Raw genomic sequence first — 144,179 nt, 5'->3', positions numbered from 1 at the left:
TGCAGACTCCATCTGGTCCTGTATTTGGCTCCATCCATCTTCCCATCAATTTTAACCATCTTCCCTGTCCCTGCTGAAGAAAAGCAGGCCCAAACGATGATGCTGCCACCACCATGTTTAACAGTGGGGATGGTGTAATCAGGGTGATGAGCTGTATTGCTTTTATGCCAAACATAACGTTTTGCATTGTTGCCAAAAAGTTTGATTTTGGTTTCATCTGACCAGAGCACCTTCTTCCTCATGTTTGGTGTGTCTCCCAGGTGGCTTGTGGCAAACTTTAAATGACACTTTTTATGGATATCTTTAAGAAATGGCTTTCTTCTTGCCACTCTTCCATAAAGGCCAGATTTGTGCAGTATACGACTGATTGTTGTCCTATGGACAGAGTCTCCCACCTCAGCTGTAGATCTCTGCAGTTCATCCAGAGTGATGATGGGCCTCTTGGCTGCATCTCTGATCAGTCTTCTCCTTGTATGAGCTGAAAGTTTAGAGGGACGACCAGGTCTTCGTAGATTTGCAGTGGCCTGATACCCCTTCCATTTCAATATTATCACTTGCACAGTGCTCCTTGGGATGTTTAAAGCTTGGGAAATCTTTTTGTATCCAAATCCAACTTTAAACTTCTCCACAACAGTATCTCGGACCTGCCTGGTATGTTCTTTGTTCTTCATGATGCTCTCTGCGCTTTAAACGGACCTCTGAGACTATCACAGTGCAGGTGCATTTATACGGAGACTTGATTACACACAGGTGGATTCTATTTATCATCATTAGTCATTTAGGTCAACATTGGATCATTCAGAGATCCTCACTGAACTTCTGGAGAGAGTTTGCTGCACTGAAAGTAAAGGGGCTGAATAATTTTGAACGCCAAATTTTTCAGATTTTTATTTGTTAACAAAGTTTGAAATATCCAATAAATTTCGTTCCGCTTCATGATTGTGTCCCACTTGTTGTTGATTCTTCACAAAAAATTACAGTTTTATATCTTTATGTTTGAAGCCTGAAATGTGGCAAAAGGTCGCAAAGGTCAAGGGGGCCGAATACTTTCGCAAGGCACTATATATATATATATATATATATATATATATATATATATATATATACGCATATTGGTTTCATCTATGTGAGTAGTATTCATACTTTGAAGGGCAATAAAAAATTTTAGTCTATTTTACACTATGTGGATTCTTCCATTTTCATTTATTATGATTTTTATTGAAGTTTTGCATAAATAATAACACAAATCTTTCACATACTCTTCAGTTACATGTCTCCCTAGTCCTAAATAAATCTACCACATTTTACATTATCATAAAGTATCCTGCATATACATTTATAGTCACCTATAAGGGGAAAAAATCCTAAAACATCTCCTACTCCATAAACCCAACCTCCAGCCACTCAGGGAATAAAAAAAATAAAAAAAAGAGAAAGGAAAAAAATTCTCTCTCCTCTCTCTCCCATCATCTCCCCAGTGCCTCCCCACCTCAATGAATTATTTTACTATGTAACCCACTTACAACAACTCCCTCATCTTCAAGGATGCGCAGAAAGATTTCCATGGGGACCAGATTGCGAGAAATTTCTTGCTGTTGTCATTTATCATTGCAGTCATCTCTTCCATTTTCCATTAATATTGCATTTCCTCTACCCACTCTACTATTCCAGGGGTGTCAGGGGATCTCCAAAATCTTGGTATTACAGCCCTTGCGGCCAACAAACAAAAGCGTAGGAGTCCCTCCTTGATTTCCCTAGCAGAGCTTGGAAGGACCGACAGCAATGCAATCTATGGATTCTTCCATTTTGATTTTATGTGGAATTTTGTGCACTATATGGTTGCCATTAAAATTACCATTGATTGGAAAAATTAGATAAGTTGTTGAACTCCAGCCAAACAATATGAGACTCTGCTTGATGGGATTGTCATGTACAGGCTGATTTGACTCTGTAGTGGAGTCCTTATGTTCTGGTAAGCGTTCATGTCTTATAGTTGGTGATGGTTCACGCAGTGAATCCCAAAGTGGATTGAACACTCCCTTCTTGCAAAGTGTCACTGTGGTCCTTTGAAGACTTAATTTGGACTTTCTTATGATATTATGTTTCACATATGCTGATGTTTTATTTTCATATTTTATCTGCTAGGTTTCATTTTGAGTCACATTTGTTTATTATCCCATTTTAGCACAGCAATATTCACAATGAACATTCAAATACTCACATATGCTTAACAATAAAGTAAGCCACCACTGACCTCTGTAACTTCATACAATATGGAGCAATTCATTATCACAATTCACAGCAGAAACAGTAAAGGTGTTTAAGTCTGTTTTAGCACTTTGCATTCTCACTTCCTGTGCTCCTGCTCAGTGTTTATATTAGAGAATAAAGTAATTCTAAAGTCAAAATGTTTTTCCTACCTTGGTGAATTTTATGTATTAAGGTAAAAAAAACTCCCCACTACTTGTTTCCCTCACCATCCCTAAACACTACTCCGATCATCGATCAAGGCCTTTCCCAGGTGCAGCAATGCTCTCCTCTCTTCTTGGTCTCACAGGGGACACTGAGAGCAGAATCTATAGAGGATTATATCTATATAGATATACAGTGGGGTTTGAAAGTTTGGGCACCCCATGTAAAAATTTGTATTAATGTGCATAAAGAAGCCAAGGAAAGATGGAAAAATCTCCAAAAGGCATCAAATTACAGATTAGACATTCTTACAATATGTCAACAAAAGTTAGATTTTATTTCCATCATTTACACTTTCAAAAGAACAAAAAAATGGTGTCTGCAAAAGTTTGGGCACCTTGCAGAGTTAATATCTTGTACTGCCCCCTTTGGTAAGTATCACAGCTTGTAAGCGCTTTTTGTAGCCAGCCAAGAGTCTTTCAATTCTTGTTTGAGGTATTTTTGCCCATTATTCCTTACAAAAGTCTTCCAGTTCTTTGAGATTTCTGGGCTGTCTGTCACGCACTGCTCTTTTAAGGTCTATCCATAGATTTTCAATTATGTTGAGGTCAGGAGATGGTGAAGGCCATGGCAAAACCTTCAGTTTACTCCTCTTGATGTAATCCCCTGTGGATTTTGAGGTGTGTTTAGGATCATTATCCATTTGTAGAAGCCATCCTCTCTTTAACTTCAGCTTTTTCAGGCTCGGTTCACATATATGCGATGCGGGAAGGCTGAGAATTCGCAGCCTGTTCCCGCATCGCACACGCACCCCCGGCAGTTTACACTGCCATATGCGATACGCTGGGGGTGTCAATGTAATCTTAACGACACCCCCAGTTTGATCGCATATCGCAGTGAGATCGTGCAGCTCGCACAGGATCGGATCGCACAAGTGTGAACCGCTGTGCGATCCGATCCTGATGCGGCTAGAAAAAAGGGTCCTGTGCGTGTTTGGTGCGGCTGCGGTGCGAATTTAGCCATACAAACTGTATGGCTAAACTCGCACCGCACAGCCGATCGCATGTAATGTCGGAGCAGTGCGCTCCGATGTTACATGCGAACCCCGCACACGCACAAGTGTGAACCGGGGCTCACAGATGGCATCAAGTTACCATCCAAAATTTGCTGAAATTTTATTGAATTCATTTTTCCTTCTACTCGTGAGATGTTCCCTGTGTCACTGGCTGCAATACAACCCCAAAGCATGATTGATCCACCCCCATGCTTAACAGTTGGACAGAGGTTGTTTTCGTTAAATTCTGTGCCCCTTCTTCTCCAAACGTACATTTGCTCATTCCGGCCAAAAAGTTCAATTTTAACCACTTGCCGACCGCCGCACGACTATCTACGTCGGCGGTCAGCCCCTCACAGGCAAACTAACGTAGGGCTATGTTGCTTGCTTGTGAGGGTCTAGGGAGCGAGCGCGCGCCCCCCGGGGCGCGCTCCCGCTCCCGCGTGGTCACGGACCCCCCCGCGCGTGTGACCAGCGGACCCGATGTCCGCCGGTCACTCGGCGATCGGCGGGGGAGAGGGAGAATGTCAGGCAGCTTGTGTAAACAAACTGCCTGTCATTCTCCTCGCTGCAAAGACACTGATAAAACGGATCTGGTATGTAGATCCGTTGATCAGTGTCCTTACAGCTAGAGCCACAGCCAATCACAGTAGAAACCACGCCCCTAGGGACACACACAGCCCCTCCCTTCCAAATAAAGTTAACCCCTTCACTACCAGTGTATTTTTACAGTAACAGTGCATATGTATAGCACTGATTACTGTAGAAATGTCACTGGTAACCCCAAAAGTGTCAAAAATGTCAGTCAAGGGTCCGATCTGTCCGCCGCAATGTCGCAGTACCGCAAAAAAAATCGCAGATCGCCGCCATTACGCGTTAAAAAAAAAAACAACAAAAATGACAAAAATCTTTCCCTTTGTTAGTAAACGCGATAACTTTTGCGCAAACCAATCAAAATACGCTTTTTGCGATTTTTTTTACCAAACATAGGTAGCATAAAATAAATTGGCCGAAAATTTTTAAAAATTTTGATTTTTACATTTTTTTTGGGGGGAATTTCATATAAAAAAATGTGAAAAATATTGCTATTTTTGCAAAATTGACCCTCTTTTTTTGTTTATAGCGCGTGATCAAAAAATCGCACAGGTGATCAAATACCACCAAAAGAAAGCTCTGTTTGTGGGAAAAAAAGGACGTCAAATTCGTTTAGGTACAGCGTCGCACGACCGCGCAATTGTGCGTTAAATTCACGCAGTGCCGAATCGCAAAATACCCCCTGGTCGGAATGGGGGTAAAATCTTCCGGGGCTTAAGTGGTTAACCTCATCGGTCCACAGAACTTGTTTCCAAAATGCATCAGGCTTGTCTATATGTTCATTTGCAAAGTTTTTTTTTTGTGATTTTTGTGCTGAGGACATAGAAGAGGTTTTCTTCTGATGACTCTTCCATGAAGACCATATTTGTACAAGTATCTCTTTATAGTGGAATAGTGTACCACAACTCCAGTGTCTGCCAGATCTTTCTAGAGGGATCGTGCAGTCAAACGTGGGCTCTGAATTGTTTTTCTCACAATCCTGCGAGCTGTTCTGTCTGATATTTTTCTTGGTCATCCAGATCTTAGAGGTCTTACAGAGGATATTGACATCTGAAAACGCTTTGCTATCTTCTTATAGCCTTCTCCAGCTTTGTGAGCATCAACTATTTTCAGTTTCAGTTTTCTAGACAACTGCTTAGAAGATCCCATGGTGCTGATTGTCAGATGAGTCTGGGCATTGAGATTGACATCACCTGGTCTTCCCAGACGATGATTGAGAACAATCCATGACACTGGCAGGTCTCAGCCTTGCAAAGGGGGCAGTGCATGCTATAAATTCTGCAGGGTGCCCAAACTTTTGCAGACGCCATTTTTTAGTTTTCTGTAATTTTGAAAGTGTCAATGATGGAAATAAAATCTAACTTTTGTTGACATATTATAAGAATGTCTAATCTGTAATTTGATGCCTTTTGGAGATTTTTCCATCTTTCCTTGGCTTCATTATGCACATTAATACAAATTTTTACCTGGGGTGCCCCACTGTATAGGAAGAAGGAGCAGACAGCACGGGGGACTCTAGAAGAGAAGATAAGAGACCACATGATATTGCATTGAGAAGGTAAGTATAACCTCTTATTTTAAACACAAAAAAAGTTACCTTTACAAATACTTTAAGGCTCAGTTTCCACTGTTGCGACTTGCTGTGCGACTTGACACATGTCAAGTCGCACAGCAAGTCAAAAGTCATTCATTTCCATTTGACCCGTTCTAACTGCCGCGACTTGAGTTGCGGCGACTTGAAAAGTAGTTCGTGCGCTACTTTTGGGCCGACTTCAGTGCAACTTCCTTCTATAATGAGGGACAAGTCGCACTGAAAGCCGCGAACAAGTAACACTACAGAGTCACGCTAGAAGTAGCACGACTCTGTAGCCGCAGCAGTGGAAACGAAGCCTAAATGGCCGGCAGGCCAACTCACTCTTGCCAGGGGGAGTTGGGGCAACCTAGTCAAAGTGAAAAGGATTCTGCTGTAAATTATGAAAAAAAATGACTCTACATTAGCTACAGAGGTCAGCGAGGGCTTGTTTTGAAGTTGATTTAGTGTTCATGAAGAATATGTAAATATTTTTAAGCCTAAAACCTGATCACAATTCTGCATAACTGGGTTGTATTTTAAAGTGTTACTAAACCCACAACAGTAAAATCAGTCTGTATATGCAGTAAAGCATGCTTGTTATACTCACTGTGGAACTAAAGGGGTTAATCCTCTGCATTGTGTAAAAAGGCTGTTTGAAACTGTCTTCTCTGATCCTCCCCTTCATCCATGGTCCCCAATCTATCTCCTGATAAGACAGAGCCTTTGGAGTCATTTTGCACATGCACAGTTTGGTGTGTATTGCTAGAGAGTTTTTTGTTTCTCAGGAGGGTTCATGTGATCAGCACAGGGCCAATCAGCACTGTCTAGATAGAGGCCCAGGGGTTCTGCAGCCTCATAGTACCATAGTCAGGGTATAATTAAAACTCCTACAAGCTTTAACCTCTGTGGTTTTCTCCCCTTATTCCATCTAGGTGATGGTGGCACTGCATGATAGGGATCCTTTCCTAATTGTTTTCTTCTTTATACACGGAGCAACAATGTTGATGTACATTATAATGATGCTTACAATGTATTTTTCTATTCACTATTGTTAAACTATAGTTTCTATCCACTTTATAGTTAAACTGCTAGAACTTTTGAAGAAGCGGATTATGTCCATGAAATATGTTAAGTATGGATGGGCATGGACTTGGCGAATACAGCTACACTATGTCCAGGATTGGATAACCCGACTATTATGTTTGGCCAGTCTTTGGCCAATTCGGCATGCTTTGACTGTAACTAGGTGGATAGCAAGTCTTTTCTATGTAATACTATTGTTTTGATGAACTGTGATGTATGGACACTTTCTTTTAAAATATCATTTTGTATAATACATTTGATTTTACAGTGGTGATCGAAAGTTTAGGCACTCCAGCTAAAAATTTGTATTAATGTGCATAAAGAAGCCAAGGAAAGATGGAAAAATCTCCAAAAGGCATCAAATTACAGATTAGACATTCTTATAATATGTCAACAAAAGTTAGATTTTATTTCCATCATTGACACTTTCAAAATTACAGAAAACAAAACAAATGGTGTCTGCAAAAGTTTGGGCACCCTGCAGAATTTATAGCATGCACTGCCCCCTTTGCAAGGCTGAGACCTGCCAGTGTCATGGATTGTTCTCAATCATCGTCTGGGAAGACCAGGTGATGTCAATCTCAAAGGTTTTAAATGCCCAGACTCATCTGACCTTGCCCCAACAATCAGCACCATGGGATCTTCTAAGCAGTTGTCTAGAAAACTGAAACTGAAAATAGTTAACGCTCACAAAGCTGGAGAAGGCTATAAGAAGATAGCAAAGCGTTTTCAGATGTCAATATCCTCTGTTCGGAATGTAATTAAGAAATGGCAGTCATCAGGAACAGTGGAAGTTAAAGCAAGATCTGGAAGACCAAGAAAAATATCAGACAGAACAGCTCGCAGGATTGTGAGAAAAACCATTCAAAACCCACGTTTGGCTGCACGATCCCTCTAGAAAGATCTGGCAGACACTGGAGTTGTGGTACACTATTCCACTATAAAGAGATACTTGTACAAATATGGTCTTCATGGAAGAGTCATCAGAAGAAAACCTCTTCTACGTCCTCACCACAAAAATCAGCATTAGTTCCCCCCCCTCCCCTTTTTTTTTTTTTTTTGCTCCTTTCTGTTTCTTACATTCTTTGTCTTCCCTTGAATTTCAGCTATGCGCTCTGCACTCCTTTCTCTTGTGTCCTTGACACCCTAAAAAGGTTGGGTAGTGACAGTTTGGAAAAGTTTCTGTTACCCTGCCGATATCTTTTATACCATTTCCGGAACTTTACGCTACTGTGGTTCAGACACGATCTGTGGGGACCAATTTTTGTTTTCTTTACTTGCACCTATTTGGATACCCTTTTGACTGTTTATTTTATATGGAAGGTGCTTACACTTTGTGATTGGGGTATCTTTCTGTCAAAGTTGTACTTATGTTTTATTTTTCCACTGTTCTGCCTTTCTCAAAAAATAAAATATTTGGAGAAAAAAAATCAGCATTTGAACTTTGCAAATGAACATATAGACAGGCCTGATGCATTTTGGAAACAAGTTCTGTGGACCGATGAGGTTAAAATTGAACTTTTTGGCCGAAATGAGCAAAGGTACGTTTGGAGAAGAAGGGGCACAGAATTTAATGAAAAGAACCTCTGTCCAACTGTTAAGCATGGGGGTGGATCAATCATGCTTTGGGGTTGTATTGCAGCCAGTGGCACAGGGAACATCTCATGAGTAGAAGGAAAAATGGATTCAATAAAATTTCAGCAAATTTTGGATGGTAACTTGATGCCATCTGTGAAAAAGCTGAAGTTAAAGAGAGGATGGCTTCTACAAATGGATAAGGATCCTAAACACACCTCGAAATCCACGGGGGATTACATCAAGAGGCATAAACTGAAGGTTTTGCCATGGCCTTCACAATCTCCTGACCTCAACATAATTGAAAATCTATGGCTAGACCCTAAAAGAGCAGTGCGTGACAGACAGCCCAGAAATCTCAAAGAACTGGAAGACTTTTGTAAGGATGAATGGGCAAAGATACCTCAAACAAGAATTGAAAGACTCTTGGCTGGCTACAAAAAGCGTTTACAAGCTATGATACTTGCCAAAGGGGGCAGTACAAGATATTAACTCTGCAGGGTGCCCAAACTTTTGCAGACACCATTTTTTTTTCTGTTATTTTGAAAGTGTAAATGATGGAAATAAAATCTAACTTTTGTTGACATATTATAAGAATGTCTAATCTGTAATTTGATGCCTTTTGGAGATTTTTCCATCTTTCCTTGGCTTCTTTATGCACATTAATACAAATTTTTACCTGGGGTGCCCAAACTTTCGATCACCACTGTATCTTATCATGTGTGTCTACATATTTGTTAGTTAACTCATTTTTTGCTGCACCACCAAAGTCCTATTCAGTCCCTTGTTTTTCTCCATGGTGTGCTTCCAGGGTTCACCTCGACCTGGTCCTCTATCATTTGTTGGACCTAGAGGGGCTGAGGTTTCCTAGGAAGAGACACTGTGGGCTTATCTTTTTGTGCATGCAACTTGGATGTAGGTGCCTGTTAAAATCATTTATGATTACAGCCATATACATAATTTAACCAAGCACTGATAGAAGTCACAAAACTGCTATAACTGCTGATGAGAGAAGGTATTTAGCAGTTAATATTTTCTAAAACGATTGCATGTCCATGTTCTGTGTACTGTGGGAGACCAGATATAGTGAATGCAGGACCTGGGTTTAGTAACACTTTAAATTATTGTATGGTTCTGAATAGCATAGTATACTCTACTTTGTCAGCCAACATTCTCTTTCTCTAGGGATTATCAAATAAATATGAATTTTGCAACAAATGCATAGGAGTTCAGTCGGAATCAGGAGATTTTTATTCATGCAGCGAATAATGCATTTGCACCTCTCTCCAAGATGCACCTTAGTAACCGGACAATGGATAGTATACTATAAGTTATTGGTTTAGGGCAGCCTCTCAATCTTTTTACTGTGGAAGAACCTCCAAACTAATTTACAGGTTTCAGGGAACTCCTGCCAAAAGTTACATGTCTACATGTCAAGGTCGATACCAACATGGTGTTGTCATACACTGTATAATAAAGGAGGAACAAAAAACGCGACGCCCAAATTGGATCTTTTTTAACACCACCTCCTCTATGCGATATTACTTTCAACAATAATCGTGAAATGCAACATAAAATAACAGCTAAAAACATACAGTATAAATTTGCAGTGTCTCTTTATATTAATGTTCAGTGGAGAAATGTCTTTTTTCACTGGTGGTCACCAGTAAAAAACTGTTTCTCTTATACTGGGGATCAGTGGAAATGTGCTCCTCTACAATGGTGGCCAGTATAATAGAGTCCCCCACATTGGAATTCAAAGGAAAAGTTTCCATTTACAATGGTGGCAAAAAGGAGAGAGAGGACTCCTTTGTGGTCAGAGAAAGAATGCCATGTTACATTGGTGGTCAGTGTAGTGCCTCTTCCTGTGTGTGACCAGTACCCAAACTATGCCGACACCATCAGGTGGAAAGCCATTCCACCACTGCTTACTTTTTAGCTTTTAAAGAACCTTAGAATTTTAGCTTTTAAAGAACCTTAGCAATATTTGAATAAACCCTGGTTGGGAAAGGCTGGGTTTGTGTAAAAAAAAAAAAAAAGAAAATGTTTGAATTTTCATGACAAAGGGCTGCAGCAGCCAAAATAAATGCAGGGATGTTCACACCTTTACTAAATTTTCTGCTCCCAAGTACAGTATATAGCTATATTATTATAAAACTTAGCTACTTTCAATGCTACGTCTATGGACCCCATAAGTTGGACAAACCTTACTATTGAACTGCATATATTGTGATATTCCCACATGTACTCACATTTGGTGCAACTATCTTGGATGAAAATATAGAGATGTGTCATGTTTTCAGTAAAAAGAAATAGTAAAACAAAACATCATCAGTACCAGTAACAGGACAGTGCTGACTGCACTAAAGAGAATATCAGCATCCCCATAGACTTTCCAATGTGACACATGAATAATTATATGTAACCTAGCTGTCCCAGTGTAATGCTGGAAGATTGGTGAAAGCAGTGGAAACTGCAGTTCATTGTTTCTAAATGTAAACTAAAGCACCTAGGGGAAAAAATCATTTGATAGAGTACAATATTGGGGGCACAGTGTTGGCCAGCATTACAGAGGAAATAGATTTGGGGGTACTTATTTTGGATGACTGCAAAATGCGCAAACAGTGTGGCCAAGCAGTGGAAAGAGCAACTAGAATTATAGGTTGCATCACTAGAGGGGTCACCAGCAGGAGGTCCCAATTCCCCTATTTAAATCTCTAGTTAGACCTCATTTAGAACACAGAGGGGGTAGATTTACTAAAACTGGTGCTGCTTGGTTTATAGTCACACACACAGGTACACCAGTTTTAGTAAATCAACCCCATTGTCCAGTCCTGAAGACCTCACTTACAAAAATATACTGGTAAGATAGAATGTGTCCAGAGATGGGCAACATAAGTGGTGAAAGGTCTGGGAGATAAAACATACACTATTGTCAAAAGTATCGGGACACCTGGCTTTACACGCAGATGAACTTTAATGGCATCCCAGTCTTAGTCCATAGGGTTCAATATGGAGATGATTCTTCTGGGAAGGCTGTCCACAAGGATTAGGAGTGTGTCTAAGGGAATGTTTGACCATTCTTTCAGAAGTGCATTTGTGAGGTCTCCACTCTAATTCATACCAAAGGTGTTCTATCAGATTGAGGTCGGGACTCTGTACAGGCCAGTCAAGTTCTTCCACCCCAAACTCACTCATCTATGTCTTTATATACCTTGCTTTGTGCACTGTTGCGTAGTCATCCCTAAACTGACACCCTAAGATTTCCTTTCAATGGAACTAAGGGGCTAAGCCCACCCCTTGAAAAACAACCTCATGCCATAACCCCCCCCCCCCCCCTCCACCAAATGATCTGTACCAATTCACAAACCAAGGTCCAAAAATACATGGATGAGTGAGTTTGGGGTGGAGGAACTTAACTGGCCTGCATAGAGTGCTGACTTCAACCCAATAGAACACCTTTGGAATGAATTTGTGATGTGAAGGGGTTGTGATGTGAAGGGGGGCTGAGAACAGACTCCATGAATATCCCATATCTAGACCTGTCCACCAACCCCCCAGCCCGGTCCTTGGGAAAAATTGACTGCCATGAAACCGGACCCTGGTTTCAAAAGGATTGGGGACCGCTGTTGTAGATGTATTGATGCAATGATTGATGGACAGATTCTAGAATCTAGGTGTCATGTGTGGCTTTTATCCTCCTCTGATGTGCACCCAACAGCTTCTCAGCTAGTGTTCAGGACTTTATCCATAGAGGTAGTGGGAATGAAGTATGATGCTGCTTACATTAGCAATGAATGAAGGAATACCCAGAGAGAGTTCCTGCACAGTGAGACTAATAGAAAGTCGTTAACGTTGATCATTTTTAACAATAGGCAACATAATTGAGACATGAAAAGGGATAAACATAGATTTTTGTTATAGGTAAAAAGCACAGATATTAGGTGGGAGAAGTGTTCCCCAAAACAATAAGATCGATACAATTCGTGAAGAGATTTTTACACTAAAGATATCTCCCTCACCTTACACACCTTGTCCTCCTGCACAATCAATACTTCCCTTGTCCTCCTGCACAATCAATACTTCCCTTGTTTAACCCAACTACTGTAGAGGAAGTTACTAAAATGTTTTCTAATGCCCACCTAACTTCCTGCCCCCTGGACCCTGTTCCTTCTCCAATACTACGGTCACCCTCTGACTCTATCCTACACTCTTTAACTCATATCTTCAACCTCTCCCTCTCCACTGGCATCTTCCCTAGCTCTCTAAAACATGTGCTAGTAACTCCCATACCAAAGAAAGCCTCATTAGACCCCTTCAATCTTAATAACTTAAGACCCATCTCCTTACTCCCTTTTGCTTCCGAGCTCCTTGAACGTTTAGTCTACAACCGCCTGAGCAAGCACCTCATTGAGAATAACCTCCTTGATCCCCTTCAGTCTGGATTTTGCCGGCAACACTCCACAGAAACTTCTCTCCTAAAACTTACAAATGACTTACTAACAGCAAAAACCAATGGTCACTACTCGATACTCTTACTCTTGGACCTCTCGGCTGCCTTTGATACTGTTGACCACCCCCTCCTTCTCAAAAAACTCAGTTTGCTCGGTCTCCGTGACTGTGCTCTCCACTGGTTCGAATCTTACCTATCTCACCGCACCTTCTGTGTCACTTACAATTCCACTTACTCCTCTGCAACTCCTCTTACTGTTGGGGTCCCCCAAGGTTCTGTCCTTGGACCGCTACTATTCTCAATCTATACCTCCTCCCTGGGTCAGCTAATAGCCTCCCATGGCTTCCACTACCATTTCTATGCTGATGACACCCAAATCTACCTCTCTACCCCTCAGCTCACCCCATCAGTCTCCTCCCGCATCACTGATCTACTAACAGACATATCAGCCTGAATGTCTCACCACTTCCTCAAACTGAATCTATCTAAAACCGAGCTCATAATATTTCCTCCTCTACGTGCCCCTTCCCTGGAATTCTCTGTCAAGATCAATGAAATAACTATTAGTCCCTCCACACATGCCAGGGTGCTAGGGGAAAACCCTGGACTCTGCACTGTCCTTTCAGGCTCACATCTAATCCCTGTCCAAATCATGCCGCCTTAACCTCCGCAACATCGCTAGAATACGGCCCTTTTTAACCAATGACGCCACAAAGCTTTTAATTCACGCCCTGGTTATCTCTCGCCTCGACTATTGCAATTCCCTCCTCATTGGATTACCCTTACATAGATTATCCCCCCTTCAATCCATAATGAATGCAGCTGCAAGACTTATCCACCTTACCAACCGTTCAGTGTCCTCCAACCCTCTCTGCCAATCCCTTCATTGGCTTCCACTCACCCAACAAATAAAATTCAAAGTGCTAACAATAGTTTACAAAGCCATCCACAACTCTGCCCCCAGCTACATCACTAACCTGATCTCAAAATATCAACCTAGCCGCTCTCTTCGGTCCTCCCAAGACCTCCTGCTCTCTAGCTCCCTTGTCACCTCTTCCCATGCTCGCCTCCAGGATTTCTCCAGAGCTTCTCCCATTCTTTGAAACTCTCTACCCCAATCTGTCCGACTGTCCCCTAATCTATCCATCTTTAGACGATCCCTGAAAACCCTTCTCTTTAAAGAAGCCTACCCGGCTACTAACTAATAACGCTGTTTCACTTGCACCATCAGCTCATCCCCCACAGCTATTGCCTTTTGTATCAATTGACCCTCCCTTTTAGATTGTAAGCTCTAACGAGCAGGGCCCTCTGATTCCTTTTGTTCCAAATTGTAGTGTAACTGTAATGTCTGCCCTCATTTTGTTAAGCGCTGCGCAAACTGTTGGCGCTATATAAATCCTGTATAATAATAATAATAATTTGGCAGAAGAAAGTAGACATTGCAGAATGCAACTATAAAACTCAAAACATTATTCATTTGGGTTCCTAAGTTTTTACTCACAGACCTTTTTGTTTCTATACCGCTATCAAACCTTATACAAAACCAGTGCTACTTCCACCAAAGGTTTCTGCAACTAGTGTTTGCAAAAGGTAGCCAACATGTAAAATCTAAGAACCAAGGATCCAGTTATTAAAAAGAAAATAATAATAAAAACACGATCTGGAAGGTGGATTTTTTTTCCCCCGCAGTAACCATTCGGGTATTAACTACTATTCCCTGGGAAAATAAGTCAAATAATCTGCTTAGGCACATGAAAACTATCTGCTTAGCATGACAGTCAGGCATTTAGAGAAGGGGAAGTCAACGACCATAACTGTAGCTCAGTTTTCAGCAGAGTTGCCAACCCATGTTTATATTGATAGGCAAGACTACAGCCTCCCTACGTTTGCATTCCTAATCTAAGTAAATATCTGCCCATCGCAAAGTTTGGTCCGTTATATGCTGAGGTCCTAGTTAATTTGATTTGGTATTTGATAATTCATTACTATGGTATTTTGGGTAGCCCCACGAGTTTTCAAATGGCAGTTATTTAAAAACACAGATCTAAATCCTTACAAACCTCTTTTTCACTGCACCTTCCCAGTGTTCACATCACTGGAAAATATTCCAGTCATTCTAGCAGTGCAGCGTTTTGGGAGAAGCACTCAGGTAACAGGGTTGCAGACTTGAATGTTCTGACCCAAGCTTCAGGTTGATGATACACAGCCCAGTAAGTAGGCAATACAATGAATTCAAGCATCACTTACAGAAATCATGCCGCAAAAAATCTCACACAAAAACTATAATGTATGAACGTAATGCGTACGGGGGAGAATCCTGCACACGCTGTAGCACCCATATCGCTGTCCATGCCCACACTGGCTGAGTGCCAGTTCATGTGAGTGGTTTTCTGTTTTATTTTACCCTAATAAAGTATACGTTACAGAGAGCACTAGATCGCTGTATTTATTTCACACATGTATCGTACTATGACTGTGGAGAGAGGAGTGTGAGGAAGCGACCACCCTATCCCCTTCAGTGTGTCAGCGACACTGCGGATTTGGCCATTTTTTTTACCTGAAGCACCTTTATACAGAGGGAGGACAGGAGGAAGTGACAATAGTCATTTATTATAACCATTGTTTTGTTCACTGATATAGTTTTTATCACCTGGAATATATTTTTTATCACATTAATTAGGAGCACTTGCACTTTGATTGTGATACATTTTTATAGGTATTTATTCATTCACAGACATATATATTTTTGTTAATTGACACATTCTGTGTTTATTGAATGTATTTATCCTTTGGCGCTTTATATTTTATATACATATATTTTTGGATCGTTTCTGGTGTTAGGTGAATGCACTTTTGTTGGCAGCCATTGGTACCCTTATCTGGCTATTTAGTAGGGATGCACCGAATATTCGGCGGCCGAACATTATTCGGCCGAAAATAGAAAAAATAGCACTTTCGGTGTTCGGCCGAATAAGTCAAAAGGCCGAATAATTTTGTGCCGAACAATAGGGCTGAACGATAGTCGATATGATCTGTTATATCTGTGATACGTTCTGTGGCCGTAGGCGATATTCATATCGCCGAGGTCACGATATTTACATAGGCAGGGGGAAGGGACTCGGAGGAGGACAGGAGGACTCACAGACTTCCGTGAAGCCGGGACAGTTCAGCGGTGAGCATACATACATTACTCACTCGTGCACTGCAGCCCGCCCCACACATTCAGTGAGTCTTACTCTTCTACCTAGTTTTTTCAATGGCACATTCAGGGAGCCAATCACGCCGTGATTAGCTGCACAGCGAACCAATCACGCGTGCCTGCACACCTGATTGGTTCCGCTGTGCCGCTACTAACGGCGTGATTGGCTTCCTGAATGTGCCATTGAAAAAACTAGGGAGGAGAGTAAGACTCACTGAATGTGTGGGGCGGGCTGCAGTGCACGAGTGAGTAATGTATGTATGCGGCTGTGCTCCTTTCCAGGCTCCTACTAGTCCACCTCCAGCCTCCTACTACCACCACTATGAGAGACTGTCACTGTATAATCTGATCGCGTCCACACTGACACTGACTGACTGTCACTGAGTAATTGATGTTACATATTAACCCTGACCTGCCCAGTGCCCTGTATCTGCAATTAAAATTTACAAGGCTGCCTGCATGCTTCCTGATTTCCATTCCCAGCATCCTTCCCAATCCCTACAGTGTCACTAACATTAACCCTATGGTACAAGGCTGCAGTGTGCACTGAATCCCATTCCCTACAGTAACATTTAGGGAGAGAGAGAGACATGAGAGGACAAGAGAGAGAGAGAGACATGAGAGGACAAGAGAGAGAGAGAGAGAGAGAGAGAGAGACACGAGAGGACAAGAGAGAGGACAAAAAATTGGCAAAATAAATGGGAAAAATGTGAAACACAGCGTTCGGTATTCGGCCTTCGGCCAAGCATTTCATTATTATTCGGCTTCGGCTTCGGCCAAGAATTTCATTTCGGTGCATCCCTACTATTTAGCTATTAATTGGGGTACTAGTCTTTTTCGTTGGTTAGCGCTGATTAATCACCTTTTGTCAATGTATGGATGGACTATAAAAGGTACTGGATGGACAATGTCTTTATTAAACCCTACCAACTATGTATGCTTATGAGATTTAGAAGAACTTATCACATGCAGAAAATTATTTTCAACAAAAGAAGAGAAACTTTTCACCACCTGTTTGATGCGCTGTATGAGCAGCTAAGTTGAAAAGAGCTTTGAATAGGGGTCCAGGCAGTCCAGCAACACAAAACAATAGATTTTGTTTCAATTCTGTCCTTCTATGGCCCACTATCTTAATTCAGTCTCTCTGCTGAAGTAACCAAAGGCCGCACTCAGGCGAATTTATTCTGCATTAAAATGGTTATGCCTTTCTCATCCATTTCAGTTTTCATTTTTTGCTTTCCACGTTTCTATTTTTATTCAATTTCCAGATAAATATTAAGTGCCAATGAAATATGTACCTTGGATTATAGTTCTGCACAATCCCAACACAAGGATACATCAGCAGGAAAGCTTTGCTATGTGGCTGGAAGACAGATTGCAGCGACGTGCTCTTCTCACATTAAATACGAAGCTAGCCTTCCTTGGCAAATGGACACCATACTTACAGGAATTCATGTCAAAGTCTTTTAATGTGAGATCACAAAGTGATAATCTGCTACGGATTGTGGTGAAAACTGGTGACTGCACCAATGCCTGAGGGGCCAATAATTCTATAAAGGCCAGAAAACCAGAACTTTCATAACAATATTGTTAAATACCTTATATTTGTTACACTCCTATTAGGATGAAAGAGAAATTCAGCATACCGGGGAAAAAAAGAAAGACTTCACTGTTTTCTATTTTTATTGGTTTATGAAGTGATAGCAAGTATATCAGCAACAACAAAACTTAAATTCTTCATCGTTCTCTAAGACTGCCAGAGATCTGATAGATTTATGTACTATAGCTGGATACATTTTAAGTAAAGTTTTTGAGGAAAAGTTAAAACCACTGTGGGATAATTTTTGCTGTCTGTGTCTTGTTGGAAAGATTTTATTTGACGTCTTGGCCCGAGGATACAACAAAATTGAGAGAAAAGCTCCCCAAAGTGAAGGTCGCATCCCAATTTAGACAGATATCATCTAAACATTTGTCACCATTGGAAGATTTACATTGTAGAATGTAATCTATACATTATAGAATAGATTTAGTCATTCATTTAATATGTGCTCTCATGACGATTCAAACTTTAGTTTTTCTCTTACATTCTCAGTGATGGTGACCAAGACAAAGAGAGGTAGCGCAGACAGCAATATAAATGAGATGTTTCTTAAAACATGAAATAAATAACATCCCTATAAAGAAAATCCTAAAGCAATAAAAGAGTTCAACTTTTCCCACTCTCCAAATTAAAAAAAATGGATTTTTGTAAAATCTTACCGTAAAATCCTTTTCTCTTAAGCTCATTGACAGACGTAGTCCTCGTTGATTAATAACAACTCGGGTTATACTGCCCTCTACAGGAGTAGGACTAGACAGGAAAGAAAACGTTCTGGCCACACCCTAGGGGCAGTCCCAGAGGGTATATCCTCTCACTTCCTGCTACAGCAAATCAGTTATGTCACAGTGTTTAGAGAATTTAACCCAACCCAACTCAAAAACAGAGGGGCGGGTACTACGTCTGTCAATGAGCTTAAGAGAAAAGGATTTTACGGTAAGATTTTACAAAAATCCATTTTTCTCTGTCGCTCATTGACAGACGTAGTCCTCGTTGATTAATAACAACTCGGGACGTCCCAAAGCAGTACCACAAATGAGGGGTGGGATAACAGAAATCAAAATCCAGAAGGCCCAACCGGAGCCAACCAGAAGCATCAAGGACTCATCGAGCAAAAAGATGAGACCTAAGTGAAAAACCCAACAAACCCTTGAGGTAGACCAACAGTCTCCTCAGATTGCGGCCTGCAGAACCTTGCGGCCAAAAGAGGCATCTGACAATGCCATCACATCAACTTTATAAAATGATGTAAAGGTATGAACCGACGATCAAGTCATCGCCTTGAAAACCTGGATCGCTGACGCCTGATGGCGGAAGACCCAGGAAACACTAGGCGCCCGAGTAGAGTGCGCCTTAACAGGGAACGGAGGATTCCAACCCTTAATAGAATAAGCCTGTACCACCGTCTGACTGGTCCATCTAGATATGGTCGCGGCAGACACAGGCAACCCCCTTCTAGGGCTATCCGTGATAACAAAAAGTGAGTCCGTCTTACGAAACAAGTTCGTAGTAGTCAAGTGTACCCTGATTGTCTGAACCCCATCCAAGGAGTGTAATGCAAACTCCCAAGGATGGCTAGTCTTAGGACACGGGGAAGGTAACACAATATTTTTATTCAGATGAAAACTCTGAAAACCACTTTAGGAAGGATGGATTTGGAAGAAGAACCACCTTATCCCTATGAACCACCAGATATGGGGAACGACAAGATAATGCGGCCAGTTCTGACACCCTGCGTGCAGAAGTAATGGCCACCAAGAAGGCCACCTTCTGGGATAATGTAAGCAAGGGAATCTCCCTAATATCTTCAAAGAGAAGTTTCTGAAGAACCGACCACACTAAATTAAGATCCCAGGCGGTAAGGGTGCACGCACTGGCGGAGCCAGATGTCGCACCCCCTGGATGAAATTCCGCACCAAGGAATGATTAGCCAAAGGTTTCTGAAAGAAGATTGCTAACGCTGAAACCTGACCCTTGATAGTGCTCAAGGACAGTTTCTGCTCAACCCCTTGTTGCAGACAGACCAAGATTCGGGTCACCGAATAGGTATGTGGGGGAAATCCAAGAGATTCACACCACGCAATATAAGACTTCCATGTGCTGGAAGTCGCTTTCCTAACTTTAACTAGAGGTAGGAATAACTGAAGCTGACACTCCCTTGTCCTTCAGTACCTGGGTCTCAATGGCCAGGCCATTAAGCCAGCGATTGTAAAGCAAGATGGAAGATCGGTCCCTGAGACCGCAAATCCTCCCTGAGAGAAGTCTCCAAGGAGCGTCCGCAACTAGCCTCACCAAGTCGGCGTACCAGGCTCGACGAGGTCATTCCGGAATTTCCAGAATAACTGGAATTCCCTCCATCTCTATCCTGCGAAGAAGTTCCCGCAGTAACTTGAGAGGATGGAGGGCATGCCGTAGCTGATACTGCCCCCACGGGGCGATCAGCGTTTCTGCTGCGTCCGCTAGAGGATCGCGGGTGCGAGCTACAACCCTCCGCACCTTCCTGTTGAGCCAAGGTGCCAACAGATCCACATCCGGGGTGCCCCAATGACGGGACAGTTAGTGAAAAACCTCTGGATGAAGAGGCCATACCCCTTGATCCAGAATCTGACGGCTGAAATAATCTGCCTGCCGATTTCCCACCCCCGGAGTGAACACTGCGGGGAGATCCGGAACAAACCGTTCCGTCCAACGAAAGATGCTAGTCGTTTCGATGGCCACCAGGACACTCTAAGTGCCCCTTTCTTGACATAAGTCACGACCGTGGCATTGTGCGATTGGATCCGAATCGGGCTGCTCTAGAGCTGCTCGGTCCAGTAAATCAGACAAAATCTGATCGCTCTCAGTTCCGATACCCTTATTGGTAACCTGGATACTATCGGAAGGAATGACTTCCCCTGGTTGAGCATCGGAGACTCCCTGGTCCGCTCGCTCAACTGGATCCGATTGTCCAGGGAATCGGAATTCTGATTCCATTAGAAAAGAATCTCCTTCAGGAGAATTCAGGTATGAGACTGGGTATACGGTACTGCCTCTAAGAAGGCCACCATCAGTCCCAGCCAATTGACGGACAGCAACATCCGAATCGTTGACTGAACCTTCTGGTGTTTCTCCGCAAGGAGAAACTCTCTTGCCCAGGATGTATCAAACATTAAAAATACAAAGCAAAGAAAAGGGCGCACCAGCCTAGCGCATTATCCTCAGCGAGTTTATTTTAGATAAAAATTAAAATCAGCTACTCACAAACAATCGTGAAATTCAGGCACATCAATTCCATAAATCTGCCTCCTGCCAGAGGATCAACGTCTTTACTGGAAGCAGAGGGCTGACGCGTTTTCGAGGCCGTGCCTCTTCCTCAGAGCCTGCAGAGTAGCTGATTTTAACTTTTATCTAAAATAAACTCGCTGAGGATAATGCGCTAGGCTGGTGCGCCCTTTTCTTTGCTTTGTATTTTCAGTGTTTGGTCGACCGCCCTGGTCGTAAGGGGCAGCAAAGCCTAGCCATCATGGATGCATAATATCAGCACGAGTTCCGGGATTGAGGACCAGGTTCCGAGCGCAGGAAAAAAGGGGGTGCTGTATAGCACTTATCTTTTTTTGGAATGTATCCAACATTAGGCCCAGATAGTTCAGTCTCCTGGTGAGAACCAGGGATGATCTTTGGGAAAGCGAAGAAAACGCTGATGTCCTGCGATGATGGGGATATAAAGATAGGCATCCTAAATGTCTATGGACGCCAGGAAATCCCCCTGATGCAGGGAGGCCACCACTGTTCGGATGGACTCCATCTTTCCCCAAGTCCAGAAATTGGACGCACCTTGCCCTCTTTCCTGGGCATAGTGAACATGTTCAAATAGAACCCCCTGAAACCGTTCAATGTTAGAAGGGAAGAATCTCACCGGTGGAAGTGATCGAAAACTCGATCCTGTATCCTGACCGTATGACCTCACGAACCCCTTAGTCCGGGGTTCTGGCAAGCCATGGATCCAGAAACCGGTGAAGCCATCCCCCCACCCCAGAGATGGGTAGGGGCGCATCAGGCTGTATTCTTCAGGCTTGGCTGAGCCGGACTTTTTGTTTAGCCGACCAGCACCCTTTGAAAACCCTCTGAAGGGGGTTTGGAGGGTTTCGCCTTATCGCCCGCCCTCGCGGAACGAACAAACTCTTTATGAGTAGAAAAGGAAGGTCCTCGTTAGTTACGAGGTCCTTTTATCCTAACAGTCTGTGGCAAGACCGTGCTCTTGCCCCTAGTGAGATCCTTTATAATCTCAACCAAACTAAATGGCAACCACTGGCCTAAGGGTTGAACCTATCAGGGAAAAAATGATGCGGGATTCCGCTTCCACTTTTTCGATCCACCGGATCCCTAAAGGGCGCAGCGTCCTCCAACGGGATAACGGTGGCTTTATTTGGAAATTGGTGAGTCCACTACAGGTGGTACCGTCTATCCTTTTAAAGAGGGATTCCTCAAACGGATAGCGCCTAGCCATGCGTTTGGAAATAGCAGGGGTTCGTTTCAAAACTACCCCATTTGGGTAAAGGAAAATCCTTCGCCCTTTTTGGTAGGCTAACAAGTACCAAAAAGGAATCTCAGTCTCAGCTACCTCTGCCGGTGTAACCTCAAGACTAAAGGTTTCCCGGACGGACACAACTAGTGCATCCACCACTCTTGTGCTATGGCGGAGGCAGAAACGTTCTCCTCACTGCTGAGGAGACATTACCTGAGACAACAGCCCCATAAGAGGGACCTGCAGCTGCATTGACCAGCTCCGAATCCGTATCTGAAGTATCAGATAAAGAATAGGGGTAGGCGGGGGTCGCTTCTTGACCCCCGTCCCTGACAGGCCACCTCCACCCGGGATACCAAAGACTCCAAAACTGCCGAAAATGCATTAAAACAAGTGGGGTACTGGAGGGTCCTGCGGCCACCTTGAGGGGATCAGGTGGGGATACATATGCGGCAGGGTCAATGATTATACAAGACATTTGCCAGCGACAAAAAAAAAAAATGACAAAGTAAAAAACTTTTTTTTTTTGTAATCCCCCAGCGCAACAGCGCCCCTCAGTGTTACCTGCCTTTTTGGACCCCACAGAGAGAGAGAGACCCCAAGGCTCATCCCTGATGCACAGAAGTTTTCTATCAGCCTGCTCAGTGCTTTCCTGTTACAGACAGGAAGTCTTTGGCCCTTTTTCCTGGGTAAAGGAGGCGGCTCCGCCCCTTAACATGCCTTCCGGCGCCTCCCACTGGCTCCACGAGGTGTTTGGTCACCTCAAACATGGCCGCCCCCATGCTGGAGACACGAGGCTACGCCAATATGGCGGCCTCGTGTGATCTGCAAGACAATGGCGGCGGCCTGTTAGGATAGCGGCGGCTAGCAGCGGCCTGCGGGATGCTGTATTCGGCCTAGCGGCCTGCGGGAGTGCATCGGCCCCACAAACTTCACCCTGGATGGTGATAAGCCTGGCCGACGGTACAGGACCTTGGCGGGCCGCATGCGGTCCGTGGGTCGTCGGGAGATGCCACAAAACAGTGCTGTGCAGCCCGTGGAAGCTGGAGGAATGGCGATCTGGACTGCAGTACTCAGGCATAGGCATCAGCCTGTGTATCTCTGACAGGTAGGATACCTCTTACTTCAATAGTAACGCCCCTTTTAGTGCTGCCACTGACTTCAGTCATCCTTACAGACTTACAATGACTTTAGATCGTCAGCTCCCAAACCAAGCCTCCTGGTTATTTTTCACAAAAATCACACTCAAATTGGGGGATCTGTGACTTATTATAGGATAGAGGGGAGATCCATCCTACCATCCCAGAGAGGGGCCCGCGTCCACCACAAACCCGACAGGGGGAGAGGGGGAACATACTACTCACCATACCGGAACCAGGCGGGCCCCAACTCCTGACAGAACCCCTCTCCACCGGGGTGGGGGGGCTGTCGACCAATATGGATGCCGTGACTCTGTTGGTCATTGGCGTCCAGGCGAGACGTTTAACTCGCAGGGTCAGTCCCTGTCCAGTGGGACTATGTCGCGGCCGACCCAGCGCGGAGCTATGGCCTGCACGCGCTCGTAGGCTGAACTGGGGTGACCACTGGATCTCAACATCCAGCCCGTCGCCCAGTTCCAGCTTACTTGCTTGAAGATCTCACAGGAAACTGGAGAAAAGAGCTGTCTAAAAAATCTTTCTAAGAAAAAAATCCTGCCAGGACCGAAGATCCTAGCAAGGAATCTAGGTCCTTACTCCTAACTAGACAGAAAACAACTGATTTGCTGTAGCAGGAAGTGAGAGGATATACCCTCTGGGACTGCCCCTAGGGTGTGGCCAGAATGTTTTCTTTCCTGTCTAGTCCTACTCCTGTAGAGGGCAGTATAACCCGAGTTGTTAGTAATCAACGAGGACTACGTCTGTCAATGAGCGACAGAGAAAGTAATTTACCTACACATTCGGAACAAAAAGTCATAGGCCTTTAAAGTTAATATATTATCTTTAAAAGCAACCCATAAAGTCTCTTGTTCTTCCAAATATTACTAATATTATAGGAAGGATCAAAAAGGAAACTTTATTGATATTTTAAAGAACTAGGCAGTTCACAATGAGCATATGATGAAACAATGCGTAAGCAGAAGTTACTCTCAAAGTTATTTTGGAATGTGTTGGGGGGGATAGAACATATTTCAGGTTTAGCGTGGTCTATAACCCTGACAAAGTGGCATATAGTGAAAGCTGTAGTAGTTCCAGTAGTAACCTATGGCTGTGAAAGTTGGACCATAAGGAAGGCTGAACGCTGAAGAATTGATGCTTTTGAACTACAGTGCTGGAGAAGACTCTTGAAAGTCCCTTGGACGGCCTGAAGGTCAAACCAGTCAATCCTGAAGAAATCAACCCTGAATATTCACTTGGAGGACAGATCCTAAAGCTGAAACTTAAATATTTTGGCCACCTAATGCGACGAGATGACTCATTGGAAAAGACCCTAATGCTGGGAAACATGGAAAGAAAAGGGAGAAGAGGATGACAGAAAACAAGATGGATAGATAGCATAATCAAAACAATGAACATGAAGTTAAGCAAGCTCTGGCCGGCAGTGGAGAACAGAAAAACCTGGCGCGCTATGGTCCATGAGATCACAAAGAGTCGGACACAACTAAATCCTCAACAACATAACCCGTTCACCATCTCTGTTCTTGTAATCATTTTCAGCAGGGCTGAAAGGGAGGATGAATCTAAAATTTTAAGATGGCTTTCTCCTCAATTACTCACTTCATTTAAAATATTACTTCATTTCCTGTAGTGTCTACAGGACAAGAAAAAAGAAAGGTCCTCAACGAGTTACAATTTGTATATAATTAAAAAAAAAAAATGAAAAAAGCTGACATGCTTTTTGCCAATTTCCTAGTCTGTCCTGAACAGAATGTTTAAAAAGGGTCTTTTTAAGTGAACATAGTCTGTAAAAATAGCCAGACTGTAAACAGGGGTTAGCACCCTTTTTAGGGTAAACCCTCCCCTAGGTGGATGGGAGTAGCTTTGCCCCTTATAATCTAGAGCCGGAAAATTCTGAAGCAGAAGGTGAAGGGAAGAGGCTATCCCTAGTATACAGTCATGTAATCTTGTAGCCTTAGAAAGAATCCTTTGGGGTAGGCCCTGTACATGCGCCTTTGCAGAACCCACCTATGGGAACCTACTGTGAGAAAACAGGAAGTGCTGTTCACTCTTCATCCTTCAAACATGGGGAATATAGGTATTACCAAACCTTGGCACCCCAGATGTTTTGGAACTACATTTCCCATGATGCTCATGCACTCTGCAGTGTAGTCGAGCATCATGGGGAATGTAGTTCCAAAACATCAGGGGTGCCAAGGTTCGCCATCACTGCTCTAGATGGTTTCAGTACAGTTAAAGACCCAGTTCAAGCATGCAAACCAGGATTTCTAACTTAATTAGCTTCGTGCTGGTTCTGAGTTGGAACTAGGGATTTCTTTTTTTTTTTCCTTTTTGGTAAGATGTAAACTATGGCAATCAAAGCTGTTGTTTTCAGTACAAGTTCCCTCTAAAGCCAAGTGTACATAGACATTAGATGCCAATATGTATCCTGGGTCCAAACACAACAATGACCTTCTTCAAAGCAGGTAGGTCCCATCTGTGTTCTATTTAGTGTGATGCCAAGTGCTTGTTTCAAGTGAGGAATTCAACTAACTGCAGTATTCATGCATCAAGTAATATGGAATATAAACATGCCTTCTGGCACTTCCGTACCTTGACTTCGGAAGCTACTCTATGTTTGTAAATATCAGACTGCCTCCAGATCTTTATTTCCCATGGCAACCGCATACAAAAAAGTGCATACATACAATAAGTGGATCACAACGAGAGGAAAACAAACAAAAAAACCTAAAGAAGTAGCTTAGATTTCCTTCTGCAAAACAAACATCCAAAATAGGCTTTCTGCCTGTGAGTTATGGGGGTTTTTTTTAATGTAGGAAGTGAATTATGCGAATTCCAGTATTTCAAAGATGTGACCTTCCCATATTGGTGCTGCAGATCCCAGAGCTACTACAGTGGGTTTTGAAAAGAATCACTCTCCCCTTTAAAAATAATCACAATGGGAAAAAAGGTTTACCTTCCAACATGACAGTGACCCAAAGCACACAGCAAAAAATGACCACACAGTGGTTGAAGGAGAAAAAGGTGAAAGTCTTGACTTGAAGACCTCAGTCCACAAACGGTCACCATCAAACCTAACCAGTTCTGCAAAGAAAAGTGGGCACATATTGCAAAGTATAGATATTGCAATGTTAGTAGAAATATATCCCAACAGACTAAAGGCTGTAATTAAAGCAAAAGGTGGTTCAACAAAACACTGATATAAGGGGGTTGGATCCTTTTTTTAACTCCATGATTCGGTTTTTGAATTTATTTTTTATTATTTTCTGACAGGTCCGTGTTCTATTTTTCACTTGGGATTGTAAAAATTGCCCTGTAAATACAGCTGGATTAAAACAATTCAGACTGCAAAGCAACAACATGTGATTTTAAAAAGGGGGGGGGGGGGTGATTCTTTTCTTTTTTTCATTCTTTTTATTATTTTCAAAGATAGAAATACAAAGTTATACAAACATTACACAGTAGATACATCTTGTGTAAAGAAAAAAATAAAAAAATAAATAAAAGAAAGTACAAAAACAAGGTAAGGTCCCAATTATAGTGCTGTTATCTGGAAAACTTACAGCGAACTATATAGATGTAATAACATTGCACATTTCATATTTGCTGGGAATCGATCAGTCCAAAATTTCCATTGTAGGTCGAAACTTTTCCTGGTACCATGTTTAGTAGCTAGCATTATTTCATATTTGAAATGCAAGTGGACAATCTCAACAGCCTCTGTAAGGTTTGGGGCGTTATTTGATTTCCACCCTCTTGCTATAAGTAAGGTAGCCGCTAAAAGGATGTGGGTAGCTATTGAACGACAAGAGGGGGGAAAACTGTTGATACCTAGGTTTAGTATCGCAAGCCCAGGATCTGGAGGAGTAGGGATGCCTGTGAGATCAGATTTGAAACAAAAACTATTCCTTCAGAAACCAGTAAGATTTTTGCAGGTCCAAAATATGTGTAGGAGGTGTCCAGTATCTCCACATCCCCTCCAGTGAGAATGGGAGAAATTTGGAAATATGCAAGGAGTGAGATACCATCTCAATGCAATTTGTTGGACAGCTTCCAATGGTTTACACATTGTGAGGCCTCATAAATGGATTTTAGTGCAGCTTGCTATTGTGTGGGAAGTATATGATGTACCTAAATCTGCTTCCCACTTTAAATATGGTGCAGATTTAGCATAAGTGAGTTTGTCCTGAAGTAAATTATAGAAGATGGAGATGCCCTTCGAGAGTGGTGGGAGGGCACTGAGGAACCTCCAGGCCACAGTAGGGAGGGAGATTTCATGTGAAGGTGGAGTTTTTGAAGGTCTACATGGTGTTCTTGGGGAGAAGGGGGTCAAACTCTGTAGAGAGTTTCTCAAATGCTTATCAGCAAAGAGGTCTGTGATTAAGTGGATACCTTTCCGCTGCCAGTGAGCGATGGATATGTTTGGGATGAGATCTTCTAAGATTGCAATAGGTTAGGAAATAGTGGTTTAAGTGGTTGGAGAAGGATGGATGTTCCCCAGCACCCTCCAGGCCAACAAAGATGCTTGGAACGTGGGTAGAAGCGGTTGCAGATGATAGGGTTTCCATGAATCTGATATTCAAACGAAGTTCCACACTCGGGCTGGAGAAGGAAGTTGAAGCACTGGGTGAGCCTGATACTGAGCTCAGGTTCTGGGACAGCTGTGGTGCGCTGCAGGGTGCAGCCGGCAAGCGGCCACGGGTGGCATCTTGGGCCTTCTCCAGCTCCACCAGCGGGAAGAAATGCGGGAGTTTTTTTTAGGATGGTGGGACTCTTTTCTGGGGCATGACTGGAGGGTATAGGGGACACTGGGAGAAGCTTTGGTGGGTGATTAAATTATGAGGCTCACCTCCGTTGAGTATTTCCCTCAGTGCTAAAGCAGAGCTCCTACACTTAGCAGCCATCCTGTTGGACGGTAGCCAACAGTACTGCTTATTAGCCAAAAGCAAGTTGCATATGTAGGAAAATAAGGTGAAAATATAATAAAATGTGTTAAACTATCACGACCAAAGCGGTGAGTATATATTTAGGGTTGTTGCTAACACTGGATTGCTTATCCTGAGCAAAGAGTGGTATAAAGATAGGTAGGGTAGTGTAGCACTATCCCACAAAAGGTAGTTTATAAATATTTTCAAAAATCTATGTGAAAAACAAAAAAGTTCAAATTGCAATATTATAAAAAGATGATGATCAAAAACGAATACAGTGAATAAAGTGCAACACAAATATATAAAGTGATCAATATGCTTGAAAACAGATGTGCAAAATCAATCCAAGTGCAAAATCAATCCAAGTATATTGAATATACAAACAGCAGTGGTATGCAATATATGCAAAACAACTGAGGAAAGGAAAAAATATTTCTATACACAATGAATATATGAAGTCCATGTATCCAATATCATTAAACATGTATTGTGAATAAATCCCTTCACCAAAAATGGTAGGTGGTATGTGGTGGTCTTCTTCCTTTAAATATCACCAAAGTGCTCCCGAGTCTCTTACCTCAATTCTTACTTGTAATCAGCCTTTGTGGTTAAATCGCTCTTTAGAAGATCATGGAAACTGCTAGCCACCAGCTGTCTTCTTTACTTTATTTCCAACTGTCTGTGATCCCTGCAGCTGCAAAGGAAGACCCCTAAGGATACCTTTGCAGCGACATGGATAAAGCATCATTGGAAATAAAGTAAAGAAGACAGCTGGTGGCAAGCAGTATCCATGATCTTGTAAAGAGCCATTTAACCACAAATGCTGATTACAAGTAAGAATTGAGGTAAGAGACTCGGGAGCACTTTGGTGATATTTAAAGGAAGAAGACCACCACATGCCACCTACCATTTTTGGTGAAGGGATATATTCACAATACATTTTTAAGGATATTTGGATACGTGGACTTCATATATTCATTGTGTATAGAAATCATTTTTTATTTTCCTCAGTGGTTTTGCATATATTGCATACCACTGCTGTTTGTGTATATTCAATATATTTGTATTGATTTTGCACATCTGTTTTTTTTTAAGCACATTGATCACTTTATATATCCGTGTTGCACTTCATTCACTGTATTAGTTTTTGATGATCATCTTTTTATGTATTATATATTGCAATTTGCACTTTGTTTTTCACATAGCTTTTTGTAAATATTTATGCACTAACTTTTGTGAGGCAGCGCTACACTACCATACCCATCTTTAAAGGTATCTATACTGTAAATAAACCCTTCTTTTTAGGTAATGTTTAAAAAGCACATCATATGATGCACCAATTATATAAGGCAAGTTAGGGTCAGCTCACCAACGGTATGAGTTATTTAAAACAAATAGTGTTCTAAATTTTAGGTTAGAAAAATATGCTTTTCAAAATATTTTGTTTACATGCAAATATCATATAGATGTGTAAATGAAATTTTCTAGCAAAAAAAAGTTAAAATAATATTGCAAGTGTACTTTTAATGAATTGGTATTTTTTCCTGAGTAACCTGTGCTTATAAGGATGCCATTATGTGCCCTACTTATTTGACACCTCAAAGAATCTCACAATGAATGCCAACCAGAAGCTAGCAATATCTTAAAAGGTGCACAATAATTTCTGTAAATAAACTTGTACATGTATATCATTCAGCAACGAATAAATAAGATAATTCAGCCGTTTCCTATATTAAAAGCTTTTGTGAATCAAAATGTCATTTTTCAGATCTAAAAATGACCAAATAATGAACAGCAATGGAAATGCCACATGCTATATTTTCAAACTTAAAGTGGTTGTTACCCTATAAGAAAAAAAAAAAATGCTCCTGTTCCTTTAAAGCATGATCAGTAGCATAGTGTTGTTGCATTGTCATTAGTCCCTTTATTTTATCTAAAATACATGGTAGATCAGTTCCTGTGTCCCCCTCTGTGTGCTGACCACGGAAATCATGGCTGCTGAGCCCTGACCACCATGGTCAGCCTGCATGCCTCCATCATCCACAGGGTTCTGAGTGTCTCTTCTTCTCCCCCTCCCTCCTTGCCTGTCAGCTCCAGTATGTGTTCCCCTCCGAGCCCCTTCCCTCTCCTCCTCCATCTATTGCAGTGTATTACATAACACCATGCCTTGTATCTTCTCTGTTTTAGCAAGATATTCACTGCAGTATGTACATTTTTTTTAATTATAATCCTAAATACCTTTTTTGTGTGGTCACATGCTTTGCCTCTGTTTGCTTGCATCACTGGGGAATCTCAGCCCCTCCTACTGCTGTTCTTGGATCGAGGAAGCGGAGCAGAGGGAGATCATGTGACTGCACAAAGAAGCTGTGAAAAAAGGTTTAGGATTATAATTTAAAAGAAACACACTGCACTTTATATCTTGCAAAAACAGAGATGATACAAGTAAATTGTGTTATGTGACTTTACAACCTTTTTAACACAATAGTCTGATCATTTGTAAGATATAAAATTGCATTGTGTACAGGATATTGACTGCATTTATTACTTCTGGTGACAGAATTAAGGTACTTGATCATAAAGGTACTTGATCATATGTTCCCTAAACCTAGCATTACCATTTTTTTTTTTTTTTTTTTTTTTTTTATTTTGGAAGGTAAAAAACGAAGATTGCATAATGCGTTTACAGTTGTTGAAGCATATGTACCTTTTTCGAATTAAAAAATCATACAAATTAAAATGGTTCTGCTTTCTGCAGAATAAAAATATAGATTTACATTTGAACTATAAATATATATTACAAACCATTTCAAAATAGTTGCAATTGTATCCAACATGTGAATATAAAATGTATATATTTTTGCACTTTTTAAAATGATCTAAAGTTAATGTTACTAAAATTAGTTTTTACATACACTTATTTCTTTATAATGTTTTAGCCCCTGAAGCAAACAATACACGCACATGCGCGCGCACGCACACACACATACGTACATACACACACACACACACACTCAGTATTCACTTTATCATGCGCTAGATTTTAGTGTGTTTCTTCCCTTTTATCATCAAAATGAGGAGTTGGTTGTGCTATTGACCACAAATTTGTACCTCTGTTTTGCAGGAAAAAAAAAACGAAAATATAGCTTTGTGCCCAACTACACATTCCAGAACAATTTTAAATAAATATTTATTTCTATGCTTATTGCTTAAAAAATATTACAATATTTTTTATTCCTTTTCAAAAATGTACCACACATTTCAAACTTGCCTCACAAGGGTCCAGGATTTGTGATGTGCAGACAATTTAAACACAAACAAAAAAAAAAAAGGAGAGAAGAAAAAAAAAAGATAAATAAGTATAATACTTTTCCCCTTGTCGTTATTCGTAAAGATTTATTAGGTTCATTTTGCAAGTTATTTGAAAAAAAATTAGGGTGCTAGTGTAGTATGACAGTTTACGCTGAAAGCATTTTCCATAAACAGATGTTACATTGACCCCTAAGAAGGCTGAATTTTCTGGAAGATAAAAGGAACATATTTACGTACAAGAGTTATCCTGTGAACCTGTTTTTTCACCTTTAAGTTCTCACCATAAAAAAAAAAAATGTAATCTTAAACCAGAATATGGGACTATCTGCAGCTGCTCTATGACACCCATTAGTCCTCATATCCCTCTTATACAGCTGTGAAAAAGGCACCTACATTTTTATGTTAACCACACAGAGCATTTAGCTACGACAAGAACGTGTTTATATCGTGCTCTTTTGAAAATTTCTTAACAAAAAACACTATTTCATTTTACGGAACAGATTGTAAATTAAACAGTTAGATTATATATGCATATATTAAACCTTAGGTGCCTTTCAACAGGGAAAATCTGACCATGGTGGAGCAATATAAGCTACTACACAGTGTTTGATTTTTGCAGCGTAAAAATCGGAAGCCTGGGTTTGTCAAAATTGGTTGATAAAGGATAGGAGTTGGTTTGTGAAAATGAATGATTAACAATATTTTTTTCAGGATGAGGTAGGTCTGCAAAGTAATACAAGCCACCTCATGCTGGAAAAAAAAAAATTCCAGTCTTACAGGTGAGTTCCCATACAGAAAACAAAAAAAAGCAAAATGTGGTTTTGCACTGTTCTAGCAGAAGTCATTACTGTTTTGTTTAGGGGCTTAAACCACAAAGTAACAGCAAGACTCCTAAGAGCTTATTGCGCAGCTCCAAAGCAGTGGATCGGACCCATCGCAGCGCCTCATATTTTTGTATGGTTTACCTTGATATCCCACTGATTTAGAGCTGGATGTGGTTTAGACTTTATGAAGTCCTAAAAAAATTATCATCTTTACTGTATTTGAAAAAGTAATGGGCACAGAATAGATTGTCACCTTGGGGGCCGTACTTTTTTCTAATTTTTTTTCATACTTAGAATCCATGCACCTTAATAATAAACTTGCATGAATTTACCACAGGTTCATAATGGCCTTTAACAGGTAATGCATACAGAGCCTAAAGCTTCGAAAATGCCTATGTGGCCTGTACATATTTCATTAAAAATAAACTCTATATAATAAATAAATATATAAAATAAATATAATGTTGCCTTTGGAATTTCTATAAATAAATTTAAGTTTTTTGTAATGTATTTTTTCAACCTTTTGTTTCTTTTTTTTTTCTTCCTTTTTTCTTTACGGAGAGGTCTTTGATTTATGCTCAGTGAGATGGCGCACCAATGAGCAATTAACTGAAAGTCATTTTTAAGTAAGACTGCACCCATCCATGCCTTAATAAATGAAGAGTACAACTTGAGCAGGCCTTCAGCCAAAAATCCTGATGAACCGAAGTATGGCAGCTACGCTGATATATGATGAATTAAAGGGTTATCAAAAATTTAAAAGCATGTCTATTTCCCAGCATGCATCAGGCCTCATTCCTCTTTGCCTTTGCTTCTATATATATATATATAATAATATTTTGCTCTTTGCCTTGTAATAAATCAAGCACGAGTGGGCACAGCCTTTCCTCCAGGAGGACAATCCGTTAAGTGCAGAACAGAATCAGCATGTTCCATCCAAGCCTCCATCATACATAATGCATGCGACAAAGTTTGGCAACAGTGCAGCTGATGTGATGACCCAGCTAACCAATAGGAACCCACCAGAGAAACCATTTGATTTAATATAGTGGTTACTTTGTTTTTTTTTTGTTTTTTTTTTTCTTTTTAAGGGCTCGAGTGAAAGAACTGTCTTTGTCAACTTTGGCTTAAAATATCTTTATAAAGTTCAGGTACTTTTTCTGGGTCCACTGGTCTAGGTAAAAAATGTGTAAATTTCTGGTGCCGTTTAGTCCTAGTGCCTTCTCTTGGAGTCCCATCTTTATTCAATGCTACATAGTATCGTCGTCCAGTGTCTGCATGTTTATAGAGGTTCGATGAATACGTGTTGTACCAGTTTTCTTCAAATTGTTCTCGAAACACACACTCCTGAGTCAGTTTCTCCTGCAAAAGATACAGAAAATTATTTTTGAATACTGAAATTTGTGTTTAAAATCATAGCAACATATATACGAACATTGGTGACACAAAGTGGACAGACTGCAGACCTCTAAGGCAACACTACCAGCATAAATACAAGACCAACATAGCCATGTGTAAATAGGATATGCCTAAAATTTTCATGTACATTTGTCTAGTCAGCAAACAATCACACAGTTAAAAATTAAGTCAAAATTGATTCAAAGATGAGATAAATGTGCTAGATTCCTGATGTAAACAATCACTCAGTTTGACAAAAAAAAAAAGAAGGACTAGGAGCCTCAATTATCTATGTAGTATCAATTTTTTTTTACCTGCTTTCGCCTAAAGAGGAGCTCCAGACACCCCCCCCCCCCCCACCAAAAAAATAAACAAACAGCAGCTAAAAATACTGCAGCGGCTGACTTTTATTATTAGGACACTTACCTGTCCAGGGATCCCGCGATGTCGACACCCCAGCTGATTTTTCAAATCGACTCTTGGCTGCTGCCGCCACCGCCATTCCATGTGAGGGACATCTCACAGCCGGTTCCCAACTGGGCATGCGCTGCGCTTTGTGAATGGCCCGGCAGCGGGGGATCGAAGGGAGTTCCGGGGGACCTCACCGCAGCGAGGTCATCCGGGAAGTGTGGACAGGTAAATGTGGGAGTTGGAGGGGGAGAAGGAAGCAAACATGCAAAGCTTCCCCTTTTGGGTGGAGCGCCATATTAAGTTTCAATTAGTAGAGATGGAATTTTTTATTCAACTACAGAAAAGTTTAGCTAGATCACTAAATAAAGATTCATAATTTGGGAGTTTGCTACTTCACTGATCTGTGGCATAACCCCAGGTGCAGATCCTGGTGCAATATTTATTGGCTCTTTCACATGAAGGCCTTTAGTATGTACTGTATGTATAGTCAAAAATGTTTTTCACAAAAAGCAGGGAATGGATAAAAAGACCCCTATAAAATATTTTGCTCTGTGTCTGAGGAGTTTTACCTGTACTTCCTGTTCCAAAGACACAACAGGAGATCCCACCAAAGAAAGGGGTTAGTTCCTCTTGGAAAGTTGTCAGCAGAAGAAGTGTTCGCAATAAAAAATAAAACGATTTTCCCTCACCTCCTTCTGACAATTCAAAAAGTTTAAAATGTTCCCTTCACCTTCAATACAGGAGACGATGGTCACCAGTACCCATGGTGTGGGTGAATACCGCAATAAAAACCATTCAACATTCTATCAAAAATGAAAGCGCATAGCAGTCTGTCAGTTGCAAAACCAGTTGTACCCTTCTTGTTCCATGAAGTTACTACGCAGGTTCAGAGCAATTAGGAAAAAAAAAAAAAAAAAAAAAAAAAAAAAAAAAGGAAGCGGAACACATTATCAGATTTGGAAAAAAAAAAAAAAAACCCGCACACCACACCTCTTACCACACTACAAGGAAATTAAAATCAAATACAAGATGCTATCCTTAGAGAATCATTTCACCTCTAAGCAACTTGTATGTTTGTATTGAGGTTTCTCATTCTGGCAAATTGTTTCAACTGTTCCAGTTTTGCATGTGTGTGCAGATATTTTATTTATGTATGAAGAAAACATCTTGTAACATTCTATTTCTGTACCTCTCAAAGGCATGAGAACTACACATTCTCACTGTAGTCCAAAATCAGACTTTTACATTTTCATTGCAGCTTTTTAATACCTTGTTAGCACATTGTAAAATAAATGCACATAAATAACAGTCAAGGCTTAAGATCGCACCTTCTAAAAAAAAATAGTGATATTTTGCATCTGATCTTTATCTGTCGTTGATAAAACTGCACTTCTGTTGAATAACGCTTTTTTGATTTTACTCCTTGTTAAAATGGACCTGACTTCAGAAAAATCTTGTCATGCAAGTGGATTGTAAAGTTTTTTCTCTATTAAAATAACAAACATATTATACTTGCCAGTGGTTTTGCATAGGGAAGCCCATATCTCTTCTTGGGTCCCTGGCTGGAGCTGCTGACCCCTCCCTCCTGTTGAGTGCCCCCACAGCAAGCAGTTTGCTAAGGGGGGCACCCCCGAGCCGAGCTACAGCTCTGTGTATCCATTCAGACACTGTGCTGCCGTTTGGTCTCATGATTAGCTGGGTTTGACTGACAGCAGCAGGAGGAGCCAATGGCGCTGCTTCTGTGTCTCAGCCAATCAGGAGCAGGCAAGTATTGGGGGAAACTGCTGCACACAGAAGAAGGCTTTTTATCCTAATGCATAGAGTGCACCAAAATAAAAAACTTCTGACTTTACAACCACTTTAATTGCTAGCTACTTTTGGTGCGGTCTAGCAGGATTTTGTCAATTCAAAACGAATGTGCTCAAAATCACACTGCGCATACCTGTGCGATTCACATGTGGTGCAAAGTTATTCCTGGTGTGAACAGGCCCTAACACATACTTCCTGGACAAAGATGTTGCTGTCTGCCCCCCTTCCACCAAAGATGACACAAGCATATATTAATGCTCTTATGTTTTTTTTTTTTAATTGGGTTATGTATATACTGTCTAGTTTTCCAAAAGATCCTTTTTAGGTTTTATTTTTTTCCACAATATTAGCATATACTACTCTGTAAAAGTGCAATAAACACTGAACCAGGCGCACACACACTATACAAAAAATACACACGCATACACGCATTAAAGTGTCCCCAATGTCTGAAGGTTTTTTACTTTTATGCATTCTATGTATGAAGGTAAAAAACCTGTGTGTAGCAGCCCCCCCCCCCCCAAATACTTACCTTACCTCCCTCTTGATCCTGTGATATGCACAGAAGCATCAGCTCTCTGGGGACTCTCCCTCCTCATTGGCTGAGACAGCAGGAGTCATTGGCTCCCACTGCTTTCAATCACAGCCAATGAGGAGAGAGAAGGGGCAGGGCCAAGCTGCAGCTTTGTGGCTGAATGGACAGACACACAGCAGTGGCTCAGGAGAATGCCTGCTTGGGTGTCCCATTGCAAGCTGCTTGCTATGGGGGGCACTCGACACGAGGGAGGACCTAGGCGTGCCAGCGAGGGACTCAAGAAGAGGAGGATCGGGGCTGCTCTGTGCAAAACCATTGCACAGAGCAGGTAAGGCTAACATGTATGTTATTTATTTTTATTTTTTTTAAAAACGTTTTTGCCTTTTCATTTTTATCCTGCAGAGGCTGGTGAGTTCAAGTAGATATCCAGCCGTTGCCTATACCCAAAAGAGTTAGACCACTAGGTTAGACCAAGGATTTGCAGTCTTGCAACAGTACAATTACCATCTATAGTTGCCATGTCAGATTCACCCTGCTAAGCAAGTTAAACCGCAATTGGGTTACCCCCTACTCACTGTTCGTGGCTGCCCAATACTGTTCACGTGCCAGAAAAGTCTAGTTGTGCTTACAGTGATTAAGATTAAACTATGTAGTCTAAATGCAAAGTGCATTTAAACCCCCCAAAAAAAAAAAATTGCAGTTTTGATGTGGCATGCATGTATGTATTTCAGGAATTTATATAGCACTGACAATTTACACTGCGCTTTACATACATATTGTACACTCCTATTAGCTCCTACCCTCAGAGCTTACAATCTAAGGTCCGTAAATCACATTAATTTATACACACACACTAGGGCCAATTTAGACCGGAGGCAATCAACCTACCAGCATGTCTTTGGAGTGTGAGAAAACTGGAGTATCCGGAGGAAACCCACACAAGCACAGGGAGAACATACAAATGCAGGTAGTGCCATGGTTGGGATTTGAACAGACGACTCTAGAGCTGCTAGGCAGAAGTTCTAACCACTTAGCCACTGTGCTGCATTATTCTGCCAGAAACACTTCCTGTTCTGGGGTGCCAGCATTCTATGGACTCTATGGAGAAGCAGCATTGTCACCCAAAGACAGAAATATAGGAGGAGAGGTTCTGCAGTTCTATCACACATCCTGATAATATTGCACGAGTGAAGACTGCAGACAACATAGGGCAACACTGATTTTCTGGCAGGATCAACAATTTTTAACTTACTGAACAGAAACAACAATATGCAATGGTATATTTTTATCTATTATTTGGGTTTATATATATTTTAGGTGTTTACTATCTACAAAAAAAAATATAAAAGATCAAAATAGACGAGAGGTAACGAATCTGGGATATAATGAAGCCACCTAAAACAAACAATATCCCAGTTCAGAAGCTGCACATGGTGTACAATGATCAGTGCTCATACAGCTGTTATAAAACATACTGATCAGTAGGCTATTTGAGACCTTTAATTATTTATCTGCTTGGATGGAAAAATGCATTATTTAATATCACCAGAAAAATCTCTTAACTGGGAGTGACATGTACGGACATGTGCAGTGCAAACAAAGCATTGTCGGTCCTCCAAAGTCCTTTTTACAAGCCACAACAAAAAAAAAGAAGCAGAAAACAAAACAATGTTTTGTAAGACTTAAACATTATAAGACACAATTCACAAAAAGGAAAAAGGACCCTTCGAAACCATCCAGTTACTCCGCTTGTCCTACAGGAGGATTCTCTTTGACCATGAAGGGTTCACACAATAATATGCCACAAAGACTCGATTGGATAATCCAGAATTACATTCCGCAATAGTAACAAGGCTTAAAATCACTTTGATATTGTCCAATGAAGTTGGGCTACTGCTGATAAACAACTATTTTTCCCATCTGAACTGGCAGAATTTAACAATGCTCACAATCTTTACTTGAGCTAGAGTGCCCACTCATGGCACAGTGCCTCCACACAATGCAAGTCAAGCATGGTCATGTGGCAACCTGGTATCTATTGGACCATGTTGGAGTTCTCATAAAAACTAACAAATTTAAAGCAACAACAACAAGATGCAAATCCAGATGTGCTCCGGTTACTGCATACATACATTTTATAGCATAATGGAAATGTAAATTTTTCCCTTTTCTATAGAGAAGGGGTGAAAAAAAAATGACCACATCTATGCATCAGTTAAACTGGGAAGGTGGCTTTGGTAGATTCAAGTGTTACCATATATACTCGAGCATAAGCCAACTTTTTCAGTACGTTTTTTTATGCTGAAAAAGTCCCCCTCGGCTTATACTCGAGTGAGAGTCCCACTTACCTGTTCTCCGGTGAAGTGCGCATGTGCCGCCGCCGCTCGGGAAAGCCTGTAAACGTTCGGCTATTTCCAGGCAGACAGCGCATGCCGAGTGACGTGCCGGGTGGCGCCATTTTTAAATGGAAGGCGCCTCACCAAAAGGTAAGTGAGACTCCTCCGCAGCCCCAGCATCTCCTCAGGAGATGCAGTGCTGCGGGCATGGTCCAGGAGATTCTCCTGGACCATGCCCACAGCACTGCATCTCCTGTACTATGCCTACAGCCCTGCATCTCCTATACCATGCCCATGGCCCTGTATCTCCTTTACCATGTCTACAGCCCCTGAACCATGCCCGCAGCCCCTGTTGGTGGTCCAGCTGGGTCCAGTAGCAGCTGCATTTCCCACCCTAGGCTTATACTCGAGTCAATACGTTTTCCCTGTTTTTTTGTGGTAAAATTCAGTGCCTCTGCTTATTCGGGTCGGCTTATACTCAAGTATATACAGTATGTATAAATGGGATGAGCAGATGTCTCCCAGCCTGTTCCCAATGAGATTGATGCACATCTATGAAAGATAGGCCATAGTGGTGACAAGTCAGCTAAAAGAAAGGGCTTTTTTTTTTTTTTTTTTTTTTTTTTTAGGTTTTTTTGTTTTATTTAGGAGGAAAAAAAAGTGTTGAGGTTTTTTTCTCCAATATTCGTCAACTAAAAAGACGCTTTACTCTAAACAAAAGGTAGAGTGCCAAGGAAAAATGGCTGATTGTATGTTGCCATTTTTCACTTCATCTAGTCCAAGCGAATATATGTGCCACCACGTTTCCGGAGTCCATTCCACCATCATCAGTGCTGAGTGATGTAATTGTTATAATCACTGGACATTAGAGATATATAGGTTGATATACTGAAAGCAAAAAGCCTGTTCACTTCCCTTTAGCTTAATGAATGTGGTGAATATGCACTTTGCAAACAATACTCAAAAGAAAAAAAAAAAAAAAAAGTAATTACTTGCACATGATTGGATGATGCAAGTCAGCAAAGCTTCCCCTTATTCATCAAGCTTAGGAAAAATTCCCTTGCAAAGTAAAAATTGCCCTGCAAAGTGAACATCCCATTTGTTTTTAGTAAATCAAGCCCAGTGTTTTTACAGCTACATATTTGACACTGCAGCTGCTGGATTTGTATCAAACCATCCATGGCCAACCTGCAGACAAAGCAATAAAAATAAATAATCTATATGTATCTATATAGTGGCATCCAGTGCTGTATCTTGGCCTAGGCCAACAAGGCCCAGGCCTAGGGCAGCACTTTGCAGAGGGGCAGCAAAAAAAGTGGGCACTGATAAGCTTCACTGATGGGGCTGCATTGATATTCTGCACTAATGGGCACTAATGGGCTGCACTGATGGCCACTGATGAGGCTGCAATGACTGCCACTGATGAGGCTGCGCTGATGGCCACTGATGAGGCAGCACTGATGGGCACTGATATGATGCACTTATGGCCACTGACGGGGCTGTACTGATGGCCACTGATGAGGCCGCACTGATATGCTGCACTGATAGCCAGTAATGAGGCTGCACTGATGAGGCTGAACTTATGGAAACTGATGGGGCTGCTCTGATGGGCACTGAAAAACTGGTTGTAGTCTGTGGTTTACAGATAACAGGGCGGGTCAAACATGAAGGGGTGTGGTCTTTACAGGAAGGGGTGGGTCATATTTAAATTAGGGGGTGCCCAAGTTTAGTCAGGCCTAGGGCAGCACAAAACCTAAATACACCACTGGTGGCATCACTGAAAGGAATCTTATAGCATGCAAAAAAAAATAACCTGAAAGGGGGTTGAACTGCCCCCCCACCGGGAAAAAAAAAAATTAAACAAAAATGCTAATTTTATACACAGCCCTAAGCACTTTAATGCTTCCTTTAGCTACCACAGATGTAAATTTACCCCCAGTGTAAAAAAAATAAAAAATAAAACCAGTGTATGGGTTTTACTGCATGTCATACATTACATTGAGCTTTCTAAAATGCAGAAAGAAAAAAAAAAAAAAGAAAAATGGCTTTGTAACTTGTGTTGCAGTATGGCTTTCTGAACAGCTTACACTGCCATAAATTACATTTTTCCCTCCCTGCATTCACCTGCAGTAAAACATTATGCTGCAAGCAGATGCAGGGATATGAACAAGACATAATACCTGAAACTCTGATACAGTATGTCATCATTTTTAGTTCACCTCACCTCTAATACAGGGGTCAAGCAATTTTAATATTGCAATAAATCAGCTGTTGATTAGTATAATTAGTCTTATTAGGATGGACATCCTTATTGAATTGTGTTTTTACTGTATTAAGTGTATATATACGCCTTTTTTATTTGTGGATAGAGTAGGAAAATACTAAAAGCAGAACTAAAAGTGATAAAACAGACCATGTTTAATTGCCATTATCCCTTCTATTTATGTATGAAGATCATGCCATTGTACTAAATTCAATATTAGAAAAAAAAAAAAATAAATAATAGAGTACCTTAATTATTTCTGTACACAGAGGTCACGTGACATCCCCAAGGGAAAGTTCTGAGGGAGGAGTTTCTAGTACTATGCTGATGTATAAAGTGTTTTAAAGCTTCATTCAAAATCTATATATTTCAAAGCAATTTTGATTGACAATAGCTTTCACTTTGTTCACACCGTAAAGATATCTAGAGGATGTACTGCCAAGTATAGGCTGTGTGACGCCCATCCAGCCTGCGTTTATGGTTTGCATTTGCTGGGACTAAAAGGGAGGCGAAGCCTACATCAATCACCATCTGAAACTGGGGCATGCTCTGTAGATTTCAACAGCTGGTCTATACAATCTCAGGCTGCAGTGGGGACACAGACTAGAGGACTGCTGGATCAACCAGGATTTATTCAGCCTACAGAAAAATTCTCTAGTAGTGCATGAGTTTAAACACAATGTAATATAGCATGTATTGAAAGTTTGATGATCTGGGGTTTAATGACAGTTTGGGGTTGATTTACTAAAGCTGAAGAATGCTAAATCTGGTGCAGCTGTGCATGGTAGCCAAACAGCTTCCAAGTTTTTTTTTTGTCAAAAGCCTAAGGCCCCTTTCACACATACAGTCCGTTCAGTTCATCAGTTCAGTCATGTCAAATGTATCAGTTTTTCATCCGTTTTTCATCCGTTTTTCGTCAGTTGTCATCCGTTTTTCGTCAGTTGTTATCCGTTTTTCATCCGTTGTCATCAGTTTTTCATCCGTTGTCATCAGTTTTTCATCCGTTGTCATCAGTTGACATCAGTTTTTCATCCGTTGTCATCAGTTGACATCAGTTTTTCATCCGTTGTCATCCGTTTTTCGTCCGATCCGTTTTTTTGACGGATGAAAAATAGGGCATTCATCCGTTCAAAAAAACGGACATTGACGGAAGTGGATGAAAACGGATGTTAACTGATGATCATCAGTTGTCATCCGTTTTTACATAGAGATGCATTGATGTCCGTTTTTCATCCGTCAACGGATGGATGAAAAACGGACAAACGGACAGCATGTGTGAAAGGGGCCTAACTGAATAAGCTGAAGTTAGAAGCTGATTGGTTACCATGCACAGCTGAACCCGATTTTGCACTTTCCAGTTTTAGCACATCAACTTCTGCAAGTCTGCAAATACTAGCTCCACTTCAACAATGCAACGTCCATGAGATGCATCTACTGCGGACATCTCACTAGCAGCTTCTGAGGTGTAGGGTCTTTGGCCATCTTGATTGTCTGGCATGGGTTGATGCAACTCCCACACATACGCACAGGAGTTTACTCCTCCAGGCAGATGTAAGATTTGTACATCGAGTTGTGCATACGCAAGGAGTAAGATGGCAAAAAGCCTTTAGTGCAGAAGAGAAATAGTATGTGTCTTCTTTAATAAAAAAAAAAAAAAAATGTGAGCAGCAAGGCATTTTATTATATAGATTATATTTTTTTTCAGGTTTTTTTTTTTTTTTTTTTTTGCTGTCCAAAGTTGGGATCTATCCCCTCTTAGACAGTTGTCACCAAGGTTACGTGAGGCAGAAGCACTCAATGTAACATTTGCTTGAAAAAAAAATCAAAAAAATCTACTTAACATGTTTTGGGTTATTTGGGGATAATGTAGCCAGTTTAGTCTTCATGTAGTGAAATTTTCCCCTTTTTATCATTATTGATGTATTGTCACTTTATTTCCTTTACTTAATTTGTTGCATTTTTTTTTCTGTGAATGAGACTAATTAGGAGCCATTTTGGTACAACAGGTTAAATGAAATTAGCTTTCGTAACCCTCAGAAAACACCAAACATTTGCAATGTATTTAACTTTTCCATTGACACCAAAACCTCTTTTCACTAAGATTTTGGGAAACAAGTTTTGATTTTGCTAACAACTGCCTGTTCTCAACTAGTCCTCTATGTATTGTTGAGGACCAAACTTTAGGATTGTATAAAAAGTTACTTATTTTAGTGCTCTACTTATCACTTTAAACAAGGACTTGCCACAATGAGGTCATGCATCATCCCTTTCATCTGATATGTACCCCTTGCAAGCCTCTAAACCACGAAAATAAAAAAAAACTACCATGTAGGCAGTCTTTGGAGTTTGGGGGTAGTTAACCACTTCAGCTCCGGAAGGTTTTACCCCCTTTATGACCAGGCCATTTTTTGCAATATGACACTGCGTTGCTTTAACTGACAATTGCACTGTCGTGTGATGCTGTACCCAGATAAAAAACTTGATGTCCTTTTTTCATAAATAGAGCTTTCTTCTGGTGGTATTTGATCACCTCTGCTGTTTTTATTTTTTGTGCTATAAACAAAAAAGAACCACAATTTAAAAAAAATTATATATTTTTTTTTTACCCTCTGCTATAAAACATACCCAATAAAATTTTTGGTAAAAAAAATCCTAAGTATAGTATATTGATTGGTTTTGCGCAAAAGTTATAGCGTCTACAAACCATGGTACAGATTTTTAAACTTTTTATTTTTTTTTAATGTTTTTACTAGGAATGGTGGAGATCAGCGATTTTTAGCGGGACTGCGACATTGCAGCAGACAAATCTGATACTAAGTGACACTTTGAGGACCAGTGACACCAATACAGTGATCAGTGCTTAAAAAAAAATGCAATGTTATGTATAAATGACACTGGCAGGGAAGGAGTTAACACCAGGGGTGATCAAGTGGGTTAAGTGTGCTCCTAGGGAGTGCGTTCTAACTGTAGGAGTGGATGCACTAGAGGGAAAAAAAAAAAAAAAAAAAAAAAATCTGTGTTTCAGCTTAGCAGAAACACAAAATCTCTCTTCCTCTGTGACTGAATGGCGGTCTCCCTTGTTTACATTAGGCAGACCGCCGTTCTGTCATTCCACTGAACGATCGGCAGGTCCCGGCGGCCACCTGATTGTCTCCCGCTGTGTCCAATCACAGCAGGAACGGCGCTCCTGCGGCGCATGTGCACCCCCAACATCTCCTGCACAAAATCATGTGCCGGGCCGCCATGCAGTAGTATACATGTGGCCGACTGTCCGGAAGTGGTTAAAAACCAGCGACGATCAAGTTCTACAAAAACATAACAGAACTTTAAAGAAACGAACTAAAGCCTTATAGTGAAATTATGTACAACCTTTACTTAATATTGCCACTAAGCATTCTGAAAGGAAAGATTAAAAAAAAAAAAAAACAACAACGAACAAGGGTTAATGTCTATTTGAAGATTCTGGTGCATGCAAGGGTGGGAAAAGAAAAATGTATTTATATTTTATTGATATTGTGACAAATAGCACTTTGCTGGCCAACACAATGGAACATTTAATTTAATGTCCTAGGGCACAATATGGCTATTGTCTGATTTTGGAACAGTGAAGACATGCTTGAAATTTCTAGGCTCTTTACAAGACTAGAAATATTGACAATTCCCTAATGTCAAATGATTTACCAGCATAGCGCTCTTTCTGTTGCTTTTGTTTGTCACCCTCTGTTTACATATTTTTATGTGGCTTCTGGTTTTACAGTCCCTAGATTCTGGTTTTTAGGTTTAGATAATAAGCTAGTTTGGTACGCAGGATAGAGTACGGCACATCATTGAACTCCTAGCTGCATGCATACCTACGGATGTTTATGAGAGTTTGACCTTAAATATACAGTGTTAGGACCACACAAAGCTTGTATTTTCTGCCAAGATCCTTCCCCTTCACCACCTCTCACAAGTGCCCCTACTTTAGCCTTAGTGGGGTAGTTGGCAGAATTGTGTGCAGAGGCTAAATAGTTGTTAAACTGGCCATATCCTGTATAATTTCTCTCAACTCCCCTACTAACACTAAAACTCTGTGCATGGAAAAATCTCCAATGTTGGCTATTGTATCCTGGTAGCTGTCAGAATGCCTGAACCGTGGATGTAGCCACTGTTCAGCCAACAACTTTCCAATTGAAGGATGTCGAGTGAGAAGGCTGGCTCCATGTATGGCCAGGTTAAGGCTTAGCCTTTGTAGATTCTCTCTCCCCCCCCCCCAACATGAAAAAAAAAAGAAAACTGCTTCATTTTAAGATTTAAAGCATGGGGAAACAATCCTTTAATGCCCCCTCTTCAGGAGCTCATACATTAGTTCCCCCACCACTCTGCTCAACTTCAAAACTCACCCCGTTTTTTGATATAGAGGAGCATGTAACGCCCTTCCCTTCATCACAGCACTGATGCTTGGCCCAGGGTTGTCACTTGGTTTACTACAGTGACTTGGAGTTACAAGAGAGAGGAACAAAAAAAAAATAAATAATGAGGTAGCTACTTGTATGACTGCTGCACTGCGGAACACCTCAGGGCCTACAACTTAGTTACAACTTAGTTATTTGAGTTTTGAGACAACAGACCAGTCATGGATGGGGGTGGGATGGGGGAGGTTTGGTCTGTCTCCCTCCCACCTGTTCCCCCCATCCATCCATTAGCAGCCATGTGCTCCCAGTGTGGAGACACTAAATTAGGAAGTGTTAGGACTGCAGATAATACAGGGTGCCGTGTAGTGGCTTTGCAGCTTACACATGCGTTTGCAAATGTGTGTCAACTAAACCCCTGTTCTTTGTATCGTGAGACAGGTCTACTTGGTTGGTGACAGACTGGAGGGTGAGTACATCAGACTGGGGGCCGGCTGACTTCCATGCACCTCTTATAATCCTTCAACCTCATTTTTTTCTTGATACAGGGATGGAGACGCCAGGCACTACCTGTTGGGGTCTCACTTAAAGTCCCACCTAGCCTATTGTGTTTAAATAGTTAAACATTAAACCCCATTTGTAGTTCTAGAGAACAGATCCACTTTTCATTGATGCATGGATGCTTAATGGCAAAATTACAAATAATTTTTTGGGTACACTTGGTTCAGTTGAGACCTTAGTCTGTCCCATGTACTGCAGGACACAGTACTGTGATTAAAGAGAATCTAATGTGCAAAATGCACCTTATAGCTAGATACATAAAAATAGCAGCATGATAAAGTTTAGAGCTGTGTCTACTTAAATCAAAAAAGTCAATATTCTTTAAATTCAAAAATATGTTACTTGGTAAAGGGCAGAGTATCGGTTCCTGTGAACAATTTTTTTTTCCCCAATGATAGGTCCTTTTTATATATAGTACTAACTACACTTAAATGCAATGCAACGTATTAGTCCACCTTAGGGTCAGAAGGATGTACCATTGTATTTGTATTCATCTTAGATATAAATTATCAAGGTGACACTTAGCAGGGCTATGCAAGCAAAGTAAACTGAGCCCAACTGGCAGTGTGTACCTTAGGTTTCACAAGTCATTTTTAATGGATTTTACCTCGTACATATAATGTGGCCAGTCCTATTTGTGTGCACACAGAAGAAGAAAGAAAAAAGGAGAAGGTATCAGTTGGAGGAAATTGTCCCATTCATGCCATCATTTCCTCATGATTACTTTCTACACACATGTGTCAAGTGCTCTTTGTGGCAGGTAACACCTAAGTATTGTTCATTATAACATTAAAGAGTTTTTTTACTGCAGTTCTATTCAACCAATATATAAAGGCAAATTTGCCAAGCGAATAAGATGTGTGAACAATCACTGATCACTGTTCTTGGTTTACATGTCCATAGCTTAGGATATGCCAGTTTTCTGACAAAGCCTTAGATGGGTGTGAAGAAGTCAAGCAGGATAGGAGGCCGACAGTTCGAATTATGGTGAGAAGCTTGTTCACACTTTACATTAAACATGGCTTGCAAGGATAGCGTAAAGCTTACCAGAGATCTTCGAGAATGGGTGGCCATGTATTCATGATCATCCATGTCTGTTGCACCAGTTTCTCCCCTTAATAGTATCCCAGTGAAATTAACAGCAATCAAAAAAAGGTTTTTGAAGCTTTCTAGTTGCTTTGTTTCCCAAAAACACTTACTCATTCTGAACGGTCTCATTTTGCCCCAGATTATAAAAATTCACCCGATTCATCCAAAAAAGTTAAAGCCTAAACAAGGTAGCTACAGACATAAGTCCCCATTCACTTCTGTGTGATTTAGCATGTGTTTTTGGCCCCATAGACTTCAATGGCAGTACGTGAAAAACACACAAAAATGCATTGAAAATGCGCATTGAGAATGCACAAAGATGCAAACGCAAAAGGTGTGAACCTGGCCTCAGAGGATGTTTGCACAATCTGAATATTTGTGTTTCAGGTGAAACTGGTTATCCATGGGTCTATTTCAAGGTTCCCACCCTGAGCCTTCTCAGGATGAGATGTGATAGGTCATGAAGAACTTTCTAAGATGGTTGCTTTGTGCCACTTCACATGGCAAGCTAGCACCTAAGTGATTCCCCCTGTCTGCTCCATAACCTGCAAGTCTGCCCAATGCAAACATAAATGCTTATACAATGATCATTCAAGAACAACTTACAGCAACCAGCTATTATCTGTGGGCACTTAAACGCCATAACAATCCATTCTTATAGTAGGTTTTGGTGGGATCAATAAATCAATAACGTGAAGGCACCAGCTTGTATATCCTGTCCTGGAAATACTTAATCTCAGGGTTTTAGATAATAGTCTGTCCTAGGGTTTCACAATAGTCAGACTAAGGAATTATGATTCACCCTTTTCTACTCCACCAATACTTTCTTGGTAAAGTAAAGGAAAATCAATTTGCCCTATAATTTTAGGAAACATGTATACATACCAAAATGATCAGAACAAATGTACGGGTTTTCTGAGGGTGAATGAAGCCTCAAATTAACATCACTATTAACCTTATACAAATTCCATGTCTTATGGACTTCTACAGACCATTTCAGACATTTCTTTCAAAAGGAAGATGTTGATTTTGAGAATTAAAAAAGTAACATTGCCAAAGCATCCAATCAAAATAGACAAAGTTGGGAGTATCTATCCATTGGCAAGATGATCCAAGCAGATGCACTGTCCTTAGAATATTGGATTGAAAGCAATTCATCAGAGGGCACAGCATAGAGTGCTATGTTTGCAAATCTCTTTCTGCAATGCTGTGTGATCTCTCACTGTGTCCTCTGACAGATAGCTTCTGTCTGATGTGGATTGCTTAAAAGCTATGTGTTGTCCTGTATGGAGCTGTCCATACTCACTTTGTTTTCAAAGCCCTTAGGTTACTTTATTATGCAATTTCTGCTTCCCCTTCTGACAAGGCCTTAAGCAGTCTCACCCTTAGGACATCTCCAAACACATGAATGAATATCAGTGTGAAAGGGTGGGGGGACACCAGCAGGGGGCTGACAGCTTTGATTTATGGTGGTCTCCATACAATACTGTGTATTCGTGTGTGTTTCAATCCGTTCCAAGCACACATATGACTTTTGTACATCTATCACACATTAACTTAGCCAGCCACGCTAGCCTCACCGACTACCCCCTCTGACTTACCCATCATTATTTTCTTTTCAATCTGTCCCACATTTCCACAGTCTGTCCAGTTTAACTTATTTTGAGGGAAAGTTTCAGGCTTGGGAACACAGAATTAAAAAGAACCTTTTCTTATCCGAGTAAATAGAGCAACTCAAACCTTCAGCCATGGCATACTCCACCACCCTGCACGGTGTTATGTAGAATATTGCTAAAAAGTCATATATTACATATGTAGAAATCACAACCAAGCAACCAGTCTGTCCATATAAACCTCTGTGAACCATTATATATTGCAGTCATCTTCAAACTACGGCCCTCCAGCTGTTGTGGAACTACACATCCCATGAAGGCATTGTAAAACTCTGACATTCACAGGCAAGACTGGGCATGATGGGAATTGTAGTTCCTAAACAGCTGGAGGGCCATAGTTTGAAGACCCCCGATATATTGTTTCATCTTCTAACAATCACACATAAAACCGAATCAACAAGCACACTACATAATAAACCAAATATCCTCCCTTTAGTCTCAAATGCTGAATTCTTCGAAATGAAATGTGTTCTTTCAACCTAAGTAAAAGAGAAAAACAAAAACCTCCCACTGAACAAGCAGTGATTCAGTGGTTTCAGGTACAAAAATTTGATCAACTGACTATTCTGAGCCCATTACAATGTCAATTTTGTACTGGGACCCATAATTTATACACTAGTGTACAAGCATTTTATAACTGAATGCAAAGTAACAAAAGCTTTTCAAGCTTATTTCAGTAAAACCATAAAAGTGACAATGTATGATAACTCATAGCAACCAACGGGATCTGTTTACTGTAGACAGATCAGATTGGCTGTTGAAGGATGAAAAGTATCAGCATGTCCATGCTGAAAATTGAACAGTACTAGTTAGACAAAATGGTGAAAATTTAAGAACTTACCGACCCATACAGTTCCCCTTTCTCGTTCATCCCTAGGTAGAGTCCACTGTCGACACCTCGAATGCTGACCAGGCCCACTGCTATACTAATAAATTCCAGAATTCCTACAAGCATAAAAATAAAAAAAGTTAGACAATTCACTGACATTATCTAGCCACTAAAGAATTTGATTGCAAGCCTTTTTCCCAGTTCTACCTTATTAAAGTGAAACTTTACTCTGCCAATCAACATGGATTATTTTTAATCCTCATGCTGCCAGCATTAGTAAATAGATAGGAAAGTATATCATAACTACTTGTTTTAATCTTTTAAATGATGTCATACATCCCAGGAGTCTTCAGAAGGAGAGGAGAGGAGGAAGGGGTTTCTCAGCTAAAGCTCACATTCCTGCATGCATCGAGTTAAGAGCAGGAAGTAAAATGCTACAAGAATCATTTGCCATTACACAAGATGGCCACAGGCAGAAATGCTAGGGGGTGTTTTTCAAAGAGATTTGTCACCAATATAAAGCAAGGAGACATGGATGGATGGGGAAGTGTGCTTTGAATATTACAAATAAAAATTAAAAAATAGTGTTTTTGGCTTGTGTTGCTCTGATGCAGTGAAGATCCACTTTAACCTATATTTTTACCAGCTGCGGAGAAACTACAAGTTCCAGCTGGAAAGGTTCCCTAGTTAACACATTGGGGCCACACACATAAAAAAGTGGATTAAAGCAGACCTCCCAACAAACCCAAACATTTCTGGAAAAGAGCAAGATCTAGCAAAATTGTGTTTTTCAAGAGTTTTATAGCTTATGATAGGATAATCTACCCAGGTTCGATTTGCCATTGGTAATTTTTAGGGTCAAGAGGCAAAATACAGTAGAAACAAAAAAAAAAAAAAAAAAAGGAGTAAGAGGAAGGAGGGGGGCCGGATAAGATGGGCACTGCCATGGGAATGTGCAAAAAAAAAAAAAAAAAAAAAAGAAAAGAAGAGGAGGGAGGAGGGAGGGGGAGGAGGAGGAGGGCAGGGGAAGATGGGCACTGCCATGGGAATGTGCAACCAAAAGAAAAATAAAAGGAAAAAAGGAATAAAAACACACACAAAACACCACACACATGTACTGTAGCTGCTGACCTTTAATATTAGGACACTTACCTGTCCAGGAATCCCATGATGTCGGCACCCCAGCTGATTTTTGGGCTCTCGCTTCTGCCGCCACCATTCCTCGTAAGGGAAACCGGCAGTGAAGCCTTGCAGCTTCACAGCTGGTTCCCTACTGCACTTTCTGAATGGCCTGGTAGCGGTGGATGGAGGAGGGGGGCCAAACTTCTGGGAGACCTTGCTGTGGTCAAAAACAGGTACCCGCTCCCCCTTTGAAAAAGGGCTTATGTCAGGTTCAGCAGTGACACAGTTTTTTATCAAACAGTAAATGGGCCAACTTTGACTGGCAGATAGAAATTAACCAGTCATTTGCTGTGGCTGTCATTGTTTAATGGAAAAAACTGTCCTGCCACTGACCAATGTATCAAGCTCATCAAAAGGATACAGCAGTTTAAAAAATTGTCCAGCAGCAGAGGACATTTTAAAGGGTAACCCTACCCTAACCGCTACCCTTTTAAAATCCGCAGCATTGTCATTTCCAGTAAAATGCAATGCAATATGGCAAGTTGGAGTTTGCACTAAGATACAAGTCAGATTTTGGGACTCCCATGCAACAAAAAAAAAAAAAAAAGTGTAATTTTTGGTGAGATGCCCCAAATTGAAATCATGTCTGAAAGGACGCAGACCCTGCAGTTTTTCTAACTAGAACCCTGCAAGTGCAACAGCTAACCGACAATTATAAAATCACTCCCATTTACATTCATTTATACATGGACACAGACAGCTATTTTTTCAGATTAATAAGTGGGATTCTGAAAAAAGGTTTGTAAAAATGCTTGCAATATATATTGATACCACAGGGGAATGTTTCTCACCAAAAGTGGAATTACTCTTTAAATCCGGGATAACCTGCCAAAATGTACTAGAAGCAAAGTGGGGGCAGGTGTTTTACTATAGGAAATCTATATCAATATCAAAATAAATATCGCCCCATGAAAACAAAAAAAAAAAAAATCCTTAAAAAGGAAGTCTTGCAAAAAAAAAAAAAAAAAAAAAAAAGTACCACTTTAGGCCGCGTTCACATATGTGCGGCTGCGGTTTCCAGTACGTTTCGATTCACCAGTTCAGGTGCAACATTTGTGACTGAATTCACAACCTGAACCGGACCCAAAAACGCACAGGACCATTTCTAACGCCGCACCACGGCCGCCCCAGGCATGTGTGAACCGGTCACATTCACATGCGATACAAAAACGTATACCAATTTGCATATATGTGAACCCAGCCTAAAGGAATTCTCACTTTCCAATATACCAATTATTTAGAATACATTTATCTTTGAATGTTACAAAGAATATTGATTTGGTAATAGAAATTTTTAATGAATGTCTAGTGGTCCACAAAGACTTGTCTGCCTGGCCACTTCCCTCATCATTCATTGTTACCCTCTGCCTAAGGCCCTAAGCCTCTCCCTCCCTTATTCTCAGCTCCATCATTGTTGTCATAAAACTGTTTCCTCAAACCACTCAAGCATGTCAGGCATTTTTGTAAAGGTTCTACCCAATTTCTTTCAAATACCAGGATGAAGACTCCACACACCATAGTGTTGGTTAAACTTTATCCCAACCTTTGCCTTCATTTTTAGGAGAAAAAGTGAAGCCACGTGTAGGGTTAGAACAAGTATGAAAAACCTGACGATTTTCAGCTGTTGCAGAGATGCAGCATTCTTTACTAGACTTCAGTAGACCTAGCATTCAAGAAACTTAAGGCAACTTAAGACTGACCGCAACCAAATGTGCATGGCTGGTTCCAAACTGAAGTGTGGTGAAAATGAGCGGTTTGGGAGATCACAGAGGGCATTGCAAAGTGGCAGAAAAACACAGTAAGAAGCAGTTTCGTGAAAAACATTACAGGGCCATTAAGCGGTGGATGTGCATTGGGTTTTTTTTAAGAATAAGGATATTGTCTAGAGTCACTTTAGGGCTGACTTAACTTTTATGCACTGCACATGGCACAATACAAAGCTCCACGACTTTACTTTGACCCCAACACACCTCAATGCAGAAGTGTAAACGAACTGAGCATTGTAGTGCAGTGTGTTGCAAAAAATGATGCGAGCTATGATCCCCATTTAAGCACAACCAATAATTGCCAGTGTATTAGAAGCCATCTGTCTGCGTGGGTGCAGACAAATACTCTTTGTGACTCCTTTGACCCCCTCCTTTTATAAAAAGGCAATGGTGCTCAACCATATGCACAAAAATTATGTAGAACAAAAGTAATGCAGATGAGTTTGTGTCCTGGGAAGAGATTTGGAATATTTTTTAGTAATATTTCAAATCGCCAAGCAACACTCAGTTATCAATTTCAACATATCATTTGCCTTGTGAAAATGTATCCAGACTTTGTGTGCTCCAAGTTTCTGAGCTTTGCATTCAGATGCACGGAGGAGTTAATCTTCCCCCAAGAGTCGATCAGAATGATGCATTGCAGATAGCAGGAGAGTGTCACAGCAATAAAACCAATGGCACACTGCACCCATCCCAGAAATCCCTCCTTACATCATGTTGTGACTGTGCAGTAAAAAGGCTTCTATTTTTAATCCCTGGGAATTAGCACATAATGCATTAATACGGCTGAGTGGTTTTCATGTCTAGAAACACAGCTTCCTGCAGATCCGAGGCAGGCAATCTGTGTCTAAAGGCAGTGGTACTACAAGTTACAGTGCAACCTGCAAGCAATTTTTTTTTTTTTTTTTTAATTGTCTTTATTTTAAACCACCAGCAGTTAGGTGGTGTAGAATAAATCCCAGTGTGCCTTTCAATTGCAATGAAACCACAGGTGAATCAATGCCATTTCAGCTAGCCTGAAAGCCAAGCGTGTTTTTGTCTGGAAGAGAAGACTGACAAAATTGGTTTATAACTAATGACTAAGGCCCCTTTCACACATACAGTCCGTTCAGTTCATCAGTTCAGTCACGTCAAATGTATCAGTTTTTCATCCGTTTTTTCTTCCGTTTTTCGTCAGTTGTCATCCGTTTTTCGTCAGTTGTTATCCGTTTTTCATCCGTTTTTCATCCGTTGTCATCAGTTGACATCAGTTTTTCATCCGTTGACATCAGTTTTTCATCCGTTGTCATCAGTTGACATCAGTTTTTCATCCGTTGTCATCAGTTGACATCAGTTTTTCATCCGTTGTCATCAGTTGACATCAGTTTTTCATCCGTTGTCATCAGTTGACATCAGTTTTTCATCCGTTGTCATCAGTTGACATCAGTTTTTCGTCCGATCAGTTTTTTTGACGGATGAAAAATAGGGCATTCATCCGTTCAAAAAAACGGACATTGACAGAAGCGGATGAAAACAGATGTTAACTGATGATCATCAGTTGTCATCCGTTTTTACATAGAGATGCATTGATGTCCGTTTTTCATCCGTCAACGGATGGATGAAAAACGGACAAACGGACAGCATGTGTGAAAGGGGCCTCAAGGTTTATAACTAATGATTTTCACCTGTTTGGGTGTCTCTGAATTAAAAGCCCTACAACCCCATATCCAGTTTCAAGTCATGAGATTTGTTCCAAATATAACCAAAACAGAACTCCATCAAGCATTATCTGCATCCAAACTGGCCACGCAATATAGCCTAAAAGTTGAACTGGATGTAACACAGGATTATTTTCCACTTAGCAGTTAACCACTCCGTGCACAGAACACCTGACCTTCAGGACACAGTCAGAGATTTGCCACATAAATACAGGGTTTGCCAATTCTCACAGGTTGAGCTCTGACCCAAAGACCTTATAGCGACCTAGCAATAATCTTGTTTGGGCTCCCAAGTTACCAAAAAAAAAAAAAAAAAAAAAAAAGGTACCTAAAGTCCCAAATCCCATAAAATAGAACCAGCGAGATTAAAATGTAAGTAACCACACCACTGCTCCTTCCAGAACACAGGGTAGCAACCAGCCTGGCAGAACCAGATAAACTAGCACTTCTAATGGAGTCTGAAACTCACGGGTGTCTCTCTTTAGGATGCACAGATTCTACCATCAAGAGAACTCCCCAAACAAATAAAACGTCCTGATGGGATGGTCACACCTTTTATATTAAAAAAAAAAATAAAAACTAAAATTGCAAGAAAGAAAAAATTGCAAAGCAGGAAAATGAAGCCATTTCCTCAGACATTCACTACTGATTTCTCCCCCCTAAAGAAACTCCATAAAAAAGGAGAATCTCAATGGTCACATAGTTCTCTTAAGGCATATCAGTTTTCTTCACCCAAAGAAGGGACTCTATATGGAACCCATAGGGAACGCTGTCCTGAAACCGCATGGGCGGAACCCCCGTTAAAATGGCCCTATACGAATAATATAAAGCCAGCCGTAGACCAGCCGAGATTTGAACCATGTATGGGCAGGCTGAAAGTACCAAAAATGTTGATTTAATTAACTTGGGTACAACCAGCCTGTAGGACTTTACGTATGTTTTTTGCTAGCGGCTTTTACTGTGTTCAGGGATTGTGTTCTCCGCCTGGACAACACAATAGCTCTGTGGGAGGGATTCCCCCATCAGCACTGTCTGTGTTGATGTGGGAACTGAGTGATTTTTTTCCTGCAACCCGTGGTTGCAGGAAAGAAAATCAGAGGGCTCCATCTATGGTCGGCTGAAGTAAGGTTTTTTTTTTTTTTTTTTTTTTTTAGTCAATTAGATAAGGATTAATGAAGATAAAACAATTTATCATACACACACCTATTACACAAAAGTTTCAGGACTTGAATAAGTTAGAGTAGGGATCATGTCTGGTTCCATTTTATACTATCTAAATCTCACAAAACAAAATCTCAAAACAAGATGCTAAGACAGGTTTACAAGCAATTTGAAAACTATTGGACATGTTTATAACGTGGCAAAATGACTGATCCACTTCTCCACAGCCAAATGCATACAAGATGTTGCTACATTAATAAAAACACATCCGCCATCCACATTTGTTCACAAATTTGCTTAAAAGGCTAGCACCATTTTCTTGGGAAAAATAGAATTGTAATAAAAAATAAAAAAAATTATTATGATTATATATATATATATATATATATATATATATATATATATATATATATATATATATATATATATATATATATATATATATATATATATATATATATATATATATATATATATATACATACACATATACATATACATACATACACACACACACACACACACACACACACATATATATATACATACACATACACACACACACATATACACACACTTGAGACCAGCCATATTGTAATACAACATTATTAAACTTTATCTGTCCTTTTCAACCTGTAGTACTGCAAGTTTATGTAAAATTCAATACAATATGACAACCTGAAGGAATTCTGCATACAGTTGGTGTAAAGAACATCCCCAGGAATTTAACTTCCTGCTTTGCGACTGGTTCAACGATTTTCGCAGAAGTCTGCACAAATTTCAGTTTTGGTGAGACACAAAGGATCAATCATGTCTGAAGGGATTCAGACCTTGATACTTTCTTCATTAAAGCCAACAGCTCATCACCAATGGGAAAAACAAAAAAAAAAAAAACTCCCATTCACAGTCATTTTGCACATGGGCACAGAGAGACACAGACAGAATCTGCAACAAAGTTTGTTAAAATCCTTGAATGTACATAGATCACCCAGAGGTGAATGGTGTTTTCCTCAACAAAAAAGTGGAGTAAAGCCCCGTACACACGTACAGATTGTCGGCCGAAAATGTTCGGCCGATTGTCGGCTTGTTAGTATGATGCTTCCGACAGCGCACTTTCGGCCGAAAAGAATCTGTCGTGCAAGCATTAAAATTTTTGTTGGCCAACACCAGAACGGCCGATTGTTCGCCAGTCAGTACAGAATTCGGCCGACAGACAGTAGATCTGCAAGACTGGGCATGCTCAGAGAAGAAAAAACACACGGAAAGTTAACCATCACATGACATCACTTCTGCAGTCGGCTGTTGTTGGCCGACAAAATTCGTGTGCAGTCTTTTGCAGTTTTCAACAGACACGACAGCCCTGGACAAAAGACGGCCGATTGGTCAGCCAACGATCGGTACGTGTGTACGGGGCTTTACTCTTTAAATTTAGTCCCATTCACTTTTGTTCACAAAATATATGGATATTGCATTCTATATAGGAAATCCAGTTCTCATTAACATTTCACTCTATTTATATTACTGCCAAAGTTACAATTACTTCCACAAATGCACATTTTTCAACCAGTAAATCATTGACATTATCAATACTACTATATGAAGTAATACAGATCGTATGGGCTTTTGGCAGAGAAAATAATTAAAATTATATAGGTTTCATTTACACAAGAGGATGCTTAAGTTGCTGCATTGTGCTTTCTTTGGCCATGTGAATTTCACTTCTCCAAGCCGGTCAGGGTATGTAGGTGTAGAGACATTGCGGTTGATTTACTAAAGGCAAATAGTCTTTGCACTACAAGTGCAGTTGCTCTAGATCCGAGGGGAACATGCAAGGTAAATAAAAAAAAAAAAAAAGTGATAATTTTTTGCGTGCACAGGATTAGATGATCGAAATCAGCAGAGCTTCCCCTCAGATCTGGAGCAACTGCATTTGCGATGCACAATATATATATGCTTTTAGTAAATCAACCTCAAAGTGCTACATTTTACAGACTCCAGAAACAAACATTCCTCTTCTACCCAATAGAATAGCCTGCAGCTAGCATTAATCTAATATTATTCTACAATGGCCGACACACGTACAAGCAAAATGCACAATTGGCCCACAATAGGTATGTGTACAAAGGAGACGTGTGGCTATCACACTGGCACAACTTGACCCTATTTGCCAAAAGCAATTTTCAGTTTTCAACCAGACTACGAAACACTTCAGAATCCTTTGTTGTCAACACTTCACCTTTCGTTCCTGTTGTCTCATAAATGATTCATGTGCTTTGCACATTTTATCTAAGCGCTGAAGACACATCTGAAGGGCTTACTCTGATTCCGGCTCCTTGCACACAGGCTTCATATTCATCTCATCAGCAATGCCTGGATCTTGTGTCAAGGCTTTCCGGTACTGCAAGGGTCTAGCACCTCAACGTCACCACGTGGCAAAATATTGATACACATTCACTTGCAGACTTCACATTTAAAAAGGAATAGCCTAAATCTTAAGATATGGCTTAATGAAGCAGACCCTTCAGTTCAGCCATTCACCAGTTCCTTTTTTAGTATGTATTTATATATATATATATATATATATATATATATATATATATATATATATATATATATATATATATATATATATAACAACCACATTATAATGTATATATTTTTAGTAAACAGCACAGTGGTTCAAAATGCTTGTCAGGACATTTGCATGTTCTCCATGTGCTTGCCTGCTTTTCCTCCCACCCTGATGCTGATAGGATAACTGGTGTGCATGCTTGTGTGTGCGCACGCAAAATGTGGCCCTTCAATTGTAAGCTTCTTGAGAGCAGGGATTCATGTGAATGTACAGTGCCCAATGTGCTGCATACATTTTGGCACTATATAAATACCTGTAATAAAAAATAATAAGTAAACCTACTTGCATCATTAGGGGACTGAGAAGACTGTAGCAGTAGAATGCAGCCCCCTTCAATGCCAGGGGCCCCTAAATCCTAGGTCAATGTGTAGAGCAAAATTTCACTGATAGGTGGGGAATTTACTAAAACTGGAGAACGCCGAATCTGGTGCAGCTGTGCATGATAGCCAATCACTTCTAACTTCAGCTTGTTCAATTAAACTTTGACAAAACAACCTGGAAGTTGATTGGTTTCAGTGCAAAACCGCACCAGAATTTACCCACTCCACCATTAGTAACCCTCCCGCATAGCGTCATGAGCTTGCCCACCTCACTATCAACACTCTTGCAGTTTGTACTGGCCCTTGGCTATGGTTGGAGCACCTACTGGCCAAAACAGATATATGGCAGGAAAAAAAAAAAAAGTATAACTCTTGACATTAGTAGAGTGTCACAACTGCCATGTTACAGGCATGGCCCACAAAACTGGCCTCTGGGGTTGGGGGGGGGAGAGGGGGTTAGATCACCCAAAATCAATTTGCAAATAGTGAAAATTACCAAGAGGAAACTGGATAAGTGACAAGAACCACTGATAACATCTGAAACCCCTATTCAGTGAATATATATATATATATATATATATATATATATATATATATATATATATATATATATATATATATATAAAAAATTTATATTATTTTTTTTTTCCCTCACTGAAAATGTTATTTTTATCACCTGCAATCCTTCTGTCAAATAAGGAGTCTGCTGATCATCGGTATACGCTCCAATATTTTCACAACAAGCTCACAATGGGAGCATTTTCATTGTCTGCTGGGATAGGAGAGGAGGTGGAGAACAGTAATGACGGTTTCAAATGTTTCAAGCACTGGGGCAGAGTTTCTTTCAATACCAAAACTTTTGATATTCGGCATCTCTCAAATTTTAATCAGGCTCTTTATAGGCATTACAACCCACAGCATCCAATCAGCTTTTATCTTAACTTAGTCAAAATGTTGTGGGGGGGGGGGGGGGCAACATTTTGAGCCTTTATCAAGGTCTACTCCCTGATTTAAGAACCAGCCAGTTTGTGCAGCAATAGCTGCAGCTCACATTCATGTATTACAAGAAAAACCCTCACTCCAATATTACAGGGTCCGCCGTCTCCCGAGCCTCATAAAAAAGCACTTACATGGATTTTTACACAATTAATTTTGAATCTCTTACAAAATAGACTATGCACTAATCAATACCAGCCATGTGCCGTGTAAATCTAATAAAGCATGGGTAAAAATCCCCCGAGAACAACACGTGCCGCTCAGAAAAATGCACATATGAAACGAAGGGATGCATTCCTGAAACTGGTGCATGCATTATTCAGGGTGTACGCTGCACTTGTTTACCACAGCATGGCTAAAAAGCACAAAAAAGGAGGGGTTTTTTTTTTCTTCTTATAAATTAAAAACAAACAACAAAATCTCATTCACTTATTTTATCACTTTAGAAAAATGGATTCCATTCATCTTTTAAGTAATAACATTATCTGGGATATATATTGTATAATGTAATGTCTTAGTGCTTAGATGTGGTGGCTTCATTGGGTCTCTTTTTTCTAGGCTTTTTGTCCTTTATTTTCACTTGGCCACATACACAGTTTTGTGGTAAGGTGACAACACTCACTAACACTACTATATCTATGGAGGAACAGCGTGGTCACCCTTAGATAGGACAAAACAACACATCCCCCTCTTCACCTCTATACCTACATAACAGAACTGGGCAGAGTCAATAACCCTGCATGGGATTTCAAGGTGGCAAAGGCTCAGTACTTGGAAGAGGCTGTTTTTTTGTATGAGCAACAGGATTTTTTTATTTGCCCATTTTAAACAGATACAACAAAAACACTTTTGTTGGAAAAAAATATTTTTTTTTCTGAAGGAGCAAAGTTGATTTTTTATTGGTGGTTATGATCTATTGCGCTTCACCCTTTGCCCTATAATGAGTGAAAGGCCATCGACAGTTTATATTGATGGAATAATAATGACAAGGTATCGTTCGATAAATACGTAGGATTATCCTTGGGAAAATACCAATTTTCTAGGTCTCCCTTCTTTTCTCACGTTTCCCTATCTGTCGCAATCTTACAAAGCCATAGTATAGGTTTGGGTGTGCGCAAACACACATTTTATTATATAATATACACACACACACACACACTAATTATATATATATATATATATATATATATATATATATATATATATATATATATATATATATATATATATATATATATATATCACATTATTGGTGGACAGTTACTGAACAAAAAGAATCAAGAACTACGAGAGTGATCACCAGCGCCCTGGCAGTTCATTGAGAACTACAAGCCATCTACCGGAGTAGCAGATTGTACTTTTAGTTCATTTATTCAAAGGAAACTAACATGCTCATAAAAAAAAGGTGAAAAAAAATTACAGTAGGTTAGCCAGTTAAAAAATGATTATGTCGAAGTGTTCACTGAAGGAATATAGAGAATAGACTATTGCTATAATTTGTGAATACATATAATAGGTAGGGGTGATGGCCAATGTGACAGTAACCAGATGCTTATTTTTTTAATGCATTAGGTGTTTAATTGCTGTGCTTTCATATATAAACCCTGTGTGCATAATAAATGTAATAAATAAAAAAAATCTAAAAAACAAACAAACATACGAAAATGCGTACTTTCAAAACTACAGATAAATGTGGGAAAAAAAAAATTAGAAACACATTGATAATTTAAAAATATTTCCCTCAAGACAGCCAAAATGCATTCAAAACTTTAATACTATACTAAAACAACTTAAATAAGCAATGATAAGCTTTGAGATGATAAATCATAGCACACTGCATACAAACTTATCTGTATATTTTACACAGTCTAACAGGTAACCGATTTTCTGGCCTTTCTATTGCCTCCTGTTGTCCTTTTGTTCCTCAATTCGTGCTGCCTGCGGACCACACACTGCTCTCCAAATGTCTCTCAAATAATGGAATCCATACGGAGAAAGGCATAGAGTAGAATGCATTGCTGCTAAGCATGGCTCGCTCATGCAGATATCTTCAATATGTTATCCTTAGGTAACACTGCATGTCATTTTCAGTTTTCTTTTGAACCTCCTCCAAACTATATCTGACCTGCTAAAAAGCCACAGCCGACAACACAACTATACAACCACAAGATAAACCAATAGGATAAAATTAAATGGGCAAACTGCAGTAACCCATAGCAGCTAATCCTAATGAATTGTTCACTGATCTGTCTACAGTAAACACTATTCTGATTGGCTGTATGAGCCGATTGCACACTATGTCACTTCACTTTTGGCCCTCCCAGGCATGCACCTTTGTGCACAGTTGTGGTCCTACAGTATTGGTAGGGCACAAGCAGTGTAGCCCCTGATCAGGCGATTACTATGACAGCTAGTCAAAATTGTCATCATAAAATTACAGTTTTTAAAATAAAAAAGAAAATGTAGGTCTGCATTTAGCGACATTAGCTAAATAATGATTTTTATCTACATAGAAAAAAAAATTATTTGTTCTAGTTTTGTTAGAGTGAATCTATAGTAATGTGGGTAAAGTTCATATTTTTTAAAAACGGTAGGACTCCTCTATATCATGAACAAAAGAAAAAATAAACTTCAATCAATATAAAAAAAAAAAAAAAAAAAAAAAAGTGGATTAAAAAGCAAAGAATCTGAATACAGTAAACCCCCGCTACATCGCGGTTCAGTTTTTGCGGTCCCGGTATATTGCGGTTTTTTTTTTTGTAATGTCATTTTACTATATAAATCATTAAAAATGAAATATTTTTGTGTTTTCCATAGCTCTTGCTATGTCTCTCAGTATCTTTTATGTGCTTAAATGAGTTTCTATTGTTTTAAAAGTGTGTTTAAAGACCTTAAAATGCTTTTACACGTACAGTGACAGTAAAAAAAAAATACCTACAATGCATTTTAATAGGGTTTTTCTATTTTGCGGATTTTCACTTTTCGCGGCTGGGTCCGGAACTTAACCCCCGCAATGGAGGGGGGTTTACTGTATACTAAAGTCTGAAAGTGGTTCTTTACCTATTCATTAAGGTTTAAAAAAAAAAAAAAAACCTCCACAATTTTCTCCCCTTTCCATCGCTAACCAATTACCTGGCTCTTGCTGCTGTTAGTCAAATCCTGTGAGGAGGCAGTGGGGGGGGGGGGGGCAGGGTGGCGGCTGAGCCACATTGTGTGGCTTTGGATGCATACGGCCCAGTTTAGGAGTGCGCCCACATGGATATCGCCTCAGCACACCACCTGCTGACTGCCCACCCACAGGAAAGGACCGATCTGTGCAATACCTGTGCACAGAGTAGGCAAGTAAAGCACCTTTTTTTTTTTTTTTTTGAGAGAGAAAACAAAAAAATAAAAAATAAGGAAGAGCACAACCACTTTGAAGGTATATCTAAAGCCAAAATTATTTTTTTTAAACTGGTAATTTCCCCTTACATGTCCTGTCCCTTTGACATAGGGAAGAAGTGATAGGAAATCACTCCAAAGAAGAGGGAAATCCACGTCAGACATTTATCATTGCGACAAGTGATAAATGTCCCCTCTATTCATATTTTGAAGAGCACCTAAAAAATGTTTGGTTTCCCACCACTTTCCATACCACGGTCATTGGTCAACAGGACAAATGCAGTGTGAATTTACCTAGCAGGAATACAAAAAACCACAAAAAATAAAAAGAAATCTGACAGTCAAGAAGAATCGTAAACCTGCAAAGTATGAAGTAGCAGCAAAAACCCCCAACTTATATCACTATTTAAAAGCTCAACTCCAGGGTGTTGTTAAAACTTACCTATACAGTGGGATCCCTCCCCAAACCTCCATTATTATAAATACTTACCGTATTTTCCGGCGTATAAGACGATCACCCTAATTTTCAAGTTAAAACATAGGTTTTGGGCTATACATTTTTCCTTGTTCCCCCACATCTTCTACTCTGTCTGGGGCTCCAGAATGTGGGCAGCCCCTCAATCTCTTCCTGTACATTGTAGGACTGCTGGTCCTGCATTGTATATTTTAAAGTCATAAAGCTGCAATTGGCTAGGCAGAAAAGTGAAGCAGCAAGAGGGGACTGGTCACACAGACACTAAGCCTGCGAAAATGAGTAATTAAAAAGTAGGTAGTACCAATTATTCCTTTCCACCCTAGCTAAACCAGCATTTAACCTATGCAGTGCAGGAGGAAACCCCACTACATAAGTAAATTTACCAGTAGCCTGTAATAGGGATTTAATCTGTCACCAAGAATGACATTTTCTACTAAAGTGTACGTAAAGTAAAAAACTTTCATCTTCAGTTTTGAATAAAGTATAGAAGGATTAAACCTCTTTAGGTTTTATTGTGGTGTCAGCAGTAGGGAGAATTGTCCTCCGTTTGTCTCAGGGACTATAGTCACCAAAACACAAACTAAATAGGAGATCCAAAATTTTTACAGTTGTCACCTAACATCTAAATCTTCCTAAATCTTCCTATGTGAATCCTTGTTCTGACAACAGCTGCCTTGGAAAGAGTCTTCCCTCAAGCTGAAGAGATGTCCTCACACTTGCACCTCCACAACAGGAATGGATGAAAAATTATTCCCAAAAAGAAAAATAGGAAAAAAAAAAAAAAAAGAAAGAAAGAATTGATAGGTTTTAATACATTCTCTATTAAAAATAACTTTTGAGATATATCTATATATTTGAACAATTTTATTATAGGTCTAATACAGACTATCCTTGATCAAGATAAGTAAACTTTGATCCACTATTGAAGTAAACTTTGATCCACTATTGATTTTCAGAGCAAAGATATCCTAGATCAATTCTTCAGGGATTTCCTCACTCAACTTTACACACTATACTCAAGTCGTCACAACATTCTGATGCACAAGCTCATGTTTATGGCATTGTTTTTTCCTGTAACATATTTGTTGAACGTTGTAAATTTTACCAATTTGCTCAGGTGATCTGTGGATACAAAGAGCCTTGATGGCCCACTGACTACTGAAATCATCCTAAATCGTATTACAAGTACCAATCATACCATAGTGTAACACAGAGCAGGTCACCTAAACCTCAGAAAAAGAAACCGCCCAAGCAGGTGAGGTCCATTCTTTCAGCTAATCAAGTATAGACATCTCTAGATGAACCCATGTGGATTAGGCTTCCCTTTTACCAGCTCTCGGAGAAAAGTTAAAAATTTGTGACTTTGTGTTTGATGTTCAGATGCAGCGTTTGTCCTCTTTCCAATATTGGGGCCAAAAGTGCTAATTAATGCATATTGGAAAGCCATTTACATCTGAAGAGTCTGCATTAATGAGTTCAATTCCAATCTACACATCAGCATGCAGCAGTAAAGTGATCGATGATTCCTGGATGCAAATTCGGCAGCTGAACTATAAGCCAGGGAGGAGAGCTGTAGTCAGCGTTTCTACTGTACAACCATCCAAGATCTTTTACAATTTACATTTAATACTATTTAAATGAAAACTGCATATCTATTATGTTACTTTTAACTTCATGCTATTCCAGTAAGTCCACTCAATTTAGTGGTGTATAACCTACTATAGCTTTAAATTCACAGATCACCTTCACAGGGTCTGCAGGAGGAGAGGAGAGAGACAGACAGAGAGACAGAGAGAGAGAGACAGAGACAGAGAGAGAGACAGAGACAGAGACACAGAGACAGAGAGAGAGACAGAGAGACAGAGAGAGAGACAGAGAGACAGAGAGAGAGACAGAGAGACAGAGAGAAAGTAGTAGTGGAGAGGAAGAAGAAGATAGGGGATAAATCAATAGAGGAGGGGGGGGGGGGGGGAAGGAAAAAAAAAAAAGAAGAAGAAGGAAAAGGAGTTATCAGTGCAAAGGACATTTTCATTATTAAAAAAAGCTCATACACCCCCATCGTGAGTCTGCCTCAAAGTATTGTTGTATATACGTCCCCAGTGGGGGCATCTACCAACTCTGTGTCCACTGTCAAAGAAACCGGGAGTAAGGGAAGTACTTCAATTTAAAACAAAAATATGGATTATTTTTTTCCCACTTAAAACATTTAAGACACTTTAATGAGGCAGTCTAAAGCCCGTACACATGATCAGATTATCAAACGATCTGTCGTCCGTTTTTTGTGGCATGCTAGTCTCATGTCGAAAGTGAAGAGGTTACTTTCATACGAAAATTCCCGTACAACAGAATTCTACTTCAGAAGTGATGTCATGTGTTGAATTGTTTTTTATGTGTTCTTTCGTTTCTGAGCATGCCTAGTCTTGCTCTTACGATTTTTTTCAGACAAAAACTGTACTAATAAAACGAAAATCGGACGTTGTGTTGACATACGATAAACCTTTTATAGCCTGCACATGCAGTTTTTGTCGTCCGAAAATCCATAAATCGGCTGTCAAAAGCACCATACTAACAATCCGAAAATCGGCAGATCGTTCGGACGAAAAATTTCCCTTCAGATTTTCGTATCGTGTGCACGGGCCTTAAGTCTTACAGATTTCCAAAAAAAAACTACATACACACTCATTAAGAAAACTGCTGCGATTATTATCTGGCTGCCTCTATACATTAAAGTCACGGACCCAGAAGAAGAAGTAGGAATATCCGGACTTCTGTTTTCTCTACAAATTTCCTCACCAACATACTAGCTCTGTGTTGCCCGTAAAAATAAACTACTTCATCCAAACTCAAAAATAAATAAATAAATAAATAATAATAAAAAAAAAAAAGCCACAGGAAACCATTATAGACCATCTATTTAGAAATCTATTCTAGTTCTATTTTCAAGTACGTGGTGCTTTTCCATTGCAGCACTGTCACAACTGCTGGCTTTCAGACTACAGGGGATTCTGATCATTTTGACACATTAGGCGCCAACCTTTAATACTGCCAATAAAAGTAATTAGATGTATAATACATTCTCAAAAGCCTTCAAAGCCCCTGGTGATGGCATCACAAACACCGGATTAGTAGTACAAACCTCTGGACACGATATAGCAACAGCTGCGCCCAGTATTGTATGTCAGCCTGGTTTACCAAGGGTCGTATGCACATATCTAAGCAAGGGCTACACTAGCGATTTTTAATCTCAGAGATTCTAAAAATCTCCAAGTGAAAAGAAATACCTGCTTCATGACACTGTGGGACATAGTTGGGGAGTTGGCAAGAGATCAATGTTAGAATATTCTCACAGGAGAAAAAAAAAAAAAAAAAAGAAATCCTATGAAGAAAAGATTGACGAGTGATTAATCTTTCTCCCAATAAAAGGACACTATGGAGGACATGGCTACAAGACTAAATTTCAGCTTTGTGGAAACGAGAGGGAGGGATGCTTAGTGACAATTGCACATATTTTGTAAAAGCTTTTGCAGAAATGAATTTTAGCATGGCAGTCCATCTCAAACTATTGACCAAAGCAATTGTAAGACTAGAAATTACTAAACTGGCCCCAATAAATACATTTTGGCTATAAAAAAAAAATACTAAAATAAAAATTTAAGAAATACACAATTTGGGGTTGATTTACTAAAACTGGAGAGTGCAAAACCTGGTGCAGCTCTGCATAGAAACCATTTAGCTTCCAGGTTTATTGTCAAAGCTTAAGGCCCCTTTCACACATGCGGACCGTTCAGGTCTGCCTGTCAGTTTTTCAGACGGATCTGAGCATATGCCCCATGCATCTCTATGGGGCAGCGGATGTCAGCAGAGACATGTCCGCTGACATCCGATCCGATCCTGTCCGTCAAATCCGGACGGATGGAAACCCTATTTTCCATCCGTCTGGTGGATCGGATGAGAACGGACAGGCGGTCTGTTCTCATCCGATTCCCCCATAGGGGACAGCGGAGATCTGACACCTCCGTCTCCGCTCTGTGTGCGGAGACTGAGCTGTCATCCACCTGCTCAGCCGGGATCAGCGGATCGTTCCCTCGATAAAAAAGTTGAAGTTAGAAGTGGATTCACTACCATGCACAGCTGCATCAGATTTTGCACTCTCCAGTTTTAGTAAATAAACCCCTTGGTGGTCATTGTCAGAGACGTATTTACACATGTTCCTTGCATTAGGGCAAATCTGAATACTGACGTCTTCATGTATACGTCCCAAGTGTTATGTGATTATTTTAGAAGAAAAAATACTATTAGAATATGTGATTGGTGGTACCATGTAATTGGCTTTATATGGAGAGCAACTTTTTGACTATACAAACCATCAGACAAGGGAAAGGACCGAGGATTTCACATTTCCTGAATTATAAAAGTCTTTGGACTCAAGTCAACATTACCTGCACCCCCTTCCTTTTACAGCCGTTAGCCCTCATTTACATTGAATGTGGCTTTGAAATGGTGTGACTTCATCTAAAATCGCACAATAACAAGGCTGCATGTCAGTGTGACTTCAGGTGAGACTTTGAAGACATCTTTGTGGCTTCATGCAAGTTGCACCGAAAAAAAAAAAAAAAAAAAAAAAAGGCCAAAAAGTAGTGCAGGAACTACTTTTTTCAGATTGATGTGGCACTGCAAAGTCTGCATCACACCGATTTGAACATGGCCATTGATGACAATAGGGTGCGACTTGTCATGCGATTTGACCAGTCAAGTCGCTTTAATGTGAACAAGGGCTTGGGGCAGGAGTCTCCAAACTATAGCCCTCTAGTTGTTCAGGAACTACAATTCCCATCATGCCTGAGCGTCAAGAGTTTCACAATGCCTCATGGGACATGCAGTTCTGCAACAGCTGGAGGGCCGTAGTTTGAAGATCCTTGGCTTAGGGGCTGTGTCAATGGGTCTTTGGTTTGCATCAATGGACAAATGCAAGATGCTTCCATGGGTACTCACTTGCAGTCTGGGCTGCTTTGGAGATCATTAACAGTTCAGTGATTGGTGCATTGGACCTCCTAAGCGGCATCAAACTGCTGTGCTGCTTTTGTATTCCCATAGACTTGTATGGCGAAAGAAGCAAATCCTGATGCAAACGCCCATCAACACTTATTGAATTTGGCCACAAATGTCCAGAGGTAGCCAGAAGAGAACCAAGATGAGGAAAGAGTTATAACAGTTTGTACATACTGGGGCGGGCAACCCCCCCCCCCCCCCGTACTGGCCCACCGGTGCCATCAGGATATATACAGCCCTGGCTATTTCTTTTAGATTGCCTTTCACAGCTCGAGAATGAAGTCATGGAGCTGTTAAAGCAACCTTTTTCAGAACTCATTCCAACAGTAAAATCTGTGCATCTATATAAATATAAGCAGACATCATCTTGAGTAAATTGTAAAAATATTTTAAACCGCCTATATAAAACTGGTGGCATCTAGTCAGTTTACAGCTGTCATTTATGCAATCTGCAAACAAAAGCCCACGTTTGGTCTGCTATATAGTCAGAGCACTTCTCCTGTCAGTGATGATGAAAGCAGCCTTGCATGCAGTGCTAATCAGGTCATAAACATTCACAGCAAAGAAATAAATTGTAACTTATTTGAAAAAAACGCAAGGTAATGTCATAATATTGCTTAGTCATCATCCACAGAATATCCATCTGTCACTTCCAGCCAAGCAGGTTGTAAAAGCTTTTCAAAGGACAGCGTAATAAATATGCAGACGTGATTTTTATCTCAATACTTTGTTACAAGATAATGATTCAAGATTGTATAAATGTGGGCTCATTCACACCAGCAGCTGCGCTAAACGCACAGCCATAGGTGCATACTAGGAAGAAGAGAGCCGATGCGCCATTCCCAGCACATTGCACTTTTTTTTTAATGGAGATATCACAAAGCTGCGTTTTCTGTCTGGAGTTTGCATGTTCTCCCTGTGCCCACTTGGGTTTTCCTCTGGGTACTCCAGTTTCCTCCCACACTCCAAAGACATGCTGGTAGGTTAATTGGATCCTGTCTAAATTGGCCCTAGTATGCTAGTATGTATGAATGAATGTGAGTGAGGGACCTTAGATTGTAAGCTCCTTGGGGGCAGGGACTGATGTGAAACGTACAATATATATGTAAAGTGCTGTGTAAATTGACAGCGCTATACAAGTACCTGAAATAAATTTGAAAATGTAATCTATAGGCTGCAGCACAGTGCAATAAAAAGGTACTTCACTTTCTCAATTAAATGCAGCGCATTGGGGTAAACGCACCCTAAAAGTCAGTTATATCAGGATTTTGCAGATGCTCCCTTATACTTAGCAGAGCCCAATCTAGATCCAGCACTGCGCCCTTCTGTAGCATTTCTCTCTTCTCCCAACTCTTACAGGCTTTGCTGAGGGCAGCAGGAGCCATTGGCTTCCACTGCTGTCAGTCAAATCCTGCGACAAGGGAGTGGGGGGCAGGGCTGAGCCTAGCTGTCTGTCTATAGACCCAGGCAGCGTAGGTCGAGATCGCACCCACAGGTTTGCCACAATAGTGAGAAGAGGAAGAGCCAGGAGAGCAAAAAAATAAACATTACAAAAACACACAGCTTTATATCACTTTAAGCACCAACAGTTTGTTCTATCTCTTATTCTTGAGATCTTTGCACTTAAGTTTCTGGGTTTTATACCCACTGTAGCCATTATAAAGGGACTCCCTTTCGCCACAGTGTGTTTTTTTTTTTAATTATATTGTGCACGGTACAATGTAGCAGAAGGTGCTGCAAAAATCAAAACTCCAAGCAGTCAGAAAAGAGTTGAGCATTATGGCAGGAAGAGCTCACTGCCGAACACCCAAAACAAAAGAGTAGTAAGCAGCCCATTCAGACCGCTAGGCCAGGGATCCTTAGGTTTGGTTCACACATCTGCGATGGCAGACATCGCATGTGATTCGGAGCGCACTGCTCTGAAACGCACATGCGATGTCTGTGCGATGCAGATTCAACCATACAGATAGTATGGCTGAATTAGCATCTGATTCGGCACAAACACGCACAGGACCCTTTTTTGGGTCCGAAGCAGAATCGGATCGCATTGTGGTTCACACCTATGCGATCCAATTCATGTCTGAATGTCAGTTCGCACTGCGATATGTGATCTGATCTGGGGGTGTCGTTAACTTTCAATTGACACCCCCAGCGATTTGCATATGGCAGTGTGAACTGCCTGTGCTGGGAATGCGATGCGGGAACCCGAAGTAGATTCACAGAGTTCCCGCATTACAGAAGTGTGAACCGGGACTTAAACTACGGCCCTCCAGCTGTTGTGGAACTACACATCCCACAAGGCATTGTAAAACTGACATTCACAGACATGACTAGGCATGATGGGAATTGTAGTTCCTGAAAAACTGGGAGGGCCAAAGTTTGAAGACCCCTACCCTAGGCTCTACCAATAATTAAAAGGTCATTTTTGGAAAGACTGCTCTTTTTACAATTTCTTAGCTCTCCAAAGATATCACAAGCACATACCTAACAATGCCAACAACCATACATGATACAATCTACCAAGCATAAGATGAATGGTACAAAAATTTAAGGAAACTTTCCTACGTGCTGGGCCTCCTTTTTATTTATTTAAATGTTACAGAAAGGATCAGTAACCAACAGGAAAGGATTGTAAAACATAAGGAGGTAGGGTCGCTTTCATATCCTGATCCCGCAATTATTCTGACAAGCCTTGTTCACTAAATGAACCTTCTCCTTAGGTCTTTCATTTTACGTTCTGTTTGATTTGTCCAGATTTGTGACAAATTTACTTTACAATGAAAAAAACTGGATATTATATTTTGCTGCAAATATTTGTCGGATATATTCATAGGTACTACTTACAAAAGGCACCCACCCGGCAGACCTCAGAAAAACACAGGTAAAACATATGTGCAAACAGACCGAAAAAACACGGCAAGCCGCTTACATCACAATCTGTTTACATATTAAAGAAAAGATAATTGTTCTCATTTCCTGAGTTTAGTAATCAGATCGGCTTCTTGTGTTGACAGACTTATATAGATAGGGATAAAAACCAAAAGAAGAAAAAAAAAAAAAAAAAAGTTAAACTCCACAAACCGACAAAAAAAAAAAAAAAAACCCACAAGGAATTGAGGAACAAAAATAATATTCAACTGATGATAAAAATCATGTCCCCATAAATGTCAAATCAACAGATGTCACATAAGAGCTGAATGATGTGCGTCTGTCCTACAGGAGCCTTGATTCAAACCGGCACAGAAAAACCATCTGTATAATTTTTAATCTGACTTTTTGCTGGGCCTGTATAGAAACTTGAACTGAGTAGACAACTCTCTGGTATAAAAACAAAGAGTTAAAGCGAAATTCCACCCAAAAGTGGAACGTCCACTTTAAGGCCTCCTGACCCCGACATGCCACATTTGGCATGTTATTTTTTTTTTGGGGGGGGGGGGGGTACCTAGATTTAACAGGTACCCGCTCCCACTACCGCTCGGGCCACCTAGGTGATGCAAGTGGAAGTTCTCCTCTCCCTCTCTGCAATCTTCTGAGACACATCAGAGGTCCCAGAAGATTGCCTGTCCACTCAGGACACGCAACGCCACTCGCAAATGCGCAGTGCACACCCAGCTGTGAAGCTGCAAGCAGTCACAGCCGGACGCCCACACTAGAGATGCCGGCGCCGCGGGGAAAAGAGGTAGAGAACCGAGGCTCCCGCCAGGCCCATTGCTGGACTGTGGGACAGGTGAGTGTGTCTATTAAAAGTCAGCAGCTACACTTTTTGTAGCTGCTGACTTTTAATAAACACCAAAACAGGTGGAACTCCGCTTTAAGCTCTTGAGTTTTAATTGCTTATGTCCCTTTTTGGAGATATTTCCCTTTGTTTCTGGTTGTGGTGACACGCTGTGTGTCCTTGTGTTACAGAAAGGAATGAATAGAAATCTCCCCAGCTGGGGCACAAACAGTAATTAAAGCCTGGCAAAAGTTCTAACTTCTTCATTCGAAAATTCCAAACTCTGGCTTTAAGTGGCAGCGGAAGTTAGAGTTAGATCTTCCCACTGAATAGTCCCATACAGAAGAACTTAAAACCACCAGACTCCCAAAAAAAGTTTGATTCAGCCTTTACATCCGCTGCTATGGGGTAATAAAGCAACACAAAATGAAGAGGTCCCATTTGTGCCGAGTCTTCCAACACCAACACCTCATTCACGTACGGGCACTCTTTGTCCATAGACACTCACATTGTTGCATGTACCATTGACATTTGGATTGTGGAACAATTTGACTCTAAATGCGTACCTGTGTCCATGCATGGACAAAAAGAACATCAGGTAATGAGATCTTCTAAATTCGTCTCATATGTTTGACACAAGCAAGCAAAAAAAAAAAAAAAAAAGTTTTGGATATAGTAGGAAAGCATTGGCCACTGTCTGGTTTTATTGTGTCTGTGAAAATCACCTTCTCCATCTGCCCTGATGATCATTGTTTCTGTTGCAGAAGGTGATGGAAATCCCCAAAACAGGAGGAGACCAAAAGAGGAAGTCTTCCAGTGGGGACACCTATTCTATGAAAAATGTCTGGCAGGGCATATTTCTCAAATTTGTCACAATTATTTTTTCTCTGGGACAAAAAAAAAAAAAAAAAAAAAAGGGGGGGGGGGGGGAAATCTCTCAAACCTACATAAAAAAAAAAAAAAAAAAAAACATGCTCTATCATAAAACAAATTGGCTTTACACCAACAGTTTCTTTCTTTGGTAGGGTATGGTAATCAAGGAGTTATACCTACCCTACTCCTCGGCCTTGCAGGTTTCCTCCATTACGGGGAAACAGGTCCCCCAAAGCCTCCTCCCTTCACTGCCTGGTAGATTACAGCTGTCTGACATCAACCCATACAATGCAGGACAAGTAGTCATAAAAAACTGTAAAGGAGGAAGCAGAGGCGCAACTAGAACCTTCAGGGCCCCGGTGCAAGAAACCATGAAGGGCCCCCCGGACCCCTGGCCAGGGCCCTTCCCTTCTAGCCTGGGGCTCTTCCCACTGATCCTGGGGCCCTTTACTCTCATTGCGGGACCCTTTCACAAGTTCTGCAGTGGGCCCCCTTCCTGCCATCTTAGGGCCTCCTCACGGTGGTGAAATGCCAGGGCCCGGTCGCAAGTGTGACCTTTGCGATCCTGGAAGTTCACCCACTGGTGTCAGTAGTTTTTATATTTTGATATTTTAATTGTATTATTTTTTAGCATTTTATTTTATTTTTTTTTACAATGTCACTGACTATGACTGTCCATTCAGAAAAGGAAGGAGCTGGTAAATTACATATTTACCGACCCCTTCCTGGTTCTCTATTGTGACACATCCCCTGCAGCAGCCGGCAGGAGAGGGGAGGGAGCACAGTGGGGGAGGGGGGGGACCAGGGGAGCACACGGGGGCCCAGAGACAGCAGAACACAAGTGAACTGGATAGGAGGAGTTGCGGGGGCAGCATACAGAGGAACCAATCTCCTCCAATCTCCTCCTGCAGCTACAGGAAGAAAAAGGAGGACAGTGATTTCTCTACATGCTGTCCCCACCCCCCTCTTCCCATCCACGTGTACAGGGGAGCCGCACAGGCCCCCTGGAGCATGGGGCCCAGTTGCAATTGCAACCCCTGCAACCCCTGTAGTTACGCCCCTGGGAGGAAGTAGAAACCCCACTGACATTCTGGATCATCAGACAGCAGCTGCCAGGGGCGAGATGAATAAAGGCAAGTATACCACCATGTTTATCACTCCTGGGCAAAAACAAGCAGTTAACCCTTACGGTGGGGAGGTGGACCCACTGCAGAGGTAAAGAGGTTTCATCACCAGGGTTTAATATTAACACTTCATTCCTTTTTTCCTCACCTAAAGGAGGACTATAAGCGGCTAATTGGTTGCAAAGTGATTTTCAAATGCACTGGAGAATTGGTTACTACACCTCAAGAGAGCCTTGTCTGTCCCAGCTGATGTTTGAGGTGTTCCCCCTCACAAAGTTTACTGAGCCATTACACCCTAACTTTGGTGCACCTACAAAAAAAGAGCAAAACAAAATCATTGCCCATGTATCACAAGATAAAGACTATACTTATCCCAGTACAGAATTGTTCCTATCATTCCAACTTCTGTTACCTTTCACCTTTCATACACCTTGGGTGTCTTATCTACTACTGTTATGCAGTTATCAGTCAATGATCTAACCACTGAACAGTAGAATTTCATGTCCAAGGCCAATAAGACGTCTGATGATTATGGGATAGTTATGTCCCTGCTGCTCTCCTTCACACAACTGTATGTTTCACTATCTTTGTTCTCTCTATTTTAAAGAAGCCAGGTACTAAAATGATCAAGAAACGCCATACCACACATCTTAAAATAGAAACTATTGTTTGCCTTCGGAAGATTTAATCTTCAAGTATTACAATCTGACAAAATAATCTGTACATAATTTGCATGTTTTATACAAGTTTGCAATGGTTTCCCTCTTTGGCTTTATGTCACACAAGCTATGATTTTATGATCCTCGCCGATAGCTGATATAATGCTAATAAAAAGCAAGGGTTCTAGCATCATGCTTTTAGTGCGATCCAGCTGGGCAAATTTACACTTTTTTCTGCAACCAACTGCAAGAGGTTTGTTCATCCAAATTGCATTAAAGAAGAAGAGGACTTTTAAAAGGCATTGTACACTTTCAATGACGGGCTCACATGTTGTGGCTTCAGCTTGTAGGGTCATGGCTGATCAATCCCCTATGCCTATGTACTCATTCACCTAGACCAGGCTGCAGCTTGTAGGGTCATGGCTGATCAATCCCCTATGCACTCATTCACCTAGACCAGTGATGGTAGCCTTGGCACCCCAGATGTTTTGGAACTACATTTCCCGTAAAGATTAACTACACTGCAGAGTGCATGGGCATCATGGGAAATGTAGTTCCAAAACATCACGGGTGCCAAGGTTCACCATCACTGACCTAGACTGTCCCTATTTGGCAGAGGCAAGGCAACTTCCTGTTCCAGGTCACGTAGCACCCAATGCATGCAATGCCATCTATTCTATATCAAATCACAAAATGTAGGAGTGCTAAAGTGATACAAAAAAAAAAAATAAAATAAAAATATGTTGCTCTGTCTGAATGCTCTGCCTCTGTCAGATCACAATTACTGCACCATTGCTAGACAGTGACCCAGGGATTGAGGAATATGCAGTTACTTTACAGGAAATGTTAGTTCTCAGACTAGACAGAGAACATGCTTTACCTATGCAGTGCCATGCTGCGTGCCTCATGTTTGAGCACAAACAGAAACATCTGACACAGAAAGACCTTACACCTCTATAGGCTGTGCGTACACAGCAACAAATGTCAACATGAAACTACAGTGATCAATGCACACGTTATGTAGGTGAAAAAATACAAAAGTGCGGGTAGGAGAGTGAACAATGCCTTTAAACATAAATTGCTGTGCACTACCAAGCAAGGAGCACAGCATATATAGTCTCACACCCCCCGCCAAACCTTAGAAGAGAAGTGCCACGTGTAGATAAACCCGAATTGTTAACACTGTATCATAAAAGGCATTATAAATGCCAAAAGCTCTGGGACGGTCATCTTTATAAAATAAAAAAAAACCCAAACACCTACAGGTCAGTTTTAACCTCTCAGAGAGGGAAGAGGTCTCCATCCCTGGCTTCCTCCCTGTACCCCAGAGTCTCCAACTTCCTGCCTGCTTCAAAAGTCCAACATCTTACAAATCTTCTAGTAATAAAAACTGTATTTAAAGCAGGTCTGATAAGACTTCCCATTTCTCATCATGCAGGAAAAAGTAGTGCAATGACTGATTCTTAAAATATATAAAAATCACACAAAAAAAAAAAAAAAATCCTCCATAGCACAAAATGAACCAGGCCATAAAACGTGACCAGAGACACATATCACTTAATCCATACCATTTAGATTTTGTGCTTTGCCACCTGAAGAATACAGCAAGAATTCAAGGTATAAATAAATATTATTGTTGAAGTGAGGTACTCGTCCATATTCTCAACTGAAAAAAAAACATTTCCGTAAATTAGCCATTTTTACCCAGGGTTAATCTAGAAGTTGTTAGATGTTCCTTCAGCTGTGGCTAGTTCCAGGGCCAAAGCCACATTTCAGAGCCAGCTGACAATCATCTTTTAAAATGTCTGTAAGGGTACCATGCTGCTCACCACTGTAAAGGGGGCATTCGTCCCACAAAACCAGCAATGTAAGCTGCATTTTACCCAGTCACCCATTGGAGTTCACTGTAGTTACCCAGTCATAACCCATTGGATTTAGCAGGGCTTCCTCAGGACTTGACAATTTCAAGGATTCCTCTGGGGTGTAAAAAGGCCTTTCAAAAAAATACAGTGTGTATTAAGAGAACCCCTTGGCCATGAACTTTAACGACATCCCAGTCTTAGTCCGTAGGGTTCAATATTGAGTTTGCCCACCCTTTGCAGCTATACAAGCTTCAACTCTTCTGGGAAGGCTGTCCACAAGCTTTAGGAGCGTGTCTATGGGAATGTTTGACCATTCTTCCAGAAGCGCATTTGTGAGGTCAGGCACTGATGTTGGCAGAGAAGGCCTGGCTCGCAGTCTACGCTCTAATTCTTCCCAAAGGTGTTCTATTGGGTTGAGGTCAGGACTCTGTGCAGGCCAGTCAAGTTCCTCTGCCCCAAACTCACTCATCCAAGTCTTTATGGACCTTGCTTTGTGCGCTGGTCCAAATGATTTGGTGGGGGGGGGGGGGATAGGGTGTGGAGTTGCTTTTTAGCTTGGCCCTTTAATTTTTAGTTAAGGGAACTCTTAAGACGTCAGCACACCATGACGTTTTGGACAATTCCCCCAACTTTGTGGGAACAATTTGGGGTTGGCCCTTCCTGTTCCAACATGACTGCGCGTAAAACAAGGTCCATAGAGACATGGATGAGTGACTTTAGGGGTGGGGGAACTTAACTGGCCTACACAGAGTCCTGACCTCAACCCGATAGAACATCTTTGAGATGAATTAGAGTGCAGACTGTGAGCCAAGCCTTCGCGTCCAACATCAGTTCCTGACCTCACAAATGCCCTTCTGGAAGAATGGTCAAACATTCATTTAGACCCACTCCTAAACCTTGTGGACACCCTTCCCAGAAGAGTTGAAGCAGTTATAGCTGTAAAGGGTGGACCAACTCAATAGTGAACACTACGGACTAAGACTGGGATGGTGTGTGTGTGTGTGTGTGTGCATATACACAAACAGCATAACTTTATGACCACCCACCTAATAATGAGTAGGTCCTTTTGGTGCCAAAACAGCCCTGACCCATAGGAGACATGGGATGCCACTAGACCTGTGAAGTTATGCTGTGGTATCTGGCACCAAGCTGTCAGTAGCAGATCCTGTGGTTTGCGAGGTGGGGCCTTCATGGATCAGACTTGTTTTTCCAAACACATCATATAGATGCTACATTGGATTTGGATCTTGACAACCTGGAAGCCAAGTCAACACCGCAAACTCATGGTTGTGTTCCTCAAACAATTATTGTACCATTTTTGCAATGTGTTGCATTTTCCTGCCATCAGGGAATACCATTTCCATGAAGACGTGTACTTGACACATGCCACCTACCTAAACATTGTTGCTGACCAAGTAATAGCCACCTAATGGCAGGGTGAAAGGTTAACCAGCAGAATATTGCCCAAAGCATCAAACTGCTGATGCCAGCCTGCCTTTTTTTTTCCCATAGTGCATCCTGGTTAAATATCTTCCCCCAGGCAAGCAAAGCACACACAAAACACACACAAAACACACACACACACCTGGCCATCCACATGGATGGAAAAGAAAACTTAATCAGATCAGGTTATCTTCTTTAATTTCTCAATTGTCCAGTTCTGATGCTCATGTGTCCATTGTAGGCACTCTTGGCTGTGGACACGGGTCAGCATGGACACCCTGACTGGTCTGCGGCTACGCAGCCCCATACATAAGTTGTGCCCTTTTTTTTTTTTGGTGAATGTGGACCATATGTCAAGACAGATCTAAAAATCAAAGTCGATTCTGCTTCTTGATATTGCAAACCCCTTCATGTCTGTACGCCCCAAGCAGCCTTATTATTTGGAAGAGCTTGTATAATCCTTTTCACAAGCGGTGTTGCAACAGGTTTGTTTTGATTTTAAAAACTTCTACTTGCTAAAGACAGTCTTAAAATCCTGTTATTAAGATGCATATCAGTAATAATGGTGTTTGCTTCTTAAATTAAATGACTAGACATAAAAAAGCACTTCTAAGCTCCACCATGGAATGCATTGCCTGTACTTTGATTTTGAAGGTTATAAAGCTGCATTCTTTTTCCTAAAATGTAGTGTTTCCACTAAATAGTTGCATTCACGTGGAAACCAATAAACATCAAAAAGCCCCACAGACTATGGAACTGTATACACCTGCACTGTAGCTCTCTAACCCCACCGGCCAAAAAGCAAAAATAATATTATCTCTAGCAAGGGTGTGAATAGTGCTACAAAAGCACATAATGCATTTATTGCCATTAAGGAACTAAATAAGTTAATAGGGAAGATCATATATATTATAAAACAAATAAAATAAATATTTCTACCATACACATCCAAGTAGTAGAACAATTCAAGCAATGTATTCATTTTCTTTCAGATCCTAATTTGTAACTATTCTGCATAAAGCCAAAGTGCTAATACATTTTACAAATCAGATTTTTACAAACTTTTTTCCTATATATTTTTGATAGTTTAAAAGGGAGGGTTATAACCCATCAGTTTTTTTTTTTTTCTTTTTGTGGCACCTGTGTCCCACTGAGGAGACTTAAGCCCCGTACACACGCTTCGAAAATTGGCATGGAATTTTCGGCCAACGTCCGATCTGCCGATTTTCGGCTTGTTAGTATGATGCTTCCGACAACCGACTCCGACTTTTCGGCCGAAAAAAATCTGGTGTGCAGACTATAAAATTTTTGTTGGCCGTCAACACAACGGCCGATTTTCGTGCAGTCAGTACAGATTTCGACAGGGAAAAATCTGATGAGCAAGTCTGGGCATGCTCAGTGAAGAAAAAACACAAAGAAAACAAATCAACACATGACATCACAAAACACAACTTGGACAAAAGTCGGACGATCGGTCGGCCGATAATCGTTGCGTGTGTACGAGGCTTTACCCTACCTTCACTTCCTTTCCCATAGCCGCAAAAGGAAGTATATCCCTGAAAAATTAGGAGAACCCCTTGGCCTGGCCCTGGCCGCAACCCCCCCCTCCCCTTTCCGATAACCAGTACTAGTGCCCCCTTTGGAAGATTTGCCTTCTATTACTGTTCTGGGGGCAACCCAAGATTTGGAACTTTTTACATTCACTTTTGATAAGGGTAAACTGGACAAATGGCAAGGGTGCAGAGTATATGCACTTTCCCCGATATATCAGAATTGGCCCCGAAGGTTACAGATATTGTCGATATTTCGGGAAAGTGCTGTACCGGAGTGATGCCTGTAGCTAGAGGCATCACCCCAGTACCGGCGTCCATAGCCGACGGTCAGCTGTCTTGTAATGACAACCGATGCGGCTGAGAAGTCATTCGGCTCTGATCGGGTCTCAATGCAAAAACCCGGAAGTGATGTCATGACATCACTTCCAGAAGTTGCGGGTACTGGCGCCAGATTCCAAAAAAATGACAGCATTCAAAACAGCCAAACTTGGCGTTTTGAATGCTATTAAGTGCAGAGGAGGGGTGTAGTGTCCTCCACAAGAGTACCTGTAAAAAAAAAAAAAAAAAAAAATTTAAATGAACGAAAATATCGGCCGATACGCGATGACCAAAATATCGGTATCGGCAATGAAAAAACTATATCAGTCGATCATTAGTGCAGAGGCAGCAATAAAAACGGACAGGTGTTCTAATCAATCTCTGCTCTGTCCACAACTTAAGAAAAAAAGGTTTTCCCTTTAGTTATACTTTAAAAGATTGTATCAAGTTTACTCAAAAATATCAGTTTTAGTACATTTCTGGTTTCAATGAGGTGATATCAAAAATAAATTTGACATTTATCACATGTAAAGACAATCTAATTATAAAAAAAAAAAAAAAAAAAAACACACCAGCTCAATTGTTGATCTGTACAATGACAGAAATTGTAATATACAAAAGGGCCTGGCTTCAAAATAATTTAAATGGCATGATCAACAATTTTCTCTTCCTATCAGTGTCAGCTGAGATTGTAAAAAGGAGAAATCAAAAAAAAAAAAAAAAAAAAAAAGTTTTCAATTGTCACTGAAACAAGAATAGAATTGAACCCTTCTAATGAGGACTTTTGTTTTGGCGATTCTGCTGACAAATTTCTAAAGAAGGCATTTCCTTCACTTTGGAGAGATTTTAATTCACTTCCTCTGTGCACAAGACAGGAAATTAAGAGAAATCCCCCCATTGGCACACTGATTAAAATAAAAAAAAAACACCCCCCCCCCCAGCACAACTTGGCATGGGTTTTAAAATTTCCTATTGTACCCTAACTTTTAGGTGCACCTTATCTTTCCACCATAGTCAAATAGAAAATACACTAGGTCTAGTAAATATATCAGTACACATTTTTGATCTTCTAAATAAACTCAGCCAAGTACAGGGACAACATAAACTGTGGTAGTGTGTCCTAAGATAAAAAGCCAGAAGCATAAAGAAGCAATGCGAGCCATTGAGTGTTTCGGTTTCGGATAGTAAGTAATAAACCACTGAGCTACAAGTAGCATCTCTGCAGTTGTAAAAAATAGACTGGCCTGAATATTTACCAGACAGCATGTTAAGAAAAACCGCAAGAAAACAAGTTTACTGCAGATCACGGTATTTTTACAGCTTACGAGACTTCAAAGAATTCAACAGTAGACAAACACACCTGATACTAAACATGGAGATCATTTACTAAAGGAGTAAATTGTTACACCACCACATCATTGGTTCTTACACTTTTCGACCAACTTAAAGTAAGAGTCTATCCTAAACAGATTGTTCTGTTCTAAGATGCCACGGTATTCAAACATTCTTTGGCTTCATAGGATTCCAGCAGCTAAAGCTCTGATCCGGAGTTCCCATTCCAATCCACCTGTGGATGTTTTATAGACTGGCCCTTTAAAAAGAATTAAGAAAAAAAAAAAAAAATACAGAACTTAAAGTATATATAAAGCTTATCTGATTAGTTACTTAGCTAAAGCAGTGTATCTTGAACAACTGCATATTTATTTTTTAATTTTCATAATATATATATATATATATATATATATATTTATAAAAATTAAAAAATAAATATGCAGTTGTTCAAGATACACTGCTTTAGCTAAGTAACTAATCAGATAAGCTTTATATATACTTTAAGTTCTGTATTTTTTTATATAATATATTTATATATAATAAATATTTTTATCCTTTGTTCCATGTCTGCACTGCCGATTTCCTGCAGCCTCTTCCCATCTATATGCATGCAATCCACCAACTGCTGCCCATCATTTCTCAGGGTGAGTGTCCTGGTGGTGACAACAGAACATGCCTGTGCAATGGGCACCAGCATGGTCAATGTGTGGCCTGCTCCGCCGAAGAGACGACAGGCAACACAGAGCAATTGAGAGACACCGATAGAGCGATGTCAAGGACGTGCCTGAACAAGGACCTCCATGGTGAGATCGCCAGGTTTTATTTTAATATAATATGCAATTTTAAAAAAATATCCAAAAGAACATCTGAAATTAATTTAATAAGTTACAGATTGTGAGATTTTGGCAAAGGAGTTTAAATACACACTTTTACTGCTTGGCCAATGTTAAAAAAATTATTCCCATAGCACATCTCCCCTGTACTGCTAGAATGCAAGATATTTAAATTCTGGACACACTGTAGTGCTGAAGTTCTCTGCTTTGATGCAACAGCTAGATTATGCTGTTGCGTTTTAAAGAATTTATTTCACTTTACATTAAAAACATTTAAAGCAAATAACAAATACTAGTGCTACACAACATAAAAAAAAAATAAAATAAAAAGCTGTAAAAAAAAAAAAAAAAAATATGTATGATCCGCTAAAATGAATTGAAAGGCAAAAAAACAATGCAAAGTACCTAATCTGCATCCTACATATAACCATACCTTAGGGCAAGAATAGACAATCATTTAATCCTAACCCTCGAGGCTATAGGAGGAAGGAATTTATACCCTCTAGGTGGGAGATTACAAAAAAGTAATCCAGTGTATTTTTCCATTCTTGACATCTTCACTGTTCCCCTTATTTATCCTTGTGAAAACACAATTTTCTTAATTTTCTTTTAATGGCACAGAATGCTTAGACAGCTTGAAGTCAACAAAGTTAGGAATGCTAAGCCAAGGGGAGGCGCTTTGGAACAGGTTAGCACAAGTTACGGTAAATCTTTAAAGAAATACAGAGACCAATCAGAGGGCAGATATTACAGTCACAATGAAACAATGGAACATGTACAGGACAAACGTGTGATCAAGAACAGAAATCCTATAATCTTCTATAGACAGTGCCAAGTTAAAAGCACATTTGTTCTTCTAAACGCATGCTTCAAGGGGGAAAAAAAAATATCACAACACTTCACCATTTATGATTTCCTCCCATTTTTTAATCACTTAATCTTTTTTTTTCCCTCTCTTATTAAAAATTGTACTGGCATATCTTGGTGGTATTCAATTTTTTAAAGAAGGCGTTGCAGTGATTATTGGGTCTTTTAAGTTGCTTTAGCTTATTGGAAACCACTTTCCTCTTCTTCGTCGTGCTTCCCTAGCATTCAGTTTAAGCAACATCCATCTCACATAACTTCGATTTGCAGCTCACATAGAAAGTACTTCTGATGACAAGCTTAGGGAAATCCAACCATCACACCTTTTGAGCTTGTTAAACATCCAGGCCTAGAACTGCAGGTTGTAATATACAGCCTCCACTTTGAGAAGGTTTTTTACAAGACTTGACAGTGTCTGCCATGATTTGCGCCTATTCAACCAAAAGATCATTTGTGAGCTCAGGTATTGATATTAGACAAACACACAGGGGAAACATTCCCCATTCCAATTTATTCCAAAAGGTGTTCAGTAGGGTTGAGGTCAGGGCTCTGTAGGCCCCTTGACCTCCACCCTAACTACGTCAAACCAGTCTATATAGGGCTAGCTTTGTGCACAGGGTTACAATATTGCAAAAGTGGGGTACACACTAGTAGAAAATCTGCCCAAAATTCCCGTCCGAGGTAAAATCGTAACATTTTCGGCTAGTGTGTAAACAACTTTCAGCAGGCGATGCCGACATTTTCAATGAAAAAAAAAACTGAGGGACAAACACCAAAATTTTTATCGTCCATCCCCAGACGACCAATCTTCGTTTAATGTGTATGCAGTACGTCCGGGAAAAATCGGATACGAAAGACCGTGGATGATCTGAAGTTGCTGACGACCTGGAAGTCTAGGAACAAATGTCCCAAAAACATATAAAAAAAAAATTGGACGAAAAATTTCATGAACATTATGCACTGTCAACTAATAACGGTTATGACCGCTGAGCATGAGAGAGAAAAATCGGAGGATATTTCGTCCGATTTTTATCAAGTGTGTACGAGCCTTAAAAACAGAAGCAGACTTCCTAAAAATGTTTCTGCAGGGTTGAAAGCACACAATTGTCAAAAAAAAAAAAAAAAAAAAAAAAAAAAAAAAAAAACACACACACACACACGCTATGGAACTATACCCCTCACTGGATACATCCAAATTAAAGTGGGGTATACACTATAAGAAAATCAGGCACACGATTGTCCGATTTTCCACGTTGTTTCACAGCAAATCATACAAAAATTCTCGTACGACAAAGGCTTTTTTTGTTGTTTGCGGTTTCTGATTATGCGCAGTCTTCCTTTTCTGATTTTTCTTGTACAAAAATCGTACGAAAACAGTACACATTAAAAACAAAAATCGTTAGTTTTTTCCCCATACGAGAAAAATTTTGGAGTTAGTCCATCCGAGAATTTTCGTAAGAAAATTCTGAATCGTCTGTAGAAAGTTCTGTTCACACTAGACGAAAAATCGTACGAAAATTCTCTGGACGAAAATGTTCGCCCGATTTTCTTATAGTGTGTACGAGCCTTTAAAAATTTACTGAGGTGTCTACATACTTTTAGCCGTATGGTGGATATTAAAATATGAATCCATACTTTGGGAGATGGATATACAATAAATGATGTACTCATCATAAACAGGGCTGTATTTAGACATCATGCTACCCTGGGTTCACCTGATTGGTGCTGCACTTTTGTGCAAGCTCTGCCACTTGGGCCTTGTAAATATTTTAACACCTACTGCTAGAATACGTTAAGGTAAACGGCATGATGCCTTCAATAATCAAACTTTAGAACTGTACAGATCACCCAACAAGGGAAACAATGGAGGGTTTCAGGTTTCCTGAGCCATAAAGAGCATTCTGACTCTCCTCATGAACCCCTTCTTACTGAATTTAAATTTAGCCATAAGGCTCCATTTACACCTGAGCGTATCATTTTCAGGCGTTTGAAGGCAGGCATTGACTTCTAACAAAAATGCCTGTAATCTGTCAAAAAAAAAGCTCATGTACTTTTTTGAGTTGCAGGAGTTTTGCTTCAGGTGCCAAAACACTCAGATGTGAATAGGGGCCATTGAAATGAATGGGATTTTTGCTTGTTGGGCGTTATGAGACTTCAGAGATGAGTGTTTTACGAGCTGAAAAATGCTCAGGTGTGAACAGGGCCTAAGGTCTCATGCACACTGCTGCTGTAAAACTCAAGTTTTTTGTAAGTTTTAGGTGTTTTTTTTTTTTTCCTTGCCCTTAAACTCCCCTCTATGTTATCCAATGTGTCCATGCACTAGTGGACATTTTTACAGTTTATCGGCAGTTTTCTGGACGCCCTAAAATCGCGTTCAGGAAAGTCAATTTTGACCACAAAAAAAAAAAAAAAGAAGTTGAATGCTGTTATAAAAAAACACCCAACAAAAGCTCAAAAAAAAAAAAAATTGCGCGTTTTAGCACTTCAGCGTTTATTTCATTGGCCAGAATTTTTAATTTATTGTGGCCATTGAAATTAACACCCAACTCACCTAAAAGGTTTTGAAAATCACAGCTTATGCGAGTTTAGATGGCTGATTCTCTTGTCAGGATAAACAGCGTTTTCAAGAAACCAGTGTGCACGAGGCTCAAATGTTCAAAAAAAAGGTAGACAGAAGAGAGAAATAAGAAAACTATTGCAATGTATACATATTGTCTAAAAGAAAAATCAATTACAGTGCTTTAACGACCCAACCTCCCCATTTAGGGTTCAGTCTTAGTTTAGTTGAAGTCCCAGGTCTGGTAATAACCAATAGCAGCCAATCAAAATCCATTTTGTAATTAGGCAGAGTAAATTTGCTATGGTTGCTATTACTGCACCTAAGAATACTTAAGAATAAAAAATCCTTATTAAAACGAGACAAAGCAATAAACACTTGTTTAGATAATCAGTTCATCTATATCTATATACATACAAACACAGATTATCCATCTTTTACAAACCAAATAGGAACAAAATGGCAATAAGCATTCAGTTTCATGAAAGCTGCAAATAGCATAAAGCTGGATACACACTATACAATTGTCTTTACATTTTTTCCATTGGACTCAGAGCCCATTCACACTGCCACGACTTGTCAGTCTGACAAGTTGCGGTCCATTGAGTAGTACAGGACCCGTTCTAATAGGAGCGACACAAGTCGCTCCGACTTAGAAAAAGGGTCCTGTACTACTTTGGGGCGACCTCGGAGGGACTTGCATAGACTTCCATTATGTGAAGTCCCTGCAAGTTGCGCCAAAGTCACGGTGCACGCGACTTCACAGGTCGCCCCCCGAAGTCGTGTCGCCTCAGTTTGAATCGGCTCTTACCAAAACCATATAATAATATGAGGTCAGACCTAAACCCTTTCAATTTGTATGCAATCAGGCAAGCCCTTGCATAACATAGTTGGAGGTAAATCTAAAGGAAATCTACCAACAAAAAAGTGTAGCCAGCTTAAGCAACCTCCCTGGTTCAAGATGGCATATATTATTCAACAACTTCAAGGGATGTCACCTGCATAACAAAATAAATAAAATCATTTTTGCTGTGTTCTATTCCCTTTTAGTTAAAATCTGACAAAAAGGGGGCAAAAAATTGAACCGGCAGCTTTAAAGGCATGCAAAATGTCCAAAATTATTTTACCAGTGAAACTATTTGGACAATTATAAAACCATGAAACCCTAGTCTTGTCCAAAAGCTGGAGATGCACTTTAAAAGGATTTCTCCATCTCACTGTAGGTCTTTTTAACCTCCTGCAAAGTTGTCGATTCTAAAAAGGAGCAAAAAACACTCCCATCACCTTCACAAGAATATAAAAAATAAAAAAAATTAAGATAAAATCACATTATCCTCTTAGAACTGTTTGTCTTAGTGGCTAACCACAAAACAAAAGGATAACCCAACAAAAGTGGCCATCAAGAGACAACCAACGTCTTTTAAAAGACGACTTGGCTGGACGCATGGGAACTCTGCTCTTAGCGCCATCTTTACTCTAAAACGCTATGTTGCAACTCCCTCCATCAAATCTTTATATGTAATTTTAGCCTCCACTTACCACTTCTCACGCACTCAGTTCTCTAGCACTTTTTTTCTGGAGAACTTTCTTTCTGCCTCCAAACATTAATATCCTCTAAGCCTTTAAGCTCTCGGTTTTGAAATCTAATATTCAAACAAACATACATCCAAACTCTATAACAGCTAGTGTTACACACACATATCCATTTTATACCACATGTTCATTGATATCTGAATAATTAGTCATGCTATCATCAAGCCCTTTATCCCGTTCCAAGACTGAAAGTAAGAAACAAGATTTCATTGGCTTTTTGATGCTCTCCAAGTGTAAATCACACACAGTTTGTTTTCCAGCAGTGTCAATGTGGATAGAACACTACGCATTCTATAGGATTGCATTATCCACAAGCAGAAGGTTTTTACGGAACCTACAGTCAGCTTTGCAATGAGGTTTTCGGATTCTATTAAAAGTAACCAGACCAGATTCCTATGGGACACAAAGAGAAGTTCCATCCGTAAAACAAGGTGTCCAGTTGACAACATTTTCGACAACTGAGGACAATCTCCAATGGTGACACAGACAGAAAAGAAGTTCTAGACTTCTAACTCAAATGACAAAAAAAAAAAACTTTAAGTTGGTTTTGGATAGAGTGGTGAGGGATTAGAACACCCGGGAGTATTTATTGCTGTCTGTGCCTCTGGGAGGTTCATCTCTATTTGTCCAGAATTTATTTATAATTAAAAAGTGAAAGTAAAATCCCAAATTTTGGACTTTCTCTAGAAAAGTAATAAAGGGGGGAAATCATCCAACAGGAGACTAGTTCTGGTGTCCTAGGGATCCCTTTAATTTGCAGGAATTCTCTCACACTTCCTGTTTTATAGGACAGAAATGAACAGAAATCTCCCCAATGGGACACAGATGGCAAAAAATTCACTGGACGGGTTTTGACCTTCCCCAACTAACAAACAAGCTCTTGCTTTGGATGGCACCCTAAAGCCCCGTACACACGTACTGATCGTCAGCCGAACGGTCGGCCGTCTTTTGTCCAGGGCTGTCGTGTCTGTTGAAAACTGCAAAAGACTGCACACGAATTTTGTCGGCCAACAACAGCCGACTGCAGAAGTGATGTCATGTGATGGTTAACTTTCCTTGTCTTTTTTCTTTTCTGGAGCATGCCCAGTCTTGCAAATCTGCTGTTTGTCGGCCGAAATCTGTACTGACTGGCGAACAATCGGCCGTTCTGGTGTTGGCCAACAAAAATGTTAATGCCTGCACACCCGATTCTGTTCGGCCGAAAATGCGCTGTCGGTTGTCGGAAGCATCATACTAACAAGCCGACAATCGGCCGATCGTTCGGCGGCCGAATATTTACGGCCGACAATCGGTACGTGTGTACGGGGCTTAACACTCTTCCAAAATGCATGTACCCTGTGCTGCAATAAATTGCAAACCACACCTATGTTTGTTGTGCGTTAGCCACCTAATGAATGGAACACCTAACAGCGCTTTAATGCGTGAAAAGCCGTGTGCTACAGTGCAGCTTGTTGTGGTGCGAATAGACTCCAAGGGAAAACCCCCAACATTTCTTACCTGACCCCCCCCCCCCATTTCTTGGGTATCACAAGGCAGGATATGAGAAAAATCTTCAATGAGGGGGGAGGTCACAGACCAAAATAAATACCTGGACAGAAACACTTCCAAAATGAAAAAATAGTTGGATTTACCCACTTGCTGACCAGCCACAGTATACTGTATGTATTGTGGAAGGAGGGCTCTATTGCGTGAAACGTTGTACCTGTACGTCATTTCGTGCACTAGCCAGCAGAGTTGAGCACGCAGATTTGCCATGGGGGGGGGCCAAACAGCGGGTCCGGCGGACGCAATGTCTGCCAGCCACATGCAATCACTCCCCAGAGAGGTAGTGAACACAGAGATCTTGTGTTCCTGCCAAGCAGGAAAACTGATCTCTGTGTTTATCCAGTGAGTCCATCCCCCACACAGTTTACCAGTTAAAAAAAAAAAAGCCATAAAAATATCCCATTGTTTGTAGACGCAATAACTTTTGCGCAAACCAATAAATATACACTTCTAGGGATTTTATTTTTTTTTTTAACCAAACATTTGTAGCTGAATACATATTGGCCTAAATCAGTGATGGCGAACCGTGGCACCCCAGAAGTTTTGGAACTACATTTCCCATGACGCTCATGCACTGTGCAGTGTAGCTGAGCATCATGGGAAATGTAGTTCCAAAACATCTGGGGTGCCAAGGTTCGCCATCACTGGCCTAAATTGATGAAGAAATTAATTTACATTTTTTATTGGATGTGTTTTATAAACAAAGTAAAAAAAAAAAGAAGTTTTTTTTTTTTTTTTTTTTGTGTTTCTAGCACAAGGAAGAAAAAAAAAAAAAAAAAGCAGGAGGCGATTAAATACCACCAAAAGAAAGCTCCATTTGTGGGGGGGGGGGGGGGAAGAAAGGACATACAATATATTTGGCTACAGCGTCGCACGTCCACTTAATTGTCAGTGCCATATTGCAAAAAATGGCCTGGTCTAAAGGGTAAAACCTTCCAGTCCAGAATGGTTAAAAAGGAGACTATACAAAACACAAAATAAAGAATAAAGAATAAATAAATAAGCTACCTGGAAACCAAAACAGTGACAAGCAGAGCATCAGATGACTGGTCCCCTGCTGAGCATCGTGGTTCCTTCTGCCAGCCCCTACTATTGTGCCCCATAGAGATGTAAGGGGATGGCAGAAGGAACCACGCCACTCAGAGGAGGGCCAGACAGCCAACACTTTTGATGTGACCGGAACAAAAGATTATTCAGTTGTAGCTGTTCAAGGTAGCAAAGATCAGCGGTGCAGGCAGCGAGGCAGGTAAGTATTTAGACCAGGGGTGTCCAACATTTTGACCCTCCTGGGCCACTTTGGAAGAAGAGGAATGGTCTTCGGCCACACAGAAAATACACCAACAAGAAGGATAGTTGATAAGCAAAAAAAGTTAGGCAGATCACAAGTGAACAATCACTGAAATACATATTGTACCATTCTGAGTAATAAAAACTTTACTTTTATAATAAACATTTAAAAAAAAAAATGAACGAAGGCGACGTAAAACTAGTGCGATATTGGAAATTGTTTTTGATAAACTAACGCCTCAATATCTGGTTCGATGGATGAAATATCAATTGTCAATGAATTCTCAAGGTGCTCATCAGTTCTTTTGATCCAAATTTTCCCCTTTCGTCTGCTTCATCCTTATATAATAATTGCTCACAAATATAGGTAATGCTGAAAACTGATGACATTAATAAGATGTGATTATGAAGAGTGGAATATTTTTCTTTGGGAAGATATAATAAAAAAAAAAAAAAAAAAGATGTAGAAAAAGTCCAGTAAGTGCCGGTTCACACTGCCGCGACCTCTAAGTCGCCTCATAAGGGGCGTCTTCTAGCGCGACTTGTGAATTTTTTTACGCGACTTATATGATAGACGACTTTGTATTTGGCCAATCAAAATATGATGTTTTTTGGATAGTGTCTGGGGGGTCTAAAAAGTGTGCCTGTGAAGTTTCATCACTGTAGCATGTCCAGAACCAGCAAAAAAAAAAAGCATTTTTCTTATATAATTTTTATGAGCACATGAATATGTCTTCTCTCCACCTGGCCGTTTTTCTTGCAGGCATTTATCGGGCATTTTTGGAGGCAGGCATGTCTTTTTTTTGGATTTAGTGTCTGGGGGGTCTAAAAAGTGTACCTGTGAAGTTTCAGCTCTGTAGCATGTCCAGAACCCACACTGCTGTATTAATAATTATAAAAAAATGCACTTTTTTCTGGTTCTGGACATGCTACAGAGATGAAACTTCACAGGGACAATTTTTAGACCCCCCAGACACTAATCCAAAAAAATTCATGCCTGCCTCCAAAAATGCCCATTAAATGCCTGCAAGAAAAAACGGCCAGGTGGAGAGAAGACATATTCATGTGCTAATAAAAATTAGCAGAAAAATGCTCTTTTTTTCTTGTTCAGGACCATTTTTATGGATAGTCGGATCACAAGTCGCTTCAAATAAGACAAGAAGGCGACTCCCATTGAAGTATATGGGACAAGTCGGATCACAAGTCGCCTCAAAGTAGTACAGGACCATTTTCTGAAGTCGGAGCGACTTCAGTAGTGCCAATTAAGACGGCACTCATTGATTAACATTGCTTTTGTTGTGTCAAGTGACTTGGGGCGACTTGAGGGCACAAGTCACCTCACAAGTCGGGCTAGTGTCAATGGGCTCTAAATGCATTTAAAAAAAAATAAATAAAATTAGGTCTACGATTTTGTGTTGCACTGCATTCATAGCCGCAGGTTGGATACCTTCGATTTTGAGGTTCTTCATTTAGGGAGCAAGCTAATTTACATTATAGTGAACATTGTAACTAAATACAAGCCAAAAGAATTACCTATTCTAAAAACAGATGGGAACATCGAATCATAAATCACACCCTAAAAAAAGAATGACACAGGAAAATCTGGCAAAGACTTACTTCTCGATACAATGTGGGAAATGATGAACCAGCTATTTTCATGCTCGGTTTGATTTTTCTATAAATCTTACCCAGTTTTATTACACATGAAGATGGACATTCCTCCCTGGAGCATTTCTGTATTACATATATGAAAAACTGCAAGCTCAGTATGTGTTTATGGGAAATAATATTAAGCAAATAATATCACCACAGCATCCTGTGAGTCACGGGCCCTCCACCATGGTCAGACACATTAGAGACAGCCAGGCAGGCGATCCACAACAGTGGGAATGGGACTGATCGCAGGCTGCAAGGCCCTGATGCAATACTTGGTATTTACTTTAAAAGTGCATGGCAGGCAATTCATTGTAATGATCCATTCTCAAGCCATCAAGAGGACAGCATAAATTAAGACCCCGAGAGAGATCTTGTGGCTTTACTTTATGCATTGGTTCAGTTTGTTTATTGCAATGCCATTTAGAGCAGAAGAATAGCGAGATTTACAGTGAGCCAAAGTGCAGTCAGTCAGAATTCATCTTTCCAAGGTAGCCTGAAAACTGATTGGTTTCTGAACATTACGCTTCGCCTTTACTAAAGAACTGCCCTAGCATTGTCTATGCTGGAAACAATAGCTAGCACCAGTTGGTGAGAACTGGCTCTGACTCAGCAGGGAACATGTTGGACCTCTGCAGAGAGACCACTGCTTCCCCACAAAGAGCAGGAGTCATGTTCTGCAGCATAAGGTAGGGGACAGACTTTTGTATTCAGGCTTTGGCAGCTTTCTAATGCCTCGTACACACGCAACGATTGTTGGCCGTGAATTTTCGGCCAACGTCCGATCGGCCGATTTTTCGGCTTGTTAGTATGATGCTTCCGACAACCGACTGCGACTTTTCGGCCAAACAAAAATTTGGTGTGCATGCTATAAAATTTTTGTTGGCCGTAAACAGAACGGCCGATTTTCCGTCAGTCAGTACAGATTTCGGCAGACAAAAATGTGATGAGCAAGACTGGGCATGCTCAGAGAAGAAAAAACACACGAAAAGTAAACCAGAACATGACATCACTTCTGAAGTTTTTTGTTGGCCGCTAAAATTCATGTGCAGTCTAGAGCACATTTCAACCAACACAAAAACACTGGACAAAAGACGGCCGATTGGTCGGCCGATAATCGTTGCGTGTGTATGAGGCTTAAGGCTTAGTTCACATAGGCAGCAGAGGGTGGTAAAAATCAGGCCACATTTTCACTGCCCTCCAAACAACCCACTAACTAAATAACATGGTAGCTACTCATGTGCGTTCACTTTGTCACGGCTGCAAAGCTTCATGGTGCGGCAAATTTAACTTGGCATGCCACATTTGGCAGCTGATGCCGCTTACCAAAAAGGTAATCATTGAGAATGAATGGAATGGCACCATAACGACGGGCCAAATGTATTGCAATGCAGAAAACCCCACATGGGATTAGGAGAGAAAAAAAAAGAAGAAAAAAAAAAAAAAAAAAAAAAAACAAAACAAAACAAAAAACACAACACAAAACACACACACACAAAAAACACGACAGCCACCACCACCACCACCACCAACACGTCAGTCATTCAGGAAGCGGAACGCCAGGAATGCCTCCTAAACACCACCTCAGGAAAGCTAGGGTGGTAAACCCAATGCTCAAAAAATCAAGGCCTAAAAATTGTGATAGCTCATTCACATCATTTGAGCACTTGGCTGTCCACAATTTACCACCTGGACTGTACAAGCTCTTTTTAATCTAACATAACAGGTGCCTGACTGGATATAATGTAATGTTTTTTTTTTAGGTAGGTCTAGGCACCATATAACATTTTATACATCTACTGTAAAAAGGAGATTGTCCAATACCTGGCCAGCTTTACACACATTAGTTTTGACATGTTTTATGTAAATTTCCCCCTCCATACATACGAACACATGTATAATCTACAGTGAAACATAAAGGACTGGAAACTAAGTGGTTGCCAATTTCAGCCATCTGGATGCACAGCTCTGGCACATAACATACAAGGTGAGGGTCACCTCATACAGGGTGATGCACTGGTGTCTCCAATTAGCAGCAGTGACACATGCTATACCTGTAGAGCCTGGCATCGGCCTTTCTTCCCACCTGGTTCAATGGAATAAAAAACTCTGCACTAATAATGCCACTAATAAGAATCCAAAACTAAATGTTATAGAGAGTTATTTTAGACCAATCTATAAGGCTCCGTTCACATGTAGGCGTTTTGGGGCGTTTTTGGGGAGTTTTTCTGCTCTAGGATCAGCTTTCAAAACGCCCAACAAGACAAATCCTATTCATTTCAATGGCCCCTGTTCACATCTGAGCGTTTTGACGCTGTAAGCAAAACGCCCAATGCTCAAAAAAGTACATGAGCTTCTTTTTGGGCAGATTGCACCAAAAACGCCTGTAAAATCGCGGTAAAACCTTCTTCGGATGTATGGAAGCTGCCACGGATTACCTCTCCTTCTATGCTAGGTGCCTGGCTATCATGCTATATAATTAGGCCTCTTTAACAGCCCAAGGTCCCCATTTCTATGCATTTCTTTTTTGGCTGGATGTACCCAAAATATGCCAAGAAAGCCAGAAAAGGGGGAAAAAAAAAAAAACAGCAACCATAACTTGTGCATTTAATGGCTTGGTGCTTCCTTTTACTGGCAAAACTCAGGCTGACCCCCCCCCCCCCCCCACACACACACACACACACACACACACGTCATTGAGTCAATTCGAATTTGAGAATATAGCGTTTTTTTACATAGATAGCCACACCACAATAACTCACCACAGATTCCCCGACTCCAATGATATTCTGGTGAAGGGACCATGCTGTGGAATTAAGTTTAAGTACCATAACTACCTACAAAACTGCAGAGGAGTTAACTGGATAAAGCCATGGCAAGAGTCATGCTTTTCTCATCACATGTTCGCTTTAAAAAGTTTTCATGAAGACAGCCTTCATATACATGCCACTGGTTTTATATGAACGGCCACGCCACAATAAAAAGACATGGAGATTTTTTTTTTTTCCCTTCGTATGCACCACAGTACTGTATCTAGAATAGTTTAAATAAAAAAAGAAAAAACATATCAAACGCGTTTCATGGGTCACAAGCTCATGCTTCATCAGGGCTACAAGAAGAATGACAGGAAAAGCGTAGGCATTCTATATGCCCCTTTTCCTCATGAGAGAAGTGGCGGGAAGCTCAAAACAGTTAGGTCAAGTTTAGATCAGGCGGGCTTCTTCCTGGGCTTTTTCCTCAGGGAAAAAGGCGGGATGAGGTGCCTGAGGTAAAAGGTATTGAGTTAGTCACGTGTAACTACAGGTGGCTGAGCTGCACCTGCAGTGGCATGTGGAATGCTGTGGAGAATTTGGGCGGGAAGTGAGGCTATAAATTAAGAGCCCAGCTCAGGGGGGCCCATTCACCTCAGGAAGCAGCAAGCTGAGAGGTTCCCCCCCCCCCCTCCCCTATTGTCGCGGCTGTTACGTGGTGGGTCACCTTTGTTTACAAAGGGGGACAAATGGTACATTTATGATATTGGATGTTTTATTTGGGATTTGATGGATTTTATTTATTGATAAAGCCTGAGCCGTAGTGGCTGGGCTGTTTAAGATGTTTATTTATTGCTATTTATTGAATATTTTAAAATTGGTTTTAAACCAGTAATAAACGGCCGCGGCCACATTATTCCAAAATTGGCGTCTGCATTTTGTATTCAACTCATGTGTATAATTTATGATATTTTGCAGAGATGCTCACCATACATCCCAATATATAGATATCCACCTAAATAAGAAGCTACACACCTGTACATAATTTACTCATCACAATAAGGATGGCATGCACAGAAAAATCATGTACAATAAGAAATAACATACTACAGGTTGCCTTTAAATGCCAGGTGTACTTTAAATCAGAGCTTCATTACTTTTTAGCTCAGAGTGGGTCACGCCGGATGTTCTGCAATCATGAGACAATTATCACATCTTTTGTTGCTACTGGCAGGTGGTTTGTCCAAATCAGACTGGCACTAGAGGGCATTGGGGACATTGCAGAAGAAAGAAAATGTCCCTTCTGACGTGGCTGTATGTGCGTTCTGAGTCAGTCTGCAGGCTCTGCAGTATAAAGCAATGTGGCAGAAAGGAGGGCAGCCCTGCCCCGTGCCAGTATGCCAGGCTGTGCAAGCACATTTCTGCCTGAGAATACAAAATGCAGCATTTCAATATATGCTTTGCCCTGCGTCAAGCTATGGAGGTCACCTCCACTCATGACTTTGCCATTCTGCACGCTCTTAGTTTTTTTTTTCTTTCTTCTCTCCCCAATGCTGTGCATGCAGAAGAACTGCTGATGTAAGATGTAAGCCTACAATATAAAGAGGGGCTGAATCAAGAAAATGAAGACTATGTGCCCTACAAGGAACAGGTAAGGGGAAAAAGAATAAGCCTCTTATGTTTATAGCAAAATGTAAGGCATATACTACTACAGGAACCTGACAGGTATAATACAGCTCTCCTAAATGGCTGCATTTGGTTGTATAACTGTAAATGGACTAATAAAAATAAATTAAACACACAATATGATTTTATAGTAAGTAAAGACTCTTGAAGAGCATTACAGTTAGGCCTCATTCACACTGGCATTGACAAACCTGCGATTATGTGCACATTTCTAAATGCATGTAATAATTGACACTGGTAAAAATTTACCACTCTGCATTTACTTGCGTTTAAGTCTGTTCAGTTCAGATTTAGAGAAAATAGAATTGTATGCGTCCAAGCTCAGATTAGATACTCTGAATGCATCTAAACATGCATAAAAGGCAGCGACATTCCTATCATGGAACAAAATGAGCCAGCCACCCCAGGTGACACTTATGGAAAGGAGAGGCAATGAGGCTGGACACACTGGTCCCAGTTCTATTCAGTAAGGGCTTGTCCACACAAGCTTTACTCTGAAGAGCAATTTGCATTCAGATCGCTCTTCAGAGAGCATTTGACCGACAGTGAAGAGGTATTGTGTCGCCTCCTCACCGCCTGCTTTAACCCTTTGAAACCTGCACTAACATGCCACACCCACCTGCTTTGCACAGAGCTGCTGGGCGCTTGCAGAGCAACAGTGGATGTCATTCTTGCCACAGCTGCAAAGCATCACAGGCATGTCATGTATACATCCTCAGCCACTACTTCTGCAGGTAGCAGTTGCAGGTGGCAGTAAAAGCTACACTGTTTTACTGCTCCCCCAACCGCAGGAGGGAATGAGCCCCAACGCTGGCCATACACTGCTAGATGAAAAAACATTTCAACAGATGCCTTCATACACACCACAGTGCAGTGTAGGTGGCTGCAAAAATACTCACAGTACTTCCATGTGACTGGATGCAGCTGCTGTTCAGCTGACAATTTTCTGCCTGTCCTCTTTGATTTTTCAATTGAAGGATGCTGGGTGGGAGGGTTCCAACAGGGCCATCCATAAAGCCAAAATTGGCATATAGCCAGCCTATCCCCTTGGCACCGACTGCCTCCCAGCGCTTTAGGAGTTCTAAAAGCTGGGAGGTGGGATTTTGAGTCATGTTTATGCTGTGATTGGCTGTCACAGCAGTCACATGATTGGAAAGCTCCTACATAGTTGCAAGTATGCAATGGGAGCTTACCAATCTCCGCGGCCTATGTGTTAAAGCCCACCCCCTAAGAGGCTGCATATATGCGTACTGTGGGTGCCAAGGAGGTTAAAGATAAGCCTGGCAAAAAAATAAATCACAGGCTCAGTGTCACGGAGCCTCCTGCCCAGATGCTGCCCCTGCACACTGCGCGCACACAAGGAAATTGGTGTTCAAAACCATGTAAATAGGTATAAAATGTCACTGTCCCCTAAAATTAAGAATGAGGGCAGATTCAGACTTTTAGTGGAAGATAACTGCACCCCTGCCCTGTATACCTTCAGTGTCACTGAAATCGGTGACATGTACAATTTAAAAGGGACTATCCCCCTAAACTTGACATTTCACTTTTCTGCACAAGCTGGTAATCATGAACTACTTTCCTTTAATTTTAGTTTCTCGATCACTGGCCACTAGATCCTGCCACCTGCTATAGGTTAAACTCATCCTTGCTACTGTACTTTTTTTGTCCAACTTTTGTTGTGACTTTCAAACAGAAAATATATCTCAGGGGGAAAATAGAGTCCCAAATGTCATACATGTCATTGGTCTATGAAGCACCATCTGGGAACAGAAATACGGGAACAGAAGTCACCCACCTGGAAGACATATGGACAATAGTGATTTGCAAAGTCAATTTATAAAAAAGTACAGTAACTATTTATATTACAGTCACCAAGCCTGTCCTTGCCATTCAATAAAGATCCCAGAGACACGTCCCCACTAGGTACACCACTTACAGAGAATCCAAGAGAGGAGAGACTAATGGCACCCAGAGATGGTTTATCTCCGCTGGACTGGGGGCAATTGCCTGCCTACAGGTAGCTCCCACACCTCAACTAGCTGGCCACCGTCATGGAAAACCATCGCCTGGGCAGGATAGAAGGCCTGTTGCCCTTTTCTTTTTACTAAAAATACAGATAACACCATTTTTTCACAAGGTTTTACAGGCGCATGAGCTACAGGTCCCAAATGAGTCCATATAAAAGTCCATTTCAGCAGTCCATATAAGAATACTTTATGGTGGTTGATCAAAGATAAAAAGTCCAGAGAGTTAGGACTGCCATCAATAGGAACAAGCCAGGGTTCCAATAGGCTGTGAAGAAATATAGGGAGAGGTGCCTTTAGGAGTAGACCTTAAACACTTTAATGCACAATTAGAACACAAGCAACTCACACGGAGTAGACAATAAAAAGGATATGGCTTTGGTAGACATGTAGCCGTCCACAGTCATGGCAGCGCCATGTGAACTGCTCCCCGCTGGTCACTGTAAAGCCGGCTGTGCGATGGGTAGAAGTCTAGAGTGAGGCTTGGAAGGATGATGTCACCGGGATGCGACGAGTTTGAGTGTGCGTGCTGCGAGTAGTACCACTTGCCGACCGTGCCATAGCCAAATGATGGCTACAGCGCGGTCAGCTTATTCTGGGAGGACATACAATGACGTCCTCCCAGAATCACGCTTCCCTCTCGCCCCCTGGGGCGCACACACGAAAAGTGTCCGCGTGGACACGGAGCATCGTGGATCATGATAAAGGGTCAATGATAGCGGCCCTTTGCAACATGATTTCTCCGTCCAATGACAGGGCGATCAGTTGTCAACAAACCAGCGAATGTCCGTTTCAGTTAGCTCCTCTCCTCGCACACTGTACACAGCGATAGCGTGCGAGGAGAGGAGGGAGGCTCCAGCACCACTTAACCTCTGCCTCCTCCATGCCTCAATCATACATCAGACATGCCACATACGTCTGGCTTGTTAGTGTCTGAAGAAATGAGATAGGCCATCAGTACATCAGGTGTGATCAATTATCAATGATACGTACCATAGCTTGTAGACTATAACCTTCACAAAGACCAAATAATATATACTTATTTGGGTTATTTTTACCAAAGATATGTAGCAGTATAACTTTTGGCCAAAATTTATGAAGAAAAAAAAAAAAAAAAAAAAAAAAATTTGCTAAATTTTAAAACCGAAAACAAAGAAAGATGCTTTTTTTTTTTTCACAAAAGGTTCGGTCTTTTTTAAATTTATAGCGCAAAAAAACAAAAAAACCCAATGGATGATTAAATACCACTAAAAGAAAGCTCTATTTGTGTGGAAAAAAAATGGACAAAGTAGTCATATGGGTACAGTATTGCATGACTGAGAAAGGGTCCATTCACAGGGGCAGTGCGCCCGATGGACTCCGTTTTGCCCAGCGGGATGACAGGTAAATCTCCGCTCACTCTGCAAGATGAAACAGTCAGAGCCCTGCTCTCCTCTATGGGAAATTGGATGAGAACAGATCACCTGTCTGTTTTCATCCGATCCTCCAGACCAGGGATCCTCAAACTACAGCCCTCCAGCTGTTGCAGAACTACACATCCCATGAGGCATTGTAAAACTCTGACATTCACAGACATGACTAGGCATGATGGGAATTGTAGTTCATGAACAACTGGAGGGCCAGATTTCATGGACAGGATCAGATCGGATAGCAGCGGAGATGTCTCCGCTGACATCCGCTGCTCCATAGGGCTGCATGGAACATCCGATCAGGTCTACCAGAAAAACTGACAGGCTGACCTGATCAGAAAGGGGCCTAATTGTCATTCAAAATGGGAGAGCACTGAAAGCTGAAAATTGGTCTGGTCAGGAAGGGGGTATAAGTGCCCAGTGGGTAAGTGGTTAAGCAGACCATACACTGCATGAGAGAAGACCCTTGACTCACCAACCACACGAAAACACTACGGACAGCACTTCTGCTGGCTATTGTAATCTGACAGATCCATGGATCCCAGAATACCAGAACAGCAGCTGCATCTGACTGGAGGCAGCCGCTGTTCAGGTGAAAAATTTCTCCCCAGCATTTTTGATTCAGATTAAAAATTTTGCACGGGAGGATGCGGACAAGGCCAACCAGCCAAAGTTTTCTGTGGAGGTTACCTTTTCCATTCTTCCCTGATCAAACATGTATTAGGGAAGACCAAAAAACACCCCATGAACTGACCAGAGAAAGCCAGATCAGGCATAAGACGTATTCTCTAATGTCTGCAAACACCTTAGCGCCTTGCCTAGACAGTGCAGTTCTGGCCAGTGAGATCCCAGCACTGAAGTCTCCAAGAAATAAAGAGAACTCATTGGATGACTCGTCTCACTTTCACTCATCCTCAACTGAAATATCAGTTTTGGGGTGGAGTTAATTTGAAAGAAAAAAAAACGGTAAGGTGATGGTTTATGGAATGCGATTTTCTCTCTCGCCACTCTATATGAACACAGACCACTTACACTGTATAAAATATTCATTTGCATCAGCCACAGACTAGGCAGAAATGATTATCAGTGTTATTAATCAGTTGTGACACGAGGCCTTTGGAATATTCACAGCGACAATTACTTAAACCAATTAGCAGCGATACACGTGTTAAACAAGGAGAGATCAGTACTTATCTTCCCAGTTAAAAATGCAGATTTTCCAGTGCTGCAGGGCACAAAGTCACAGGAATGCAAAACACTGGAGAATAAAACTTCACACACTCAGATCCTCGCCATTGTATGGCTTCTGGAAATACATATTAACCAAACCGAAAGACGGGCCAGGGAAACGAGGAAATTGTCAATGCCGGTCACACTATGACATTCTTCTATTATGGGGACTGCTGGAACTTTTATCATGTGTGCTCAAAAGTTAACCTTTTACTGCCAGGGCAGGTGTAAGGGAGTAGGCATGATCTACTAGAATAGAGATGGGGCTCTATATGGGGGCATGCAGAATATAATTATATATATATATATATATATATATATATATATATATATATATATATATATATATATATATATATATATATATATATATATATATATATATATATATATATATACACACACACACACACACACACACACACACACATATTTTTTTTTAATTTTTTTTTTTTTTTTTTATTATGGCAAACAATGCTAAACTTGCAAAGATTATTTAAACTACAATTTTAACTGGTACACAATATTAAAAGGCTTTTATTATTTTATTAATATTATTATAATTTTCTTTTCCACATTTGTTCGCATCTTTATGCTCAGCTTGCTGTATAGAAGAATCGTGTATTTGGCTCCATAGACAAGAACGTCTTTTCAAAAGGAACATAAATGCGCATTTTATTTTTTCCCAAGCTCTCCTAATAAAGTCTATTGGGCCAAACACAAAATGATTTTGCCCTAAAAGAAGCTTGGGTACTTTTTCAAGCAACAAGAGACACTGCACAGGTGTGAATGTGCCCACTGAGTATAATGGAATTCTTCAACTGCTGCGCTAAGTTAAAGCTGAGGAGGAAATTTACTAAAACTGTTGTACACAGAATATGGCGTAGCCATGTATAGTATACTACCAATCAGCTTCTAGGTTTTATTGTCAAAGCCTCAATGAATAAGCTGATTGGTTACTTTGCACAGCTGCACCAGTTTTAATAAATCTCCCCAAGTGGCAAAATGCTCAGGAGGTGAATGGGGCTTCCTAGGGAAATGGGTCCTTTCACTAAATTAAACTGTTTTATCTGGTCACATTATACAGTCTCAGCCTCCAACCACCCCAATATACCAAACACTATATATATATATATATATATATATATATATATATATATATATATATATATATGCCTATGGTAGCATTTAGAAATAAGCGGCTCCCAATAGAAGCCTTTTTTTTTTATATAAATAGCCTATTGTAATTTAAATTTCCGTTTTAGATCAATTTATTTTAATTGAAACCATTTTATAAAAAAAAAAAAAAAAAAAAAGCCTATTGCACCATGGAACAGATACAAAAGACTACATCAAAATGTAGCTCCAACATACAGTTTTAACTTGAATTTACTTGTAGCAAAACTGGAAAGTTGTACTAAATCACTTTGGTATGATGCATGCTTAAATCTAAAACTATATTAATAATTGATCACTTAAAAAAGCAAGTCGTGAATGTTGATCTTTGCTGTATCTTGTGCACTTATTTTAAATAAAACTTTTATTGGAAAAAAGAAAAAAAAAAAAAGGAAGTCTACCTAAAGCTGGTATTTCAGCCTATGGTGCTGGAGTATTCTCAGCATCGAAGTTCTAACATAGGCAAATCTGCCAGAACTGCCCAGATGGGGTCCCACTGTCTCAGTTGTATATTTATTTCTAACTCTGAAAAATGCAACAAGTAGCGTTACAGCAGAGCTACAATTCGTTACAGATATTTATACAACACCAACAATATACACGCTGCTTTCCATATTGTACATTCACATAAGTCCCTGCCCTCAAGAGCTTACAATTCAAGGTCCCCATCTCACATGCATACACATACTAGGGCCAATTTCAACAGGAGTCAATAACCTACAAGTTATGGAATGGGGGGGGGGTTGGAATACCCAGGGGAAACCCACACAAGTGAAGAGAGAATCAGTAAACTCCATACAGTAACTTCTGAATGGGATTAGACCCAAGGACCCTAGTGCCGTACAATCAAACGTGCTAACCACTAAGCCACTGTTGGCTCTTGGGGCCCCAAGAAATAGGACAACAAATGCCAGAGCCCACCTAACTCCATCTGTAACTGAAAAATCTTTCTAGATTTCCATGGTGTTGATACTTCTGCCCTGTAGTCTAGAGTTACCAATAATAAGTGCAGAGTCTCACAATACAGTATTTGAGATTGCTGCCATCCCATTACTGCATTGTGACCATCGGTGCTCCTCAAACCTTGGAGGCCTACATTTTCTGGGGCTCCATGTCTGAAATGAGTACCTAAGTTGATTTAGACACTTGAGGGAGAGTTACCGGGGTCTGCAATTAGGATCTGTACACATGGACACACATTGGGGGGCTAATTTAGGCCAGTTGCACATGGACGCAAGAATTTACTGAGGTTTATACTCCAGATCAGGTTGGCAAAAACATCCTGAGTAAAATGTTTCATAAAGACCTTGTGTAAACGTGCGTAAGTGTATACAAAACGTAAAATTCTGACAGTATGGCAATATACACGCGTAAAATGACTGCACTCAAAAGCACATTTTCTATTTTTGTTTTACGGCTCTGTATCTGTACTCATCGCTCTGTTACTCATCTTCATGCAGCTGTGTGCATAGACTACAATGCATCTATATCCAGATCCATTAAAAAAATAAAAAGTGACTTTTTTTACTCCTCTGTGCAGGAGACCTTAGACAGGAGTTGAATAACCGGCAAGCATGGCTGGCAGGAAGAGGGCAGAGTAGCCAAAAGAAACCCACACAAGCACAAGGAGGACATGCAAACTCCATGCAGGTAGTGTCCTGGGTGGGATTTGAACTGTGGACCTTATAACTGTGAGGAAGTGCTAAGACTAAGCCACGGTCCGGAGATAAAGGTTCTTCTCCAAAGTAATTAATAGACAAGGCCTATGGGCAATATGAAGGACACTTATCCACAGGAATACGCCCTGTATTAGGTAGGGATAGTAATATATATATATATATACACACACACACACACACACACACATTAGCTGTGGAGGATATCAGGTCATAGGCAACATTAGATTTTAGAATATATGCAATGTTAATCCTGGGTTCTTAGTGTTTGTACCAGTCCCTAGAATCTAGGCCAGTCCTAAGTGTCTATGCCAGTCTCTGATTTATGCCAGTCCTTAGTGGTTATAACAGTCCATGTTATCTATAGCAGTTCTTAGTAGTTATACCAGTCCCTGTGATCTAGAATCAGTCTTTAGTGAGTATACCAGTCCCTGTGATCTATGCCAGTCCTTAGTGGTTATACCAGTCCCTGTGATCTCTGCCAGTCCTTAGTGGCTATACCAGTCCCTGTTACCTATGCCAGTCCTTAGTGGTTATACCAGTCCCTGTGACCTATGCCAGTCCTTAGTAGTTCTACCAGTCCATGTGATCTATAGCAGTCTTTAGTAGTTTGGCCTGTGATCTATGCCAGTCCCTGTGATCTAGAATTAGTCCTTAGTGGTTATACCAGTCCCTGTGATCTATGCCAGTCCTTAGTGACTATACCAGTCCCTGGTGGTTATACCAGTCCCTGTGATCTATGCCAGTCCTTAGTGGCTATACCAGTCCCTGTGATCTATGCCAGTCCTTAGTGGCTATACCAGTCCCTGTTACCTATGCCAGTCCTTAGTGGTTATACCAGTCCCTGTGACCTATGCCAGTCTTTAGTAGTTCTACCAGTCCATGTGATCTATAGCAGTCTTAAGTAGTTTGGCCTGTGATCTATGCCAGTCCCTGTGATCTAGAATTAGTCCTTAGTGGCTATACCAGTCCCTGTGATCTATGCCAGTCCTTAGTGGCTATACCAGTCCCTGTTACCTATGCCAGTCCTTAGTGGTTATACCAGTCCCTGTGACCTATGCCAGTCTTTAGTAGTTCTACCAGTCCATGTGATCTATAGCAGTCTTAAGTAGTTTGGCCTGTGATCTATGCCAGTCCCTGTGATCTAGAATTAGTCCTTAGTGGCTATACCAGTCCCTGTGATCTATGCCAGTCCTTAGTGGCTATACCAGTCCCTGTTACCTATGCCAGTCCTTAGTGGTTATACCAGTCCCTGTGACCTATGCCAGTCTTTAGTAGTTCTACCAGTCCATGTGATCTATAGCAGTCTTAAGTAGTTTGGCCTGTGATCTATGCCAGTCCCTGTGATCTAGAATTAGTCCTTAGTGGCTATACCAGTCCCTGTGATCTATGCCAGTCCTTAGTGGCTATACCAGTCCCTGTGATCTATGCCAGTCCTTAGTGGCTATACCAGTCCCTGTGATCTATGCCAGTCCTTAGTGGTTATACCAGTCCCTGTGACCTATGCCAGTCCTTGTGACCTATGTCAGTCCTTAGTAGTTCTACCAGGCCATGTGATCTATAGCAGTCTTTAGTAGTTTGGGCTGTGATCTATGCCAGTCCCTGTGATCTAGAATTAGTCCTTAGTGACTATACCAGTCCCTGTGACCTATGCCAGTCCTTAGTGGTTATACCAGTCCCTGTGATCTATGCCAGTCCTTAGTGACTATACCAGTCCCTGGTGGTTATACCAGTCCCTGTGATCTATGCCAGTCCTTAGTGGCTATACCAGTCCCTGTGATCTATGCCAGTCCTTAGTGGCTATACCAGTCCCTGTTACCTATGCCAGTCCTTAGTGGTTATACCAGTCCCTGTGACCTATGCCAGTCTTTAGTAGTTCTACCAGTCCATGTGATCTATAGCAGTCTTAAGTAGTTTGGCCTGTGATCTATGCCAGTCCCTGTGATCTAGAATTAGTCCTTAGTGGCTATACCAGTCCCTGTGATCTATGCCAGTCCTTAGTGGCTATACCAGTCCCTGTTACCTATGCCAGTCCTTAGTGGTTATACCAGTCCCTGTGACCTATGCCAGTCTTTAGTAGTTCTACCAGTCCATGTGATCTATAGCAGTCTTAAGTAGTTTGGCCTGTGATCTATGCCAGTCCCTGTGATCTAGAATTAGTCCTTAGTGGCTATACCAGTCCCTGTGATCTATGCCAGTCCTTAGTGGCTATACCAGTCCCTGTTACCTATGCCAGTCCTTAGTGGTTATACCAGTCCCTGTGACCTATGCCAGTCTTTAGTAGTTCTACCAGTCCATGTGATCTATAGCAGTCTTAAGTAGTTTGGCCTGTGATCTATGCCAGTCCCTGTGATCTAGAATTAGTCCTTAGTGGCTATACCAGTCCCTGTGATCTATGCCAGTCCTTAGTGGCTATACCAGTCCCTGTGATCTATGCCAGTCCTTAGTGGCTATACCAGTCCCTGTGATCTATGCCAGTCCTTAGTGGTTATACCAGTCCCTGTGACCTATGCCAGTCCTTGTGACCTATGTCAGTCCTTAGTAGTTCTACCAGGCCATGTGATCTATAGCAGTCTTTAGTAGTTTGGGCTGTGATCTATGCCAGTCCCTGTGATCTAGAATTAGTCCTTAGTGACTATACCAGTCCCTGTGACCTATGCCAGTCCTTAGTGGTTATACCAGTCCCTGTGATCTATGCCAGTCCTTAGTGACTATACCAGTCCCTGTGATCTATGCCCATCCATAGGGGTAATAGCAGTCCTTGGTATATATGCCAGTCCTCATCTCTAGCAGTGATAGAAGATAGTGGCAGTTCTCTTCTCCCTTTCCCTACCCCACACTATGCAGTGATAAAGATGCCCTCGGCAGCGAACGTGTTAACAGATGTCATGTCAATTCCAAGGAGGAGGGGGGAACCCAGCGATTCCCGTAATGCCTCTAATAGCGCCGCAGCAGCAAGCTCCTCGCTCTCAGCCAGCCAGGCCGCCAGTGAGTGAAGCCGGCGTGCAGTAGGACCGTGCGGCGGAGGCGCGCTCTCATACATACACTAGACACCTGCTGGAGGCGTGGAGCCGGGCTGGGAGATCAGCAGCACATGATAGAGCTCAGGGAGCAATAGAGCCCGTGCTCTGCCCGATCTACCGCACACTATGGTGGGGGGCGATCACCGCTCTCCTCCAGGGGAAGTCATGCCTGCGGGGACTCCTAGCCGGTCTATGGGATGCTGCAGGAGATTTCTCCCCGATCCCTACCCTCCTCCTCCGAGTGTCCCCAGAGCCCGGGGAGCCGCTGACTGCCATGCAGGGCTGAGATCTCCATCACTTACAATGTTATAAGAGGAGAAGACATACAAAGTATATCAACATCATATATACAGATCGAAAGTTCCTCTCCACCGATCCCTATAATAATAAAGGACACCGATCCCTCCTCCTGTACACCTATCCATCATACAGGCACCATGGCCACATTCATCATCTGGGGACACTTCATCTCAAATAAGCAATCATTATAGAAGATCTGCATTTACAACCAGCAAGGCTGTGCTCTGTATAATCATCGGCAATGCTGCAATACTAACATCCTACAGGAACTGGCAGGACTGAGGCTCCATGTAGAATACAAACACACATATACATACAGAGATCCTAAAATATATCAGGACTAAGCGAGTGTGTGTGTAATATATATATATATATAAACCACACCGCAAATCTGACTATCCTACATGCCAGGTCTTAGTGTATATACTCTCCAGGACTTTCTACACTCACATGCTGAGATCATACACTGCACCACGTGTCAGGACACACATACATTATAATATAAATACATACACACCAGGATTAAATGAGTGTACACTCCAGAACTTTTTACAAATCATAGCAATCCTGAGATCCTACACTGCAGCAAGTGTCAGGGCTGAGTATTTTATATACACACACCAGGACTGAATATTGTATATACTCTCCAGGACTTTCTACAATCAAAGCAATCCTGAGATCCTACACTGCAGCATGTGTCAGGACTACTTTATATACACACACACACACACACGAGGAATAATAATGTGGGTCCTCTCCAGGACTTTTTACAAATCACAGAAAAGCCTGAGATCCTACACTGCAGCAAGTGTCAGGGCTGAGTATTTTATATACACACACACACACCAGGACTAATAATATGTATACTCTCCAGGACTTTCTACAATCACAGCAATCCTGAGATCCTACACTGCAGCATGTCAGGGCTATTTTATACACACCAGGACTAATAATATGTATACTCTCCAGGACTTTCTACAATCACTGCAAATCTGAGATCCCACACTGCAGTAAATGTCAGGACTGTATTAAAATTCATCAGGACTGAACATGTATATACTTCTAAGGACCTTCCACAGTCACTACAAACCTGAGATCCTACACTGCAACATGGGCCAGGATATAGTAAGTAAATAAATACTCACCAAGACTTTCCAAAAATCACTGCAAACCTGAGATCCTGAACTGCAGCATAAGTCAGAACTGAGTCTGTATATACTCTCCAGGACTGAACAGGTATGTAGTCCTAATCAGCACTTCCCACAATCACTGCAAACCGGAGATCCAACACTGCAGTATAGATCACCACTATATTTTCAGCCATGGAATGTATATACTTCCAATAATCACTACAAACCTGAGATCCTACACTGTCAGGACTGAATAAGTAAATACTCCCCAGTACTTTCTACAGGCACTGCAAACCTGAGATCCAACACTGCAGTATATCCTCCCCAGTACAATGTGTATATCCTCCCCAGTACATGTGTATAGCATCCCCAGTACATGTGTAAAATCACTGCAAACCTGAGATCCAAACACTGCAGTATACGGCAGAACTGGGTATCTACAATCCCAGGCAAGCTGCTTCATCAGCTTCCCTGACTGCATGCCTATTGCTCCCATCCTGAGCCTGCTCTCCCCTCCATCCCTTGCAGTGCTCCCCCCTATACACATGGTTGTAGCTGCAGCCATCCACCCCCACTTGCTCCTTTTGAAGGGCAGTCATATAAAATAAAAGTAAGGATTAGCACCATCAGAGCTGTCACAGGTCACTCAGCATCTGGGGATCAATTCATTCTACTAACCTGCTCCACCCTAAACCCATGTGCAGTAGGTAGGTTATAGTAGTGTCATTAACTCTTTCCCAGCCTGCAGCTGATCCAATGCAGCCCTGAGTGTTCCTACTATCATTATGTGTCTTACACTTGCAGCAATGCAGAAAAATGTCCCGGCAGCATCTTAAGGGTTAAATGGTAGAGGGAGAAAAGGGGGGGGGGTGCCATGCGCCCTCCAGTCTGTGGCTCTTAATGCTGAGTCACAAATAGCATCCTATAGAAATAAAGGCATTGGTATGCTCTTTTTTTAAAATCAGTCCCGTCTATGGATTTTTATCCCATGCCTCCAGCAGATGGGACCTCCAATCTGGAATTTGGGGTAGCAAATGGCACACATCTGCTCTTCGCCCATTATCACTCTTCTCTAAAATAGAACTCTTACTAAAAAAGTGAAGCCACTGATCAATAGGGAGGGAGTCTCAGCTGTCAAAGCAAGGGGGGACAGTAGCCCTCCAGTCCATCCCTGACTGCTGGTCACTTCCACTGCAGAATATATAAAAAAAATAAAAACTTTGGGAAGATCGCATCCCCCCCCCCCCCCATACACTTCAGAGCACAGCTGAGGAGCCTGTCCATCAGTGACCCCCCTGGACATTGGAGCCTGTCCATCAGTGACCCCCCTGGACATTGGAGCCTGTCCATCAGTGACCCCCCTGGACATTGGAGCCTGTCCATCAGTGACCCCCCTGGACATTGGAGCCTGTCCATCAGTGACCCCCCTGGACATTGGAGCAAGTCCATCAGTGACCCCCCCCCTGGACATTGGAGCAAGTCCATCAGTGACCCCCCCTGGACATTGGAGCAAGTCCATCAGTGAATCAGTGACCCCCCCTGGACATTGGAGGAGGTCCATCAGTGACCCCCCCCCCTGGACATTGGAGCAGGTCCATCAGTGACCCCCCTGGACATTGGAGCAAGTCCATCAGTGACCCCCCCTGGACATTGGAGCAAGTCCATCAGTGAATCAGTGACCCCCCCTGGACATTGGAGCAGGTCCATCAGTGACCCCCCCCCCCTGGACATTGGAGCAGGTCCATCAGTGACCCCCCTGGACATTGGAGCAGGTCCATCAGTGACCCCCCCCCCTGGACATTGGAGCAGGTCCATCAGTGACCCCCCCCCCCCCTGGACATTGGAGCAGGTTCATTAGTGACCCCCCTGGACATTGGTGGAGGTGCAAATGGGGGATTTCATCAAATATAAATGTCAGGCTAGAAATCAATACCTACCAAATCTGTTGTGATCTTGCCTCGTCCCCTGGATAGTGCCATTAGGAAAGATTTCTAAATGGTATCCAGTCCTGCAGTATAACTGCCTCCTTCTGAGGATCCCCTTTAAGTGTTCCAAGTCAGTGACCGCAGACCCCCTGGGTAGCCCCCCTGCTGCCTCCGACTGGCTCAGGTGGTCACTTAACAGGACAGGGTTATCCACAGGCAACACGGGCACATTCCCAAAAGACACAGCATCCTGCACACCGAAATAGTTCCCAACTTCAGCCAGAGGAGCCATCAGGATGGTGGAGGAGGAAGCTGGGCAGGTCAAGGTATATATACCCTCTCCTCACTGAAGGGGGAGGATGATGATGATGGTGGTGGTGATGATGATGGTGGTGGTGGTGATGACTCGATCTTCAATCCATGGAGTGCATCAATAAAAATGATAAGGGGGCTTGATAGCTTGGAGGTTCAAGGTCAAAGCTGTGATGAGTGTAGAGAAGCTCCAGCAGCTCACCCACTGACATCTCAGCAGGCATCAGCCCATCCAAGGGCAGGCAGGGGGAGAATCCGGAGTTTCTCCATTGGGTGGGAGATCAGCAGCGCTCATGTCAACTTCATGGAAAAATGGCAGAAATAAATAAGAGGCTGATAATGGGACTCGTCCAAGCCGGAGATGTGTGCCTTATTTTAGGATGTACAGGAGGCTACGTCAGAATGTATGGATCCTGAGTCCAGGAAGACATGCGCTGTTTTGGCTTTATAAGAGCAGACTGCATAGATCAGCATGAATCCCGGTGAGGAGGAGAGGGGATGGAATAATGTCATTGAGGCGGGGAGGAAAGTTTTCAGGGCAGAGCCGGGGGGAGCGGCGGGGAACAGGTGTGTACAGCGCTATGTACAGAGGTGTGCACAGCGCTATGTACAAAGCTATGTACAAAGGTGTGCACAGCGCTATGTACGGAGCTGCGCTCAGATCGCTCGCCAATGATCTCCAGCTCTTCGGCTGCGGCTCCTGGCTCCGGCTCTCACTCCGGCTCTCCATCCAGCTCGCAGAGTGCTGCAGCGCCAGCAATTGGGTTGGGTTTAAGGTAGCCTTGTGCTGCCTGCCTGTGCTGCCTGCCAACATGTGTCCTCCCGGGTCCTACAGCCCCTCTCCCTGACTCTACCGACAGCTCTGCGGCAGGACGAGGAAGCCCCGGCACGGTCACCCCTGTGCACTGCGGTACGGGGGGAAAACAAACTTCCTTCTTGGGAAGCTGCATTTATTTATTTATTCACAAATTACTTCTCTATTTGTTTCTGCTTGGTAACTATTTTTTAAAATATGTGTAAACATTAACTTATAATACCAAACAACTCAGGTGTGTATTGTTTATTATATTGAAGTTTACCAATTCTTAGATTTGATGGCTACATTCGTTTTCTTTATTAGACTTTCCTTCTATATTCATCTGGCGATCCAACCAGCGAGTCTGTTTTTCACAAGCTCAAGCTCTCCAGCAGAATGTATCAGTTTATATTGGTGGTCTCCAAACTGCAGCCCTTTGCTTGCTTTTATCCACCCCCCAGGACACAATGAGGGGACGCAATCCTTCCCAATGACACCAACAATGTGACACAATTCCTCCAAATGAAGGGGCACAATGTCTCCAAAATGACACCAATGAGGGGACACAATCCCTCCCAATGACACCAACAATGGGACACAATCCCTCCCAAAGAAGGGGCACAATGTCTCCAAATGATACCAATGATGGAACACAATCCCTCCCAATGACACCAACAATCTGGCGCAATGTCTCCAAATGACACCAATGATGGAACACAATCCCTCCCAATGACAACAACAATGTGACACAATTCCTCCAAATGATGGGGCGCAATGTCTCCAAAATGACACCAATGAGGGGACACAATCCCTCCCAATGACACCACCAATGTGACACAATTCCTCAAAATGAAGGGGCACAATGTCTCCAAATGACACCAATGAGGGGAAATCCCTCCCAATGACACCAACAATGGAGCACAATGTCTCCAAAATGACACCAATGAGGGGACACAATCCCTCCCAATGACACCAACAATGGAGCACAATGTCTCCAAAATGACACCAATGAGGGGACACAATCCCTCCCAATGACACCACCAATGTGACACAATTCCTCAAAATGAAGGGCCACAATGTCTCCAAATGACACCAATGAGGGGACGCAATCCTTCCCAATGACAGCAACAATGTGACACAATTCCTCCAAATGATGGGGCGCAATGTCTCCAAAATGACACCAATGAGGGGACACAATCCCTCCCAATGACACCACCAATGTGACACAATTCCTCAAAATGAAGGGCCACAATGTCTCCAAATGACACCAATGATGGGACACAATCCCTCCCAATGACACCAACAATGGAGTACAATGTCTCCAAAATGACACCAATGAGGGGACACAATCCCTCCCAATGACACCACCAATGTGACACAATTCCTCCAAATGAAGGGGCACAATGTCTCCAAATGACACCAATGAGGGGACTCAATCCTTCCCAATGACACCAACATTGGGACACAATCCCTCCAAATGAAGGGGCACAATGTCTCCAAATTATACCAATGATGGAACACAATCCTTCCCAATGACACCAACAATCTGGCGCAATGTCTCCAAAGGACACCAATAATGGAACACAATCCCTCCCAATGACAACAATGTGACACAATTCCTCCAAATGACACCAATGATGGGACACAATCCTTCCCAATGACACCAACAATGGGACACAATCCCTCCCAATGAAGGGGCACAATGTCTCCAAATGATACCAATGATGGAACACAATCCTTCCCAATGACACCAACATTGGGACACAATCCCTCCCAATGACACCAACAATCTGGCGCAATGTCTCCAAATGACACCAATAATGGAACACAATCCCTCCCAATGACAACAATGTGACACAATTCCTCCAAATGACACCAATGATGGGACACAATCCTTCCCAATGACACCACCAATGTGGTACAATTCCTCCAAATGAAGGGGCACAATGTCTCCAAAATAACACCAATGATGGGAAACAATTCCTCTTAATGACACCAATAAAGGGGCTCGTCTAGGTCCGTAATCCAATCAGCAGTGAGCACAAGAGAAGATTGACGAATAAAAGGCAAATAGGATGTTTATTGAAGAAAAGCATCCAAAATAGCAGACATCATGGACATACAGGCAGCAAGATGGTTAACGCGTTTCACGAAAAGATTTGCTTAGTCATAACCTAATAGGAGTGAGAGCCTAATAGGTTATGACTAAGCAAATCTTTTTGTGAAACGCGTTAACCATCTTGCTGCCTGTATGTCCATGATGTCTGCTATTTTGGATGCTTTTCTTCAATAAACATCCTATTTATCTTTTATTCGGAGTGCTGTCAATCTTTTATTGTGCTCACCAATAAAGGGGTACAATTTCTCCCAATGAGACCAATGAAGGGGCACAATTCCTCTTAATGACAGCAAGGATGGAACACAATTCCTCTTAAGTCTGAAGGACAGTAAACTGGCCCTTTGTTTAGAAAGTTTGGAGATCCCCTGCTTTATATGGATGGGGTGCTCCAGCCCCCCCACGGAAAAATTTAAAGTCAGCAGCAAAACATACTGTAGCTGCTGACTTTTAATATGAAGACACTTACCTGTCCTGGAGTCCAGCGATGTTGGCACCGCAACCAATGTTTCCATCGGCCGTTGGGTGCAGTCATCGCCATTGCCGGTAGGGGAACCCGGCAGTGAAGCCTTGCGGCTTCACGGGTGGGTCCCTACTGCGCATGCGCAAAGCACGCTGCGCATTCAGATTGGCTCGGTGGCGGGGGAAGATGGAGGGGGCCAAACTTCCGAGGGACAGCGCTGCGGCACCGTCTCCCAGAATTGGGGAAGGATATTTGTCAAAAACAGGTATCCGTTCCCCCCTCTCCCCCCCCCCCCCCGAAAAGGTGCCAAATGTGGCACCGGAGAGGGGGAGGAAAAAAATGAGCAAAAGTTCCTCTTTTGGGTGGAACTCCGATTTAACACTGAAAGGAAAGATTAACCACTTCAGCTGCAGAAGATTTACCCCCTTCATGACCAGGCCATTCTTTGTGATACGGCACTGCATTAGGGTCCTTCCACACAGGCTTTCCGCCCAGCAGCCTCCGTTTTGCTCAGCGTGGATTGATCTGCCAATTCCTGCTGAGCAGGCGGATGACAGCTCCGTCTCCACTCTCTGTGCTGAGATGGACCTGTCAGATCCCCGCTGTCCTCTATGGGAGATCAGATGAAATCGAACCACCTGTCCATTTTCATCTGATCCGATCCTCCAGACAGATGGGAAATAGGGTTTCCATCCATTTGGATTTCACAGACAGGATCGGATAGCAGCAAGTGTCAGAGGACATGTCACCGCTGAACATTTGCTACCCCGTAGGGGTTCATGGAGCGTCCGATCAGGTCCGCCTGAAAAACTGACAGCGGACCTGATTGGACCGCCCGTGTGAACAGTGTTAATTTTGGCAGCAAATTTCAATTTAGTTTTAGTCTTAGTCTTAGGACTGAAATGGCATTTTAGTTTTAGTCCCATTTTAGTCTTCTGCAAGTGTTTTAGTTTTAGTCGTATTTAGTCGACTAAAACGCTAGTACATTTTAGTCTATTAAAACGTCCTACATTTTAGTCGACTAAAACTCATTTTAGTCATCTATAATCGAATGGGTGTAGTTCAATTGTAATTTGTAATGCATTATTTAAGCATTTCTCTACAATTTCCAAACTCATTATATACTACTGCTGGTCCTGGAGTGAAAAATCTAATATGTTATCATTTATGGTATTAAGCTTTGAGCATGCACCAGTGTTAATTTTGGCAGCAAATTTCGATTTAGTTATAGTCTTTTGACTAAAATGCCATTTTAGTTTTAGTTGTATTTTAGTCATCTGAATGGTTTTAGTTTTAGTCGTATTTTAGTCGACTAAAATTGTGTTAATTTAGTAGACGAAAACGTTTTAGTCGGTTTTAGTCGACGAAATTAACTGGTGTGAAAGGGGCCATACACATATTTTTGGTAGAAAAAAATCCCAATAAGCATATATTGATTGGTTTGCGCAAAAGTTATAGTGTCTACAAACTATGGGATAGATTTATAGAATTTTTTTCTTTATATTTTTTTTTTACTAGTAATGGTGGCAGTCAGTGACTTATAGCGGGACTGCGATATTGGGGCGGACAAATTAGATACTAACTGACACTTTTGGGGACCAGTGGCACTAATACAGTTATCAGTGCTAAAAATTTGCATTATCACTGTACTAATGACACTGGCTGGAAAAGGGTTAACATCAGGGGCACTCAAAGGGTCAACTGTGTGCCTATCTGGTGTTTTAGTGTAGTGGGGGAGGTAGGTGGAGTGAGTGGATGGCATGGATCAGTGTTCCTGCTTTACAGAAACACAGGATCCGTGCCTTTTATACTGAAAAAAATGTAATTTTCCTTGTTTACATAGGCAGACTGTTGTCCTGTCAGTGTACCGAATGATCAGAGGGTAACAGCAGACATTGAGTTTTTGACGGACCTGCTAATCGGCTCTCACTGTGTAGAATCACAGCAGGAGTGAGCCGAGGGTGGACGCACACTCGCACCCGCTACCAAAAGTACAGGATCACATATATATATATATATATACTGTATATATATATATATATATATATATATATATATATATATATATGTGTGTGTGTGTGTGTGTGTGATCCTGCGCAGTGCGGCCACTCTGTAGCAGTAAAACTGCTGTAGGGTATTTGGTAAGTGATAAAATGATCAGCTTTTATTAATTCCTTCAAAACCTTTATCCTAAAAAGGAAAAAACTTACAGGCAGACGGGGGGCGGGGCTCGCTGGGACCTCCCGCTGGGTCAGAAAAACAAAAAGTTAGTTTTTGGGCAGCTGCATTTTTTTTTTTACAAATTAGTTCTCTATTTATGTTTGCTAGATGACTATTGTAGTAACTCATAAAACAAAAAAAATAAAATAAAAAAAAAAGTCAATTCAAGTGGGTATGCATAAAGCAGTATTAAACTCAAAAGAAAACATTAGAAGCTAACCAATTCTTAGATTTAATTGCTTCATTAGTTTTTATCTGGTGATCCAGCCAGCAAGTCTGTTGTTTTTCACAAACTCGAGCTTGCCAGCATAGGGTATAAGTTTAAATGAATGTGACAAACTACTTAAAGCAGTAGTAAACCATTGCAATTAAAAAAATAAGTAAATAAATAAAAAACTTTCCCCTGCAAAATAAGCATTGCATATTAGCACAATATGAAATACTAACCTTAAAACAAAGTCCTTCAGCAGCGCGCTGTCACCACTGAGAGGGCTTCCATCATTCCCTGATCTTCCTTCTCAGACTCCGGCCGTGTGAGTGGCCGGAGCCGCAATGACGTCACTCCCGCGCATGCGTGTGGAAGCTCTTGGTTTCAGCACAGTGCTCTGAAGGTCTGGCAACTTAATTTCTGAACTTATTTGTTTTGGTGTCTTTGTATGCATGCATAGCTCCCAACTGTCCCTTATTTCGAGGGACTGTCCCAGATTTGGAACAAAGTCCCTCTGTCCCTCTTTCCTCCTCATTTGTCGCTCATTTTGGTCTGGTTTATATAGTTGTATATAAAATACATTTTTGCCTATAGTTCTAATTTAACACTACCCTCCCCGACTAACAATGCTGCTATCTGCTGTGCCCCCTGTTCTCATTCCTCCAGAGTTCTGTCTCACTAATACAGAAGGTGTGTTAATCGCCAGATCACCAGGTGAAAGCAGAGGGAAAGAAGACAAAGGAAAGAAAACTAATGCAGCCACCACATCTAATGACTGGTAAGCTGCAATAGAATACATTTTTGGTTTTGGGTTTAAAGTGTTACTAAACCCAGGACCCTGCATTCACTATATCTGGTCTCCCACAGTACACTGAACATGAAAATGCAATTATATTAGTAAACCTTTTCATCAGCAGAGGAGTTTTCATTCTCCTCTGACTGTTTTATGAGGCTGCATGACCCCTGACTTTCTGTCTGGACAGTGCTGATTGGCCCTGTGGTGATCACAGGCACCCTCCTAAAAAATAAAAAACTCTCTAGCAATACACGCCAAACTGAGCATGTGCAGAGTGCCTCCAAGGCTCTCATCTATCAGCAGATGGATTGGGGACAGTTAAAGAACGGGAGAAGACAGGATCAAACAGCCTTTTTATACAATGCAGAGGATTAACCCCTTAGGTTCTGACTGATTTTACTGTTGTGGGGTTAGTAACACTTTAATACCTCTTAAAAGAGGTTCTTTAGTCTCTGGGAAAAAAAAAAAGAAAAGTCAAAAGACATTTTTGTAGCTGTTGATTTTTAATATAAGGACGCTTACCTGTTCAGGGATCCCACGCCGTTCTAGAGTAGTTCCCCTCTACTCTACCTAAAAAATGGCCTTCAGTTACACTTTAGCAGTATTAACCATTTACCTTCCAGAAGATTTACCTCACTTCATGACTGCTTATTTGCTTTTTGGCACTGCGTTAGGTTAACTGACAATTGCGCGGTCACGAAATGCTGTACACAAATGACATTTTTATCATCTATTTCCTACAAATAGAGTTTTCTTTTGGTGGTATTTGATCACTATTGTTTTTTTTTTTTTTTTTTGCTCTATAAACAAAAAAAGAGCATACATTTTAAAAAGTGAAGGGAACTCTTAAGGTGTCAGCACACCAAGACATTTTGGACAATTTCATGCTCCCAACTTTGTAGGAACAGTTTGGGGATGGCCCCTTCCTGTTCCAACATGACTGCGCACCAGTGCACAAACAAGGTCCATAAAGACATGGATGAAGGAGTTTGGGGTGGAGGAACTTGACTGGCCTGCACAGTCCTGACCTCAACCTGCAAGCCAGGCCACAACTGCTAACCAGGCCTTCTCATCCACATCAGGGCCTGACCTCACAAATGTGCTTCTGGAAGAATGGTCAAACATTCCCATGGACACACTCCTAAACCTAGTGGGCAGCCTTCCCAGAAGAGTTGAAGCTCCTAAATCTACAAAGTGTGAGTCAACTCCATATTGAACCCTACGGACTAAGACTGGGATGCCATTAAAGTTCATGTGCGTGTAACGGCAAGCATCCCAATTCTTTTGGTAATATAGTGTATATATAAACCATACCTGGCTGATCCACCTGGAAGGTGGAAATCACTGAAGTAGACAAGATAATGTAAAAATTTAATTTGGTGGGGAGAAGAAATGTTAATAATGCTTTGAGGACAACATTAAAATGCAAAATGCCTTTGAATAACATGCCTAGGGGATGCCCTTAACCTGCCAAAGAAGTTGAGCATCTGTACCATGTATATAACCTACTGCAGCAAAATTATATTTAGAAAGCAAAGAATACAGTTTATGTTGTGGGGGTCTGCAAGAAGGGAGCTTATTGGAATATGAAATCTCCCTTTAACAATAAGGGGACACCCAGATTCATGCCCCCACACATAGTACCCCTACTCATTTACAAAAAAAAGTGAAAAGTAAATAAACATACATATGCCTTTTGACAAGTCCTCTAATTATGGGCTTGTTCACACTTGCTCAAAATTCTGATGCTTAGTAAACGTCCCTTTAGTGTTAATGCACGTTAATAGGTGTAACGGTCAATGATTTCACAAGGGGCAGTGCCACCCAGTGATGTCGCCTGCTGGCCCCGCCCCTTACCTATTTAAGCAATGTCAGGCGGTGAAGCAATCAGACAGGCATGAGCCTTCGGCATGAGCAGAGCTTTTTTTTTGGTCCATCGGTGGCGGCGGTGGCATTATTGAAGACGGATCTACATCAGGGACATTGTTTTTTTTTTATTTTTAATAAATGACTTGTTAAAAACTGTGTGTGAGTTTTATTTATTTTTGACACTTTTTTTGGTGAATGGGTGAATGGGTAGGGGTACTCATTCAAATGGGGGGCGGGATAAGGGGTCCCCCTTGTTAAAGGGGACTTCCAGATTCTGATAAACACTCCACCCACAGACCCCCCACAACCACAGCCCAGGGTTGTGGGGAAGAGGCCCTTGAAGAGGGGGTCACTCGCTCATCCCTTCCCTTTCCTGACCTGCCAGGCTGCATGCTTGGAAAAGGGTCTGGTATGGATTTTGGGGGGCCCCACCCCATTTTATTTATTTTATTTTGGCGTGGGGTTGCCCTTAAAATCTATACCAAACCTGAAGGGTCTGGTATGGTTTGGGAAGGGGATCCCACACCGTTTTTTCACCAATTTTTTTTATTGCTGGTAGTGCTTGTTTCTACATTCAGCTGTCAGTGGGGAAGCCCACTGACAGCTGATGACTGTTGTTAGGGCACAGTGGCTGGCTTCCCTGCCCGCTCCTTAATGACCAGCTAAATTTCTCATTGTACTAACATGCTGCAACCTTCAAATGCCTCCTGACTCGACATGAGGCTTCAATTTTAAAGAGAAGCGATGCAACGCTAAAGGCCCGTACACACGTGCAGATTGTCGGCCGAAAAGATTCGGCCGACGACCGATCGGCCGATTTTCGGCTTGTTAGTATGATGCTTCCGACAGCCGACAGCGCACTTTCGGCCGAACAGAATCTGTCGTGCAAGCATTAAAATTTTTGTATGCCGACACCAGAACAGCCGATTGTTCGCCAGTCAGTACAGAATTCGGCCGACAGACAGCAGATTTGCAAGACTGGACATGCTCAGAAAAGAAAAAACACAGGGAAAGTTAACCATCACATGACATCACTTCTGCAGTCGGCAGACAAAATTCGTGTGCAGTCTTTTGCACTTTTCAGCGGACAGGACAGCCCGGGGACAAAAGACGGCCGATCGGTCGGCCGACGATCGGTACGTGTGTACGGGGCTAAACGCTTCATCTTTTTATAATGTGATCAGCACTGTGTGCTGTCCATTGTATCATTTGCATAGGCCTTTGGGGGCTTTTTTAACGCCACTCAAATGCCTGCTTTTAATGCCAGTGTGCACTTAGTCTAAAATAAAAATCACATAATCCAGCAATGCGGATCCATGTCACTCATTATTAACAATGTCTGCAAACCCTTTAAAAGAAAAAAAAAAAAAAAAACACAGATACATCCGATCCTGTCACTTCACTTGAGTAATATCTCTTGGTCTCCCTTGCTAAAGTAAAAAAAAGGGATGGGGTCTCCCGGGTGACCATATAGGGACATATATTGACCATATAGGGACATGAATGGTGACAACTGAGAAACATGCCTGCTACATTAGTGTCAACAAGGCAATTTTTGAACTCCCTTGGGAGCACATGTTACAGGGGGACAATACAGGTGCACAGTATGGTGACAATCTTCTGAACAAGGATCTTCATGGCAGGATCACCAGGTACTATTTTAATAAAAGTCAGGTATGGAGCATGAACGTCACAACCACAGAAGTAAGCACTTAGGAATTTAAAATATATATTTTTACTAGCCAAGGACATTTGACTTTAATAGGGTAATTTTTTTTTTAGGGTTTAGTCATATTTCAAGGCCCCTTTCACGCTGGTTGTGTCCAGTCTGATCAGAAGGGGATCTACAAACATATCCCCTCTTCAATTGGAGAAAGACGGAAAACGTCTCATTTCTGTATTTTTGCTGCTGTTTAAAACCTGAGTTTTTCATATCCATATTAAACCTATGGGAATCTGGAGGTAGACAGACTTCTACAGACTGCATCCATTTATACCAGACTATCTCACATTCTTCATGTTTTGGTCCATAAAACAGAAAATGAAGAGAATGGACCTTTTCCATTTTATTTTTTGGACATGGGCACACAAGGAGGTAATCGTATGGCCTCCCATAGACTAACATGAAGCTTCTGATTAGGTCTGCCTGAAAACTGACAGATGGACCTGATTGGACTATCGATGTGATAGAGGCTAAAAGCTGAAATAACTTGATTAGCAATGTGGTGGCAGCACCTGACAGCTGATCGAACATTGGCTGCGGTGCCGACATTGCTGGACTCCAGGACAGGTAAGGGCTCTTTCACACGGGCGGTCCGATCAGATCCGCCTGTCAGTTTTTTAGGCGGATCTGATCGGATCCTCCATGCAGCTCTATGGGACAGCGGGTGTCAGCAGAGGTCACCTCCGCTGACACCTGCTGCCATCCGCATCCGATCCTGTGCTGAAATCTGGACGGATGGAAACCCTATTTTTCCATCCGTTCAGTAATCGGAGCGGATCTGATGAGAGCGGACAAGCGGTCCGCTCTCCTCCGATCCCCCATAGAGGGCAGCGGGTGCTGAGACACCTCCCTCTCCGCTCTGCAAGCGGAGACGGCGCTGTCATCTGCCCGGCTCCGGATCCGGATCCGCCTGCGGAGGTGGACCGTGTGAAAGAAGCCTAAGGCTGGCCATACATGATACAATTTTCTTATTCAATTTTCTTTAGATTTACCTTGAACAATGTAGTGCAAGGAAATGCCTGGTTGCATACACATTGAAAGTGTTTAGGTTTGACCTCCTATTATATGGTTTTGGTAAATCTAAAGGAAAATTGGATAAGAAAATTGTATAGTGTATGGCCAGCCTAAGTGTCCTCATATTAAAAGTCAGTAGCTACAGTATATTGTTATAATTTTTGTAGGGGAAGGCCGGAACACCTCTTTAAAGAGAAACGGTACTTAGAGAATGGTGGTAATTCAATTACAACAACCCTGGAGTGCAATCCCCCACAATGCACATGTTGTACACTTTGGTGCACTGCATTTAAAAAAAAAAAAAAAAAAGAAAAAAAAAGCTCATTCCAGTTTTCTTCTATTGTTGTGCATTGGCTGGTCATCCTAAATGAATGGACTGCCTTACCGCAGCGCACAAGGTATCCGTGTTAATGTTCTTGCAGTAATACACCGCAATACAACCTATACATGTATGCCAGAATAGAACTTTTGTCTAATGCAACCAATCAGGTTTGATTATGTATGACATCTCATTATCAGGGATTGCCCTCCCGTCTTCTCATTTTTCTGTTTAATGATTGATAATTCAGCTCAACAGATATTTCCTTTATTCTAGTCATGACAAACAAACTTCAAATTCTGCGAAGCGTTCTGATGGTTTAGCTGGCAGATGGCAAGTCTGTGCTGTGATTGGTACATGTGAAGCCAGGTAATGGGATCCAGACAGTAGCTTGAGTTCTAAGTAGTGTGAGAAGGAGGATAAACAGCGCTCCGTGTGGACAAACCGAGCAATGAGCCTGTTATTCTGAGACACCTGGTACTGACTTTCCAGAAGTGGAAAATACAGTCGTTATGGTTTCATTGTATCAAGCAGAGAAGCCTTGATACAAAATCAAACATACATAGGAAAATATCTAGTGGATGATGGAAAACAATGTTGCAGATAATAAAAAAAAATATCAAATAATCAACAAGGAGAAAGAGCATATGAAACAATATAACTTATGACACCTTAATAAGGACATTAGACACAATTCTACATTAAATGGGCACACTAACTTTTTTTTTTTTTTCTTAATTTAAGGGGCTACTTTGCAACTTTTTTTTAAGTCATAATGACTGCCGTTTCATAGAGATGATATTTTGTATCTAGTTTATTATTAGGCTAGTTATGGCAATAGCTAGTACTTGGAGTGAAAAAAAAAAAAGGCTTTTATTGAGCCTTTAATAATTATTTATTTTAATTCCTAAAGGCCCGTACACACGTGCAGATTGACGACCGATCGGCCAATTTTCGGCTTGTTAGTATGATGCTTCCGACAGCCGACAGCGCACTTTCGGCCGAACAGAATCTGTCGTGCAAGCATTAAAATTTTTGTATGCCGACACCAGAACGGCCGATTGTTCGCCAGTCAGTACAGAATTCGGCAGAATTCGGCCGACAGACAGCAGATTTGCAAGACTGGGCATGCTCAGAAAAGAAAAAAGACCAGGAAAGTTAACCATCACATGACATCACTTCTGCAGTCGGCTGTTGTTGGCCGACAAAATTCGTGTGCAGTCTTTTGCACTTTTCAACAGACAAGACAGCCCTCGGACAAAAGACGGCCGATCGTTCGGCCGACGATCGGTACGTGTGTACGGGGCTTTAGTGTTTACTAAGTGATCCTGCCATGAAGAACCTGATGGTAGACAATGATGTCTCCACCATGTCTATCTACCTCGTTCATTTAGAGAACGCTTTGCATTCATTCAGAAATGCAAGTGGAAATGACCAGAGCGGCAGTGTCTTACCTTGTCCTCCTGTTGGCAGCCATCTTGGACATGTGCAGATTGCTGCCTCTTATAGACTCTGATTCCATCATCACTTGCCTGCTGCCTGGGTGTCTTACAGTGATGATGCTGCACACCTGACTATATCACCTGATGAGTTGCAGTCCTTGCCCTTGTGTTTGTGCTCCAAGGTGCATCTCTGCTAGCAGTCTTCTGTTCTCTGTGTTCCTCCATGTATGACCTGGCTTGGCTGACGACTCTCATGGCTCTCGACCTAGCATCGGTAGACTACCTGCTTCTGGACTCGACCCCAGCTTGGATGACTACCCGCTTCTGGACTTGACCCCCCCACTTGTTCCTGCTCTCACTTCCTCACTTGCTGTACGTTTATTGTTGTTTGCCCCAAAAAACTGCTTTGTTTTACCTACATCCCAGTGTGGTCTGGTTTCCTGGCACCCTGACACGAGGCTCTCGTTCACATAACTAGATTGCAATGGCGTTCAGATAAGTATTGCGGGGGGGGGGGGCGGCTGCTGCACAGAGAAGATTTTTTACCTTCATGCATGGAATTCATGAAGGTAAAAAAACCTTAAGCCTTTAGAACCACTGTAAGCTAAGGGAAAATTCCCCTGCAAATTATAAAACTTATTTGCCTTTATTAAATCAACCCCATTGCATGCAAACAGCCACAGCCAGCAGTGGTGAAGGCAGATTTGAACATTGTACACTTATCAGAGCAGTTACATGCGATAGTTCTGACCATCCCTGAATGCAGACAGTGTGCGTCCAAGGCTCCGTGTACACTAGGCTTAAAAAAAAAACGCCAGTTCCCTTTGCAGACAAAATGCTAGTTTAGGAGAGTTTGCGTTTTCTTTCTGACAATCAGAAACACAAACCAGAAGGGTTTTTTTTCCTGCCTCTAAACGTTGAACCTAAAATATGCCTGTAATCTTCCTCATGTGCATGGACACATAGAATAACATTGAGCTGCTTCTACAGGAAAAAACACAAAACTCTTCTAGAAGCAGCAATTTTTAAGCTTGGAGCCCAAGGGTGGAAGTTCTTGCCGCAAACTGGCCATAGCACAGCATGATGTTGCATCCAGATGCAGAGTTTAGGTACATCTGAATGCTGCAGACTAGCTGCCTATGTCTATGCAGCCTTCAACTAATAATGCCCTTTCAAAGATCATTTTCAATATTGTTTTTTTTTTTAAATCTGCAGCTTTTATGAAAAAAATACCTGGTGATCCAGCCATGATGGTCCTTGTTTAGGCTCCTTCTTTTATAGGGTGACAGTGCTCTCTTTCTGTCCACCAATTGTGCTTTTGCGTTGTCACCCTGTTATAAACACTACCAAAGGAGATGACGAATGGCTATTTCAACACAGATTATGCAGGCATGGTTCGCTGTTGACACCATCAGTAATCCCGCCCTGAGAAATGACACAAACACATAGGGGTCTATTCATAAAAAATATGCTGTGTGAATGTATCAGCATTTGCACAGCTGTCACAAATACTCTCTATAATGCCTTGGTGCCCAATCTGCGCCCCTATGGCACTTTTTGTGCAGCCCTCGGAGGCCTATGCAGACACTAATGTGTTTCCCTATTGCCCTGTTATAGCAATACTTTCAAGCTGTCTCATGTAATATGTCTCCAGTCTTTGACTGTCCCCAAAGCATGTCCACAGTCTCCAACAACACCTATAGCATGTTCAGTCTCTGAAAGGTTCCTGTACCATGTCCACAGTCTCCAACAACACCTATACCATGTTCAGTCTCTGAAAGGTTCCTGTACCATGTCCGCAGTCTCTGACCATCTCCTGTACCATGTCTGCAGTCTCTGACCATCTCCTGTACCATGTCCGCAGTCTCTGACCATCTCCTGTACCATGTCCGCAGTCTCTGACCATCTCCTGTACCATGTCCGCAGTCTCTGATGACCATCTCTTGTATCAAATTTTCCTTAAATTTTTTTTGGCTAAAAAACTTCAGACCAGATTTTCGATTTGTGCCCATTACCTGGATGAAAAACGAACAAACTGTCCAAACGAAAAGATTTGAACAATTTTTCGTCCAGTGTATCGGCACCATAAGTATTTTGGGCCTTTAACTTCATACTGTTTTAACCAATACAGCAACTGGTGGGGGGTAAGGGAGGGGGCAAGGATTAAAGTTTACCTCCAGGCAGATATACAGATAAATGCAGCTCCATAATCAGGAATACTTCATTAAATGTATTCTTTTAAACTCAAGTAGTGTCAGTACCAGAATCTTATTTGGCAAAATCATTTTCCAGTCCACTCTACAATTTGTACTACAGAACTCGAGGATAGAGGAGGCAGCACATGTCAGGCAAGAAGCTATGCTGATAGGAGACAGAGAGATGAGCTCATCATTGTTATGATTCTCTTTTTAACCAGTCACAGGCTGGGATAGGGAAGGGAACATGTAAGTGAAAGTGAAATTGCAGAAGAACAGGATCCGATTCCCCCCCCCACCCCACCCCACTCCCATGCTAGACAAGACCATGCTGCAGGGAAGAGCTGTGTAAATATCGGAACGTTGGACAGGATACATGTCCTTTAGCATGTAAAACAGCTCACATAAATGTATTCAATCTTAGTTTTTGCCTGGAGTTCAATTTTAATGATTAGAGTTCAGCTTTAAAGTGATATTAAATCCTCAGATTTTGTTAAGTTCTACGGGCAAAGCATACACTTTTGTTTTATAACATCAGCATTGTAATAGAAACCCAAATAATAGTTATATTTGACAATCCTATATTAGTTAACTTGAAAAGTCAGATTTTTATATTGAGGTTTCTGCTGGTCATCTCTTTTCACAACTTCCTGTATTTCCTGCATGCTTTGCAGCTTCTTCTCTACTGTTTACTTTCAATAACTACATATCCCATTGTACCTTGATATCTCCGCCTCCTGAAACTCCTCCTCTCAACTCCTCTGTAGTTTAGAAGGCAGGCTCTGTGAAATGTGTGACACAGCAATGCCTATTCACAGAGCATAGTGAATACAGGTCAATTCAAAGAAGTATGTGTGGGATCTTCACAAAGTAAGTTAAAGAAAACTTTAAGATTGTTCAGAGTATTAGGGGGTAGAATAAAATCAGCACAAGGGATATAACTGAAGCAGGCCATTCACAGTTCGAATTCCTGCTGAACTGCTCGAACCATGTATGGGCAGGTTGAATGTACCATGTTGATCAACTTGGGTACAACCAGAATGCCGGTTTTTACCTGCTATTATTGCTAGCGGCTGCTATAGCCAGTTGCAATAATCACTCTCTTCTCCCGGAAGGGGACGGATTGCCCCAACCCCCCTTGCCGGTAGCAGACAATGGCTTGGTAGGAGGGATTCCCGCATTAACACGGTCTGTATTGATGAAAGAATCTTATTAATTTCTTTCCTGCAACCCAGGGTTGCAGGAAAGAAATTTGCTCCGTGTATGGCCAGCCTTAAGGCCCGTACACACGATAAGAAAATCTGTAGGGAAAATTCATCCGACGACGGATCTGCAGATTTTTGGATTGTTAGTATGGTGCTTTCGACAGCCAACTCCGACTTTTCGTCTGACAAAATCCTGATGTGCAGGCTATATAATCTTTGTCGTCTGTAATACAACGTCCGATTTGCATCCTATTAGTACAGATTTTGATGGAAAAAAATCTTAAGAGCAAGACTAGGCATGCTCAGAGACGAAAGAACACATACAAAGCAATCCAACACATGACATCACTTCTGAAGTAGAATTCTGTCGGACGGGAAAATTCGTATGAAAATAACCTCTTCACTTTCCACATCAGACTAGCATGCCACAAAAAATGGATGAATCTGATCGTGTGTACGGGGCTTTAGGCCCCTTTCACACATACGGTCCGTTCAGTTACGTCAAAATGTATCGGTTTTCCATTATTTTTTCATCCGTTTACATTCGTTTTTCGTCTGATCTGTTTTTTTGATGGATGAAAAATAGGGCATTCATCCGTTCCAAAAAACGGACATTGACGGAAGCGGATGAAAACGGATGATCATCCGTTGTCATCCGTTTTTACATAGAGTTGCACTGATGTCCGTTTTTCATCCGTCAACGGATGGATGAAAAACGGACAAATGGATCGTATGTGTGAAAGGGGCCTTACAGTCAGCAGGGTGTGTCTCTTGCGCTGATTTCTCTTTTAGTAGCGGCATTCATAGGCGACATGCTATAGCTTCTATGAATGAAACCGGATCTGAGAATGAAGGACAGGTGGATAATTGATAGGTCTACCCACTCCCTGCATAGAGAGGTTGTGGCATTTATAGAAGCTATAGTACGGCTTCTGTGAGTTACAAAGTTGGACTATAGGGTGGGCATACTCTGGCTCTCTAGATGAGATCCTGTGCCAGCCCTTTGTTGTATTAACTCCCACTGCACCACAAGATGGAGGAGCACAAGATACACATCCTACTGACTAAGTTATGTCCCCTTATTTTTGGTATATTTAGGCTTTAATTACCATGTGAACCAGATTTAAAATTTTACATGTTGGCCATATATATGTTTTAAACACTCTCAGCAGCTAAATGAATCACATACTAGGTATACAGCTTCCTTAGCTTTTATTCCTTGCCTATGTTCAAGTTTAAGCAGGGGGCATGACCACTTCCCCAGGTTTCCTGCTTGAAGGTGGTTTCGATCTTTTGCAGCATCCTATGGAGCCACCCTCGCATGCAGGGACAAATGTTGTCTCTCCCTACACTATGTGTATCAATAGAATTACACAGACCCGTAATTTAGGATGTCAAGGCAATCCCCTTCTCCCTGCTAACAGACTGGCTGAAGACTGCACTGTCCACTGTTAATTCTTTCATGTGAAGACTGGAAGTTTAGGGAACAGGAGAATAGGAACCTTTAGCATTGAAAGTTATAAAGAACAAGTGTTTGGGTTTAATGCTACTTGAACACTTAGCCTAATCCCACATGCAGGTATAATATAAACATTCACCCAAATACAATACACAAATGGATTACTCTAATAAAAAAAAAAAAAAAAAAAAAAAAAAGAATAAAAAAGCTAAACGATTTGTGGTTGAATACATTTTGACCTGGTAGGCCAAAACTGGGGAACAAATGTCACTCCAGGTGCTAAGGTAGGAGGAGCAAATTACAAGTTGTAGTCTTTAAACTACACATTGCATCATGGGTGTCATGGGGCCAGGACTTACATCATTAACCTTAGAAGAAATCTCATCTCACTTCTTATTTTCCTGACTGAAAAGCAAGTCCCTGACAAAATCAAAAGCCTGGTGGTCACATAGGATAAGGCCCCAGTCAAACACATGGATGTAAACAAGGAGGCGAAGACATGTAAATCAGGGCCTGTCACTCTCAGATATGGTCATACAGAAGATGTATGAAATAATAGAGCTGGTATAGATAAGGCTTCATATTATATTATAGTTACATTATGACAGGTCCTCTATAAGGGATCTGGCACCCACCATAACAGTCAAGTAATAGGAATCTATGATCTTCAACTGCTGTAGAACTGCAGTGTATTCTGACAGTTCCCTGTGCTCTCCTTTCACACTTTTCAGGTAGGGTTTGATGATCCTTATAGTTGTACAATACATTGCGATCCACTGGTAACTAGGCAGCATTCACACTTGAGCTGAGCATCTTTGGTTGTTTTTACAGGCTTTCTTTTTAGCATATATACAAGCGTTTCTCAGCATTTTTGCAGGTGTTTCTTGAGCGTTTCTTATTTATATATATTTAAGTATGGTATTTAGGTAGGGGAGGACTCTGTAGACAAAATACCTGGCAGTATCCCCATATAAATGGATACATTGGGGAAAAAAGGTCCCCACGTCTCTCCAAATCGAAGAGATACTGGAAAAAGGGGGGATTTTTAAGTGCCAAAAAACAGAATACTACATAGATACACTATGTTCTAAAAACATCATATGTTTTATTAATACAAAATCATTAAAAACATATATCATCAAAACATATTAAATAATGCATCAAACATGTATTATGACCATCCCATGCAGACAATGCATGGACTAATACATTTGAATCAAGGCGTTTCACCCGAATCAAGGTCTTCTTCAGGATTTCAAATATTGAAAAGCTAATGAACAACACAGACAGTACAGTACTGTTAAAAATACATAGATACATAAAGCCTAGGCATATACATTATACTGTATATCACAGATTATCATAAAACAGAATAAATTACATTAAATATATTGTAATCATACAAATAGGAAATCCTATCCAGAAAGAAAAATAGGGAGAAAAAGGAAAAAAAAAACCATGATTTCTCAATTGTATGACTACAATATATTTAATGCAATTTATTCTGTTATGTGATATTCTGTGATATATATTGTATAGGTCTATGCTTTATGTATCTATATGTTATAACCGTAGTGTACCGTCTGTGTTGTTCATATGCTTATCAAATTTGAAACGTGTATCCTGAAGAAGCCCTTGATTCGGGCGACACATTGATCTATATATATCAGTCCACAGATTGTCTGTACGGGATGGACATAATACGTTTGATGCATTATTTAATATGTTTTGATGATGTACTGTACATGTTTAATAAAACGTATGATGTTTTTATAATATAGTGTATTCATGTAGTATTCTGTTTTTTTGGCAATTAAAAATCCCTTTATTTATATATTTATACCCAATGGAGACCTAGGTACTAAGTGAAGAAAAACATGCTGTGCGCCAGTTTTTTCAGGTCTTCTGAAGTCTACTGGGGGCCAAAAACCCTTGCAGCTAGTAACTCAAAAGAAGCTTGTGAACTTTGTTCATGCTTCAAGTGACACTACACTCAGGTGTGAACAGGCACAAGTGAAAACCATTAATTTTTGATTTTGAGTTTCAACCTTGGAGCTACAAAACACTGTGAATGGGGTTTTGGAGAAGCCATTGAGCATGCTGTGCTAAAACTACTTAGGCCTGGTTCACACCTATGCGTTTTCAGTTTTGCAGAAACACACTACAGTCCTTTTAACATGGTTTCACATTCACATCTGTGCATTTTATGGAAAGGGCCAGGGCTTTTTTCTGGTTTTCTGGTTTTTAGACTTCAATGGATCAAAAACGTGTATTGAAAAATGTAAAATTCACCTGGAATATGCAAACTGGGTACAAAATCAATTAGAGGCCAGGCATTTTTCTACATCCACATTACAAATCAGTGAACATTGGCAGTCCTCTTCCCAGCCAATAAAAAGAAATGTATAAACTAGTGATCGACTGATATCATTTTTTTAATGCTGATACCGATATTTTGGTCATCGGATATCGGTATTTTTTTTTTCTAAAGGTACTCCTTGTGGGGGGATCTGGGGGTCTAAAAGACCCCAAGCCCCTCCTCGGCACTGAAAACTTGGCGTTTTGAATGCTGTCAGTTTTTTTAATTCGGCGCCGAGTACCCGGAACTGATGTCATGACATCACTTCCGTTTTTTTTACATGGAGACCGGCGCATGCGCACTTGAGGCAGGGATACCGGCTTTCATGGGGACACATCTTCGTGCTACACTGGGTCTTCTCTTTGGCGGTGGAGGTAGGATGCCCGGGTCTCCTGGTGGGAGGGGGGGCCATCCCCTCCCGCTCCTTGTAATGACAGCCGAGCGGCTTCTCCGCTGCATCGGTTGTCATTACAAGTCAGCCGACTGTCGGCTATGGACACCGGTACCGGGTGATGCCTCTAGCTGCAGGCATCACCCCAGAACATGCACTTTCCCTAAATATCGGTAAAGTGCCCCTGATATATCGCTGTTGACAATAATCGGTTGGCACTGGCTCTTGAGATTAGGACAGAGGAAAACGCAAATATGCCTTTGTCTACAGTAAGTGATGACTAGGGGCAAACTTGGACCTCCCGCCTGGAACACCCTACTCAGTGGGTATATTTCTAGATGTTGTATATTATCCCATTTTTAGGTATGTTATTTATTTTGCATCTCTAAATGAAGCACATAACAGAGATTAAGTCATTTACAGTAGCCACTGACCCCTGAAGCCCTGAAGGAGCTCTCAATCCAATGTCCCCACCCCACCACAGTCTACTTGCTCACACTAATATTAGGTATTTTAGATAGCCAATAGCCAATTGACATATTAGTATGTGTTGCTGTTTTTTTAAGCTTATTCTTTCTTCATAACAGGCAGCATTCTATTCATGGGTTAACTGCACTCTTGGTGTTATAGGGCGCTGCTATCCAAAAGCTACAGACTACCACGACACCCTTCCCTGCAAGTTCAAAGTCAGCCAGTTAGTATACACTTTCAGACTTAAAATTTTTAAGAGATCTTGAAAGGGGTCAGGATTGTCTGCCAGGAGTCAAAAATCTACCAGAATGGCTACAGTGTAAATTAGTCCTTAGAGAGCAAGAGAGAACTAGAGCACCCAGAGGAAACTAATGCAAATCATGCATACTCCATTTTCAATTCAGAACCCTAGTACTGCAGTGAAATTTTATAATGTACACAAAAGTATGATCTAGCAATTTTCTCAAAACAAGTATTCATTAGTTTTATTTGGATTGTTGATGCCCCTATTTCAAAAGTTACCATACCTTCCTATCATTACAGATGAAGCAAATATATTTCACTAATATGGACACAGCAAAAAAAAAAAAGATCACTCTGACTCTTTTCATCTGTATTCTGGACTAAATAGATTTTGGCTTTAAAGAAAACCTATGGATGGGCTATGGACATTCAAATATTTGTATTTTTATAACAAGCAGCTCTACTAAGGGAGCTGAGCTGCTGAGAAAACAACTCCTGCTGTAAACATTGAAGATGAATTGATGCACGGTGCCTGCAGCTATAGAGGGCAGTGTGAGTTTATTTTAAAGTTAATTTACTGCCAGTTATGAATAAACACCTTCCAACCATCTGAGATCGGCAAGAGGGACACAGTGTAGCACACAGTATGTAGGACCATACCCACACACCCATGCCACACCTCCTGTTACAGAAAAATTGATTAGTTAAACTCTCAAATGCTTTTTCCTTTTGTAAAGGCATTATAAAATAATAACAAAAGAATAGACATGGTGAACCACATAAAAATACTGATATGTATTCATGTACAAAATTATTCACATATTAAAGACCTAGCAAAGAATGAGATGGAAGGTTGGTTTTTCAAATTTTAGGCACATTGATTTATAGGTAGGAACTGGATGTTAGAGCAAGTTATGACATAAATATATATTATAGTTTTTGTATTGGAGGTTTTCACAGCAATTTATTGCAAAAGTTTGGATTTGATATTGACTCATATATTTATTTAGCTTTGTTTTATTTATGGTAATGGTAATGTACAGGATGATCGCTGCACCATGAGAAATACACTTTTGGATATCAAAAGGTAGATATCTGGAGTTACCAGGACATTTTTTGAAAAGCGTAGGTGAATACCATTTATATAATAAAGAATCACACTCACCCCCAACCCATGTAAAAACTAAAAAATACCATCAGCGCTTTCCAGTTACTATGGGGTTGATTTGCTAAAACTGGAGCGTGCAAAATCTGGTGCAGTTCTGCATAGAAACCAATCAACTTCCAGTTTTTTTGTCAATGCTTAATTAAACAAGCTGAAGTTAGAGGATGATTGGCCATCATGCACAGCTGCACCAGATTTTGCACTCCTCAGTTTTATTAAATCAACCCCATGTGCCTATGTTTTACAATTTCTATTCTTTTAGTATAGGTATTGCTTTTTTAATTACCTACAGCAATCCGCAGTTTTATTATTTGTGTGTTAAAATAACTGCAGTAATTTAGAAGTTGGATGAAATATTTCATGCATTAAAACACCGATGATAACTTTTTTTTTTTAAAGATCTTTACATCAGACCAAAAAGATTGACAATGAGGATGAAAGAGACACAGAGGGATTTGGTCCCCAATGATGGACAGTAGGGGGCTATGAGAATATGCAGTTGGCTAAATGTCCATAGACTTACAACAGGTTCACCTTTTTAACCACTTTACCACCGGAGGATTTTGCTGTCTTCCGTCCAGGCCACTTTTTGCGATTCGGCGCTGTGCGACTTCAACTGATAATTGCGCGGTCGTGCGACGCCGTACTCAAACGAAATTTACGTCCTTTTTTCCCCACAAACAGAGCTTTCTTTTGGTGGTATTTGATCACCTGTTTGATTTTTACTTTTTGCGCTATAAACAAAAAAAGAGCGTTTATTTTGAAAAAATAACAATATTTTTAACATTTTTTTATATGAAATTCCCCCCAAAAAAGATGTAAAAACCAATTTTTTAAAAAATTTTTGGCCAATTTGTTTTCTGCTACCTATGTTTGGTAAAAAAAATCGCAATAAGCGTATTTTGATTGGTTTGCGCAAAAGTTATTGCGTTTACTAACAAAGGGAAAGACATCCATGCAAGGAAAAAAAAAAACAGACTTCTGCTTGCAGGGGCCTTAGATGCCACACAATATGTGTCTAAGAGCCGCAGGTTTGGCAGCAGGGCACTAGAAACTGCAGACTGATATTACATGCCACTAGTTCGATTTCCTTTAGACTTACCTTCATCTATGTCAGGGGTCCTCAAACTATGGCCTTAAAGGTTGTTCAGGAACTACAATTCCCATCATGCGTAGTTATGTCTGTGAATGTCAGAGTTTTTCAATGCCTCATGGGATGTGTAGTTCCACAACAGCTGGAGGGCCATAGTTTGAGAATCCCTGATCTATTTAGTGCAAGGGGCCTGCCTGATCGCATACAAATTGAAAGTGTTTAGGTTTGACCTCATTTTATATAGTTTTGGTAAATCTAAAGAAAATTGTATAGTGTGTATCCAGCTTTAGGGCTATATAAAAGCTACCGCTATCCTTAAGGCCTGATAGCAGCTTGTTTAAAGGGACAGCGCTCCCATTATGATCTCTCTTGAACACCACTAAACAGGAATATAAGGATGCCGTAAAGTCTTTAATAAAGCTACTGACAGCTTTGGAAATGCATCAAAACAGCTTGGTGTACACATCACATATTTTAAACTGAAGCCTATATGTACAATGCCTAAATCAGGAATAGAGCAATTCTTCAGAAACAACAAATGTCTAGTAGGACACAACAGAAATGAAATGCAGAAACCCTGCGTGGGTAGGTTGCACCTCCTGTATGCACTTTATAGCCTAACTTTCTTTTTTGGCTGGGGAGCAGCTTTTACGCTTTGCATTATATGAAGTAATATGCTTTTGAACTGCATTTATTTGTGAGTCATAGACTTACTGCCATGATTAAACAATACGTTCCCAGAAATCCCTCCCCATATGGCTGTATATACTGTCTATTACTTATACCAGAGCCACAGACACTATACAGTAATCATGACTATAGTCTGCTTTAGTGCTATTAATCATTAATACATTCTTCTGGTCAGCTTGGCAACATTGTCTATAATCTGATCCCTTTGTAACCATATCACAATTAAATTGATATCTATATCCATGTCACTGGCTTTTCTACAAACATTTTTCCTTCTTCTTTTGAAGGTCCAGCAGCCCGTACTGTGTGCTTATGGTAATTGTATTAATGCAGGCAATGTTAGAAAGCATCCCAAAAAGATGAATTATGACTGCACAAGATATGAAATACTTTGGTAATATTCGTGTCGGCATTAGGCTTAGAGAGTGCAGTTGTGAAAAAATGTCAGCGAAAAGTTTAAAGGGTACAGTTGTAGAGTACATTATAGCAGAGGATTATCTGTGTTTTTTACTGTATAGCACGTAATGGCTTAAGAGGAATCTAGCATGAAATATGAAAAAGTTATCTGCATTAGAAAGTGTCTTGACTGAAATACAAATGGACTTTCTGAATATCTTAAATATGTTAGGTTTAGGGCCAATTTACTGTATTTATTACACTCTTTGCTTGTCATCCTTTCTGAACTTGGAATTTACTGGATCTTCTGACATTTTATCTGTAAGTAATTAGTGGCATGTAATATCAGTCTGCAGTTTCTAGTGCCCTGCTGCCAAACCTGCGGCTCTTAGACACATATTGTGTGGCATCTAAGGCCCCTGCAAGCAGAAGTCTGTTTTTTTTTTTTCCTTGCATGGGTGCTTGCTCAGGCCAGTGATGGAAACATACTCAATAGACTGAGTTCCAGTACTGATTTCACTTTTTTTTCTGACCTTTTTATCACTGATATTTTATAATGGATCTTACTGATATAAATGTCCTATTTGGCACGAGTACTTTTTAGGGGGTCCGTAGGGAGAATAAATGTGTAATATGTGTGCAGTCCATAACTGTCTCCTGAGGTTTGTTCCAAATTTTTAACAACTCCAACAGCATATTTACAGTCTCTGATCGTTTCCTGTAGGATGACTGTAGTCACTGACCATCTCTTGCAGCATGCTTGATTTCTTTGACCATCTTCTGTTGCATGTCTGTAGTCTCAGACCATCTTTTGTAGCATGTTCTTTGTCTTTAACCATCTCCTGTATCCTGTCTAAAGTCTCTGACCATCTCTAGTAGCATGCTCCTTGTATTTGACCTTCTCCTGCAGCATTTCTGTAATCTCTGACCATCTTCTGTAGCATGCTATTTGTCTTTGATTACCTCCTGTTGCATGTCTGTAGTCTCTTGTAGCATGCCAGTACTGTCTGGGTAGCAATCTGTACACATGTGCCTATTTGGTTGCAAATCTGCCTATCACTACTCAGACATTCTTGGTCAATATATGACCGAATGCTAATCTGGTTACTGGCCATAAATTTGCATGAATACGGTTGTGCCCACATGCTTACTATCCTAGATATTGTTCGGCTGACCTGGGCTCCACCTTGCACCCCCAGTGGCATCACCCTTCTTGGTGGGGATTTTGGGCAGGTTGCCATTTTTTTCAGCTTACCTCTAGGTCAACGTAGACAACTCTTTGTTTATTGGTTTTAAATACCCCCGGAGCTAATCCTGTATGTGGAGCATCCTGTCTGAGTTTGGTTGGTTTCATTTTATGAACATCTATGTAAACATATATGTGAGCATCTCCGAAGAGGAGCATAACTTTTAAGTCTCAAAATGCGTCGTTGCCTCATCTCCTATTTGTTGTTTGTGCTAAATATGACACCGTATTCACATACACTTTAGCTCTAATCTCTTATGTCTTTGTGTCCTTTTGGACAATTTTATTGTTGTGATAAATAAAACTTATATTTTATTATACATTCAAATGTTGTCCAATACTGCCCACAATAGTTCCACCTCTTGGAGGGTTTCTTTTGTTCTTCTTGTATTTGACCTTCTCCTGTAGCATTTCTGTAGTCTCTGACCATCTCTAGTAGCACACTCCTTGTCGTTGATCACCTCCTGTTGCATGTCTGTAAATCTCTGTAATAAGCGCCTCTGATTTATCATGGTTAACTAGGAGCCCTGAAATTTTCCCAAAACAGTTCAGAAGAGACAATAGGTTTGGCAGAGTAGTGTGGGAGAGGTGATGAACTGCAACAGGTCATCCCTGAATAAGGCACACTTATGACTCCTTCCCCTACTCTATCCTCAAAATTTCTGGATTTTGACAAATTGCTATTTCAAGGGTTTGAATGGCTACCACAAACAGTATGGGGGATAACAGGCATCCCTGCCGAGTGCCTGATGAGATGGGTATGAGATCTGATCTAAGGCCTCGCACGATTATGTGGGCAGTGGGTACGCTGTATAATGAATGCAGCGAGGCCAGGAATTTGGGACCAAAGTTCCATCTCGCCAACACTTGGAAAAGGAAGGGTCACAAGGAAGAATCAAATGCTTTATGGATATCAATAGACAGCTGCATCCCAGTCCTATTTGTTCCGCCGTCCCATGAGGAATGAACTATAGATATGCGGTCAATTGCTCTGCGGATCTGATCGGCTGCCTGGCTATGTGGCAGAAAGCCCACCTGGTCAGAGTGTATGTAGCCAGCCAGAAACTCCAACAGCCTATTTGCCAGAATGTTGGTGAATAATTTCAGCTCAGTATTATTTAAGGATATAGGACGGTAGTTAGCTACATCACTGTGATCTTTGTGGGGTTTAGGGATGAGAGTAATACATTCTCTATTAGAGTCTACATCTATTGGACCCTCCAATTGGATGGCTTCAAAAAATTAAGGAGGTGTTAAGGAGGGGGGCCAATAAAGGAGACATTTTTTTTTGTAGTATAGGGTTGTAAACCCATGCAGGGCTTTGCCCAGTGGTGCCTGTTTAATGGCCGCCAATACCTCCTCCACTGTAATTTCCTTATCTAAAAGTTCTCTATGGGACCACCACATTTCACCATAACAGGATGTGAGTGGAAAGCTTCCAGTGGGGATACCTGCTCCTAGTAGAGAGAACAGGTAGTAATAACACCTGCACCTAAATATACAGTATGTCTCTTTATCACTGTTAGGATTTAGCGTGACAGACCAGATGTGCACTGGGCAAAAATGTGCATATTGGAAAACATTAACCCCCCGTGTCTAAGGTTCCACTCAGAGGAGCTATCTAAAATTGAATTTTCCAGTTTTAGATGCAGATCACTTTTAAAAATAAATGTAAAATGTGTGCCCTAAAACATGTAAAATATGTGCCCTGAATAACTAGGACAACTTTAACATTGATTGGATTGCAGGGAAGGGTAGTTACATTTGGGAACAACTGTTTTTCTGAACAGTAAGAATCTAGAGCTCACTAGAAAATGGTATGTGGTGGATTTAGGTCAGTTATATGAATTTACCTTGAAGGACCTTTTGGTTCCAAAGAACAAATATTCATATGATGCAAACAATAAAAACAATAAAGTTTTAATTTTGATCTGAACAATCGTAAATGTTCTAATTAGAGATCCTTAACTACTTCAGTGCTGGGCACTTTCACCCCCTTCCTGCCCAGGCCAATTTTCAGCGTTCAGCGCTGTTGCACTTTGAATAATAATTGTGCAGTCATGCAACACTGTATTCAAATTTTTATTATTTGTTTCACACAAATAGTTTTCTTTTGGTGGTATTTAAACACCACTGGGTTTTTTATTTATTTTTTGCTAAAAATGCATTTTTCTTTGTTATCTCTTTATAAAATTTTGCGAAGAAATAATCTATTATTATATATTTTTCTTTTTAATTACAATTTGTTTTTTATAATTTTTTTTTTCATACTGTGCCCAGAGCAAAACATTGTTACCATAGTAACACTGTACTACACTGGGGAAGTAATCAGGTTTTTTTTTTTTTTCTTTTTTACACATTATGATTGCTTTTCACTGGTATAACCAACCATTTTTACTGAATGAAACTGAGTGTGTATTGTTGTGAGTAGCTGTGATTGGCCACAGCTAATCACATGGTACAGATAGGTTGTTATTGGCCCTGTCTGTACCATGTGATTACTGTGACCAATCACAGTTAGCAACACAATTGTACACAATGAATTGCATGAAAGGAAGCCATCCGTTGTTTACAATTGTCTTGTAATCTGCTGTGATTGGTCACAGCGATCACATGACTGGTGGGCACAGCGGGTGACAGATCATGCCGCAGCGGGGCCCATGGGGCATGCAAGACGCACGTGACATCCATCCGGAATGACAAATGTCCCGCCGGGCAGGAAGTGGTTAAAACTGCTTTGAATAGGATTTGCTCTAAGTTATTGCTAGAAATACACTTTAATGGGATGCCCAGTCATCAGTAATGATGATTCGGTACGAAACAAGTTCAGAGGACATTACAGATGTTCAGGTGCCAAATGCAAACCCCATGTAGTCAATGGGAGCCTAATGTTTAAAATCAGTTCTAGGCTAATAGGAAAGGAATTGCCCAACAAATTGCACGGGGGGCTGTACACTGCCCTGGGGAACATGTACCAGAGCAAAAAAATATATATATTTTTTAATCTTCAGTTTTGCTGAGCGCTTTAGATTTCAATAATACTTCAAATGAAACATTAAAAATGCAAAACTCCTTTAAGTAACATGCCTGGGGGATGCCCTGCGAAGTGGCTCATCTGTATGATGTATACAACCTATTTCAGAAAAAGTGCAATTTACAAAGAAAAAATGGAATTTAAATTGCTAGCGATTGGCAGCTTCAGTCACTTAACTTCTGTTTGTAACAAAAAATGCCTTAGGATTCCATTAATCTATATATCAGACCCTTATCCTAGTTGAGGGTCTGGTAAAGAAAATAATAAGGGGCCCATGAAAAAAACAATGATGTGGGGTTCCCTCTAAAAATATATACCAGAACCATATCCTTCCTAAGGGTATGGTATGGATGTTAAGGAAATACCTACAACAAAAAAAAAGAGAAAAAAGATGTGGGATCCTTCCCAAGCACATTTTAAGGGAAATGCCCAAAAATAAAAATGGGGCCCCCCAAAAATCCACATTATACCTTTATCTGGGGAGGGGGGCCTCCTTTCCTCAACCCCAGCCTGGGGGTTGTGTGTGGGAGTCTATGGGTGGGGCCTTATAAAAATCTTTATTTACTGTCCACTTTTTTTTGTAAAAGAGTAGGGGTTCTATGTACAAAGGAGATGTTTGTATCTGGGTTCCCCCTTCTCATTTAAAGGGCCTCCAGATTCCAATAATGGTTGTAGGGAAGAGGCCCTTGCCCTAATCCATATGGGGACAAGACAAAGGGGGACCCCCATATTAAGGGCATGTAGCCTGGCATGGTTAAGAGGGAATTCTTGCTTGTCCCTTCAATTTCCTGGCCTGTTAGCCTGCATTTATAGATAACGGGACACCATTTTTTCCCTTAAGATCCTAGCCAAACCTGAACACTCTGGTATAAAAATTGAGCACATCATGTGTTGTTTTTTTTTTGTTTGTTTTTAATTTGTTTAAATCAGCCACTGGGGGGCCGGTGTCATTACTGGTTGCCAAAGACATGACAGGTGTTGGAATCTGTCACTTTCTTCACAACCTTGAGCGCAGAAGAAGTAATCTGTCATATATTGTTTCAAGAGAAAAGCACACTACTATATATGATGTTTGGGCAAAATGAGGAAAAAGTTCAGCATTTAGACTGCCTGAACAAGCAAATTTCAGTCCAAACCTGCGTTCAGACTAAATCAGAAGCTCATCCTTAGTCATCAGTAGGGATGAGCTTCGAGTTCGATTTGAAGCTAACTTCGACTCGAACATCGATCATTCAATCATTCGTCGAATGACGAACAAATGTACTTCTTCGTGGGGAATTTGAGATCCCATAATGTACTGCGCGCGCGGCGTGTGCAGCACGTTATGTGATTGACCAAAGCATGCACCCTGACCTCATGCTTTGGCCAATCAAATGATCTCTGCCATGATTGGACAAATTGCCTTTAGCCAATCATGGCTCAAGGGCCAATTGCATGCCCCACACTACATAAAGGCTGCTCGCGCAGCCGCAACGTGTAGTTTTAATTGTGCGGGCAAGGATACAGGGAGAGGAACGCATTTGAGGCAGGGAGATAATAGCTTTTTTTGCAATTTTTCAGACAGTGCAGTGAGACATTCCTACTTTTCTAGAAGTGTAGGGAGGGAGAGAGATTTGTGCTTTTTACAAGTTCAGAGATCAGATAGTGAGAAGTATATTCAGTAGTGCATACCATAGACCATATACCATACATAGATCTCTATATATAGGGCTATCAATTACATCATATCAGGTCATTGCGTATACTGTATACTCACCACATCTTTACCTATATATAGGGCTATTGATTACATCATATCAGGTGATAACATTTTTAATTCGGTAACTTGGGTATACCATATTCCCATCACAACTCTATCTATATATAGGGCTATTGAATACATCATATTAGGTCATTGAGTATCTATCGATCAGTTGCATATACCCTTTATTGATCTCAATCAACATCATGTCCGAAAGGCCGACAAGTAGAGGCAGACGCTCACAGGCCATGAAAAGAGGGCATGCAGCCTCTGTGCCCATTGTGAAAAGTGGTGGTCACAGTCGACATAGTGCATCCACTGCAGGCGGGCACGCCCGTCCTTTATTTCTGGTGCTGCCAGTGTTATTCAGCCACAGCATGTGGAAGAGTTGGTGGAGTGAATCAATAAGCCGTCCTCATCCTCCACGATCACAGTAGTTTGCCTTTCACCGCAGCTGCTAAAGCAGACCATTCCACAGGCTCCTTCTCCACAGCTACTCCTTCTGTCGCCCCACCATCATGCACTGAGTAGTCACCTGAACTATTCTATCACAGTGTCAGTGACATGCTGCTGGAGGATGCGCAGCAATTTGAAAGCTGTGATGTTGGTTCCCAGGTTGATGAAAGGAATAACGTGAGACTAGAGAGAGGGGGTGACCATGACGGACAAGAAACCAGCAGTCATGTTGCAACAGCTGAAGCATATTGCCAAGTTTTCTCCAGTGACGAGGAGGGAGGGGATGATGAGGTCACTGACTGTATTTGGGTGCCTGACCGGAAGAAGGAAGAGGAGGAGGGGGGGAAGGAGGAGGATGCACAACTACAAGGAGGCAAGATGTGCTCCAGGGGCCGCCATAGCAGTAGCCAACCTATTGCTTCACAGCACAGAGCTCCACAGGTGCAGGGTGCTGCAAACTCCCCGCGTACTCCCAAAAGTTCATTAGTGTGGACTTTTTTCAGCACATGTGCAGTAGACTGCAGCAATGCTGTTTGCAACATCTGTCTATAGTGGATCAAGCGTAAAGAACACCAGCCACTTGGACACCACATGCTTGACAAGGCATAGGACACCCTGCCATGCAGTCTATTGGCAAAAGCACCTGAAAGAGACATCAGATCAAAACAAGCATACATCACCCTGCTCATCATCTGTGATCTCTAACCCTACTATACCTCATGCCTTCTCAAATACTAGCATTGAGAGGGATGATGGTATACCAATGAGTGCCACAGAGACCTGCACACAATCTGCTAGCAGTACACCGCTTGATTTGAGCAGCAGGCAAATTTTACTACCCCAGTTTCTGAACCGTGGAAAGAAATACTGTCCCAGCGATCCGCATGCTCAACGTCTTAATTCTAGCTTGGCAAAATTGCTAGCATTACATGCAAAAGAAATGACTCTCAAATATGGAGACATATTTGAGAGTCATTTCTTTTGCATGTGTGCGCTATTCTTTTTTAATATACATGTCGCTTGGTTCATAGCTGCACCGGCTTTAGATATACATGTTTAGGGTTTGCTCCCCCAATTTTTTGCTTGTTTAAAATTGCTAGCATTACAATTGATGCCTTTTCATCTGGTAGACCCTGCTCCCTTTCGCGAATTTGTGGAATGTGCTGCACCACAGTGGCAGGTCCCAAAAAGGCATTTCTTTTTGCAAGCAGTCAGGCTAAAAGATGCCATGCTGTGCTTCAGTTGGTCTTTCTAGGGGATAGGAGTCACACCGGTGAAGAGATTCTGTCAGGTCTGAAGGGGTAGGCTCAGAGATGGTTAACGCCACAACAGCTTGTGCCAGGAATGGTTGTATGCGCCAATGGCACCAACCTTCTCTCCGTCCTCCGACAGGGACTCCGACAGGGACACTTGACGCATGTTCCATGCTTGGCACATGCTCTGAGTCTGGTGGTGCAGCATTTTTTTGAGAAGATATCCGGGCTTCCAAGATCTCCTGAGGCAGGCCAGAAAAGCCTGTGCCCATTTCCGCCGTTCGTACAATGCTAGTGCTCGCTTATCTGATATTCAACGGGAATTTAACCTGCCCACCAACCACCTCATTTGTAACATGCCCACCAGGTGGAACTCAACATTGGCAATGCTGCAGTGGCTGCACATGCAGCAGAGGGCCATCAATGAGTACCTATGGGAGTATGGCAAAAGGACAGGGTCAGGGGAGCTTGGCTTTTTTTTGCCACGCCAGTGGCTTTTGATAAAGGATGCATGCATCGTCCTGTCACCATTTGTGGAGGCCACAAGGATGGTGAGCCAGGACAATGCATGCATCATTGACACTATCCCTCTAGTCTACCTGCTGGAGCACACGCTGCATTGAATCATGGACAGGGTACTTGAGGCAGAACAGCGTGAGGAAGAGGAGGACTTCCTTTCCGCACAAGGCCCCCTTTATGCAGCTATCATTCCTGCAGGGCCACAAAACACACAGGAGGAAGAGGAGGAGGAGCAGGATTTTGGCAGCATGGATGTAGAGGATAGCATACAGCAATCTTCAAGGGATGGTTTTGATTCCCCAGAAACCGCAGGAGTTGTACATGGTTGGGGAGAGGTTGCTCCTGCTGACAATGTCATCCTTAGTGACCCAGAGGACTCAGAAGTTCATGCCGCCTCCAACTTACATTGCAAGGGCTCCCTGATTCTGCACAGCCTGCGAGAGAACCTGAGGATTCGTGCTATCAAGGAGAGGGATAATTACTGGTTGGCAACCCTTCTTGATCCACGTTACAAGTTGCAGAGCTTATCCTGCCTTCGCAGAGGGAGCAAAGGATGAAACATCTTGAGGAGGCCTTGAAAAAAATATTTGTGCCACCTTTCCAGACACTGGGAGGTCAACATAATCTGGACGTGTTTCTGAGCCAAAGGACAAGCGTTGGAGAAGGCGGCCGGCTGACCGATGCCTTTAAACAGTTCTTTAGTCCTCAGCAGCACCCATTGGAAGTGTCTCCATCATATGGTGCATGGTTATCTAAGCGCAAGAGCAGGCTTGGAGACCTTTCCAGCTGAGCATCCACTGGGTTACTGGGTCTTGAGGATGGACCACTGGCCAGAACTTGCTCAATATGCAATGGAGTTACTGGCCTGTCCTGCTTCCAGCGTGCTTTCCGAATGGATGTTCAGTGCTGCTGGAGGTTTTGTGACAGACAAAAGAGTGTGTCTGTCCACAGACTCTGTTGACCAGCTGACTTTTATCAAAATTAACCAGTCCAAAAGCTATCAAGCCCCTGATGCTGATGTGACTGATTGAATTTGCTAGGGGTCTGCCATCCCTTGAAGACTGGATATGCTGCCTATCATATTCCTCTACCTTGATTCTGCTAGCTTCCAACAATGTTTTTGGTTTAAGTCACTACCGACCCCCAAGGCCTAATTTTTCTGCACTTGTATGACAGGTGCAAACAATTTAAATGTATGTAATTTTTAACACTAGGCCCTGTCCCTGTGC

At 41.3% G+C, this 144,179-nt stretch overlaps 1 protein-coding gene across 1 annotated transcript; it reads right to left on the bottom strand.

Moving 5' to 3' along the window:
• Nucleotides 1-32,072: 32,072 nt before the first annotated feature.
• On the bottom strand, nt 32,073-110,373 carry FGF9 (fibroblast growth factor 9). Its single transcript, XM_082247395.1, is given in 5 exon segments — nt 32,073-33,621; nt 49,567-49,670; nt 109,769-110,080; nt 110,083-110,205; nt 110,208-110,373. Coding segments are annotated over 5 exon segments (870 nt in total). The 5' UTR covers nt 110,293-110,373; the 3' UTR covers nt 32,073-33,375.
• Nucleotides 110,374-144,179: the final 33,806 nt, after the last annotated feature.

Source organism: Pelophylax lessonae (genome assembly GCF_965119305.1).
Source record: "Pelophylax lessonae genome assembly, chromosome: 2".
Taxonomy (NCBI): Eukaryota; Metazoa; Chordata; class Amphibia; order Anura; family Ranidae; genus Pelophylax; species Pelophylax lessonae.
This window is presented reverse-complemented; position numbering and strand designations above follow the sequence as displayed.